We start from the raw sequence: 144,179 nt of genomic DNA on the forward strand, positions 1-144,179 counted from the left end.
CACTTGCAGCATGCCCCTGCTAGCTGAACAACGCGGAACTAGGAAACAATAAGTCAAGAGAAACAAAAGATTTAAATGATTTACATTAATATTTCTCCTTTTTTTTTTTCCAATAATGACAAATTATTTTTTCTTGGAGGCATTGGGTAGCATGTATCCCAGTGCTAAAAATAAATAAATAAAGAAAAATGCACATTGAACACCAATCACACCAGCTAATCTCCTTAAACATTTATTTTTATCATATTTTGTTTTTGATTAGCAACTGTTTAAGCTATAGGCACTCATGAAGCATACAATTCCATTGGGCTGATCTCTCTTCTGCCAACAGGAACCTTGAGCAGTAGAATAATTGCAGCGTTCATGCATGTCTTTGAAGGCTGTATTGCTTTCCATAAGAAACACCTGTCAAAAGAAAGATTAGAGAATTCACATAGAGAGTAGCTATCATGTCAATCAGATAGTTTGCCTTATTTTAAATAGTGAATGTCACAGCTTACTGGGAACATGATTTCAGTGTCTCTCTAATATGGTTCTAATGTAGGCTGAACAAGTCAAAGAAGGCCTGATTTTTCAGAAGTGCTTAGCACCTATAACTCTGATTGACGTCAGCTGGAGTTATGGGCGCTTAGCACTTCTGAAAGCCAGGGCTTCAATGTATTTTAATTTGGTAAGGTGATTTGATTGTGCAATACAGTAGGAAACATATTTAGATATGTAGGCTCAGTGTACATTATTATGACATTTACCTCCCGGACTGTGTTATAAACAGGGCCGGTTGTGAATTGCAGGAGTAAAATAAAGCAGTTCCTGTGATTTTAAGGACTTCACAGTTAGCTGGAATGGAGAGGAGGGGCTAGAGGTGTGGCTCCCTTGTTGAGGGATGCGTGGCCCCCACTCAAGCTCTAACTTAAACCACAGGCATGAATGCCCTACGGGCGTTACACTTTTAGAAGACAGCATGGCTGAGCTGCATTCCAGCGTGCCGGTTCTGCTCCCCGTCTTGCCTGCGCCCTGAAAGCAACGTGTCCCTCCTTCCCCTGACACTGTGAGTGAGCGCGCGAGCTGGCACAGGGAGCAGTGCAGCTGCCTCTACCAACAGAGAGTTCCCCATGTGCTGGGGGACTTCTCCAATGGCTGGGCCCTATTGGCTTAAAGCCACTTTGCACCGGAAAAACCTTACAGGCCTTTCCTACGTATTTGCTGTTTTTTGCAGGGTTTTTCTCCCAAAATTAAATAAAAAAACAGTTTTCATCATTTCAAGGTGAAAGACTCAAAGCTGCTGTTAAAATAATACTAGGAAGTCTTACTAAACTCACCAAATAATAGAATTCAGGGTTAAGAACTTTCAACTCCATTGTTTACATCTCATAGAGAGAGAGACAGACAGACAGAAACTGGGAGGCTCAGTCTGACTGGAATTTCAGGGCTCAATTTTCAGCCTGGACTTAGCCAAGATCCCCATTCTTGTACCTGCAATGTTGTGAGCACAACATGGGTCATCGAGATGCCCAGCTACCCAATTTGCAGGTGCACCATAACGGAGCACACAATTATTTGCATCCAAAAATTTCAGACACAAGATGGAAAGTCAGTTTTTAAACACAGTCTCAGAACATGGATCTAAATCAGATATTTAACAGGGTTTATTAATTTCATATGGATGATGCACTATATGGATTTAGATCCACTATTAATTTCATATGGATGATTAATTTCATATGATGATGATGGATTTATGCAGTAATAGCTGGAAACAATAGAAATTCAATACCCAAGTCAGTGGTCCACATGGCAAGGCCGACCAGAGGTTAAACTGTGTGGGTTGAGAGATTTCCCTGGGACTGATTGCAAACACAGCAGCTAATGGCTGGCTTAGCAAGCCATTTGTGTGAGAGAGGCAGAAAGCAGAGAAAGCCAGCTGAAAGGGAGAAAGCAGATGTAAACAAACAGGATTGCACCAAAGAATACCTGACACAGTTCATCAATTTCTCCTTCTACTGGAAGCAAACCTGTAAGGCACCAAATACTGTTTGGGCCAAAGGGCAACAATACATTACCATCACAGTGAGGTGCTACTCACCTTTTTTAGACTTGCACAATTATTTTGCCTGAGAACAGTGGCTTTTTTCGATGCTGTCACCTTGGCATGGCCTGCCCCCTGGTCCTGGAGCAGGATTATTACACTGACGAGTTCGAGCGCGTTCTCCTTGCACGCAGTGGGACCAAGCAGTCCAGCAGCTCCAGCCCCCATCGGTGACCTTTTTATCTGTATTGGGCCAAACCAGCATTAGTCCAGCAACCTGCTGCCTTGGGTGTAGTGGCACTGGTGCAACTGTTCAGGAAGTAACTATTTTGAAGGAGCACAAGATGGAACAGAATTCAGCCCAGACTCTCAACTATGGTGGCTCTAGAAACCCAAAGCAGTAAAACTAATTTTCATCACAAAGAACCAACAGATTGGATGCTGAAAACACATAGGGCCAATGGCACTACTGGGTGCTCAGCAGTTTTGAAAATCCAGCCATATATGTAAGTGTCTAAAAATCAAATGCAGAGCCTCACTTTGGACACCCATTTTGACACAAGGAATAAATCTATTGCATAAGAAGGGGCCATTTCTACAGAGTCGCTTTTCATGGCAGAACTGCATTAAAAATAGCCATTTTTCTTCAGGCCTTGTCTACGCTGGGAACTGGGATTATTTATTCTGCAGAAGAGAAGAATGAAGGGGGGATTTGATAGCTGCTTTCAACTACCTGAAGGGGGGTTCCAAAGAGGATGGATCTAGACTGTTCTCAGTGGTACCAGATGACAGAACAAGGAGTAATGGTCTCAAGTTGCAGTGGGGGAGGTTCAGGTTGGATATTAGGAAAAACATTTTCACTCGGAGTGTCATAAATATAAAGGGAAGGGTAAACCCCTTTGAAATCCCTCCTGGCCAGGGGAAAGCTCCTCTCACCTGTAAAGGGTTAAGAAGCTAAAGATAACCTTGCTGGCACCTGACCAAAATGACCAATGAGGAGACAAGATACTTTCAAAAGCTGGGACGAGGGAGAGGAACAAAGGGTCTGTGTCGGTCTGTGTGCTGCTCTTTGCCAGAGACAGAACAGGAATGGAGTCTTAGAACTTTTAGTAAGTAATCTAGCTAGGTATGTGTTAGATTATGATTTCTTTAAATGGCTGAGAAAAGAATTGTGCTGAATAGAATAACTATTTCTGTCTGTGTATCTTTTTTGTAACTTAAGGTTTTGCCTAGAGGGGTTCTCTATGTTTTTGAATCTAATTACCCTGTAAGATATCTACCATCCTGATTTTACAGGGGGGATTTCTTTATTTCTATTTACTGCTATTTTTATTAAAAGTCTTCTTGTAAAACACTGAATGCTTTTTCATTGTTCTCAGATCCAAGGGTTTGGGTCTGTGGTCACCTATGCAAATTGGTGAGGCTTTTTATCCAACATTTCCCAGGAAAGGGGGGGTGCAAGTGTTGGGAGGATTGTTCATTGTTCTTCAGATCCAAGGGTCTGGGTCTGTAGTCACCTAGGCAAATTGGTGAGGCTTTTTACCAAACCTTGTCCAGGAAGTGGGGTGCAAGGTTTTGGGGAAGTATTTTGGGGGGAAAGACGCGTCCAAACAGCTCTTCCCCAGTAACCAGTATTAGTTTGGTGGTGGTAGCGGCCATTCCAAGGATAACGGGTGTAATATTTTGTACCTTGGGGAAGTTTTGACCTAAGCTGGTAAAGATAAGCTTAGGGGGTTTTTTCATGCAGGTCCCCACATCTGCACCCTAGAGTTCAGAGTGGGGGAGGAACCTTGACATGGTGGCACAGTGGTGGGATTAACCTGAAATCATTTGAGATCCAGTTGAGATTTTTTGAACTAGAAATACAGATTTTAAAAAGGAAATTTTTTTTTCTTTGGAAAGAAAGTCCAGAAAGCAGCTTTGAAACTGAAAGCAGCTTGGTTTCTCTCTGCTTTGTGGCCAAGCAGAGACAAAAGGGGATTATCTTGTGAATTGCAGGTTTTCTTTGCCTGGAGGCAGGGTACTTAACTCCTGCAGGGAAATTCACAGTCTTCCAATCCAGGGTTTTTTTTTTTTCTTTTCTTCCTAAAAGTAAATAGGGTGTGTGTGTTCTACCCATTTGCTTTTTCTTTGGGCTGGGTAAGCAGGTTTCCAAGCAGTTGGAGGTTTTTTGCTTTAATTTGGGCCCAGAGCAGAGACAAGGGAATTGTCTTTTTCTGTAGGCTGACAATCACTATCAGAGAATAGGTATTCTATTCCAGCACAGCAAAATTTTACAGCCAAGTTTTGTTTGTTTATTTCTAAACCTCGGGTGTAAAGTTAGTAAAAACAGAGAGGTTAGAATGGCAAAATCCGCGGCTTGACTACAGCTCGAATTAGCCAAATTTCAGGCTGAGGAAAGACAAAGGGAACATGAAAGACAGATAGAACTCATGCAGCTGAAGAAGGAACAAGAAAAGGAGGCAAGGAAGCATGTGGAGGAGGAGAGGGAAAAAGAGAGGAAGCATGTGGAGGAGATGGAGAGGATAAAGGCCCAGCAGAATATACCAACAAACCCTAGCAATCCTTCTCCAGGTACCACTTCCCATCCCAGAAAGTTCCCCACCTACAAGGCAGGTGATGATACTGAGGCCTTCTTAGAAAACTTCGAAAGGGCCTGCCTTGGGTACAACATCTCTGCTGACCAATACATGGTAGAGCTGAGGCCGCAGCTCAGTGGACCCTTAGCTGAGGTGGCAGCTGAAATGCCTAAAGAACACATGAACAAGTATGAACTGTTTAAATCCAAGGCGAGAGTCAGAATGGGGATAACACCCGAGCAGTCTCGTCGGAGGTTCAGAGCCCTAAGGTGGAAACCAGACATGTCATTTACCCGACATGCCTACCACATTGTGAAACATTGGGATGCCTGGATATCAGGAGCAAGTGTTGAATCTCCAGTAAATTTGCCCTTCCTAATGCAAATGGAACAATTCTTAGAGGGTGTTCCTGAGGAAATAGAAAGATACATCCTAGATGGGAAACCCAAAACTGTAATTGAGGCAGGAGAGATTGGAGCCAGATGGGTGGAGGTGGCAGAGAAGAAGAAAACTGGTTGCAGTTGGAGCGGAGACCAGAAGGGACCACCCCAGACCACACCCTATTACCGGGGGCCGCCCAAAGCCCCACCTACCTCCCAAAGAGCCCTCCAGACCCCTTATCGTCCCACCACCCCGTTCTCCAGCAGCCCTCCTCGCCCCAGTGACCCGTCAGCTGGACGATGTTTTAAATGTAACGAGCTGGGGCATGTAAAGGCCAACTGCCCCAAGAACCCCAACAGATTACAGTTCATTGCACCGGAATCACACCAGAGGTCCACAGGCCCAGATACCTCCCAGATACCCTTGGAGCGGAGGGAAACTGTGAGTGTGGGCGGGAAGAAGGTCACCGCGTGGAGGGACACCGGAGCACAAGTGTCAGCTATCCATGCTTCCTTAGTGGACCCCAATTTAATCAACCCAGAGATCCAAGTGACGATTCAACCCTTCAAGTCCAACTCTTTCAATTTGCCTACAGCCAAGTTGCCTGTCCAGTACAAGAGCTGGTCAGGAATGTGGACTTTTGCAGTCTATGATGATTATCCCATCCCCATGCTGTTGGGGGAAGACTTGGCCAATCATGTGAAGCAGGCCAAGAGGGTGGGAATGGTCACCCGCAGCCAGGCTAAACAAGCCGTGAGGCCTAGCTCTGTTCCGGAAACTTCTATCAGGACCCAGTCAGAGTTGATGGACCTGGACCCCAGGCCAATGTCTGCAACAGCAGTAGTGGATCCAGTCCCAGAGACCCAGACGGAACCAGTCCCAGAACCGGAACCAGCCGAACAACCAACACCAGACCCCGTGTCAGCACTGAATCCAGTACTTGCAACCTCAACAACAGAGGGCCCCACCGAACCTGAACTGGCAGCAGCCGATAACCCGACCCAAGAGGCTCAGCTGGAGCCTGAATCCCAACATAGTGCACCAGCGGAGAGCGGTTCACAGTCAACAGAAACAGCTCCATCCCCTATATCGCTTCCAGAGGGACCAAGCCTAGGTCCACAATCCCATGAGGAACTGATGTCTCCAGCATCAAGGGAACAGTTCCAGACCGAACAGGAAGCAGATGAAAGCCTCCAGAGAGCTTGGACGGCGGCACGGAGCAACCCACCGCCTCTCAGCTCTTCTAATCGATCCAGGTTTGTTATAGAAAGAGGACTTTTATACAAGGAAACTCTTTCTGGTGGACACCAGGAAGACTGGCCTCCTCAGAACCAGTTGGTAGTTCCAACTAAATACCGGGCCAAGCTCTTGAGCTTAGCCCACGATCACCCTAGTGGCCATGCTGGGGTGAACAGGACCAAAGACCGTTTGGGGGGATCATCCCACTGGGAGGGAATGGGCAAGGATGTTTCTACCTATGTCCAGTCTTGTGAGGTGTGCCAAAGAGTGGGAAAACCCCAAGACCAGGTCAAAGCCCCTCTCCAGCCACTCCCCATCATTGAAGTTCCATTTCAGCGAGTAGCTGTGGATATTCTGGGTCCTTTTCCGAAAAAGACACCCAGAGGAAAGCAGTACATACTGACTTTCATGGATTTTGCCACCCGATGGCCGGAAGCAGTAGCTCTAAGCAACACCAGGGCTAAAAGGGTGTGTCAGGCACTAGCAGACATTTTTGCCAGGGTAGGTTGGCCCTCCGACATCCTCACAGATGCAGGGGCTAATTTCCTGGCAGGAACTATGAAAAACCTTTGGGAAGCTCATGGGGTAAATCACTTGGTTGCCACTCCTTACCACCATCAAACAAATGGCATGGTGGAGAAGTTTAATGGAACTTTGGGGGCCATGATACGTAAATTTGTAAATGAGCACTCCAATGATTGGGACCTAGTGTTGCAGCAGTTGCTCTTTGCCTACAGAGCTGTACCACATCCCAGTTTAGGGTTTTCCCCATTTGAACTTGTATATGGCCGTGAGGTTAAGGGGCCATTGCAGTTGGTGAAGCAGCAATGGGAGGGATTTACACCTTCTCCAGGAACTAACATTCTGGACTTTGTAACCAACCTACAAAACACCCTCCGAACCTCTTTAGCCCTTGCTAGAGAAAACTTACAGGATGCTCAAAAAGAGAAAAAAGCCTGGTATGATAAACATGCCAGAGAGCGTTCCTTCAAAGTAGGAGACCAGGTCATGGTCTTAAAGGCGCTCCAGGCCCATAAAATGGAAGCATCGTGGGAAGGGCCATTCACGGTCCAGGAGCGCCTGGGAGCTGTTAATTATCTCATAGCATTCCCCACCTCCAACCGAAAGCCTAAGGTGTACCATATTAATTCTCTAAAGCCCTTTTATTCCAGAGAATTAAAGGTTTGTCAGTTTACAGCCCAGGGAGGAGACGACGCTGAGTGGCCTGAAGGTGTTTACTACGAAGGGAAATGTGCTGGTGGTGTGGAAGAGGTGAACCTCTCCATGACCCTTGGGCGTATGCAGCGACAGCAGATCCAGGAGCTGTGCACTAGCTACGCGCCAACGTTCTCAGCCACCCCAGGACTGACTGAACGGGCATACCACTCCATTGACACAGGTAATGCTCACCCAATTAGGGTCCAACCTTACCGGGTGTCTCCTCAAGCTAAAACTGCTATAGAACGGGAGATCCAGGATATGTTACAGATGGGGGTAATCCGCCCCTCTGAAAGTGCATGGGCATCTCCAGTGGTTCTAGTTCCCAAACCAGATGGGGAAATACGTTTTTGCGTGGACTACCGTAAGCTAAATGCTGTAACTCGCCCAGACAACTATCCCATGCCACGCACAGATGAACTATTAGAGAAACTGGGACGGGCCCAGTTCATCTCTACCTTGGACTTAACCAAGGGGTACTGGCAGATACCGCTAGACGAATCTGCCAAGGAAAGGTCAGCCTTCATCACACATCTCGGGCTGTATGAATTTAATGTACTCCCTTTCGGGCTGCGAAATACACCCGCCACTTTCCAAAGACTTGTAGATGGTCTCCTAGCGGGATTAGGAGAATATGCAGTCGCCTACCTTGACGATGTGGCCATATTTTCGGATTCCTGGGCAGACCACCTGGAACATCTACAAAAAGTCCTTGAGCGCATAAGGGAGGCAGGACTAACTGTTAAGGCTAAGAAGTGTCAAATAGGCCTAAACAGAGTGACTTACCTTGGACACCAGGTGGGTCAAGGAACTATCAGCCCCCTACAGGCCAAAGTGGATGCTATCCAAAAGTGGCCTGTCCCAAAGTCAAAGAAACAGGTTCAATCCTTCTTAGGCTTGGCCGGTTATTACAGACGATTTGTACCGCACTACAGCCAAATCGCTGCCCCACTGACAGACCTAACCAAAAAGAAACAGCCAAATGCTGTTCAGTGGACCGGAAAGTGTCAGAAGGCCTTTAACAAGCTTAAAGCGACACTCATGTCTGACCCTGTACTAAGGGCCCCAGACTTTGACAAACCGTTCCTAGTAACCACAGATGCGTCCGAGCGTGGTGTGGGAGCAGTTTTAATGCAGAAAGGACCTGATCAAGAATTCCACCCTGTAGTGTTTCTCAGCAAAAAACTGTCTGAGAGGGAAAGCAACTGGTCAGTCACTGAAAAAGAATGTTACGCCATTGTCTACGCTCTGGAAAAGCTACGCCCATATGTTTGGGGACGGCGTTTCCACCTGCAAACCGACCATGTTGCACTGAAGTGGCTTCACACCATCAAGGAAACTAACAAAAAACTTCTTCGGTGGAGTTTAGCTCTCCAAGATTTTGATTTCGACGTCCAACACATCTCAGGAGCTTCTAACAAAGTGGCTGATGCACTCTCCCGTGAAAGTTTCCCAGAATCAACTGGTTAAAATCGTCCTTGAGATGTGGAAAATATTGTTAGTCTTTATGTACTTGGTAGTATATTTAGAGATGCATGTGTCTTATTAACTCTGTTTTTCCTAGAGCTCCAGGAAGAAATCCCAGCCAGTGTTTCACCCTAGCTGAGATTTGGGGGGCGTGTCATAAATATAAAGGGAAGGGTAAACCCCTTTGAAATCCCTCCTGGCCAGGGGAAAGCTCCTCTCACCTGTAAAGGGTTAAGAAGCTAAAGATAACCTCGCTGGCACCTGACCAAAATGACCAATGAGGAGACAAGATACTTTCAAAAGCTGGGACGAGGGAGAGGAACAAAGGGTCTGTGTCGGTCTGTGTGCTGCTCTTTGCCAGAGACAGAACAGGAATGGAGTCTTAGAACTTTTAGTAAGTAATCTAGCTAGGTATGTGTTAGATTATGATTTCTTTAAATGGCTGAGAAAAGAATTGTGCTGAATAGAATAACTATTTCTGTCTGTGTATCTTTTTTGTAACTTAAGGTTTTGCCTAGAGGGGTTCTCTATGTTTTTGAATCTAATTACCCTGTAAGATATCTACCATCCTGATTTTACAGGGGGGATTTCTTTATTTCTATTTACTGCTATTTTTATTAAAAGTCTTCTTGTAAAACACTGAATGCTTTTTCATTGTTCTCAGATCCAAGGGTTTGGGTCTGTGGTCACCTATGCAAATTGGTGAGGCTTTTTATCCAACATTTCCCAGGAAAGGGGGGGTGCAAGTGTTGGGAGGATTGTTCATTGTTCTTCAGATCCAAGGGTCTGGGTCTGTAGTCACCTAGGCAAATTGGTGAGGCTTTTTACCAAACCTTGTCCAGGAAGTGGGGTGCAAGGTTTTGGGGAAGTATTTTGGGGGGAAAGACGCGTCCAAACAGCTCTTCCCCAGTAACCAGTATTAGTTTGGTGGTGGTAGCGGCCATTCCAAGGATAACGGGTGTAATATTTTGTACCTTGGGGAAGTTTTGACCTAAGCTGGTAAAGATAAGCTTAGGGGGTTTTTTCATGCAGGTCCCCACATCTGCACCCTAGAGTTCAGAGTGGGGGAGGAACCTTGACACGGAGGGTGGTGAAGCACTAGAATGGGTTACCTAGGCAGGTGGTAGAATCTCCTTCCCTAGAGGTTTTTAAGGTCAGGCTTGACAAAGCCCTGGCTAGGATGATTTAGTTGGGGATTGGCCCTGCTTTGAGCAGGGGGTTGGACTAGATGACCCCTGAAGTCCCTTCAACCCTGATATTCTATTCTATACGATACGCTGGGGGCCAGATCTTCAGCTGGTGTAAACTGGTGCAGCGCCATTGAAGTCATGGAGTTATGAGGATTTACACCAGCTGATAATGTCTAATTCACTATTGTAGACACAATTTACACTGGTGTAGCTAACCATCCATGACATATAACTGGATAAAATGCCCTGGTGCAAATTGTACCACATCAGTGCAAATTGTGTCTACACTAGGGGGTTGCACTGGTTCAGCTCCACCAGTGGCTAAAAACCCAGTGTAGATGATGTAGACTATGCTTTATATAAATAGCTACGATTACCTTAGTGTTTGTATTGTTCCTTACACTTACTACATTATAGCAAATACTGAGTAATGTTTTTTAGTTATCGAAGGCTTTGGGCAAATTGTGAAGGATGAGCGCTACAGGGCAGAGAGTGTTACAGGCCAGGTAGAATGTCAAAAGAAGATTGCTTTCCCTGCCATTGTCCTGTGTGTTAATAGGTAGCAGGGAACAGTTGGTAGCAGGGCTGGAGCACAAGAGAGACTTTGTGACGTAGAGATGGGACTTGAAATGTTAGGCTGCCTACTTATTGGCACCTACAATATACTGGACCAATGTAGCTGTAAGCCTGCATTATGTGATCATGCAACATGAGGCATACATTTGTAAGCACTGGGCTTTTGCAGAAAACCTGAAGAAACCCAGCTAGGAAAATGGAAATGGCTCTCTTGCCTGAATCTGATTCTCTGCTTTGGTTCCATGCCATTGCCAGTCGACATTCTTGCTCAGTTAATTTTCTTGTTTGAGAGAGTTTTTGGATATCTTTACAAGGCACAGTAATGGACAGGGGATAGAGAGATGAATCTCTTCTCCACTTAACAGAAATACTTTACAGGCTAAAAACTAACTTCCATCCCTCATGCCCAGCTGAATAGGTCAGCAGAGTGTGTAAATCTGTTCTTAGATATAAGAACTTACAGATCGTGTTTAATTCTGTCTGGATAAAGACCATATTTTCAAAGTATGCTCCAACATACATGCTGACAACATCTTAATTTATGTCTGCTTAGAACATTGACAGTGCATGAATATCTACTAACCTTCATCTACTCTTGATTTGGGGATTTGGCAGGCATCTCCCTTAAAATAGCTGGAGCATAGACATATGCACTCTCCATCCACCAGCAACAAGGTACCACCATTTTTGCAGGGTTTGCATTTGCACACACTGTACTCTGTAATGTATTCCTCAATGGCTCTTTCCAGATTCTGTTTCTTTATATGTGCATCTTTCATGTTTACTGGAACAAGAGTATATATTGGAGATGGCTGTAAAGGAAAAAAACCCATACATTATAGACATTATTTCCCCTATAATCATGTCTAAATCCTTTCCTTATACAAATCTTTAGAAAAAGTTATTTTAAACAAATCCTTTCTTCTGATAACATGAAGTCTCCTTACTTATAGTTTGCACCATGTATCTGGTATAACGATTGGATGTGGGTTATTTTAATCCTGCAGCAATGGCATGCAGACCAGATAGCTCAAGATTCAGATCCCCATAGTTGCACCCAAAATACATTACAGAGCCCACTGACATAGTCTTCATCCAAAGAATGGGTTGGAAAATGATATTGACTATAACATTCTTATATAAATAAATCAACAGTGCACCCATCGCCTGGAATGCTCTGTTCATTTCTGGTCACCTTATCTCAAACATGTTTATCTAAAAGATACATTCTAGTTCAAACAAGAATTATTTCAGGGCAGTTCTATGGCCTGTTATACAGGAAATCTGACTAGATGAACACAGTGGTCCCTTCTGGCCTTAGAATCTATTAATCCATTAAGAAAGACCAAAGCTACTAAGATGAAGAAACTAACTAACAGTTAATGATAAGCAAAGTAATTCTTGATATTTTCCTCACCATAGGAAAGGGAACTTTCACAGGTAATTATGATATATGAATTTGTAACATGGCCTAGAAGAAACTCTCCTTACCTTCTGCTGGATCACCACTGGAGCATCAATCAGTGAGTTAGCCCACTGTATATAATCCTCTACATCAACCACTTTGGCATTCCTCAGTAGCATTTCTTTTATTTTCACAGAAAAATCAATCTTCCCTCCCTCAACCAAAGAAATGATGTCATCAATAACTTCATCATCATCATGAGTGTCTACAGAGAGAGAGCGCAAGCGAGAGAGAGAGAGAGAGAGAATGACTGGAAGTTTAATGGCCACAGATTCTAGCACAAATCAGCTCACGTCTCCCCAAAGTGACTAGAAGGAAGATTCCATCCTATAAGACTGTGGTGAAATCTCATTTAACTTTGCTAATTCTCCATCATTTGTGAGAAATCTCATTTTATGAATTTTGCAATCACACCAAAATGCCAAAAAGGTAAGAAAAGAAAAAGGGCTTCTAAGGGGTTAGCATGGCACGGATGGACAGGTGGGTAAACCAGATGTCACAGAAATGGATGTAGTACACATTGTTTAATGAGTGGCATAGTATCACCTGAGCTGCACTAGGAAAGGATAAAGGTTAGACTGGCCTGGGTAGCACAGCTAAAAGTTGAGTTGCATGAACAGAGCAGTGCAGGGAAGCCTGCAACACCTGCCTGTCCTGTGCTTGGTATTAAATCCTTCTCCCTCAGCCTTTTATGAACACTGTATTAGCTTAGACATTTAACTGGTTTTAAAAGAAGGGGAAGAAATCAACATCCTCTCTCTTTAAGCAAAAGAGTTTGCAGTTTTGATCACACAAACTAAAGATACACTTACAATTAGATTTCCTGTTGATGCTTTTGCATTTACCACCTTTTACACCACCTTGGAAAGCCAACTCTTTATTTACTAGACTGACATCTAAATGATAACCGAGACATTTCTTTACATCATCTTCCGTGACTTCTGCAAATGCAATTAATTTGGAGATCATTAGGGGAAAATGCATATTTGGTTTTAAAAACAAGAAAATAAGAAAAAATGAATATGATTTTATACTTCTTGGGAGCCAAGTTTCAGGACTGCTGAAAAAACGTGTTGCCTTCATTCTTCCACTGTCTTTCACCCCCTCTCCCTCTCCCAGGTTATGAATTCAATGCAGTTTGCCTCTGGAGTTTCGACCTATTGGTGGGCTGCCCAGTGATTAGGAAAACTCTAGGAACACTCCCTCTACTCGCAACTCCTTAAAAAGTAACATTCTCCTGTTCTCCAGGGCTGCCCTTCCTTGAGGGATAATTCTTCCCCTCTTTCCTCTGGGGATTGTGTCTTTCTCTGTTGCTTCTCATTTCTTTTTTTATGTCTGTTGTATCACTGAATCCTCTCAATCTTTTCCTTCCCCATCACCCGGTCTTACCCAAACTGTTTCCTGGATATTCCCCTCTTTCTACCATAAAGTTAATGTAACTTTATTAATCTGTTCCATGCCCGCCCTCCCACCCCATCACGACCACTCTTATTCTACCCTTTCTCTCCTACAGCTACTCTTTTCTATCTATTGATCGTAAATAATTGAAGTCTAATCTTGTTCTACCACTGCAGTCAATGGGAGTTTTCCCTCAAGATCAGTGCCTCAGAGAGCACCTATCACCATAGTATCTAGCTGGTGAACATAAGAATATAAGTATGTATAAAGGACTTCTCTGTCCCAACTCCTTGCTTATTGCCTGGGCTGACAGGGAATTTTAATGCCATAAGGGGCATGTATTTATTTGTTTGGCTTCAGAATTCGCATGAGAATTATTTTTTTGTTTATTTTAGAATGATCACTTCAATCTACCACAAAAGCCATACCTCCCAACACTGTATGTGAAGAAGGATTAAGTTACTGTTTTCCTATCTCAACCAGAGAAAAATTCCAATATTAACATTAAAGGCTGTAAAAAAGTTCCAACACAGCCAAATACAGCATCTGCATTCAGTGAGGTTCTCGATTTTACTACCAATTTAGATGTACAAAGAGATCAAATGACAAGTTACCTATGATCACAAATTGAATTTTGTAGTTCAGCTAGCATTAGGATTTGGGATCCTCTATGAACCAGACCACATGGTCACCAATCACTAGTAATATTTGAATACTGTAGTTTTTAAATAAAAGGTTTTCACGGATGACAGACTTCCATTAAGATTGTTATAAAAAGATGGCCTTAAAGTGAATGAGCCAGATTCTGATCTTATTTACACTGGTAGAATTCCCGAGTGACTCCACTGATTCCAATAAAGTGACTTTGGTGTAACTGAGATTAATGTTTGGCTCAGGATTTTAATTCTGAAAACGAATGACCAAGGCTCCTATCCTACAATGAGGTACACAACATGGTCATTCCCTTGCACCTGCATGGAGTCTCACTGACTTCAATCAGGCTCTGCACAAGGTTCTGTCTCCACATCTCATATTGCAGGATTGGGGCCTATTTGTTGATCTATTGGCTATAGGCAGAGCAATAAAATGCATACCTTTTAACTTCATGGCATAATTATCCAACACATACAGAAGTTCGTATTTTCCTCCCACAGTCCCAGAGACAGCATAATGTGTTCCATACATTTCTAGAAATCTAAAGTATTCCCCCTTGTCATATTCAGTGGGCAGATACTTCACATCTTCAAGGAAAGCATCTGTTAGCTGTACACGCTGACTTCGCATTTGGAATCTTCCCAGTTGTATTTTTCCTTTGACATACAGAAAGGTTTGTTTCTGTACAAAAGGCACAATCAGACATGTTTTACTCAAAAGACAATGCAGAACTTTCAAATATTGTATGGGATACTCTAGCATTTTGGGACCAGGACAAACTTGTTTAGACAGAATAAGAAGTTCCCTAAAACTTCACCTAAAACTTAATCTGAAGAAGTAGCAAGAAGTTTGGATAATTTTAGGGTTTTTTTCCGTTTTTGCACAACTCTCCACTTCCCAATTTCAATAAATCAGACTCGTTGTGTTCTACTGTTTTCAGATATCACGTGTGTAGGTTTGTTTTTTTTTTAAACCAGATTCTCTATAAAATACTTCCCAGACTTAATTTTGTGACATACAAAAATAATTCAAGCCAGTTTGCCAGATAATGGGCCCTGTTCCTCCACCCTCAGAAGTCAATGGGAGATATGCCATTGCCTACAATGGGAAAAGGATTAGGATCTTCCTTTTTTGGAAGTGCCCTGCTACTCTTAAACTGTCAGAATGAAGGGTGTAGCTCCATTTTCAAAAACACACATAATGAAATCAAATCCAGCAGATTTCCTACTATGCAAAACAGTAAGTCATATGAGTGCCACACTCTACTCTAACTAGATGTAATACTACATACAAATCATCATTATGACTCATACATGGCTGATGTTGATGCAAACAGAAAAGCTCATATCGCAGCCCAGATTAAGGTTGGGGTATTGAATATTTCATATGCCTAAAGATAGGAGCATAAAACATGAAACAGTCTCACTTAATGGTGCAAGCAAATGCATAAATCCAAAGCCTCAAGTCAACATTAAGTGAAACAAATCCACACAAAAGGACAAGACTTTCTAAAATAGGAGCCTAAAGTTAGGCTTCCCACTTATGGGGAATGTTTTCAAATGTAGGCATAGGCTCCCAAGACCTATTCCTATCTAACTATGGTACTTATATTGTCCTCATTAAAGTAGAGCCTAAATATCTCAGAATCTTCAATGTTTTTGAAGCCAATACCATTACCCTCATTTTACAGGTTTCAGAGTAGCAGCCGTGTTAGTCTATATCTGCAAAAAGAACAGGAGTACTTGTGCCACCTTAGAGACGAACAAATTTATTTGAGCATAAGCTTTCATGAGCTACAGCTCACTTCATCGGGTGCATGCAGTAGAAAATACAGTGGGGAGATTTTATATACACAGAGAACATGAAACAATGGGTGTTACCATACACACTGTAATGCGAGTGATCAGGTAAGGTGAGCTATTACCAGCAGGAGAGGAAAAAAAACCTTTTGTAGTGATAATCAAGGTGGCCCATTGCCAACAGTTGACAAGAATATGTTAGGAACAGTGTGTGTGTGTGTGTGGGGGGGGCAAATAAACATGGGGAAATAGTTTTACTTTGTGTAATGACACATCCACTCCCAGTCTTTACTCAAGCCTAAGTTAATTGTGTCCAGTTTGCAAATTAATTCCAATTCAGCAATCTCTCGTTGGAGTCTGTTTTGGAAGTTTTTTTGTTGAAGAATTGCCACTTCTCGGTCTGTAATCAAGTGACCAGAGAGATTGAAGTGTTCTCCGACTTTTACAGAGGACAACAAGAAACAGAGAGGCTAAATGATGCAGGAAGTCTGTAGCAGAGAAGGGAATTGAACCCAGGTCTCTGGCTAGTGCCCTATCTACTAGATAATCTATTCTCATATATAAACTAACCACTATGCCACTAAATAATAGGCTTCATTTTCAAACATTTAGCTGCCAGGAAGTTGTCAATGGGAATTTGCTGGTTGCTTAGCACTTTTGAAAAGCTGGCTACTTATTTATGAATCCAAATATGAAGTTGGGTGCTGAATTTTAGGCTCCAATTTTTGGAAATCTTGGCCAAGCTCCACTTTACCAAATTGTATGACTGACTATGGTGCTACTTCCACTGTTGCTCTAGAATGTAGATCTGACTGCCAACATGTGATATTGGGAGTAGAACTTCCACTGCTCATGAAGCACTTGGAATAAAAAGATTCTTGTCATTAGCATTCAGTAGTGTTAAGGCTTAAATATACTCCATGAGACAACCATTAGTGACAAATGTAAGTCCTGAGACATTTGCAGACCTCATCCAAGGGAGGGCAGTGGTACACAAACACATCAACTAATAGATTACAGTGAAATACTAAGAAATGTAGCCCACTAACAGCTGAACTTACTGTCAAAAACAATGCTTAAATAGCCAAATACCTTACAGCTTTAGAGATCCTTAACCAGCTGTTCCTTTTCCAGTCACCACCCAGCTTTCCAGTCTGTATCCCATTGCCAACCCCTTTTAAAAAGTCAGGGTCTTTTTCCCCATTGACCTATTACTGCTTTTTCTCAGTGGTGTATCATTATTTTACATTATTCACTTATTCCTGGGTAAGATGAAGAAAGCAAATAAAGGTTAATTTATAAAAGGAATTTACACCTAAGTGACAGGACAGTCTCATCCACTTGTCCCCCATCATAACACAGGGAGGCTTGTTGTCCCCTGTCTCCTTCCTCGACCACCTAAAGAGGTTTATGAGTCCTGTCTGTCAGTTAGGGGCGTTGTTCATGCTTTTAGATCTTGAGCTCCTGGGTTCAATCCCTACAGACAACCTGACTGAGGTACACCTTGCCTTTTAGTATTATTTTCATAGTGGGTCTAATCTTTTGCAAAATGTGTACTAGCCCTGCGTTTTCTATTACCTTCTTGTAACTTACTGGTTAGAAAGGGTATTTTAGGCTGAAACTTGATCCAGATTAAAATGGGTCTCACATTTATTTCTTGATATGAAATTCAAGCAGAAACAAACCCTCATCTTGTGATCAAACAAACCCAAATCTTGTGATCAAAGATCCTCAGCCCCATTAACTCCACTTTGTAGCACTTTGGCAGTGCAAAGCAGACTTAAAGCAAGCGTAAGAGGCCATGTGCTATAGACAGAGCAATAAAATGCATAAAGGCAATCAAGCCTTTGGTGGCTTGCGTAATGCTCTGGTGGCATAAAGCTGATGTACCTGCCACCCATCCCCACCACAGGCCTTGGCATAGTGTGTGGCCAAGGAAAGGGAGGCTTGCTGGATTGCTCTTGGACTCTGGTGATCCTCAACTGCTGGAATGGACTTTGGAGGGGGAGGGATAGCTCAGTGGTTTGAACATTGGCCTGCTAAACCCAGGGTTGTGAGTTCAATCCTTGAGGGGGCCATTTAGGGATCTGGGGCAAACACTGGGGACTGGTCCCGCTTTGAGCAGGGGGTTGGACTAGATGACCTCCTGAGTTCCCTTCCAACTATGATATTCTATGATTCTATGACTCTTAGGAGCCGTGGCAACTGGTGCAACTTAGAATAGTCCTTTGTGACCTGTTTCCCTCTGAGATGTGCTGTGCAACAAATGGCTGGTCCTGAAGATCTGACCTTTGGGTTATTAACCTACATGCTCCATCAAGAGCACCCAAGCTTTGCCTGCCTGGGTCTTCATTGCAATTTGTTACTTAAAGGCTGTGTCTAATTTGCACACAGTGGAATAGATCACAACTGTTCACTGATAAAAATGGATCATTGCATGCTGATATCTTTGGTTTCTGGCAACATCAATCCATATTGAAGGCCAAGGTGGTGAAATAGGCTGCATTTGACCCACATTTTGGCTACTCCTGAAGTAAACTTTAATCTTTACATTGCCAACATTTTGCCAGTCCCCCCTATATCGTGTGAGGAGGGCAACAGACATCCTGAACAGTTCGGAAGATTAATACCTGTATAGCCCAACAGTATGCGAATTTCAGATCCTATGAAATTACTACATACAATGTTTTATGCCATTGAGCTTACCCTTTCTTTGGAGTACTGGAAGATATAATTTAGACTTTCATTCCTTGAAAACTGGTAGCCAAGGGAGCTGTTTATAGATGTGGCCTGATTGTTTTCAGTAGGTGTGTATTTTACTGACATGGAAACCGAAAAATATTCTTGTTTTTCATGGTAAATCTCTTTTATCATGGTCACACGATCATAGTAGAACTCAGTTGTGAATCTTTTCTCAGCTTTTGTCTTAGGAAAAAAGAGAATAACAGATAAAAAACCATGTATAATCTATTTAACAAAACCACAATAGCTTGAAACTTATGTAATGAACAGATACTAAAACTGCATGTTTTATTCTCATGTCATCACAAATCGTATGATAAAACAAACAAACAATCTATATAAAACAGGTGCTGAGGAGCATATAGTAGATGAGGGTCTAGGGACTGATAGGTATAATACTAAGTCAGTTTGTATAGGATTTGGACCCAAACTTCAAGAAATAGAACAACATTAAGTCCATGGAAAACAGAAAAGTTTGTTTACATGGTTGCATTGTCATTTCAAACAAGTAAAATATTAATGAGGGCTGGTCAAAAAAGATATCCATTGAAACTGTTTTGAGATGGAAAATTGGGTTTTTGACAAAATGAAGTTTGGTTGGCTTGTTTGTTTTGCAAAAAGTCTCTTTTCCATGGAAACTTTACATTTTTTTGTTGAAAAAATAAATGTCTGAAATCAAAAATATTTGGATTTGGTTGTTGTGCTATGGTGCCTCATGGAAGCTGTAGTTTGGTTTTCCTCTATGGGCTATGCTCCCTACCCTGGCCACATCTCCTATGATTAGGGTTGGTAGAATTTGATTTTTTTTAAAATAATTTTGATGGATAATATCAATGTTTATTTTAACCATTTTTGTTATTTTTATCCACTTAAATTTCACAGTTACAGAAAATTATGGGTTTTCATCAATTTTTATCCATTTAAATTTTCAGATTTGTGGGAAATTACTGTGGGGGTCCATATCATTATTTAATAACAGACATGGATTTCAAAAAGCTAATGCTTTATAACTCTTAAATCACAAATAGTCAACATCACATGTCAAAATACACAAAGTAAATAGCTTTAAATCAAACTAAGATTTCAAGCAGCATTTTTCTTATGTTGCCTATTGGTAAGTTTGGATGATCATAGATGGAAATACTTTTTAGTTGGTTTGTGTACGTATGGTGAAATGGACATTTACCAACTTTTATTGATAAAAAAAAATCAAACCCTTCCAAGTCTACCTATGATGCACCATGGCCAGAGACGCCCATAATGGAACAGTCTCTTCTCATCCTGAGGGGAGACTGTGGTGCATCATGGGAGTTGTAGTTTAATCAGGTAGTCTGGCCTATATAGGAAAATGGGAGCATGAGGCATGTGAACCACAACTCACATGGGCACTCTGCCAGCATTTCCAAATGGAAAGAATTTGGTTTTCAGCTGAAAAATATGTCAAAATGTTCTGTGGAAAATTTTGATGAAAACAAAATTTTCTGTCTAATGAAAGCCCATTTTCTGACCAGCTTTAACTAGTATGTGAAACAACTATTGCTGCACTTTGGTCTTGATTTCTCTATAGAACAAGAAGAAAACTGGAGATTAGATACTTTCAGAATGTAAAGGTGAATATTTTCAAAAGTGACTAGTGATTTTGGGTGTCAATATAAGGTGCTCACTGCAGTCTGAAACACTTTAAAGCAGCCTGTCTTTTAGAAAATGCTATATAGCTCATCTATGAAAATCAGACTCCTTTAAGAGCTGTCAAGTTGGCAACCAAATCAGTAATCACTTGAAAAACTTGGCCAAAGACTGCTGTATGGAGGGTATAATTTGGATTTTACTTTGACAACACAAGAATCTCACAGAGCTTTCATGGAGAAACCAAAATCATTTGCAGAAATGTCATGACAAGTTTCATACTGTTGCTTCAGAATTTACCATTGTGTTACATGGTTGGCATGATTTTTTTTTAATCTTTGCTCGCAGTCACTGAAAATGCCTTTTATATGTGACAAATGCTTGTCAAACTGTGACCATTTTGTAGATTCAACTATGACATGCATAATTTAATTTCATTTGGCAATTTTAATTATTTTTGCCTTTGCAGGGTATGTGTAAAAGGCAAAATTATCCAGTTTCACACGTGGCACGAATGTATCATAAAACTCTAAAAAATCAAAACAAATGGAACTCCTTCTCCCCCTCCCACCCCCAACATCTGGATCAGCTCAGCTGTTCATAAGTAAGCTAAGTTGCAGTGACTTTTCCCCCCTTTTTTCTTTTTGCTTCAGTTGGTGTAAAGTCTTCGCTATGTAAAACTGGGAAAGTGCCATTACATTTAAGGGATTATAATCTTCCATTTCCTATTAGGATGTAGATAGGAATCTTTATGGAGTCTCAACCTCAGAAATGAAGCAGAATTGCCATTTTACCTTCTTTTATCTTCGGTACCTGTCTATGGCTAATTCTGAATACCTGCTTTTAATGTTAAATAAAAATACTAATAGTATCATATTTTTTGTATTAGCAGAATATACAGGTTTGGTAACAAAGAAGTGCTACCACCATCAAAAATAAATACACATGCTGCATGGCAAGGCTTTATGGGTCAGATTTAGCTACCTTTACTTGTATTGGCACAGAGCCTTAGCTGCTGTGAAGTCAATTGGATACATAAGTTATAACTGCTCAGGTACAGAAGTATTTCTCCAGGAAAAAAGTTTAACTAAAAAGTAGCTTTTAATATTTTTCAGGAATTTCTTCTTGAAGCACCCTTAGATTGCCACCAAGTGACTTCTTGCTTATGTAGACGCAGAAAACTAGGTAGCGATAGAATAGTAGTTATTTTTAGCTATAAACTGAATTGAGGCTGAGCCACCAAAGGGATTAGCATCCAAATCTCCTAGAAGGCTTTGAAAAATCTTCATCTGAATCTGCAAAGGAAAGGTGATCTAGTGGTTATGGGACTCAACCGGGGCTCAGGAGAGCTAGACTCTCTGGGAAAGTTACTTAATTTCTGTGTGCCTCAACTCCCCATCTGTAAAATGGAGATAATAGTGCTCCCTTCTTCCCACCTGTTCTCTCTGTCTTGACTATTTAGAGTTTAAACTCGTTGGGGAAAGGACTGTCTTTTACTATGGACTGAGTGAGCACACTAAACTTAATGGGTAAATGGGCTACTTCTACACTTGGAGCTGGAGGTGTGATTCCCAGCTCACATACACACACTCGCTCTAGCTCTCATTGAGGCAGTGTACTAAAATAGTAGCGTAACTGTGGTAGCCTGGGTAGCGGTGAGTAGCAGCACGGGGTAGCCGCCCCCCACACAAACCCACCAGGCCCTGTGGTACGTAGTCAGGAAGGCTAGCCCATTCTGCTGCTCCAGTTACACTACTGTTTTAGTGCATGACCTCAATGAGAGCTAGAGCGAATGTGTGTGCAGGAGCTGGGAATCACACCTCCAGCTCCAAGTGTAGAAGCCACCTTAGTTGAGACCCCTAGGAACTACCATTAATACAAATAATAAATTCTGTTCTCTTCTGAATTCTGCCAAAATCTTACTACAGAAGATTTTTTAATGCCTGATTTAAGAGAGAGTTTTGACATCCTGTTGGAAAACTTAATCTCAGTCAACCTTCTCCTAATTTTTACACAGAGACATACATCGTAGTTGAGAAAAGCAACGTTCCATGGCTTGCGGTAATAGGTCCTGGTATTCCCATCACGCACTCGGTCACAAACACCATTAAAATACTCATTTTCAAATGGGCTTGCCATTGGCTGCATCCCTAGAATGTTGATTCTAGAAGGAAAATAAAGTAACGTGTTAAACTTCAAAAAGATGGTGTTAGCACCGTTAGCCTGTAGACAGTGGTATTATGACCTAGAAAAGCCAAACATGAAAATTACATGTGACAACCGACAAAAAACTGAATCCTGCTGGAATTTAAAAGCTGGAGTTCCTGTTGGTTCAGCAATGATATTAAAGATCCCATGAGACTTTTCACAAGAGTGAGGGTTTGCCATATTATTTTGCCCTGAGCCAATGTATTGCCATAGTTCATCTCAAAAGTTACTGGATTCAATGGTGCTACAAGTGTACCATGCGTTTTGCAGGTTACATTTGTTTATAAAGATTGTTAAGGGTGCCTGCCAGGAGCTTGGGATAGAAACTCCAATAGTATAAATCAAAGGACTAAGTAGGAAGCAGTATGTCCTAATGGATAGGGCACTGCATTAGGACTCAGGAGAGCAGCTGGGATGCTCAGTGACACTAGGCAAGTCACCTCTTGGGGCCTTAGTTTTCCCATCTGTAAAATGGGGATAATGATATGTCCTTTGTAAAGCACTTTGAGGTCTGTGGATGAAAAGTGGAGGAGTGAAAAAGTGATTGGTATTATTAATAAAAATGAAACACAATGGGATCCTTTGAATGAAAGGAACCCTATAATAAAGACCTATTTCTTCTCCAATAACTATTCATAGCTAGCAATCTTTATGGGATCAAAATAAAGATATATTTTTCCCAATACACTTTTATCAGATTGTTTCTAAATACTCAATATTATATTGTATATTACTATATTTTGCAATATCAAATGTGTACAGAAGCCACCCAGCCTTCAGAAAGAATACACACCTAATTTTATCCTAGACTCTGCTCAGGAAGAACAACGAGGAGTCCTTGTGGCACCTTTAGAGACTAATGAATTTATTTGGGCATAAGCTTTCGTGGGCTAGGAGCGATGAAGTGGGTTCTAGCCCATGAAAGCTTATGCCCAAATAAATTCGTTAGTCTCTAAGGTGCCACAAGGACTCCTCGCTGTTTTTGCTGATACAGACTAACACGGCTACCACGCTGAAACCTACTCAGGAAGAATTAGAGCTTGGGCACTACAATGGCCTGGATCGGAGAAAAGGCAATTAAAATAATAGCAAACACAGGAAAGTTAACAGATTCATCTTCCAGTTTCATAGATCTGGTGATGATGTGAGATACAACAAGTGTACAAAGAAGATACACCTAAAGTCACTCCTTCCTGTGCGTTCTCACACTGGGATTTGCCTTTCCTTGTCTGTCTTCTAGATTGGAAGCTCTGGAGCAGAGGCTGTCACAATATTTGTGTCCTGTACAGCACCATGCACACTGTTGACCTTAGCAAATAGCTATCATTCAACAGAACAATGAACATCGCTATTATACATCTGAACAATATTTTCCTTGTAGTAAAGCTAGCTAATTGTAACAACACTAAAAGACTTTAAAGTGCCTAGCACATTTATAACGTTTGCTTATTTTTCTGTTATAAAGGTCTTCATTTATCCATTTTAGATGGTCTTAGATAGAGATGATGTGGAAAGGCTGTAATTTTCAGTTGAACACTAGGTGGAGCTGCAACATGCTGATATTTTTGTGTGTTCCAGTTTATGCTGCTGATTTCCAGTTTGAGTTGTAGATAAATTACAGGCCCTTCCCCACCTGTCCATGAAACCCCAAAACAAAAGAGAACAACTCCCCAAAGCAATAACCAAAATCTAATAAGCCAACAAACCTCCAACTACCTGGAGGATGGGAAAGGAAAGGTAAATATATGCAAAGAAAAGAAGATGAAAAAGGCTGCTGTAACCAATGGAGCTCTGGGGATTCTGTGGTTCATAGGATGTTAACAAACAAACAAAAACTATAAACATGTTCCTTATATCCCCTGTCTGTGAGGTAGTAACAATAGTGATGGAGGGTATGATTGCTATAGATGCAGACTTTTGATGAAAAAATATCTGGATATATTTTCTCATTTTTCAGATATTTCTTTAGTATGATGATGATGGGGAAAGATTGTTTGAGAAGCTGCTCTAAGTACAATAGTGAACTAAACCTCCTCCCCCCATCCCATCACCAATGCAGTTACCTAATATATAAAGGTTTGAGAAATGTAATTATGGATGCCTTGCTAAACCCCAGCCATTTCTAGATTGGGCAGGTGGGGAGGGCTGGAGAGGCGGAGTCTCAACATGGTATCCATCCACCTTAGGCAACCTCCTGGGCACTACTCCTACAGATCTGGTTACAGAACCCAGCACCAGCGGCATGGCCATTTTGTAAGGCCCATAACGACCAAACCTTACATGCTTTGGAAAACACTGCACAATATAGAGCAGGGGTAGTCAATTATTTTTTTGTCAAGGTCCAAATTTCTTGGTCAAGGTATAGTTAAGGCTCAGACTCCAAAGAAAACAATAATAATAAAAAAAGATAAGTACATGGGCGGTGTGGGCATCCCCTGCATGGTGAAGCTAGCCCCCTGCCCTGCCTCTTCCACCCAAGGCCCCGCCCCACCCCTTCCAGTCCTCCTGCTCTTGCTGTCTTGCCCACAAACGCAGCCCTGAACCCTGACCTGCCAGCATCTGGAGGAGCCCTGGCCGGCCCACTTGTGCCTGGAGGAGCCCGGAGGAGCCCTGGCCAGCCCTCTGGGGCCGAGCTGTGAGCCTGGGCCACCCAGAGGTGCTCTGAACCCTGCCCAGAGGCTGCTGCGGGAATCATTAGCAGAGGTTTGGGGAGCTCAGCCTCCATTACTCACCGCCCACGAATATATAAATAAAAAGATTTTGGGGTCTGATGGTCCAGATATGGCCCACGGTCTGCCTATCAACTACCCCGGTATAGAGCTTGTGCTTGGAGGAATATGAATATAGCCACAGTAGTGGGGCTTAGTCAAGAGGTTGCTGGAAGGTGGTGGCCACCTGCTGGAGTGGGGATGGGAAAGAGGAGATTCTCTGGTCATTCTCCAGGAAGAGCTGCCCAAATCTGATGATGTTGGTGCCTCCTTTTGTAAGACATTTAAAATATCTTCAGCTGCCTTCCCTGAAACAAAGGCGGGTTAATATAACAGCAGCAACACATGGCACTTACAGTGCTTTTTGCCTGATCTCAGGGTGATATTAAGCATTATTAACCCCAGATGAGTAAAAGGAAACAGAGGTTAAGCATTTTGCCCAAGGTCACAGAACAGTCTAGTAGATCGTGAATAGAATCTTGGGGCTTCATCATCTGGCCCATGTCTCCTAACTTTGTCTAGTGCCATATATATACTGAACCAGGGTGTCTCCCTTTAATTATGACTTTTCATTGAATACCCTTGTCCAGCAGTCCTTCCAATCTCTGACACTTCAATGTCCGGGTTACGACATGGTGATTTTGGATCTCTCTCACAGTCACTTTCATCAGAAGAGTCTCCACAGTCATTGTCCACATTACATACAAGCATCCTCTTTATACAACGACCTAAGCAAAGAATGAAGAATTGAATATTTCTAATCCTTTTTTAACATTGGGCTTACATCAGAAAAACAAATATTCCTTACTGGAATCTTCCTCTTAGAAGGTGTATTTTCATTTCAGCCAGAGAGAGGTAAAAACCTAATCCCTTGCTCCTCTAAGTGAGAAAAAAAAAACCCTTTAAATTTTCCAATTATTTTTAATGGAATGGCACAGAAAATTAAATGGCAGAAGAATTTCTGACATTCATAGAGAATTATCGTGGTTTGATATACTTTTAGATTATTCTTTAATGTCTAGATATGGGGTATTTTTCTGTGAAGTATAAGAATGTGGGAAAACATTAGTTCTTATAGGCTAGTGTCAGCAAAATCATATTTTTGAGTTGCTTTAATGGTCAGTGTATCATAGAATCATTGAATATCAGGGTTGGAAGGGACCTCAGGAGATCATCTAGTCCAACCCCCTGCTCAAAGCAGAGCCAATCCCCAACTAAATCATCCCAGCGAGGGCTTTGTCAAGCCTGACCTTGAAAACCTCTAAGGAAGGAGATTCCACCACCTCCCTAGGTAACCCATTCCAGTGCTTCACCACCCTCCTAGTGAAAAAGTTTTTCCTAACATGCAACCTAAACCTCCCCCGCTGCACCTTGAGACCATTACTCCTTGTTCTGTCATCTGGTACCACTGAGAACAGTCTAGAACCATCCTCTTTGAAACCCCCTTTCAGGTAGTTGAAAGCAGCTATCAAATCCCCCCTTCATTCTTCTCTTCTGCAGACTAAACAATCCCAGTTCCCTCAGCCTCTCCTCATAAGTCATGTGTTCCAATCCCCTAATCATTTTTGTTGCCCTCCGCTGGATGTTTTCCAATTTTTCCACATCCTTCCTGTAGTGTGGGGCCCAAAACTGGACACAGTACTCCAGATGAGGCCTCACCAATGTCGAATACAGGGGAACGATCACATCCCTTGATCTGCTGGCAATTCTCCTACTTATAGAGCCCAAAATGCCGTTAGCCTTCTTGGCAACAAGGGCACACTGTTGACTCATATCCAGCTTCTCATCCACTGTAATCCCCAGGTCCTTTTCTGCAGAACTGCGGCTTAGCCAGTAGGTCCCCAGCCTGTAGCAATGCCTGGGATTCTTCCATCCTAAGTGGAGGATGGAAGAATTGTTCTTGTTGAACCTCATCAAATTTCTTTTGGCCCAATCCTCTAATTTGTCTAGGTCCCTCTGTATCCTATCCCTACCCTCCAGCGTATCTACCTCTCCTCCCAGTTTAGTGTCATCTACAAACTTGCTGAGGGTGCAATCCACACCATCCTCCAGATCATTAATGAAGATATTGAACAAAACCGGCCCCAGGACCGACCCTTGGGGCACTCCACTTGATACCAGCTGCCAACTAGACATGGAGCCATTGATCACTACCCGTTGAGCTTGACAATCTAGCCAGCTTTCTATCCACCTTATAGTCCACTTTATACTCCTTATGTCTGGGAGGATGTAGCATATACTTGAAATAATCTGTGTTTTTATTGTGACATAAACAAGGGGAGAAATCCTGACCCACATTAAAGTCATTGGGAGTTTTGCCATTAACGTCAATGAAGTGAAGATTTCACCTCAGTGTTTTTGTGAAGATTAATTGTTTCTACATGATATTAAATTCAGCCCTGACATAAGAAGATGCAGTCTATTGATGTCAATTAGCTAGCCTGTAAAGTGCTAGCTAAGGTCTATATAGTATTACTAAAATATGCCTTGGGAGGATTGATGTGTCAAATCCCCTATGCAAAATAAAGTCATAGAGTTTTGTAATTTTACCTGTATTCTAAGAGGGTTTGAACCTAGATCTCCAGAGATAGCCGGAACTGCTGAAGTCACCTGGACTTCCCCACTTAAATGTCTCGTTTCTCACCGATTTTTCATAAAGCATAAACAAAAGAGATTCAGATTGTGAAAGCAACACCTACCTGAGTCACATCTAAAGTCAGCTCCACAATCGATTTCTTGCTCTTCTGGACAAGCTGTGCTGGTTTTACAGCTTTGTGTGTCTCCCAATGGTTCCAGGCACCGTTTCCCACGAAACTGTCCAAATTGCTGAACACTTCTAGAGCGAAACTACAAAGATATATAATAATAATTAGATTTTCTCAAAGAAAAGCAAGACAAAAATCACAATATAATTGGAAATTTCCCCCTCAAAATTTCATCCAAGTTAGAAATTTTTTCACAAGCTGATTGGTTGAAAACCAGGAAAAATATTTGGTGGAAATTTTGTCAATATGTTTCCCTTTTTGTCCCTTAATCTCGAAGTTGGAAATTTTGTCAACATTTAGAAATTGAAAACATTTTGATTAGCCCTAATAATAATAAAATAAACAATAATAATATTTTGCACGTGTGCAGCATTTTTGCAGCATCTCAAAACAGCATACACATCACATCTTAGCAGTGTCTCCCCCTCTTTTTTTTCTTAAAGCACAGAAATGGACATTGAGGAACAGATAGGAATGACTTTCCTAATGTCACACAGCAACTTGTTCAGAGAGACAGAACAGAACTCAGGTCTCCTTGTTAGAGATGGATGAAATTTTTCAGACTAAACTTTTTTTTGACAAAAAAATGCAGATTTGGGTTGACTGAAACATTTTGCTAATTTGTGTTAATTTTAAAAAACAAACATGGAATTTTTTTTTGACAAACCAAACTAGTTTGTCAAAAAACTCAAAAAAAACCCTCAAAAAAAAAAAAAAAAAAAAGAAGATTTTGGGTCGACCCCAACCACAATTTTTGGTTTTAGCCAGAAAATGGAAAAATATATTATTCACATAGTTCTACTCTTGATTCTCATTCTTCTGTTTCTCCACTAAATAATGCTTTCTCTCATTTATATTCGTAGGTTACACTGAGAACAGTCTAAGTAGTATATTTTATTAAAAATAATATTTCAAATTATGGCCAGATTCTCAGCTAATGCCAATCAGCATAACTTCATGAACTTCAGTGAAGCTATGGTGATTTACATTACTGAGGATTGGGAAGACTTCAGATACTTTTGTGGGAATCTTTCATGAATACCAAATTCTGAGGAACAGCTTGGTGTAGCTCAAAATCTTGTAGCTTCCACCAACAGAAATTCATCCAATAAAAGATATTACCTCCCCTATTTTGTCTCTCTCAAATTCTTATGGAGCAAGTAAAAATTTCATATTTTATTTGCATTTTAGTCTTCATACTAAACTGGCCTCATAGTTAGTATTTTATTTACTTGGAACCCAGGTTTTTTCGACAAAGGAAGTCCCCAAATTATACACAAACACAAGACGAGGTTTAGGAGAACTTACCTTTTGTTTATTAATTCCAGACCTACGTCCCTCACATATTGTGACTGCAAATAAATTAGCAAAGATTCTATGTCTGAAGGGCTTTGTTAAGAGCTGGATGCAGCATACGAAAAATACCTTTATGGAACCTACTGCTTATGTACAATATCACACATTCCTGTGTGCCAGTAGGTGGCACTCATTGTAACTAATTCTTCGCATGCATATATAAACAGATCTATAGCTGTGGCACTAGTCACAAAAGGCTTATGTGGTGTTTTTTGTTACCATGAAAAATGACAAAAACTAAAAAGTTTTCATAAAAAAAATCATTTTTTAAAAACTTTCTTCAAAAAATGAAAACGGAAAAGCCTGGCTATCAGTAAATTTTTGGTTTGTTGTTGTTGTTGTTGAGTTTTTGACGAAAACCTAAAAAAAAAAAAAATCAAACTTTGATGTTTCCTGAAAAAATTTCTGTTTTGCCAACAAATCCCTTTTAGAGAGCAGTCTGCTCTTGGGTATAAAACAGTTGAGGATACCCGTGAATCATAACATCAGAATATTGAGGAGGAGTTTAGCACTCTTCACTATAATGGAGGACTTCTAAGGGTAAATGTCAGTAATTACCTGTGTCATTTTAAAATAAAAACACTACACCTAGAGCTTACCCTTTGATTTGAGCAAGGGTCACATGGTCCCCATTCACTCCAGTGGGTCAGTTTACAGTCTATTGGAGACTGACCATTAGGTTCTCTTGTCCTCCTATGCAAAACTTTCTTTGAAGAGCTATCAAACAAAACATTTCAAAAACAGTATCAGTTGGCTAAAATCAAGTACAGGTTTTAAAACATTGGTTAATGGTTTAAAAACAAAATGTCCTTCAGCTACGTCCTGGTTCACTTGCACAGCAGTCGTTGGCATTTGGCTATAGAAACAGCCTCATTCTCAAACACTTCACCAGGTTAAAAGGGGAAACTAGAGGACATTTTACTTTTTACAAATATTTAAAGTCAAAGAACAGTTAATGAACCAACAATTCTTTTTCTTTCCTGTATGCACCAAGATTTAGTCTTTGTGTAGGTCACGTTAAGCTGCAAGTCAGCTAAGGTAGTGAAATAACGGCTCACAACCAGCCCAAGGATTGCTTATAAACTCCAAGATTTGGTAAAATCAGAATTAAAGACCAACGTGTTCAAATGTGACTGATGATTTTGGTACCCAGCTTGAAATACCATAAAAGGACCGAGTGTTCAGGGCGTGGGTGCTCAACAATTTCTGAAAAATCCGGCTCCTTCAAGGGGTCTCAAGTTTGACACCAAAAATGGATGCGCCCAGAATCACTGGTCACTTTCCAAAATTTGGACCAATATTTTTAAGATTACCTTACCTGACTTACTATCAACTCTTAGTTCATCTTTCTAGTTCTCATCCATTATAGCAGCGTTTCCCAAACTTGGGACGCCACTTGTTCAGGGAAAGCCCCTGGCGGGTCGGTCCGGTTTGTTTACCTGCCGCGTCTGCAGGTTCAGCCGATTGCGGCTCCCACTGGCCACGGTTCGCTGTGCCCAGCCAATAGGGGCTGACGAAACCAGTGGCCAGTACGTCCCTCGGCCTGCGTTCCTTCCCGCAGCCCCCATTGGCTGGGCTCAGCGAACCGCGGCTAGTGGGAGCTGCGATCGGCTGAACCGGCGCATGCGGCAGGTAAACAAACAGGCCCGGCCCACCAGAGGCTTTCCCTGAACAAGCAGGGTCCCAAGTTTGGGAAACACTGCTTTATATGATCCGTCTACAGACACAGAAAGTGAACATTATCTTACAAATATTTGGGGCTTAAATTGACCTGACAGTAACTCTTCAACCTTTAATCCTAAACAGCTCTGGGATGCAGTGTAACCCTTTGGAGGGCCAACTCACCTTGGCTGGCTCTAGAGATGCTTCCAGTTCCCTGTCAAACCAGTGTACAGCTCTTCTCCTGGGTGTGAGACCCCACAGGTCTAGAACCCAGGCCTACAGAGCTACCAAGCAGCTGGCATCTCCAGGCTACCACCCAGTGGCAGCTGTAACCATCTTGTGTGCCACTTACTGTGACCTGCTGTGGACAGAGACTATGGGAAGTTCCATCTCAAGGGTTTGACAGGCAGCGGCCTCAAGGCTCCTGATTGGCTCCCTGCCCTGTATAAACTCACAGGGAATTCCAGGAAGCATCCAGGCAACAGTATGGATCTTCTGTAGCTGCCACAACCATTCCTGCTTTCTTGTTTCTGACTTTGACCTCAGCTTGATTTGGACTTTGCCTCTTGACCCTTGGTATTGACCCTTGCCTGGAACTTGACTACGAGTTCTTCTGCTACTCCTAACCTCAGGTTTGCCCCAGGTCTGACCTTTGGCCCTGACTGCCCTTGTTGGGATCCTGACACTGGGTCAGCCATGATCAAAACGTATGCCAGCCAGCCAGCTGCTCCCCTGCCTCCCTCTTCAAAATGATTCTCACCCCAAAACCTCTGGGCCCCAAACTTGGGTCTACTGGTAAATAGGTCTTTGGCTGAGGCGGAGAATGATTTAAATAGGCGGGACTCAAGAATAATTTGAAAGCTGAAAGCAGCTATGTGCACACAGATGTAGTACACTGAAGTTTTCTCTATGTCAAGCTCTGCTTGGGGCCGTGGAGTTGGTGACAGGGAGACAGTTACATCATCCTGGTTCTGCACCCCAGTTCCAGCATGCACTATCATGTGCTGCAGCCATACAGTCCTTAAAGGGGCACATATCTGTGTAGTATTGGTGTAGAGACAGAGCTCCACCACGCCCTCTGTGCTGGGTGTTGGGGACAGAAAACAGCAGATGGCTTTGAGGAGTTCACCTCTTCCGGGAAAGTTTTCTACTGGTGAGTTACAGCCAGAATCTGTCCCTGTTGCTATTTGTATTTCTACAGTGTTTTTCATCCCAAAGCACTCTACAAACTGATATGCAAAGTATGTGTATATCTCTCAGTGATGGATGGGACTGGGCAGTGGATATGACTTCAGGCTAAGGATATGATATTTATTTTTAAAGTTACTGAGCAATCTCAAGAGGTGATCCTGTCATGCATACCTTGTGCTACAGCTACCATCCTTCCCAATGTTCCTGATGCCTAGTTACCTTTAGTTATCTCCTATTGTAAACATTATAGGAAAGCCCAATCCACTAGAGCATTGTAATAAGCAATAAACAGAATAAGCAATGGATTTTTTTCTCTTCCCTCACATTCATCATTTTTGCAGGTGGCTGGTTGGCCTGCTTACTCCTTCCTGGACCTCCAGAGATAACTGCTTGGCCTGCTCCTCCTGCCTGACACACTTATGGAGATCTCCATTTCCTAGAGCGTAAGGATCATTGTACTTATTTGGCACTGGGCATGATTTGGGAAAGGAGAGTCCCTTAAGAGGGGAGTGGGCCAGCTATCAGGGCACTAGGTACTAGTATCAGGGCACTAGGGGCCAGATTTCCAAAAGCGGTTTAGGCACCTACAGATGCAGATAGAAGCCTAATAAGATTTTTCAAAAGCATCTAGATGCCTAACTCCTATTGGATTTCAAATTCTACTAAGTGACTGGCTGCTTCTTTAGTCATATAAATACCTTTGGGAATCTGCCCCCAGAGATACTGAAAAGGGTATCCACTGCTACAATGATCAACACCCCTCCTCCACAACACCTTTCAAGATCCGTGGCTCTACACATGCCTAGCACAACATGTGGTGTACCTCATCCAGTGCATCAAATGCCCCAACAGCAACAACATGGGTAAAACTAGACCATCACCAGGCTCTTGAATGAACTCACACAGAAAAATGATAAGACAAAGACACTCTATTACTCGTGAACAAACTTTTTTCACAAAGCAATCACTCCATAGCTGACCTCTTAGTCCTCATACTCAAAGGAAATCTGCAAAACACTTCAAAAGACAAGGCTGGGAGCTTAAATTCATAACCCTGCTAGACATGAAAAATCCTGGACTCAATAGACTAGAGACACTGGTTTTACGTCTCAATCTGTAACCCAAATCTACTTTGTCCTAAGAGTGCAGAGGTGTTAATTACCCACTTCATTTTGAACAGTTTCTTGAAACTCTTTGTGCTATAACAGTCTATTCCACCTTGTATTTAGCTGGTACTTACCTTTTCCAGACCCGAAGAAGAGCTCCGAATCTTACCTCATTCACCAACAGAAGTTGGCCCAATAAAGTATATTACTTCACCCGCCTGGTCTCTCTTTTATTGTCTGTCCGCGTTAGGTACTCTATCCCTTCATCATGTAGCATAGAGTTCCCATGGTTTGCTAGAAACTTGTTCTGACAAATGTAGGAATTTTGGCAATAATTTTATAATTCATGTGCATACGTCAGTTTTCCTCTGTACTTTGCATTCCTACATACTGAGAATGTACAGACAGTAGGGATGAGGTATTTGATTCATATAACAGCCTGGTTAGAAACCAGAGTCATTAACAAACTGACTAGAGTCTATACATGTGAGTGGAAGATCCAGATTAGAGACAATGGAAACCCCAATGGCCAGGACATTCACACCTAGCAACTAACAGCCCAGAGATTCCCCTACCTGTCTGCAGGGAAACAGAGCAAAGGCCCCAGACTGGAGAACAAAGGGAAAAGGCGTCAGGTGGCTGTGTTAAGAACTGAGCTCATAAAGACACAGGGCTGTCACTGAGAGACAAAAGGGACAGAGGCAGAGAAAGGAAGCAAAGAGATTCTGTAGCAGTTGTGACTTTATGCCAACCTAAGGACTTCTAGATGCTGCATGCCAGGTGACTAGTAAATCGCTGCCTTGTTTTGAAAAGGCTGCCTGGTGTCACTGCAAATACTTACAGAGAGTATTGTATGCTGAAGAGATATCATAAAGTCTCTCACAGGAGTCTGGTTTAGCTGGATTAAGTGCAGGGAGTCACAGAGAGCGACAGGGATTGTTGGTGCCCAAAGGCCCCGTTTCACATCCTTGCCGCTGAGGAATTGTGTGGTTCCTCAGGATCCAGTACACTAAAGGAGTCACTCTAAAGGGACTAGTTACAGGCTGGGGCATAGATCAGACACAGATGCCTTGAGTTTTCAGGGGTGTGTGTGAGTGTGTGTGTGTGTGTGTGTACTTAAATATAAAGAATTTGTTGCAAATGATCTCATGATCTCTAAAGCACCAGTGCTTGGTTTGCAGCCGTTGTCTCTATACGCAGGAGAGTTATTAGCTTGTTCTTTGCTACATCCTAAAGAATGATGGCTTCAAAAGAAGACTGACCCTCTGATAGGCCTGAGTGACAGCTGTGTGAAAAGTGTTTTAAATTAAGTCATTTAAAATGGAGGAGATTAGGAAAAATGACATGCTTGTCATCTATTAAACTCAGGGAAATAGTTCTACTTACTAACACAAACAGAGCTGAGTCAGGAGATTTAATGCACCTAGTTTGAACAGGAAGGAGTTGAAAGCAGCTCAGCCATCAAGAATGCTGCTGAGTATGACAGCAGGGAGCAAGGACTTCAAAGACAAATGCTGAATTCAGTATGCCCTATAATTTCTGCTCAGAAGGGAGCACCCAGCTGGCTGCTTCATTCTCCAAAGTGAGTTTTGTACTTTGAAAAAGTGGCTCACATGAATGTGCCCAAACCCCTGAAACTCGGAACATCCCTGAACCCTGGAGGAGTTGGGCTCCACATCAAAGCTTTGCCTCTGAGGCCCATGAATGGATATACTCAAGATCAGTGTATCTGTTAATCAAGGATCTTGCATATTGAGCTGTCCCTGAATGAAGAAATAGAAAAACAGAGAGCCTTGGCTAGCTGACAGTAAACTATTGACATTTCAGCAGTCTGGGGGGAGAGGAGAGTGCTCTTGGGAGGGCTGGGAGAATTTCCCAATCTACATAGAAACTGGATTGCACTTTTCCTGTGGTCTTGTTGCATAACACTGGCCGAACTCACATTGATGTGCGAGAAATACACCTGGTTTATTGGCCAACACTGTAATTTGTTAAATCATAAGATGGGGCCATCTTAATAAATAGTTATCAAATTGATGAATTCAAGCAAGGGAGTTGGCTTGATGGTTGAGTTAGAGCAAGCTGTAGGCATCAAGAGGATCGGAGTTTGAGACCCAAGAAGGCTTCTCATCTGTGTACAGTACTGGTAATCTCACCTCTCAATAGATAATGTCAGCATTTCCAGAGAAGAGCAACAAAAATGATGAAGGGCGTCAAAAATTTATAGGGAAAGAGAGAAGATTCGGATTGTTCACGATAGGAAGGAGACAAATTAGAGGGACATGATAGAAGTTTAAACAAGGTAGATAAGAAGGGGACTGGAATTGAAAAGGTGGGAAATTCAAAGCCAAGAGGACATTCTTTTCATACAAACACATAACTAAATCATAGAACTCATGAGGCCAACCCCTCTCCCACTTTACCTGTGTCTTCCATCCCTTTGAAACTTAAGACTATCCAGAGTTATTGTTCATAAACTTTTTAGAAGGGATGTTAAACCTCATACTTCAGGATTTAAGCCTCTTTTAGGAAGTCAGCATGAAAGCTACTATGGGAACAAATTATCCCTAGAGCTGAGAAAATGACAACTTCTTCACTTTGAGGCCAAAACAAAAAACAAACAAAAAATCCAGTTAGATTTGAACCAAGACAATTTTCAAAATTTTTTCTGATGACTAACCCCCCCCCCCACCAAAACCCTAAAAATAGTTTGCTTCAAGTTGACCAAAATGTTTGTCTACTCTAAATTAGACTTTTTCCATTTCAGTTCAGTCATTTCAGGAGTTACACCCTGGGTGTGTGCGCTTTATTTTTTAATTGGCCAAATTTGAAATCAAAACATTGACTCAATGTTTTGTTTAGACTTTTCAGGTCAAAACAATTTTTTTCTCTGTCAACTGAAACTATTCAGGTCAAGTTCACCTCAGTTTCTGACTGCCTCCCCCCACCTCCCCAAAAAAGCCTTTTTTTGGGGGGGGGGGGGGGGGGATGGGGACGACAAAAACACTTCATTAAAAAAAAGAGTTTCCTCAGCTTTAGTTATCCCATTTCTGACAACCTCAGGGGTCTTATACTTTCCTCCAAAGCATCTGGTATTCACCACTGTCAAAGACAAGGTACTGGACTAGATGGCTCTTGGATCTGATCCAGTTTGGTAATTCCGACAATCTCACTTTAGGAGCACTGAGCTGGCAGGACTCTGCTGCTGGAGTTGAAATGTGCCTTTTTGCATATCTTTATGGAAACACTATATAACTAGCACCACTCTTAAGAGAGTTGGTCACTATTACATGGTACTGATGCACTATTAATAAGGTCTGGCTTGAGAGAATGGAGTATAGACTAGGAGCTTTGAAATATCAGTAATCTGTATTGCCATCACTAGAAAAGTGAAAATCTCTCAGGGAGAAATAAGAAAAGGAGTACTTGTGGCACCTTAGAGACTAACAAATTTATTTGAGCAGAAGCTTTCATGAGCTACAGCTCACTGCATCCGATGAAGTGAACTGTAGCTCACGAAAGCTTCTGCTCAAATAAATTTGTTAGTCTCTAAGGTGCCACAAGTACTCCTTTTCTTTTTGCAAATACAGACTAACACAGCTGCTACTCTGAAACCTGTCAGGGAGAAATGTGTCAGGCAAAACAAGCAACAGTCCAGATTATACTTTAGTACTGTATTTATCATAAACAGCTAAAATAATGGTCTCCATACAGTATATAATCATTGCTGTCTTTAGCCATATATGCTTGATCATGCCCTACAGATGCAATATAAAATCCAAGGAATCTGAAACCGATACTGCCAGGTGGCATTTAAAAAAAGGGTTACAAGAATAAGGCAGCCCTGTAGATGAATGCACACATTTTACTGTCTGTTCTGGGAAAAACAAAATCTAGTACAAAGCTGCTGATACAAATTAAAAAATGAAAGGAATTACCTTATCTCTCCTGAAACCAAGGTGGTTGCTTCTAAAATACATAGCGCACATGTAAGTTGCAGGATAGCATGCATGCTTCTAGCTTTTTTAGCTGGATGGAAGAAACTGCTGGGACTGAATTTGGAGTCTTTATTTGTTCCGTGTCATTTCTTACTAGAGGCACAAAGGCAACGCCCACAGACATGCCAGTGATAGGCCATAGCTAATGTTGACTTATGGTACATGCTCTAGAGTTCACTGAAAGCATGGTGGGAAAGTAAGTCTGTATGAATATTCAAGTTGTCTTTTGTTGCAGTATTTCCCCAGCAGAGATTGAGATTCTTCCCCTTTTGACCAACCAGGTAGGGAATAGAGCCCTTCTATTGAACTAGAAGACACTTAAATGCATATAACTCTCCATTGGAGAATACTGCAAAAGGAATACCAACAATTCAGAAATTGTCTATGTTTAGGGAATCATTATGTGGAGGCTTGGAGGTGTGGGATGGGAGAGATTTTTTTGCAAGCCCAAAGGATTTATACCTACTCAGACTTTAAGGGAAGCAGGGACCATTGTGATCATCCAGCCTGAACTCCCACACATTGCAGGGCAGAGTACCTTACTCACCCACTCCTTTAACAGAGCTCTAACCTCTGGCTGGGTTACTGAAGTCTTCAAATCATGATTTAAAGACTTCATCATTTACACTAGTTTAGTAATTCAGTAGCACAATAAGGTTGAGTCAGCTGTTCTGGCCTTCAGTCCTCCTGTCATGAAGGACCTGTTTATCTAAAAGGATAGGGACTCAAATCAGATGAGTCCCTAGGACCCTGTACCATCAGACCTCACAATTACATAGAATCATAGAATACCACGGTTCAAAGGGACCTCAGGTCATCTAGTCCAAGCCCCTGCTCAAAGCAGGACGAATCCCCAATTTTTGCCCCAGATCCCAAATGGCCCCCTCAAGGATTGAACTCACAACCCTGGGTTTAGCAGGCCAAAGCTCAAACCACTGAGCTATCCCTCCCCCCAAAGGGGCTATTAATCTCATAGAATATCAGGAGGTCATCTAGTCCAACTCCCTGCTCAAAGCAGGACCAATCCCCAATTTTTGCCCCAGATCCCTAAATGGCCCCTTCAAGGATTGAACTCACAACTCTGGGTTTTGAGTCTGGGTTTTGCAGGCCAATGCTCAAACCACTGAGCTATCACTCCCCCTGTGATGGCACCAGGTTCTGGATTCTGCAAGAATCATGTTACTCTATGCTACTTGTGGTGCATCAGTGGCTATTTCCAAGATCACTACCTTTGCCAAAGTTTCATTGTCAAAACTCATTGTGGAGAAGCTGCCTACCCATAGTATTGTAGGTATCATGGGCCATTATATAGGCTGAGGGCTTTGAGCCCAGGAACAATATATTACATTGAATGCACTGCCCTATTTTCCAGGGATGACTAGAGCATGTAACCTTTTGGCTGTTTCCTTTATGGATTTCCCTGTAGTTAGGAATCTCTCTTAATTTTGGATTGGCCCACTAGCTCATTTAAGTGCCCAAAAATCAGGGTTTTCTCTGGTAGGAACGATTTCAGGCTATGGACATTTTGTACTAGGAACATTTTAGTGTCAAGTAGTTGAGACATGTACTGCTACGTGGGCTGTGTCCATTTGCTCACCCAGATCAGTCACCCCTGCTACTATAACCGTGTTTACCATTTCAGAAGTGTGAAGCAATAACTACATATCAGGAAGATAAAACCTTGTACAGCAGAGCAGCTATAAGTTTGCACTGGATGTAGCAAACTCACAATTGTCTAATGTTAGTTTGCTCCATTGAACATGCAGTGCGTAGGGTTATTTTGTTTATAGGCTAAAGGCTTTTTCCTCTGCCTTTACAATTCTACCAGAGACTTTGTCATCTTTGACTTTCAAAGCCAACTCAATCTTAGAAAAGTGGAATTAGGTTAAGTAGTTTAGATAGGTTTCCACTGTTAATGGCATTGGAGACTAGCAGATGGGTTAAATCTGGACTCTGAGTTTTTCCTCTTTCAAACTGTCTCACTGTAGTCTTGGCAAAGTCTCTACAAAAAAAAAAAAAAAAAAAAAAAAAAGAGAAGGCAGGTCTACACACGTAATGCTACATTGCCCAGACACCCCCCCCCACAGCACCAAAAGCTGTGTGGAGCTGCTTGCGCACCTCCATCTAGGAGCCAGATCTGCTACTGGCTGGTTCTGGGGTACAGTGCAGTCTGTGGTGGTGGGACAGGCAGGAAGCCTGCCTTTGCACCCCTGTTGTGCTGCTGATCAGGAGCTGCCCAAGGTAAGCCTGTGCCCCAATCTCCTGAGCCCCCCATACCCAGAGCCCTTTCCTGTACCCTAAACCCCTCATCCTGGCCCTACCCCAGAGCCTTCACCCAAAGCCCTTCCTGCACCTCAAGCCCCTGGCCAGAGCCCCCTCCCACACTGTGGATCACTCATTCCCAGGCCCACCCCACAGCCCTCACTCCTGCACCCTGACTTGCCTCCCACACCCCAAACCCCTGCTAGGTCATGAGCATTAACAATTTTCTTCAGCTGGGTCACTAGAAAAAAAGTTTTAAAACTACTGCTCTGCCTGAGGTGTTAGGCTGGTATAATTATGTTCCTCAGGTGTGGATTTTTCATGCCCCCGAGTGGTGTTACACTACTACAGGTTTGTAATGTAGACCTGGCCTGAGACCATTCCTTAGGCTAGAGTTGCCTAGTAACCTTTAATGCTGTGCAGTAATGGGTGGAGGGCTATGTGTTACTGCAGAACATGTAAAAAGGAGTTGCCAGATTTTTTTGAAACACTACTCTAAGCACTGACTGTTCCTCAACTCACAAGCCATTAACTACTGAACAAGAATTGTGCTAGGTATGGGGGACTCATGGGAAAGGCTTGAGTCACAACTGTTCCTGGTACACTGTTTAAACAAAACTAGAAGTGTTTAAGGAACAAAGATGAAATCGACTTAATCAGTATACTGTAGTGCAGGATTTACCATTTCAGGAGGCAAGTCATTCCCAGCAGACAGACATTTGACTCTTTAGCAATCCAAGTCCAATAGTCAGGTTTAAATAAATATTTAAACATTTTTACTTTTAGCATTTGTCTAACAGAACTTTGACTGTTGACCAGCTGTGTATTTGTTACTTTAACAGGAAAAAGTCCCATTTATGGGAATAGCCTGAATGTAAGCCATTGGACTGCTAGTATTAGACACAGGAGCGGAATGTGTTCACTATTTAGAGTGGTTTCACATCCAAGTATTTTATGTACTTGGACACCTGACAAAAACAAGGTAGAGTTTAGCCCAAGGCTAGGAGCAGATAAAAAGAGACACAGAAAAGACAAATAACCAATTACTTACCCTCCATCAGCTCCTTCTACCATGAATGAAAATAAAAAGGTTCCTTGCAAAACCCTTCCATCTTCTATGTAGTTGAATCATCCTGTTAGGAAGGCTATCCTAACTTTTCCTACAAGGACTGAAGTGCCCTTGCTATGCCTGAAGCATCTTTAGGTTAAGGTAGTGAGGGATCATTCTAAAAGTCGAGCAGTTGCTGTGGTACAGGGCTGAGGAGTCAGTGCTCACTCTCCAATACCATTTGGATCTCTTACTGAAGTTCTACAGCTATGGAGGAAAAACTGGTCCAGAATTTCAAGTATATAAAAAAAAGAAAACTGCTCTCAAATTAAACTCCCCTGAAAAGCCACTAAACAGAAAGTATTCTAACTGGAAAGCATAGAAAATGCTATGATTCCTTTGATGAAGTCTATCAGTTTGGCTAGAAACAGCCATAAAATTGGAAGTTCTAAATAGTGATAAACTCCTAGGATGTTCAGTTCTTGCTCCAGAACAAACAAATATGCTGCATGGCATGTTAGTATGCCTTGATGTACTGCTCCTTCAGGAAACTGGCAACCCGCACTCATTTGATATAAAGAGCAGCATCTTTTTAATGTCATTAGAAAACTTTACTAGTTGTGAGACTACAGTTTATATAATAGTAACATCCATAAGTTTCTACATTTCCAGTTTGAGACAAGTACTTATAAATTCATAACTTTTAATTGCATTGTAGGAAAGTGCACAAGAGAAAGGTTATATACAGAACAAGTTGCATGACTGGCTGAATGTGTCACTAAAGTTGCCTTCAAATTGATTTTCCAGAAGTAATTCTCTGTTTAGCATTTGTTTAGGTATCCAATTCAACATTAAAGACAAGATAGTATTTCAAGTTTACACTTATAAATGGTCGAGTAAGAAACTAACCACCAACAGAATGGCAAGAGCTGATTTAGGCCTGTGTCCAAAAAGCAAAGTAACCTTAACAGTTTAGTTTATAAGAGACTGATTTAGATACAAGTCAGTTAGTACAGAGGTTCACAAAGGAAGGCACAACCTCCTTTGAGAGGTGGATAGCTACCTCAAATTGTATGAGGTGCATCAAAACTCACAAAATACTAAGGCATCAGGTGAAATCAAGATCAATACAAGAGATTGCCATTTGCCCTTCCAATACATACTGGAACTGGCTTACACCATGTCTGTGACAAAACAAGTGATTTGAGTTCAGATCATTATGGACATTCACTGAAGTTTAGCAAGTGATTCAACAAGAAAGCTTGGCAGATGGGTTTCTTGCTTGAAGCAAGAAAAATCCAGCACTCTATTTGATTTCCCCCCACCCCGACCCACAACCCTTAGCAGATTTAAAAACACAGGGCATTAGACACAAGTTGAAGTTTGGCTGAGGTGTTTCAGCTTTAGGTCCAAGGTCAGATTCCAGAACACTAGCTTAGACAATTTGTCAGTTAGAAACAGTGTTGGAGTTTGTTCTCTATAGCCACTGCTTTTCCAGATTCTGCAATTATGTTGTAGTTAAGGGACTAATTACAATCAGATGGAGGGCATTTTGCCATTTTCAATATGAGTTAGCAAGCACTGGATTCTTGTCTACTTTGGTTTTTGTTTTCCCACTACTTAGAAATCAGAAGGAAAGCCATAAGTTATCACCAGTTGCACAATCATAAATACAAGACAAACTATTGTACATTGAAAAGTGGAGGTTTAAGAAAAGCTTTAAATGGCTGCCATTTTGGAGTGAGACAGCCATCAGTGGAATCCAGATGTGTGAAAAAAAGAAGCTTGTCACGTCACAGTGTTGCAGAATTTGCAAGATTCTAAATCCACAAGTCCCTTTCCCTATGTGGGGGAGAATGCATAGTTTCTTCCTCAAAATGGGTGCTCAACTCCTTATTACAACCATTACAGTAAGTGCTGCAAGAATTAAGTGTAGGGGACCATGTTTAAAAACACCACAGTAAGACTGGGAAGTCAGTGTTTCCACAAGACTTATATATGCAGTTCTTAAATCAGAAGAAACTGAAGAGGTTACAGAAAAAAATTCACATCCACCAACTTGAACCTGGGCCTCCAGCATGAAAGTCTGGATATTTTTCTTGGCTTCATCTTGAATTATGTTAACAGCAGGTTCTCTTTGAGGGCTCATGTTTCAGTCCACACAGACAGTTTTTAGATCACAGCAGACATTAACAATCAGAATAGGCATCAAGGATGAAGGCAGACAATGAAAAATAAGACTAGTAGAAAATGGTGACAAGGAGGGGTTGTCTTGTTATTCCATTTGTCCTTTGCTGGTTACAACTGGTTTCTGGCAAAGAGAGAAAGTGGTTAGGAATTGTGATAAAAACACTTCACCCACTCACCGCATAAAACTGCTAGTAGAGATGTTGCCAAAAAAAGCCAACCCCCCCCCCCCAAAAAACCACAAAGCAAGAAGGGGTGTGTGTGTGTCAATTCTCAACACCCTAATATTCTAAAGGCTTACCAGATTACAATATTGTATAGAGATTCTAGTCTAAACTTAAATCTTCAGCAAGAAGCTGGTAACCTTAACTACTAGGACCTCCAGTAAAATGTGGAAATATTAGTTATGGTAATACTGTCTGCTCATTGTAAGGTTGAGACAATTGAGCAAGGGGAAGATTTGTTTAACTTGTAGGATCTAAGTGTAGCCTTTTATGCAGAGTTCTGCTGAGTGCATTTGTTGCATTAGAAATGGTTATCCACCCAAAGTCTGGAAGAGCTGGCTAATTTTTAAGTAATCCTGCCTATTGTAGTTTAAGTGCAGAGTTTTTCCTAAAGTGGAGTCCATTTTCAATTTTGTGCACCTTGCAGAAGGGACTAAGTCAACTTTCTGCTGGTCAAATCTTATTGGCTGTAATGAAAACATTCCTTTTCCAATGCATGAAGTTGTATTTTAACCTTTACTACAGGAAACTGAAATCAAATAAGTTAGAGAACAAAAACAGTTTTAGTTACTTCAACAGCATTTATACTGTGCTATTAGGATTTCTCAGTCTGCTGAGACACCTAGAGAATCAATATATTTCATGATGAGTCAGTTACATTTCACTGGGGTTCAGGCTTCCCTTATCTGCATTAAATCCTGCTTCCATATTTGACCCAGATGTATGCATGCCAACTACCATTCTGCTACAAAGAAAAAAGCTGGAAACAACGGGAATATACTAGAGAGCATAGCTAAACTGATCTCAGGAGAGGGGTATTCTCATAAAACCAGCTACTACTTTTTAAGATGTCACCTGACATCTGATCCTGGAAACAAAGTTAAAGGCAGACCACATGTAGTGAATCCCTGTTCTATAATTTGGTACTGAAAGCTACCCTGCAGCAATTATGGGCATGGACATTAACCAATGTGGGTGGATAATCTTGGACTCAGATTCTATAAGCTTGTAGGAGAAGAGTTAGCTCTTCCACTGCATGCAGTTAGTGAATTCAGACTGAGGCCACCTATTTCTTCCAGTTTAGAAATTAGGGTCAGTGATTTGCATTGCTCCAAGTTTAAACATACTTGCTTTTAAAGAGATGTTAAGTGTCTTGGTCTCCTCCCTTCCCCAGCCACTGGGCAAGCTAATAGTTTTGCTAGTCAATTGTATTGGCCACAATGCCAGACTCCAGCACAGACCACCTTCCCATGCCAGTCACATGGGGAAAGTGGTCAGTAGACTAGCTTTCCAATTCTTCGGTGGTTTCTCCATAAAGACATACTGAGAAACATGTCAATTACACAGAGCCACTTACCAAAGTTATGCAAATGGATTTCCAAAAGGATCATCAAATAGATCAGAAGATGGTGATGGCTGAGATGCAGTCTAAAATAGAAGATTGTTTATAAACAATGGGCTACTAAACTGGTGAACTCTGAACACTATGAAAGGTAGAGGGAGGGAGGGAGAGATGTTGGGCAAGTGGTTTTAAACAACCCACATTTCAGGCATTCTGGAAAGATTTACAGTAGAAGTATAGTTAGCTAACTGTTTAAATGAACAATAACTGTATATTTTTAGGGCTGGGTTAGAATTAAAGTCTATTTAACTCGACTCATACTTATCTATACAAAGATCATGTGTATTTAAATATTCATATGGGATTCAGCCAATAAATTTAGTTTTTAGAGTAAAATGAAAAAAAAATGAGCATTTTGGAGAAGTTCCAGAGTTTCCATAAAGGGCTTCAAGTCTCATGTTCCAGATGCAGAATGTGGTTAGGCTACTTCCTTCCCTGTAGGATACCCAGGATGGAGGCCTCCATTCTTTGGCCAAAACAGAGAAACTACACATTTCATGCTCCTTACCCCCTACCCTGCAAAGAGGGGAAGGCCTAAACTAGTTGGAAAGAATTGTGGCTGTGTCAATATGGCTGACAAAGCACAACTGCCTCATACCACAAAACTAAAAAGGCACCTTCACCCTGGGAGTTAGTAACGCTATCCAGAATTTGGCTTAGGTTCACAAGTAGTATTTTCTCCCTTCCCCCTGAAGGCAAATTTGAAGTCAAACATGGGAATACATGGAATTTGCTGACCCTGCTAGGGAATTGTTTTGTCACCAAATGGGAAGTGCCCCACCAGTGGACAAACCCGCACAGGTTTGTGTGGTGTTGACAGGAGACTTCAGAGAACTACTGGGTAGGTAAACAGTGCTTAGTACTTACAGAGGGTTGTGAGGAAGTGCTGAAAGGATCTGTTTGAAAGGGGTTTTCAAACAGGGCATCAGGCTTGGAAGCTGGCAGAGTGCTTTGTCTGGGAGCAGGCTTTGGTGGTTCTGTGTGAAAGAGTTTAAACAAGTTACTTTCCTTGTGGAAAGAGCTCAGATCTAGGCAGGCCTTGATTTCTGAATGAATATACAGTAGGATTTCCTCCGGAACCTGAAGGATTAGTTGAGTAATTTTCTAGAAGATAGATTTCAAGCTAGAATCAAACTTTGTGCAGAGCTTCTACTTATGAGGAGTCACCTTAGTTATTTCTAAAAAAAGATGCCAATTAGCTTAAATAATTCAAACTGGAAAGTTTCCAGGTTTGAAAGTGAGTGGTTTAGAGAACATATGAATGCTAGAGAGCAGTACTGAGCAGCAATAAATTAAGGATGACCCTCAGACTGTACTTTAATAGACTAGCAACAGAAAGTATCTTGACAAGAGAAGATGCTAGCCTAGCCATCTAAAGGCACTTAATGTCTAAAATTAGCTTCCTTGCAAGGGAAGGTCTTGGTTTATTCTTCCCCCTATAGCTTGATGAAGCATTAAGAAAAGGGAATTTACCACCGATTTTAGTAGACAATAGATTAGCTGCCAAGTCATTGTGATCAGTGTGGTCTTGAAGAATGCCCACTTTGCTATTAAAGTAACTAGTGAAAGCTCCAGAAGCACCAAGACGACTTTGCTGCTGTTCTCCCCTCCTTGCTGGTACTGCAGGTGGCTTTGTCAGCTGGAAGTCTTTAAACATTTCTTTTACATCCTTTTTCTCTTTATCCCCAAGTGGGTCTAATGCAGTGAAGGCATCACTTTCCTTCTTAGATGGCTCCTTCGGAGGTGCAGTTCTGGGTGGTGGCTGAGGAGGGCTAGTTGCTGAGACAGAAGACAACATAGCAGGGGGCTGTGTAGTAGATGGAAACATGCTGGTCTGGAAAGGATTTCCAATGGCAGCTGGTTGTGCCCAAGGAGTAGGAGAAACATGTGCTGGCTGACCCCAGAGACCAGGAGATTGAGATGGTGATGGGGCTCCAAAGGACGCAGGCTGACCCCATCCTGAGACTGCTGGAGGGGCACCGAAGGCAAGTGGTTGAGGAAAGCCTGTAGGTTGAGCACCCATAATGGATCCAGGAAATACTGATGTGGTAGGATTGAAAACTGAGGACTGTTGACTCCATGGTGTTGGAGATGTTCCTGGCAAGCCACCTAAGAAAGATTATATGCAAGACTTGTAAATAGGGTATAGTGAGGCATCTCTGTAAGTGTACTGTATGAATACTTGTGCTCCTTACTTGAGTTTTTCACAGTACAAATCTAACGTCTTGCTGATGCATAGACTTCAATGCCTGTGAAGCTTCCTTCACAAGAGCTCTGTAGCACAAAGGCTTGTCTTTCACCACTGAAGCTGGTCCAATAAAAGCTATTACGTCACCCTATGAAGTGGATAAAGTACTTAGACAAGCCATTTTAATTTGGGGGCTCTAAAAACCTTGTTCTTAGATAATCTGATTTTATTCTGTCAGAAAGTGTTGAGGGTCTGCTCCAGACACCACTGATATACTGCATGTTAAACCAAGAAATACAAAATGCCCTTTGATGTCACAGTTAACCCTGACTAGCTCCTTGTCAAGAATAAGTCTTGCTAGCAAGTAGGAATCTGTATCATACAGATGTATTCAGTGTAATATGCCTATACAGCACGTCACCAGGAGAGTTTCAAACAAAGACAAAAACTAAACAAGTTTCCTTCATTGGGTCATGCTGACCTGAACCTGGTTGAGTGCAGAAGGTTTGTATAGGCTACAGCGTGATTGGATCTGATGCCTCCCTGGAGGTAGGCAAGCTCTTCCTAAGGTGACTAGTGTGCTGCTAGTCCCATTTTCAAAAAAAAAAAAAAAGTTATTCTAAACTCAGTTTTAATGATAGCTTAAGGAGACAGGTTTGTTAGTGACTCAAGGTCTTACTCTAGCTTTTAAAGCACATTGTTAGAAGGCAGATTTCAGTGCAAGATTGAGGCCATTGCTTCTTGCAGGGAAAGAGCCTAGAACTCTATATTCTCAGCAGAGAGAGAGCGCGCGAGTTACCTATGCATTCCATTACTACTCACTCTGAAAATGAAGGTTTATTAATGCTGAATGTAAATATCTTCAGCCATTTCAGTCCTTCCTCTGCATCCTATTACGTACAGGAGCAGCTTGCCTCACCACCACCACATTTAACTCCCCTAGCTCCCTCTGCCCCAAGTCACATAGTTTAAGCCTCATTGGTTAGTAAGCCGAATGGATCTCTTCCAGAGATCCAAGGCCGTACGCATCAGAATCTTCTGCTCCTGCTCTTACCTTAAGTGGCATGTTTCCCTATAGTTGCCTGACCCCAACCCAGTCTGAATTTTATTGCCTTCCTCCCTTAAGTCATTTGGAGAGCAGCCCTCAAAGTTGAGGACATTGATCTGCTGACTAAGATGCAACTAGGTTACATGTTGCTTTTGTATGCAATACTTTAAGATACTGCATGTGAGAGAGTTAGTGGCACTGCATGGACTGTTCAGCTAGCTACATACATTCATATATAGACCCAGGGCTGTCTCTGTGATACGGTTGCCTAGCTAATATTTTCAAGCAAAATTTGGCATGAGAAATTCTCCAGATTTTTAAAACTGGGTTCCCTCTCAGCCCAAGCCTTACATCCCTGTGACTTGTGATCCATTTGAGCTGGTCCGTGATTATTATATGAATATTCCACTTAATCTTTGAAATAATAATATTAGTAGCAATGGATTCTAAGGTGCCAGAGTGACAGTAATTGAATTTAGCTAGTTGCGTATTAGCCTTGTGAGTGAAAAGAAACTAACATTTCTGTTCAACTCTACCTTGTATGGACATGGGGGAGCCACACACGTTTACTGCTTATTTTCTCAGATTTTAGAGAGGTTAGATTTGCTTCTCCAATGCAAGTAGGATTGCAAGGATCATTAAAATTTTGCTCTCCTGAATCTGGTTTAGAGTCCAGTGTTCAGAATCAAAGAACTCTGCTTTCCACTCCTACACACTCTGCAGGAGACAATAACTTGGTTGGGTGCCTAACTCAGATCCATAGCCTTAGTTTGGTTGTGCATCATTTGTCATGGACAGAAGCCAAAACTGTAAAGTTCAGTTCATATCCACACCCCTCCCCCCCTGTGAAGATTCTGTATTCAATTGTTCACATAAAGGCCTTCACAGGGCCTTGAGCCAAGATATTGGACAACAGTGAATTTGAGGGTCCAACTGTATTCAGTCTACTTAAATATGGACGTAATATATTTAAGGTATGGAGTTATAGCTGTCCCAATTATCTATACAGCAAGGACAACTAGGAAAGTTTGGGCTAGTTCTCAGCACTGCTGGATTTTGGTAGAGTTATTAAACTTATAGTGCTGAAAGCACAACTGAGTGTATTAGAAACCTAAAGAAACATGTAACAGTAATGGAATAAAGATGTCGTCAGCTGTGGACAAAGTCTGCCAGCAGTTGCTCTGGCTGTCAGATAAGTATGGACTTACAGAGCTCCACAATCCAATACATGTACAGTTTAACACAAGAAACACTCCATGTTTTAGAAGTGGTAGTCAACTGGGTAGGGCACCAGACTGGGCAGGAGACCTGGGTCTATCCTTGATTTGACAATGACCTGTTGTGACCTTGGGCAAGGTCACTTCAGCTCTGCAGGCATTTAACTTTGAATACCTTGCACAAAGTCCCCCAGTCTGCTAGTCATTACAATTTGTATTGCAGTAGCATGTTGTTTCTTAGGGTATGTCCACACTGCAGGTGGGACCATGCTTCCCAGTGAAGGTAGACAGACACATGCTTGAGCTAATGTGCTAAAAATATTGTATCCATGGAGGCATGCTCCCAGCTGCTGTGTAGACTTGTCAGTGGTAATTTTTCTAGCTGTGATTAGAAAAGCAACTTTTGCCAATCACTGGACTGGAGATTCAATATGTCAATCTCTAGACTGCTCTCTTCCTGTACTATTTTAACATTTGGTACCATGTTTACATTTACTGGTATCTTGTGGTGTACGTGAAGAGTCTCTTTAGTAGGCCACCAGATTCTGTTTTTATCATGCAACATAGTCTGTTCACACCACAAGCTAAAAGAGCAAGCACTCAGTTAAGTACACAGAGGATGGAGTATATAAGTGTCAATGAAATATGTTCTAATGAGATGCCGTCAGGCTGAGGAAGAAAGTAGGGAAAAATGCAACATGAGAGGCCAGAAGGGAAAAGGGAACTCCAGCACACTCTTGTCAAGAGAAGATTTAAATTTAAGTCTGACTTAAAGTAAGAGAGACCATAAGTTGAAGTGGCCGATAAGGTTGATTTGTCACCTTAAAGTAATGAACTAACCTAGCCCAGCCAGAGGTCCTATGGTAGGACTGGTTTGGAAGAGGTCCAGCGGGCTGGTTTGCACCAGTGCAGGTTGTGCTGCAGGAGAAGTCAGGCCTGGGGCCTCTGGAGCAGTAGATGCAAAGAGGTCCGAGCCAAACAAATCATTTGCTGCAGTCTGGAAACAATGTAGGGAGGGGAGAAGAGAAAAGACAGTTTTACTGGGATACACAGTTACCAAAAGGATACCAATTCCAGTTTCTGGGTCTTGTTTTCAGGAAAGTTCTGATACTGCCAAGACAGGCAAAGTCCTGTATCTGCTACTAAGCAAGCTAGAGCACTCAGATAAACACTATTTTGGTTCTGGAACCAGGAGACATGGGATCCAGGTTTTACACTAAAGGACTGGTAGGCTGCAGAGTTTGAGTTTTAATCTTAGACTAGACTAGACACCTCCACAGCTGACTTTAGACAGAGGAAGCATTTAAATGGGTGTTTTAGAATACCATGCATATAATGAAGTCATTTACTTATGCTAAGAATAGAAGACTATCCTGGCTTGAACACTAAATATTGTCCATTGGTTGTGTGCTTCAGGTATATTGTTCTTGGAGGTAAGCACTGGCAAGATAAATTAAGTCATACTGAACTTACTGCAGTATGTGAACAGTGAGTTAAATTGTAGCTTAGATACAACACACCCCCTTAATTCTGTTGCAGCATATTTGATAGATGGAGTTGCACTATTTGAGATTTCAGGGTTCTAAAGGTTCTCACATCATATAGCCAAAAAGTTATGTGAAATAACCTCACATTAGAAGTACCCTTATGGCAGTTTTAGTCATCTACAAATAGGTAGAATAAGAACTTCTTATATAGACCAATCAGAAGGCACTATGAAAGATTGCCTTGAGCTTGCTGCAGAGTGCAGTGTTCTCTAAAGTCTTCTAGAATAAATATGTACTGTATGGACTTAAGAAAACTTAAAGGTATTCTTTTGACTATTGTCTGCTGGAGGGTGAATGAATTTACTGCTGAGTTTCAGAATTGTACATTGTTCTGACAGGCACCTTTTTGACAGTTGCTTTATTTAAATACTAAATACATTTACAAGTACTACATACATTTCAGATCAAAATACTTACCAGAGTTAGTGAAGTATGGCAGCATTGAAAAGAAAAAAGTGCATATTTAGTGATAACCATTATGAATGTACACATGAAATCAGAAAACATGGATTGCAGAGGGAACATGGTGGGTGGAATAGAATTGAAGAAAAAAAGTTGTGTTGTAGAGTAGCAGGAATAGTTTAGCAGGTATCACCATATTTTGGTAAGAAAAAGGAAAGCTTCCTTCACCCAGCCCATCTAACAGCATGCATGTCACCATTAAATATTTGAAGATGTTCACCTGAACAGTCCTCCTTCCTCTTCCTGGCTTGGTACTTTGTGGAGGTGGGCTAATTGTTATGGAGTCATGTGACATGAGCTGGACATTGCTGTCAGAGTCCAGCTTTACTCCATTTTGCAGAGATAATCCTTTGGAAGGGCTTTCCGCAAATAGATTTGATGAGGATTTGGTCAGAAAACCATTCTGTTCTCTTTCTGGTACCCCATTTTGGGTCCTTGCTGCTAGCTGCTTTGGCTTACTCTCAAGAAGCCACTGGCTTGTCTGTATTTCCTGTTTGCCAGTTCTATTAGAAATCTGATCAAACTCTTTACCAAAGTAGTCAATATCACCATTTACTGCACCGTTACCCAAGAAGCTCAGACTTTCCTTCTTCTGAAGTGAAGATTTTAAAGAATCAAATGAAGGTTGTGCAGATTGGTCTGGTTGTGCGAAAGGATCATCACTGAAAGGATCTGGATTGGGAATGGGAAAGAAGCTGAGACTGGTAGTGAGAGAACTTTCAGGCAAGAAAGGGGTCTGTGACTTTGGTCGTGGAAGAGAGGAAGTGATGCCATTCAAGAAGGGACTCTCTTTTACACAAGTCTGATTGTTCTCGATTTCAGAGTTTAGATCCACTAACAGGATATCTTTACTCTCCTATTAGTTTGGAAAGAAAAAAAGTAAAGTTAGTTGAAGACTGAAAAAGATGCAAGCCATGTAATGTGTTCAATCTTTACCGTGCAGAAAATAAAACCCAAACAACTGGTATCTAACACTTCATGTTCATTACCAGGAAGTCTGGTGATCTCAACTTTGTTTTACAGTTAGAAAAAAGCTCGACAGGCTTAGGAGCCAGGTATGTATATTTGTGTATAATATATACACACACACCTCTAACTTTGCCCTTGTGATTTTACACTTTCACTACAACAGCCCTCTGATGCTATTGGAATAAGAGGGCTCCCATCTGGATAGCTGGTTTCATAGCACTTACAGGGCAGTGCTTAGTCTGTCCTGAAGACAGAAGTGTTTGAGCCATGCATAGCTTAAGTTCAAATCCTGCAGATCTCCTCTCCACAAGTCAGTAAGTTATAGCCATTTACAGTTTGCTTTATAGGGACTCTCATAACAAACTTAAAATATGAAGGCACTGCTAAGGCAGCGTATTGACTCCAGAAGATATGAAACTCAAGTGTAGTATTTATGCAGATCAGTAGCAGTCTGCCTAGACAGTGCCATTTTTCTGTTAGACTATGCTTGCATGAGTGATTAGGATGGCACCTTAAGGGAGACACCAGCCACTCTCTGAATCAATAGGGTATTTGCAATGTAACTTACATCGCAGTATGCCATTAACACTGTAGGTTGTGCTTGAGTAAGCTTAGCAGAGTTTATTTTGGCAGTGTTCTTTAATTTCACAAGTCAGTAATAAGTGAGGCCTGTGGATTATGAAGTCATTGTGGGTGAGGGGGCAGTACAGCAAGTTTGAAGAGCCCCACCTCTCCTGTAGAGGAGCAGCATCGGACAGATTCGAGAGGCCATAGAGCCTATTCTGGGCAAGGGACCTGAGATTTGTTCAATTCTTTTGCCAGCATCTTACGTGTAGCACTTGAAAGTCATTGCATAGATAAAAAGTTATAAAATGCCAAGTTTCGTATGAATACCATAAAAAAGGTGTTGAAAATTGTGTGTGGTACTGCAAGTCTGCCTGCCATTTATAGCTACGGAACTTCAGTAGCTGATATCACTAAAGGCAAACAGACATGGATGAAGATGGTTATGCAATGATAGAGGGAACAAACTACTGCCACAATGGAGATTTTATAATAGGAACAGGCTTCCTATGAGATCTAACGTAAGAGGATGAAATTTGAATTTTTACTCCTTCCAGTTAGTGGCAAAGCTACTTTTGCAGCAGTTGTCTTTATTTCTAGTTGTGAGGTTAACTGCAACATCAGGTCAATCTGAAGTCTCACCTTGAGTAATGTGTGTCACAAAATAGACTAGCAAGCAACTATTGTACTGCAAGAAAGGTCTTTACTTACTGTAGGACTGTTCAGGTCAGGAGGAGTGGACATATCGCCAAACAAATCCATCTGGTCAACACCCTTAAAAAAAAAAGTTAATTTGGAAGAGGTTCATATTCTGTGTAAGGCAATGATTTCACCACACTGATGTAAGCTTTTAAGACCAGCAGAGTACAAACATATTAAGTCAAAGTCTAAGATATTCCACTTTTAACCCAAGGAGGTAGTTTACTCTAGTGAGACAAATTGTTTCATACATGTGCACCCTTAGAAACTGCTAAGATCTGCTATGTAGTTTAAGGAAGCTCAAGTACGCATACTCAAGTGAGCATTGTGTCAACATACCAGTTTTAGTTTGTCAACTTGATCAGTCAATGCATCACTACCATTCTGGAAGTGAAAAATAAAGACCATGTTAGTGCTAAGACAAGTTTGAAATAAGCATCTTATTCTAGTGATTATTCAGGTTGACTGATTTATGAATTGCCATAGAGGGAGAGGATGGACTAGGTCTAGGCTGTTAGTGCTGTGAAGAGGTAAGACCCTTTGTATTGCTCTATAGTACTAGTTGCACGTTCTGAGTTGTTGCTTCCAACTGTACTTGCTAGGTAGACAGTATATGAAGGAGAAGGCAACAGAGTTAGAATCTCACTTGTTTAGAGTGCATGTATTACTCAGATTGAAAGAGTAAAGTTTTACCTCAACTGTCTTATTGGCTTCTTCATTCTAAGATTGAAAAAAAAATATATAGTATACATTAGCATCTGGCCATTACTTGATTGGCAGAAGGTCAGATTCCTTTCTGTAAAGAACTCTGCAGCTTTTGAAACTATTAGAGGAGGACTTTGAACATGCTCAGCTAGACTGCTCTGGTAGTAAAGCAAATGCTGCCAAAAGCTAAGGACAAATTATAAATGTTGACATGAAACATCTAACATAAAACTAACACTGAAGTGCTAGCCTCTCCAATCTAGTTTGCACATTTACTGATCTAGTCAAATAGAAGAGTTTTATTTATAACCTGAGAATCTTGGATCACTATGCATCTTAACTACTTGTATGTGTATTTAAATTTAATCTTTTGACATGTATGCAATAGTCCTATGCACAAAGCTAGTAGTGCTCCAGTGCTACTACAAGTTACATAGCAGTCAGTTTAGCTACTGGGCAATACGGAGTTGAAATATGGTAATGCCGAACACAAAGGTAGTTATTTTGATAAGCAACTATTTGCCAACAGAGTCTGCCTACCTAAAGGATCTCTGACTAACACAGAAGTTACTTGCCTTTTTCTTATCCTCTTCTTCCTTTTTCTTGATGTTATAAATTACTTGGAAGAGGTCCTTAAGATCAACTACTAGAGGTTCAGCCTGAAAGGGAAAGTTTTATACTTTAGGTTTCTGCAGAGAAGGTTTTCCAGTTGGTGGCTTGCCCTTATTTATGAACTGTATTAGCTGAGTTAGTAGTTGCCTATAGGAATGGTATCAATTTCCAGGCCAACTGCTTTATCATGAAGCTTACTGAAAGGTGTTTGAATACACTGAAACCAAGTCTCACTTGCCATTACCTCCCCTTTGGTCCCCTTTTATTAAAATGCAATAGTAAGCAAAAAGAAAAAGGAGGACTTGTGGCACCTTAGAGACAAACAAATTTGAGCATAAGCTTCCGTGCTCATGAAAGCTTATGCTAAAATAAATTTGTTGGTCTCTAAGGTGCCACAAGTCCTCCTTTTTCTTTTTGCTTACACAGACTAACACGGCTGCTCCTCTGAAACCTGCAATAGTAAGGGAAGCCAAGAGAGTGAGAACAGTAAGACATGTAATGAAGAGAACTTCACCTTTAGTGTATAAACAGGAAGCAGCACTTCTGTGCTTAGTCCAAGGGCAATGGTGCCTGACCTGTATCTCTTGCAAACTGTCCAGGGTAAGAACTGTGCCTTCCTTGGTACATTGCTAGGAATGTTCTGGGAATATGTACACCTTGTTTTCAGCAAAAGGACGATGTGCTAATGCAGGCTTTTTATTAAGAGAGGCTGATAATCATGGGTGAAGCCTGCAGGTGGGAAAAGGTACCCCTTTCTCAGGCACTTATTGCTGCACCCAGCTGATCCATGTTTGCTGTCCTCCCTGTTTTCTACCAGAGGCTAGAGTAGAACTGGCTGGTCCATGCTCAGTTTTAGGATTTGAGCTGTTTTCCCTTCTACATGCTCCTCCCTTCTTGAGGGCTTTCCAATTTTATTCATTTAGAATTTGCTGGCTGCATAAGTCTACCTGGAACAGATGATGCCCATTTGCCCTCACTTCATGGGTAAGAGACTAAAGGAGCAGGCTTGCTAGGTTTTGCTTTGTTCATTTTAGCTAGAAAATCTCCTCAAAGGGGTTGCAGGAAAGGCGATTCTAAAGCCATTTGTTCCTCCAAGCCCCCCCCCCCCCCCCATTGCTCTCCACATCAAGACTTCAGACGGTGTTCAGGAGATAAAGTGTTGCATTTAAAGCTAAACTATATTGTTCAGAGAATCACAAAATCCCTGTAGAAAGAACATTAAGGCCTGATCTTCACCTATCTCAGGGTCATGAAAAATTTGTGCTATAAAACACCATGTAGTTTGGTCAGCCTAACCCCTGTGGCAGGTGCAGCTAGATGGAAGCAAGTTTGTCAGCCAATGAATTGCCTCCCATGTAGATAATCTACCTCTGTGAAAGGTTTTTCCCACTGGTTTAGGACAGGTCTATACTACAGCAGCAGAGCCACAGTTGTGCCACAGCTTCACATGCCAAGTCAACCTCTCAAAGGGAAGAAATGCCAGAATTAGGGTTGCCTCTGAAAACTTAAGGTATATGCAGAAGGGTGCTAAGTGAGAGAGAGAGTCTTGATTATATTGTATGGTATCTGTGCTGCTGCCACACATGACCCTGGGAAGGTCTGACTCTTGTTCCTTCTACACGTAGGTTAGGAAGCTTCCTGCACACTGCCTGGGGCATAAGGGTGGGTAGGGGATGAAGCGCAGAGATACTACCTGAACGGAGAGCCTGGACTCAGCCTATAATAGCTCAGAACTACAGTTGCAGAAAAGTCTGAGAATGGCTAGTATGCACAGAATCTTTGGGGAGTACTTGCACGAGCTCAGATAAGCTCTTAAAAAAAACCACCCTGTTAAATGTGGCCAATTTTGTTCAGATTTTCAGAGACGGCAAAAAGGCTACTCCCTGCCAAATTTTGAGTCCTTGCTCCAAAGGTCACCAGAATTTAAGGACAGAATAGATTTCTTCCCATCCATTCCTCTCCTCCCCTGCCTTGTTCTTGGCAACTGAGGAACAGCATGGGCTGAAGTTTTCCCAAAACTCAGCCTTAGACACCCTGGATGTACAGTTTCAAGTTATAAGGAACTGAAAATGGCCTTATAATGGGTAGTGCTGGGAAACTTTAGCCAGTGTTACCAGCTGCACCTATAAAAACAAGAGTCAGTGATTAAGCCAGCATTTAAGCAGGCATTAGCAAATGAGCTTGCCCCAAGGATCCTGAGACAGTAGGTGGAGAGCCCAGACAAGCCATCACTCTTGACAATTGCATAAGCCTTCCAAAAGGATACTCTGTTTCTGGGAAAGTTCACACCAGGTCCTATCACCTGTTTGTTCCAGCTTTCTCTCTTTATGGGGGGTGGGGAAGAGGAAGAGAGGAGAAAAAGCAGTGCCCCATGAGCCAGACATGAAACTTTGAGAAGCTGGAGATATGGCTTGTCATTAGTAGAAGTTGTGTTAGACAGGAACAGCAAAGTCGGAACTAGTCAAACTTGCAGGATTAACACATCCACAAGTCTGCACTTGAGCTCAGACACTGCCATTTGTGCTGGCCTTTTAACAATTCTTTATTCCCACTTTTAAGAGTGCAGACCAGAGCTCCTGGCCATGAATACAAAATTTATTGGTGTGCACATGTTTAAGTTGCTCTCCATTGAGAGGAGAGGGGCTCCTTTGGCCAGCCGCAGAACTTTGCATGCTAAAATGCAAGAAATAACCCAGTGTTCCCAGTGCCTAAAGCAAGCTCCAGCCACTTCAGTAACTTACATCTCTGTGGTGGGTTAAACACCATGTCATGCTGCAGTGAGAAATTCTTAAATCAGCAAGACATGGAATGTTATTCCTCAACTGATACTCTCCATTGTAAGGAGTTACTCCATTTCTATTTTGAGAGACAGCCTGTTGAATAGGCTTCTTGTTTCTTCAAACTGGTCTTTAAAAGCTGAGTCAGCTCTGTTTGGAGTGGTCTATGGGCTTCATAAAACAGTTTGGGATAGGATTGATTTATTGAGATGTAGAAAAGCATAAGTAATATGCCCAAAAGTTGGCCTGCAGGTCACACAGGAGGACCTTAATGCCCAACAGATCCCTTAATTCATACCTGTTGTGCTGTTTTTATGGCAAAAAACTGATGCTGTCCTTCTCCTCCGCAAACATATCCAAATGCACGGTTGTCAGTGACATCCCGAGCAATAAAGGAGATTTTGTTCACTGGATGCTCATGTTCTATGACCTAGAATTGAAAGCAATTAGTTCCAGTCTTTTGAAAGAGTGACAAAACCATGGTTTGGTGCAGAACAGAACTAGAGTACACAGAGAAAACTATGGGATGGCAGTGACTTTCCTCAAGTGCTTATGTACAATAAAGACCTAAGTGAGCTCAGATTATCAAATCTGTAAAAAGTGGACAGGGCAATATCCAAGGGGTTTGCAAGCATTAAGGTTTGGCATGCTCTGTATCCCTAGAAACATGACAGAATGGTGCCAGGCTATTAGTGCCTAAAGAGGTCAGACAGGATCCAACTCCCTCCCTCTCCCTCCAAAGGAGGGGGAAAAAAAAAATCAAGTAGATACAGATTAGCTCCTACTTTCCCCATAGAAGAGAGTCCTCACAGAGGTGTTCCACATGGTAGAAAAAACTTTCCTGGTCTTTAAATTTTAGGTGAAGCAGTTGCTAAGTTAGTTTCTTCTCTTCTCCAGTAAGAACAGCTGCAGTCTTAATGGTCATGCACATAGCCAGTTTTGAATTCTTACCCCAGTTTTCTCATCAATTATCTTGATACCAGAAAGGGAGATGTTCACCCAGATCTTCTGTTTGTGCTGTCCCTGGGAGCGGGCAGCTACTGCCATTCCCTAAATGAACAGGAGTGTTATTAGTATGAGATTTATGCAATTTAAACTTGCTGAGTACCAATGTTGTCAGCTTGAGCCAAATTTGTTCCCAGATATTCAAAGCATAAAAGTTGTGTTTCAGTTTAGATTTGTGTAACCTATAGACCTCAGTGAGGCTGCAAATCAGCTGAATTTGGCCACTTGTCTACACCAGAGATTAAGTTTTATTATGCACCCCTGTTAGTAGACAAAATACTGGAGTTTTAGGTTCTCAAGATTGTTCCCCCACCTGCACTAGGGTAAGCTTGGAAGAGGTTTAAAGCAGACTTAATTTATGTAGCTCCTTTTGACAGAGGTGCTATCGGGGCAATATCTTTACTAGGCCAAGTCCCTTCCTGGTTTAAAGGAAACAGGTGACTGAGATCAGTTGCCTATCCATACTGCCCAACAAGAGAGACCACGTTATTAGTACTGAAGAGGCTGATATGAGCCCAGAGGCATGTAAATCTGAACATGCTTAATGTTGCTGACTTGTAGCTTTGTAGTTCACTCTGCTTTGCCTGCATTATTCTCCAGACTTTGTTGCTAAAGGTCATAAGACTAAGGTTTTATTGAGCATTTTTGAATTGCTAGAAGAACATGCATCCACTACTACCGTAACTAAAATAAATACATGTTTTTACTAATCCAATTTGGAGTTTTTACAACTGCTATGAAAATTCTCCCTGCCACCTTCACTCCCTTCCAGGGAGTTTAAATTCTCCAAGTTTGGGATTTGATTTTGGCTCACCAACCTGCATCTGAACTGGAAGATGCTAAGAGCTATATGGATTACAAAATATTTGCAGAGCAATTTTCAGATTAAACAGTTGCTCATTGTAGTTTTGGGCTGCTTCCTTCCCTTCATTAGCTCTGCTAATCTTTTGATTGGAGTGGCATCTTTCCTCCAGTTAGGATTTGTGCACCTGTATCACACTGAAGTGTGGTCATTGCTTGATGTTACTTTTGATATGCAGTGGGAGTTGTGGCATGGTGTGCCTTTGACCACTATATCCTGCCTACTGAATAGCATGCATGTCTGCTTAAAAAGGTCAAGTTCAGGCCTTTACCTTCAGCTTCATCATTGAATCCTGGCTCATTTTGTCTCCTCTTGCTTCTGGAACATCATCAATGCCAATCAGCTTGGCTTTGTATCTTACACCATCCCCTTTGAATCTGGCCAAAAGAAATTCATCTGTTTTCTCTGATCCTGAAAGATAGATAAGAAGCTTTTAAATGATGGTGTTCAGAGCTTAAGTGTCTAGTCTGAGGAGAGTGCTTTGTCATTCATTTTCTAATCCATTCTAGTCTGCTGCTAACATACATTTACATGAGCTATATGTTTTAATATTGCTTTTGAGATATTGGGTAACTGGGAGTGTCCAATACTCTTGTACTGTTGGGTCCCATTGTTTATTAGATGGCGATTTAGAATTGTGGGGAAGCAATAGGAGACCTCAGTTTAAGGCTAGTTATATTGATTCTCTAACCTAAGTTGCTTCTGCCCATCAAGTGCAATTTTAAGCTTCTGAAGGTAAACAAGGTTATACTACAGACTTTCTAAATCAGGGTCGACAACCTTTCAGAAGTGGTATGCAGAGTCTTAGTTTATTCACTCGAATTTAAGGTTTCGTGTGCCAGTAATAAGAATCCATATGATCCATGCTGAGCTGCGCCCCCTCTTGGCCCTGTCTGCAACCCTCACTGCCCAGGCCACAGTAGAGGCCCCCAGACTGGTGGCCAGGACCTGGGCCTGGCAGCAGGTACCCCAGGCCAGCAGTGGAGCCGGCAGACAGAACCCTGGCTGGCAGAGGGCTGGTGGATGGAATCCCAGGCCAGAAGCAGAGCCCCTGGGACTGGTGGCCAGGACCCAGGCAGTGAGTGCCACTGGAAGAGCTTGTGTGCTGCCTTTTGCATGCATGCCATAGGTTGCCTACCCCTGTTCTAGATCTTGAAATGGACATATTACCTTAGGTCAGGGGTGAAAGTGACCTGGTACAGGTGGGTATGGGCCTGTATGCAGCCCATGCTTTAACATCCCTGCCCCTTTTGCCTCCCTTGGTGACAGCCCTGCTGGTAGGGTCTGTACTGGCAGGGCTGCTGATGGGGAGGTGTGGGGCAGGCAAAGTTAAAGTGCTGCTGTGGCAAACGACCCTCTGTAAGTGCTGCTGTGGCAGCACTTCCATGCCTTGGTGGCCCTGCTGGAATGGCTCCTACTGGCGGGGCTGCCCATGGGGGAGGCAAAAGGGGCCCTGAGGCAGCACATTAATGTTATTGCCTCCCCAGGCTGCCAATGAGAGGGGCCAAAGGGCAGCTGCCCTGGGGCTGGCAATTTAAGAGGGCCTGGGGCTCCTGCTGCTGCTACTGCAGCAGTGGCTGGAGCCCCAGGCCCTTTTAAACTGCTGCTGGAGCCCTGGATGGTGGGGGCCAGGCAGTGCAGATGGGCTGGCTGGGGGAGGCTGACTTCCAGCCCTGCCCCTTCTGCAGGAGGCCCTGCCCCTTCCAGAGCTGGCCCCTGTACTGGTAAGAATTTCTTATTACTTTCACCCCTGCCTTAGGTCTTGGCATCTATTAAGTCACAAAGTGACAAGGCAAGAGTTCCCCCCCTCCCTCTACTAAACAGGTAGAGTATCCCTGGTTCTGGAGCAGAAATCCTGTTTGATACCAAGCACTGACGCTGCAGAAAAATCTCTTGGTCTATAATCAATTAGATTACTCTTCCATTCTACAGTGAGAATGTTCATACGTTAACTTTTAGTGACCAGAAGTGTTGTGTACAAGATTGATGGATCATATTTCAAGTGATTAATAAAGGTAGACAGAAACAGACTTCAGTCCTGCTAGAGTTCATAGACAGCACAACTTTGTTGTGCTTCAGACTATGAAAATCAAGTATTTGGACACTACTATAAACCAAGGCTAATGTTTGATTCTGGCTGCTTAAAGGTAATCTACCAGCAGGTATTAACACCTCTGAATTTCAGGAGGTAAGTGTTAGGCACCAAGAAAAACCAAAATGCAAACACCACACCAAAACAGAGTGGCCAAACCTGTATGTGGAATGGTGTGTGTAGAATGATGTGCAGACATGAAATTGACTCCACCATCCAGATTACCAGAATCTGAACTGGAGAAGGTTTCTAGTTCTAAATTAAGAGTTTGATTTTTAAGCACTGTTCTGGAACAGTGAGCTATTCCTTTGAAGACAGCTGCAGGTTTAGGAATAACCTATATTCATTTAAGATCTTGCAGTTACTCAAGTTGCTTCCTCTCTGCCACCTTAGAATTATTTTAGGTTTTATGGACTCTAAAAAGTTAGGGGAGAGTATCACTGCAGTATTTAAGGTTTGCTAGAATCTCTTGCACTGCCATGAAAGTTGAGTAGAGTGTGAACAAGTTCAACTCTGACAGGTCCTTTTATAGGATCCAGTAGTAATCATTTGGTCAAGCTATTGCATGTATATAACCCAATCTCCTAGTCTACCCTACCCATGCATGCTGGAATATAGATTGGGCATTTGTCAAGCATAATGAAACTATACTGCTCCATCAGCAGCATTTGATGTTCGAGTCATATCTTCAGCTATGTTCTGGACTTGTTATTTCTGCAAGTCAGCCATCTCCAGGAATGCAGTTTTATTCTATTGTACTACTTTGTGTTGGCTCCTTCACCTAGGGGAAGGTCACATGACTCATCCTCTAACCAACTCTTTGCATAAGGGACAAGATCAAACAGCTTTTCCAGTTTTCTAACTTTCATACTTACCTGATTAAGATAGTTATCCATGAGAAAGTGGAAGCTGTTTAAACCAATATTTTGGAGGAACATTAAAAGGGTGTAATTAAAAGTGGTACAAGCAGTCAAGGGGTTCACTGGCACCTGGATGACACAGAATAGTGAAGGAGGACCTTAGATCTATGCTAGGCTGATGTAAGGGAGTGGTAATAAGCCAAAACTCTAACCATGTTATAATCTGAGGAAGTGTAAACTTGCATCTATAGGGTGCCAGACCATGGACTGTTGTAGCAGGTTGAGTCAGTCAGTGCTGTAGACCAAATTACTCACAGACCTCTAAAGGAACTGCCAGTGGAGTTAAGTAAGGCAAAATTGGTGCCGTGGCTTGGGTGTATGCTTGCTTAATGCAAGACCTTTCCTTGCCCCCATAACACAGATGCTCTCTACTGTTACCCAGAGGCGGTGGTGCATGTGAACAGAGATTCTATTCCGAACTAGCAAGAGTTAGCAATAAACTTCTGAGCCAGTCAATTCTAGGGATCAGTTTTCAATATATGTTGGTCTCAACTCCTATAAAAAAAACCCCTACACACCACTTTGGCCATTCAGAGTGTTCTGTAGTTGGGAGCACACTATTTAAAAACCCTTACAGGTGAAAGTGCAGAGGATTTAAATCTGTTGCTGAGTCAGCTTCCTAGAACTGAGGCTATCTAGCTGATCATGACTTAAGCTTTTGGGATTTGGCAGAAGTTTTGTAGGCAATGGGGTTTAAGTCTGGTATTAAATGCAGCAGCCTTTTCAGAAGGAAAGGGTTATGGGCAAGTGCCAATAGCTTCTGGGAGATTAAGCCATCAGTGGCAATGGTTAGATGCTCAGCACTATGGAAGTGAACCACTTAGCAGCATTAAGGATTCAGACATCTTTTCTGAACATCTTGGCTAGTATTTATTACCTACTCCTCCCCCCAAGAAAAAAAACACACACAAAAACAGACCAGCCAGTCCCTTGAGGGGTTATGCTAAAGTTCTGGACATGCATTCAGAGCAGTTGCTATTTGAAAGCGTTCCCTCAAGTGATATTTTGAAGAGCTATTAAAGGAACAATAAGAAAGTCACAGGCGGCATATGAGGTAACTTAGTGTTGGAGAGATGAATTGCTTACCCTTCTTTTTCTCCTTCTTTGACGCAGGAGCTTTTGGTGCTGCCTGCTGCTCAGGCTGGTTGTTGATATTAGTGGTTTCTACTTCGTTAGACATTGTGAGATGGAGGCCAGCCTCAACTCCAGAAGGGGATACTTGCTGTGTTGCTGGATGTCCAAACAGTGATCAACAGGTCGGCATAATACTTCGCCTTGAGGAAGGAAATGAACTACTTTAGTTAAACTGCCAATATTCCATTCAGTTATTTAAAATGTCACCAGATTAAGACTATTAAAAGTGTACATGCCATAGCCCCACTATATAGAAGCCAGTAAAGAAGTCAGATTTCACATGAGGAGTTCTAGCTGCAGACCTTCCAGGAAAGGCATTTTAATGTATCCCATTAAGGGTCACAGATATTCACATTATATGTTAGTAGCCTAAGTGCTTAGTTACAGGACATGGATCAAGATCTAGCCACTATTTGCTTGGTGTGCCAAGGAGGTCAAGATGTCAATTTCATACAATTGCCTTCCTGAGCTGTTTTTGCTTTATCTGATATACAGATGTTGGTTTCTAGTCTGGCTAGACTGCCATTTTGATTAATTTCACTTGGACTTAACTATTGCTAAATAAGTGAGCATTTTGCAATTGCACAATAGTGAGGGGAAGAGGAAAGCTACTGGTAAGTGCTTCAGATTCCACACAGGTGAAAAGTGCAGCACTTGCAGTTTTGGGAACAAGTTATTTGTGGCCTGAAGTTGATGGTATTCTCTCCTTGCTGAGATTTAAGCTTACCCACTTTCTCTCCTCCTCCTTAAGATTAATGCTCTAAATACCTGTTTTTCTGCATGGATGTGTCCTTCTGGAGGATTTGAACTCTTATCTGGACAACCAATAATGCAATAGACTAGCTAGAGATCTGTCAAGACTTTAGGTATGACATGTAGGGACTGATATTCAGTGCAGAAATGCTCCAGATTCTCTCCATTTCAGAGCCTCTCATGCCATCTGATGCCTGTTCACTAATGCAGAAATGCCAGATAAGTATTGTTTTCTCAAGGGGATTATACAAGCAGGCCCATAATTTGTGGTCCTGTGCCAGTTGGGCCAACAAGAATGTGATGTAGTGGGCAGAGGCATCATTTGGCCAGAGTGTAAAGGGTATGTGCCCTTCCTGTAGATCACCTCAGAGTATTCCTGGTCCTGGAATGGCTTTTTGCTTGCCCACCCACCTACCCAGCAAAAGTTCAGTAGGGGAGTCCTGTGCAGCAGGCAATTCTACAAGTTTCATTTTGCTTAGTTTAATTATTCTCAAGGGTAGTTCTGCTTCACAGATATGAGCAAGCTGAAAGACTATTGTAGTGTTTCCTACTAAACCCCATGTGTTTACAAAGTAATCAAAGTTACCTAGGCAATCATTTGTGCACCATTAGAAGGTGATGATTATTCAGAAATTATTATGTTCCCTACATCTAGTTGTTTTACAGCCTAAAGATCCCTGGTTCTCAAAACTCAATCCAGGTAAAGCCAGGATGTTTTACAGTAGCATCCCTGTCAGACAGACAGTCTCCAAGGGTGTTGGAACAATTTGAATAGTGGGGGTGCTGAGAGAGAGTCATTGAACCAAACTGTAAACCCTGTATATGATGGAAGCCACTTCAAGCCAGGGGATGAGGCAGCACCCCCAGTTCTACCTGTCTCATTTGATTAAGAAGTAATTACAGAGGATCTTCAAACTCTGCAGTCCTGATCAGGCTCTAAATGTTTTCCTAATTTAGTTTGAAAGACATAGAAAGTAACTGTTTAGTAACTATGTATTTTAGCATCTAAGTTCAGGGGTAGTCAACAGGTGTCCTGCAGGCCAAATCTGGACCACCAGAGGCTTTTGAACAGACCCCCCAAAAATAATCTTAAGTTTCCTCTGGAGTCTGGACCTTGACTATACCTTGCCCAGGAAATTTGGACCTTAACAAAAAAATTTGACTGCCTGTGCTAGATCTGGAAATACTAGATCAGGGTAAAGCATCAGATAAACGCAACTAGTACTTTAACTGGCAAAACTGGATTTCAAAATATGCAAGACATCCACAATGAGACAGTATTTAAAGAATTTATTAAAGAAAAAGAAGTCAGCCATCTGAAGGAAGCTGAAGCAGTCAGGAAATAGAAATCGGCTTCCAGGGGAAAAATAAAGCAGAGACTTAAAAGTAAGTGTCTAGAGCCAATCTAGACAGCTACATTGTCACACTGATTACATTAGACGACAAATGTTACAATTACAAGCCAATATGCCTTAGCATCCTTATGAAAAGTTTAAGAGGTTCTGTGTGAGTCATTAAGTTTTAGTTTGGTTTTCCCTATAGCACTGAAGAGGAGCTACACCAACACCAATGCCTTCTATCACAGAAGGCAAATCAAGACTAGCTTAGTAAAAACTAAAGTCCTATGAGTAATCTGATAGCTGTTGACATTGGACTTTCAGTGCAGATGGGGTGGGATGAATATGTAGCTCTTTGGTTTCTATTTCTTGAATGTCAAACGGCAGAAAATTCAGTCTTAATTGTGAAATTCCTAAAGGGAAGTCATTCAAGTGGCTCTTTGGTGTAGGTTGCCTGTAGCCAATAAGGGTCTCTCCTCTACATACTGGCAGTCTTGGGAAATATACGTGTTCAGGATTTCCTATTACTGCCCTCAGATACAGCTGTTCTGCTGGGTAATATTGCAACATCTTCTAGGAAAGTATTTTCTCCTCTAGAGAAGTGGAAGCTGCAGTGTTGGTCGTAGTATTGCACTCAAACCAAGGCTATTGAAAGCCTGGAGCAAGATTATCAATAGACCAGATTGGAAGAGAATTTCCATGAAAAGCGGCTGTTGCCTTCCTTGCTCTAGTCAAAAGGCTAGTCGGTGTTTGGGCCATCCTCCTCCACCTGATTAGTCAGTCCCTGACAGGGGCAGCCAATAAAGCATCTCTTGCATAGGAGCACTCAAACCAGTTACTGGAGACCAGGAAGGGAGGCTGAAAACTAAAAATCTCATCTGCCTTCACTGAAGAGAGGCAGAGTCAGTGATAGCTGCTAATGGTGTCTGACTCTGCACTCTCAGAAAGCTGCCCAAGGCAGAAGTCTTATGTAGTCTGCTCCCCCTGCTTCTGAGATGACTTCTTGTGGGAAAATGGCAGCTGTCGGCAAAAAATTCCAGAAGTATCCAGTTTTGAGTCTAGAAAAATTTAGTTTGTTACAGTACAAAAAGAAATACTGGTTCAGAGCTTTGACACCCCCAAAAGCAACATGAAGTTCTGCTGCTTATTAGTCTTGCACTAGAGTCATCAGCTGTTGAAGTTTCTACACAAATTTATGTAGAAAAGTTCAACTGCAATTAAGGGAGGACCCAGAATGTTGTTCCAGGCTGCTTATTGGAAGCCAAGTGAACATGTTCCAAAGTGATCAAGCCATAGAAAAGACCAGGAGTCCTAAATCTAGTATTAATACCCATGTGTTTAGTCATGATTTTGGACTGCTCAGGAGTTTTGAACATTTATGCTGGATGTTACCCCGGAGGGGCGGGGGGGGACCACGGGCGGGGGAGAGAGGAGAGAATATCTTGGAACCAACACTGCTGGTTTGCAAGAGAGTTTCCTTAGCTAGAATATTAATTGGATGGTCCTGTTGCCTTTTCAGTTTAGTTTCCCACCACTATATAAAAACTTGATACTTGTGGCCATATAAATGAGATCATTGCAACAGAGACTATGACTAAGGCCAAAAGGGACCCATCATGATCATCTAGCCTGATCTCCTCCACATCACAGGCCACAGAACCTCACCCACCCACTCCTATAATAGACCACCTCTAGTTGTGTTACTGAAGTCCTCAAATCAGGATTTAAAGATTTCAAGTTATAGAAAAAAATCATTCACTAGTTTAAACCCACAAGTCAACTGTGCCCCATGCTGCAGAGGAAAGTGAAAAACTGAAGGTCTTTGCCAATCTGATCCAGGGGGAACCCCAAGTAGAGTCTATACCAAAAAGTTGACTGAAGATGAAGTCTAGGGTCAATTACAACACTTAAATCTTGGTGACCAATATGTATTAATCTCATTCCACTTAGAGATTTACACTAGAGGCATCTGCTTTAAATCAAAAGCAAGAGTAATTTTGTATGCATATGTAATAAGCATATTATGCTTGGAGAAACCTATGCATAAGTATTCTAGTTTTAGCTACACAATCTCTTCCATCACTAATTTTGACTAACCCAGATTCACCAGTTGCATCAAATTGATCCTACAGTTTACAGACTAGACCAAAAAGCTGGATTATAACCTCCCTAACTTTGAGCACTAGTAGCTGTATCTTAGTCCTAGTTAGTAGATCAACTAGGCTGATGATAAAGTATTTGTCCATCAGAAAGATTTCTGGAAGTCTTGATTCAGATGTACAGGTATGTGAAACTTCAAGTTTAATTTCTTTTTTAATGAAAAAGGTTTCAGCTCTTTGTAGATTCCTTAAAGTGAATTCTTTAGGACTACTGGTGTCACCATTACAAGCAGTGGAGTTTAAATGGTCTTTCAGCTCAGAGCAGCTTTGCAGGCCCAGGGAGAAGTACAATATCACCATTCCTCCATTAGCACAGCATGATAATTTTCTAGTCTATGGTGTCCCACCATTTAGTCACAGGTCTGCCTCTAGGTCAACCTGACATTGGTTGTGCTTGCATTATTTTCTTTGCCATCTTATCCATTTGTCTTCTATGAAGTCCCACCATTGGCTACAACTGGAAAAAATACAATCCTATACCCTGATTTCACTCCTTACTCTAAATTCATTGGTCTTTAATTCTATTTTATACCTGCCATCTTTCAAAGAACTCCACTTTATTTCATTCAGCCTTCTAATGTTTCTCATTTACTGTAACTACTTCCAGACCTCTGTATAATACTGTTGGTATATTGGGTTGATAAGTTTTGTAAACATCTTTATCAGTCCATTATTTTGTCAAATGGATATCTCCCTTTAACCTCATTCTTGGAGCCATCAGCACAGATGAAGCTGTCTAGAAACAAAATTCTACTTGTTCTAGTACTTCACTGCTGCATTTGAACACTGTTGTCCCTTTCCCCAAGATAAATGCCAAGATGACAAAGTGGTTACAAGTTCCAGTTTGACTGCACTGATTTTTCCTAAACTAGCAAGGAGTATCATTAATTCAAGTGTGCATGCCCATTGTACTAGGTCATCTGCATAAGCCCCTTATCTTAACTCTACAGTTGATGTCAGACTCTCCAACAAGGGCTCAGTCATTTGGAACTCTTTTATACCTTTTTTCTAGTCCTTAGGAAAAACAAAAATAAGGTATTGCAGTACTGAATCACCTCCCTAGTCCTAGTTAAGGCTCACCTGTTCATACATTCAAGGTCCTGGTACCTTCCCCTCAACATGAGCTCCCAGTGTAGCAATGAGTTACCAATCCTTTATTACTCTCTTCCCCATTCTTATCATGAAAGTCCCTGTCCAGTAGGTATGGGGACCATTCCTTGATGTAGGACTTTGCATTTTAATACAACTAAATGCATTGCTTGCATGGTAAAGCCATGTACCCATCTAGATCACCTGGTAACAGAATGTCAGGGCATTGTGACCACCTTTGTTTTCTCCAACTTTTATATTTACTGCTAGATCTAAAGATTGATCATTAAGCCCAGTAGTGATCCCTGTGGATGCCCACTAGATCCACACCCATCTGATTATTAGGATTCCCTACTGACAATGGCTTCAAGAGGTCAGTTAACCAGTTAATTTAAATTGGGCTTATATCAACTGTTCTCAAATAATTAGGTTGGAGTCAGGGAGGCAGCAACCAAAGGGGATGAAGTACTGTTTTGATGAGCACAGACAACTGCACTCCTTGGGAAGCCAAGATATGCCAGAGTGGTCCACTAAAGGCAAGGGATTACTTTCTGGAGCTCTGTTTCTACCCAAGGATTGAAGCTGCCTTCTCACTCAGAGCTTTTCTTGTCCTTGCAGGTATGTGCTCCCTAGTGATAGAAGTGTGCATTTCCCCATCCCTTTTGGAAGCTTATGCACCAGTTTAGGTTCCAAGGAGTTTCTTTAAAGTATTCCTAAAGGTTTAGATGGAAAAGATTGGACCCATTTTCACTGTGGAAGTCTGAGGTGTTCTCTCCTGCAGAGGGATTGTCCAGTTTCTAACCAGACTGTTTGTCCACAGCCAATAGGAAATGTGTACTGTACAAAGATTCCTCTGAAGGACTATATTATGACTCTGGGAATGAGCCAGGTTTGCAGGTTGCACTTTGAGCCAGGTTTGAAATAGCCCTCCATGTGTTTAAGTCTGTTGGCTTGTTTTATCCCAGTCCTGGAACAGATGTTTGAAAACTATGGTGTGCCAGCATTTTACTCCAGAATGTGGTCCTTCATTTGTGTGTGTGTGTGTGTGTGTGTGTGTGTGTGTGTGCAAGCAATAAAAGCAATACATTTGATGCACAGTTTGGAAGTCATTTACCATGCCATGGGAAGCGCTCTCACTCAGCTAGCTGGGAGACTCAGTCATTTTTCCTGCTGAGCCAGATGTTCAGGAATGTGTGAAGGTTATGCTATTGTAAAGTTAATGTTTCAGTGAGTTGGGCTTCTTTACTCTTTAGATAAGCCTCAGGACTAGCTCAAAAGAGCACCATATTTAGTTTAAAGAATTTCACTAAACAATTCTAGTTAATGGTCTGAGAAGAACTTGTGCTGAATGAGTACTCCCAGATTACTTCACCTAACCACTTTAGAGATAATGCAATGGACAAGTGGATGCTTCCAGCAGTAAGGGGTATTTTAAGTAGAGTGACAACCTTTTCAGAAGTGGGGTACATGCTGGATTCCCTTCCTCCAAGGCTCTGCCCAGGCCAGAGCTGCTCAGGGAGCCCAGGCTGCTGTGGGGAGCCCTGGACCCTCCACCTGCCCAGGGCAGGGTGCCAGAGAGCAGCCCCACCATGTATTACCCCCTCCCTCAAGGCATACCACCCAGGGCAGGTGGAGGGTCTGGGGCTCCCTGAGCAGCAATTACCATGGCCCACCTCTGGCTTCTGGCCTGGCCAGGTGGGTGGAGGTAGCTAAGGCTGACCTCAGTCCTTCCTTCCCCCAGAAGAGGCTGGCCCCACCTGAGCCTCAGACAGGTGCAAAGCAGAGCTGTAGAGAATCCAGGACAAATGCTGCCCTGAGTTATTCAGCCCAGAACTCTAACTCCGCATTTTGGGACTCTCCTGCACAATTTGGGACAGGTGGTCACCTTAATTTTAATGGCAAGGGTGCTTGCCCTTTTCAGAAGCAGCTAGCTCAGAAGCTATACATGCTTAGCCAGAAATAGGAAGGAGTTCCTCTATCTGCAGGTTTATGCCCTTCATACTCCTCTTGGGGGGGTGGGGGGAGAAGAAGAGGAGGGTGGCAGTGTCTGCTGTTCAAGTCCCTGCACTCTTAACAGCAGCTGAGGTCTTATTGGGTAATCCAGTCAGGTGTGATCAGTTGGGCCAGTGAGTGCTTCTAGTGTTCCCAGGGTATTCTCTAGCCCAGGGAGAACAAAGTTGTTCATTAAGATCAGCAGGTGAGCTGCACTGTTTTACTACAGTTGTGCAGGACACTAGTTCTCTCAACCTAGTTCTCTCTTGAAAGTCCTACTCCAGTTTGAAGCCAGGTCAGACCAGTGAGAACCTAGACAGGCCAAGTCAACATATTGCCAAGTTAGAAAAATCAAATAGCAACAGCTATTTTAGTTTATGTTGGCAACCAGTTTATATGTAACTGAGTAAGTCTTTGGTTGCTGCACTGTTACACTGCATCAGAAGCAGTACCACAAAAGCAGTATTCACAGGTGAGTACTATCCAAAACCTCTTTGCAGTGGGATGGATGAGATGCCATTAGTTCAATGATGAAGTAAAGGCATCCACTAGTGATGGGTCTGGATCAGTCAGCAGCTAGGGCACTGCAAGCCATTCAAGCCAAGAAGGAGAAAGTATTCCCATGAGAGCTGTAACCAATTGGCAGTTCAGTTATAGGAGGGGCAAATAGCTTTTCAGATGGGTCTGAAGCTTTCAGATAAAGATAACCAGGCTTTGGAAGAAGCAAGTGCTTAAGACTCAGGGGATGAAGTGATGCACAATTAATCCCATTTAATTGGCTGTTGATCACCTGTCTGTCATGATCACCTTGTGGCCATTCTGGGCCTATTGCTTATAAAGCCACCTGATTTTTGTGCAGCTTTCAGTGTTAGGTGCATTCTACTGTTGATGCTAGAGTCTTCCACAATGCAAGTGGAACACCTGCAAACAGTTTTTACTGATAGTGGTGGAAACAAGGCCACACTCTGTATTTTGGCCTTAGACCACACAGCAGCTAACACTTTGAAAGCCAAGATCAGATCACCACTCAAATGAAACAGGGCAGGCACACACAGACATGGCAACTTCACATACTGTATTGTGTATGCCATCTAATCCAGGAGTATGATTGGATCTGGGAAGAAACTCAAAATTTGCACATTCAGCATATGTATACAGAACACATTGCACTGACTGTATATTCATTGCCAGCACTTTATGAAGCTGGTCAACAGTAGCACTGGAAAGAGGGACAAATTTATATATACACACACACATTTCCTCTTCTGCCCCCATTCCTTTAGCTATTGGAATCTGAAGCCCTTAAAATGGAACTTCTAGTCCTTTAATTTTACTCTTTTTGAATTTAAGGAAGGATTATTTGTATTAGTCATTGTGCCAGTTTGTCATGCTTTTCAATTGAAAGAGGAAGCAAGTAATTCAGCTGAGTTATTGGAGATTTAGGAAAAAGTTCAAATACACTAGCCCTCAGACACTTGAAAAATTTGGCCTTCACACTCCTGAGTTATAGTGTAAGTGAGGGTAGAGTTTGGCCCTCAGCAGCTATGGTCAGAAGTTGTTCCACTAAGTGGAACATCCAGACTCATAAGGTATGCTTGACAGAAGACAGACTATTGTGTTAAAAACCAAACCACCCACTATTAGTCAGTTTAGGATTCTCTAGAAAGCTTAAAGTGTATACTTTGCGGTTATTATCTTGATGCCTCTACTTCTGGTAGAATATTGAGATCAGTCTCAGTTAATACCACTACTGATTCTATTTCAGAACTTGCCTAGCACTCTGTCAGGATCCAGTGGGGTGAAATGTATTTAGTGCTTGACCATGCATAAAGAGTGAGAGCATTCAGCATGCACATTTAGCACTGGTGGAGGGGGCATGCAGCACAGCACCTCACATAGCAGGCATGTTTGTTGATAAGAAACCTCATAGTAAGATGTGTCCCATGCAGCCATCTACCTCAAGGCAGGAAATCCTGCTGAGATTTCAGAGTGGTTCCAGGAAGTCTAGGTATTTCAGACTTAAATACAACCCTGCCCCCAAACTAGTATGTGTCTTATATGCCTATGGGAGGCTGTCTTAACTCAAGACTTTTAGTGCAGCTCATCCACCTGATAGTTACGATTAGTTTTACCATGCACTTCATAGAAGTCAGACCTGTAGCAAGGCAGGCTGACTTCTCAAAAGGCTAAGATATTCCAAGAATAATTGATTAATACACAGATGGTTAAGAACCATTTAAAAGGGTTTCCTCATAAGTTTCTAGGCTCTTTGGACAGCAGCTTTAACAGTTTATTTTAGGATTGTTGCCAATAAGCTACAGTACTGCTATTACTCTAGGATGGCTTCCCCCCGCTCCCCCAAATAGTTGGCAGTTAGAGAGATTTTGAAAACCTCAATTATGGTCATAACAGCATCCCTCTTGATAGCTTGTGCTGCTATTTGGAAACTGCGGTAATAAGACCACCATGTTAAGCAGAGAACTCACCTGCCATTTATAGAAACTGAAATAATTGTATTTCTGGCCCTGCAGCAAGGATCACGTGAGTTAAATTGTGTGGAGAAAGGAAAAAAATGGGGGGGGAGGAGGGAATATGGAGAGGCCAGAGGGAAAAAACTGACAGTAAAGTAAAAATCTCTACTAGACTGCCTAGTACTTTGTCCTCCTCACAGCATGTGCTTCTTCATTGTCCCTTGGTACTGCAAGGGCTTGATATAGACAAAAGTTATTGCATGTAAATATTAACCTTGAATTAGAACCCAGGAGGCCAAGAGAGGACAGGAAAGCAAGGCTTTATTGCCGACTCCAACATATCCTGTTGGGAATAAGGGAAGTTGCCAGAACTGCTGCAATAATTTAAGTACTACGAACATAGTTTTGTAAGGCAATGTTTTCTCCTAACTAGTCAGTCATTTGAATTCCTAATAGTTTAGAAAGCTTGTATTTTGTACTTCTGCTTCAGCTCTTACTAAATTAGTCTGGAGAAGACAGGCACGACAACCCAATAGTCAGGAACTATTAACAGCAGCTGCATAAAGATACCATTAAATCCATTTGCCAAAAGGACATCTTTAGTCTATTACACAGCTGTTGGAGGATATTGTCAGTTTCCAGTGGCACAGGTGATGCCATCTATTTTTAAGAGAAGCCTGGCAGCTCTTCTTTTTAAGAAAAAAAGGAAGACAAACCACCCCTGAGCATTCTACCAACAAGTGGGTTAATTTACTAAAAAAAGTTAGTGGAATAAGCTGAAACAGGGTAGAGAGAAACATGCTGCTCTCATGAGAGAGTCTGAAATAATCTAGGATACTAACAACACATTAATACTTGGGGCAGCTTCTGCTATACAATAGCACATTCATGTATGTCCCTGTGTGGCTTGACTGACAATGACAATTATGAACATAAATCTCTGGACTGGATGCTAATGTTGCACATTTTACTGTTTAAACACTGTTGCATTGGCAATGAACTGAGTAACCTTGAAAGGCATTGTGCAAGCATTAGTGAATTAGAAAAATGAATGCACTATTTCAGACATCTGCCTTTTGATCAGGGTCTTTTGGGCACATCTGGAAAGTTGAAGTGCTAGACTGGAAATGTTTTGCCTCATTATTAAAGCACCCAAAATGCTAGAGCACTGTGTGCTTTGAGTGGTCAAGGGCATGAGTTTACACTTAAATTGAATGAACCTACTGTAGTGCAACAGCTTAGATTGGACCATGACCTGCTGAATAAGAACTGAATTTACCACTTACGATTGGAAAGTGGTACCATAGTCAGCCAGCAAGCAGTCCAACAGACATGGGCGTAGAGCCTAATCAGAGACCCTAGTGGGGTTAGCCTCCTCATGGGCCTCACTACAGATCATAGTTCTAATTTCCCTGAAGTGAGGTTTGGGGGAGGAGGGAGAATTACCAATTTACCTTTTGGCTCACATTTCTGAATTTAGTGTCCCAATGACATCATGGGGGTATCAGAGTGCAAATACCGCAGGCTTCAGAAGAAGCCTGCTTATGCAGGCATTTCCCTTTTGTTAAGGGGAATACTTTACACCACACTGCATTTATAGCAATATCCTTGTCTCTTGCTGCCTACATCTAGGCATGAAGAGGCAGTTTGCATGAGACTGACCCAGAGTTTTAAGAGCAGGAGTAATTTGGTTAACTGTTTTTCACATCCAATTCTAGTGGGATATATATAAAGACTCAAGCAACCAAAATCCAGATGCAAATGGAGTCTGGATGGCTGCCAGTGGGCACCTTGCCTTTTAAAGCAAATTAAATTTTTTTTTATTAAAGCTAATGTTTAAGTTAAATACACAGGTTGAGAAAAATGTCTTTCCATCTGGGTATAATGTTTAGATCATCCACAAATACAAAGTCTGTTTAAAACTCATAAGATACATACTACAGTTTATTCAGTTCACTGGAGTTATCAAACTGTCAAATCACTTACTAGAATAATTTTTGGTATGCAATTTATTACCAGTCATTCTTTCCATACCAGGTATAAATGCTTGGCTTCCCTCCCCACCAGCCACTAAGAGTCCTTCCTCTTTCCAAGAGACTGGAAGTTTTTTTTTTTTAAAAAGGAGCCATACTCCAAGTTAATGTTGATGGCAAGCTCATCCCAGCATTGCTATGATCAGTTTTAGTCTAGCTACCGTCAGACATTTGGTGACCTTTCACTAATATCAGCTTTTGCCTTGAGGTCTAAGCAGCAATCACAACACAGCTGGTCAAAGCTATTGCTTAGCTAGTTTACAAGAGTCAAGTTCACAACACTAAAGATAAGTACTATTGGCTCAAATGACTTTCTAGAAACAGTTTTGTCTCAGTCATTTAAATGAGCTACTTTAGTCAGCTGGGGTCAGGGTTTATGCCTTTCACCAAGGTGTATCCTTATGACAAGGGTCACAGGCCTGCTTCTGTAGACTATTCTCTTTGTCAACAGCGATAGTTCCCATGGTTTATTTATGAGGTAATGTGTTTCAGAAGGTACTGGGTAGTCCCCTCCCCTGCCACTGCACTGGACTCCAGTACTGCCAACCGCTGAAGCAATGTTTAATTGCTATGAAAGGTAGTGATGGGGAGCCTGTTCCTTGGCTACTGCCTTTAAGTCTTATATTACTGAAGTTTTTGGCTGCTAAACTTCAAAAAAGGATTGTGAAGCCAGTGACTAAATCATGGTGGCCACAGGGATTGCTTTGTGACAGCTCCATGTACTCCAAGGTCTTAGTACAGGCAACAAGGAGTCATTCCAGTTATCCACCATCCAAATGCCTTTCCCATATCAGCTTAGTTTACTAGCTGTTGCTCCATCAACTGATCAGGACAGTCTGTTCTCATGATATCATCCCACCAGTTTTTGGTCTTTACTTAGCATTTGATTTTTTTAAGACTCCAGGAAGTACAAGAACATGGCTTAGTCAGCATTTACATAATTTTTCAGGTTGTTTTTAACTAAAGCCAGGCATCTGTTGCCTACTCATCTAACAGTTCTCAAAATGAACTGGCTATTCATCAGTTTAAAGGATTTTAACATATTACAAATCTGTTCTCAAACCTGTGACATTCTAAGGAATTTGTACATTTTTAGGAGAGCTGGTTGGAAGAGATTCAATAGCCAGCTTTCTGTGGGAACGGTTTTGGCCAGATTCCAATATTGGTTTATAACTCCATGAATATAAGTACACCCAAATCTTTGGGCTAGTTCCCAACAGAGCTGGTCACCAAGCTCTAGGAAATACAGCATCTATAAATTGGAACATCATTCTGCTTATCGGCAGTTTACTTAGTTCTTAGCAGCACCCAGGATTTTACTGTAAGAGTCTATACCAATGCATTATTCATATTTGAATTGGTTGCAATCTGCACAACCCCTTATCCCATCTGAAGCTAGTTGGGTAAAGGGCAAAATGGCCTTGTGGCTATTGCAGTTCTGGGTCATTTAAATATAGGTGACAAAAGTAGATATTTTCAGTTTGTACTAAGAAGCTTTAGACAAGTTTGTTGATCACTGCAAGGCAAGAGTTTGTCAAGATCCAGAAGTTGGAAGCTAGAGTTTCTCCTCAGTATGGATCTCTTCTGTCCTATAAGGAACTTTTAAGATGTAGCTTCAATGGTCCTAAAAAGGTCTCATAAGACTATAGTTTCTGAAGTGTAGAGATACATTTGTTGCTTTAAGCCTTGACTTTCAGTTCTTCCAGTTCTATTTCACCATTTGTTGTGGATCCTCACTACTTTAGTGTTGCTTAATTAAGTCGATTTGACTCAGACTAAGTGCATTATAACTCATGTAAACAAAGAATTTTAGCAAGGGAATAGCTCAGTGCCATTTAATCTCCACCTGGAATTGTAGCTCAAGAGGCATACTCTATAGTGAAAACATCTTCTCACCACTCGGAGTAAATTCTCTTTAAGAACTCTGCCATCTCCCACTTACCCAGTAAAGTTGGGACTTTTCCCCCTACATTGAAGCAGTTAGCGTTATTTCAGTTGCATGTTGTAAGATCTGCCACTATTGGGACATCCCTCTTTGCAGTTTGAACATGTGACTATTTCATTAGACCAGAGGTAGGACTATTGCCTATCTTCTGCACAGCCTGCCATGGTATACAATGCGGATGATCCAACTATCTACCACAAAGTTGGAAGAAAATAGGATTTACTCCATCACCCTTGTGGTGTTTAAGAGTAGTGTGATCTAAGTTAATAGTTAAGATCTATTGGGCTAGGATTTGATTGAGAATTTGCATTATGCTCAGGATCTGAGCATGGAATGGATGATTCAGCAAGTGCTTAGAATTATCCTACAGAAGTGTTTCTATAGAGATGGAAAAAAGTACTTCATGAAAGCTAAGAACGGTCAATCTGGAAAAGCAAATTTAAAATCTAATCTACTTCAATACAGATATGTTAACTATCCACTATGGGTATGTCTACACAGGAATAAAATACCCTCAGCTGGCCCAGGTCAACTGACTCAGGCTTCAACTCTGGGATGGGGGCGAGGAGGGAAGGGGAGAAGCCATGTACATTCAGGCTCAGGCTGCAGCCCAAGCTCTGGAACCCTCCACACTTTCAGGGTCCCAGAGCTTGGGCTGCAGCCCAAGTGTCTACATAGCAATTTCCCCGCCCCTGCTTCCAGCTCCAGAGTCCAAGTCAGCTGACCTAGGCCAGCCACAACCATGCCACATACCCTTGGCCAGTACAGACAAGAGTGAAGCAAACATCTCACTGCTTCATGTGTCTCACATGCTTGTTAATCCACTGGAAGATGCTCAGATATTAGCAGTGAGCACAGTAGGAGAGTCTAGTCTCTCTAGACTAGTGTCCGAGGGAGATTTGGTAACTGCCAGTTTGAAAATATGAAATGCTCTGTCAGATACAAGGATGAGTCTCTAGGGGCCTGGGGAGTTGCATAGCACGGATAGTCTGAGTGGGAATTTGTGCTGCCGCTGCTGCCATTGCCAAAGCTGAGTAACTGGAACCATTTGCTTATACCTCCCTCTGTAACTAGAGTTAAGACTAGTGTCTTATTTCTGCCTAAAAGATCTATAGGGGAGGTTCTCATCTGAACTATTCTCTGCCTCAGCATTTTTAGGTCTCTTTCAGTGGGCTTCCCTAGGTGGTCATTCAACATTTTACAACTGCATATGGATTCTCCCATTAGACATTACTGGCAGACTGCAATATCTTCCTGGATGCAAGATAGAGGGAATTCATGTTCTAGAAAATTACGATAAGGAAGACTTACAGTATGACAAAGCCTGGGTGTAGCAGTCAAGAACTCCAAGTTCTAATCCTGACTGACATAGGCTTCCTTTGTACCTTTTTGCAAGTCAGTCATCTCTAGGACCATCTTGTCCCACATCACCCTTTGAAAAAAAAGAATTTTAGCTACCTCACAAGCAATGTTCCCTCTAATTTTTGACAGGCCCATGTGTGCAAAAGATTTCTTCTGTGCAAATTGTTGTGCGTGCAGTGTTTCACCATGTGCACAGGGTTTAGGATCTGTGTGCGCATGCACAGCTTAGAGGGAACAATGCTCAGAAGTGCCTGGAGATGGGGCTCACCTTCTACCTGGGAGGAAGAGATTAGGCACCAACTTTGAACCCTGCTCTGAAGCTCCATCTTGCAAGTCAACCTCCGTCTAACAAGTGTTTGCAGTTTGATGCCCTTATCTTCTGATGCTGAAAACAAAGACTGCCTCCTCCAGTTTTTGCCTTTCAAGATAGGAATAGTACAAAAGGCCAAAGAACCTCCTTTCTCTATTGGAGTTGTCAGGGTTGATCACAAGGAATGATTACAGCACTATCAGATCTGATATTCATAGTGAATTACTTGTCTCATATTGTAATCCCTTCAGTGCTCTTATTTATCTTGTCCTATATAGGTAGACAAGTCTTATTCTTGATATCATGTGACAAAATTCCACAGTAATTTCAGATGTTAGGATTCTATGAAGCAGAATGTTTGCAGTTACATGGCACTTTAGTCCTCATGTATCAAGGTAAAAATTGCCAGCTAGTATCTTGTACAGGTCTCTTGCAGGACAGGGAACAAGTGTCCAGTCAGTGTCTTTTTAAAGCCTCCTGAATTGTGTACAGTCACTGAACCTTGTTATTTTAATAAGAGAATCCCCATCCTATGAATCACTGGATGATCCTATAAGGATCTAATAGGAACTAGTAGAGAGGGAGGAAATTCAGTCAAGGCTAATGTGCTGTCCTTAACTGGTCCCGTTGAACTGAAAGTGTTATGATTAAGAGGATGTGTATTATCAGTGTTTGTTACTTTGGAGACAGTTAGAGGGAGTGAAGGCCTGTTGTCGGGAGTTTTATCAAGTCTTTAACCCAAGAGCATTTTGCAGAGTTCAGGGACGCTGGTGGTTCTTCACTTATATTGGGTCACACACATCGTGTCAGCAATGTGTCATTCTGAGGGGTTCTCTACACCCAGGGGCAAACCTGGGTCAGTGGGATTAGTGTGTAGAAAGTTAAGTATTGGAAGGAAGAGGCTAAGTTAAGTGTTGAACAAAGCTAAGGACTTGCCTACACAAGAAAGTAGAGCCAGTTTAGTTACACCAATGCAATATAATAGACCTTGCCTATACACAAGCAGTATTAGCAATAGTAGACATCTACATTTCAAGATGTCTGCATTCAGTTTGTTTTGAGTCCCAAGACCATGATGTTCTGGCAGTCAACTCATTTATTACCAGGCATTCCCTAGCCACCACCCTCCCACTTCACCTCCAGCTAGCGTTCCCTCTTCTCTGTAGAGGCACCTTCCTCCCCCTAAGTCCGCTAAGGGCATTTTAGTGGTTTACATCAGCATTTGTACTCAAAAAGCAGAGGTGTGACAAGATGGCTTCTGCAGTAACCTGGCTAGCCTCAGCATTCACTCCTGCAAGAGACTTTAGTTCAAGGATGTCAAGTTGATTGGTATGTCAGTTAGCCATGATTCCTTTCTATTACACCTGTTCCAAAAAGAGTCTAGGATTGCTAGCTCTGTTCATGTGTTATTCCCAGTGGGAGTAAGCTAAACAATGTCCAACCTCTGATCTTAAAATTCTTCTTACTAGAAAGCCACAGTTTCTTCCATTGAAGTTTTCAGGATCCCTTATCTGAAGGATACTTAGGACATTAATCTAACTATGCACTGAAGGCTGTGGTTAATTAAATTGGGCAGAAGATCTGAATCTTACTGATAGGCACTAGTAAGGACAAAATATTGCCCTTATCCCTCCCCTAGCCTGAGGGAGCTTACTTCCACTGACTGAGAACAGATCCCTAAAGTATTCTGGTGGCCAATAAGTGAGTCTGTTGCTTTGAGTGCTCTCAAAGGACAGTAATGTCATCCAAACTGCTGGCCCTGCTGAATGCAGTCCACATGCATCCCAGAGTGCTGGGTCAGCGCAAAAGACCACCCAAGTGTCATAGAAGCACGTAGCTCATCAAAAAAGGATAGGAAGCCTGTGGGCCTGGCAACAGTACTTGAAGATTACAGCATGGTTTCAGGCTACCCCATTTCATCTCTGGACATCCACATCTTCTCATTCCATCTCTCAGCAGCCTGCCCAGCTGGGAGACCACAATCCCCCTCCTTGAAACCAAGTATTATTGACTTAGGTTCCCACAGAGCCCAGGGACAGATGTCTTTTCTGCCTGCTTCATTTAATGTGTCCCACATCCAGTTGTCTTATTCCTGTATTCAGAATATTTCCATCTGTAAAATGGATTAGTACTCTTCCTTCACAGAGGTAAGCATTCATAAGACGGTGCTCAGCAACCATCAACTACAGGCATATGGACAGCTCTCTCCTCGAAGCAGATCTTGACTGACAAAGCTCTGGCTCCTCCCTCCCCCCACCTTAGAGTTCTAAACACTGAAGACAGCTGCAAGGACATAGATAAGAAATACTTGCCATGTTCCTGCTGCGTCTCCAGGCCATCCAATGGATATTGGACCTGCCTTCCCCCCCCTCAAGGAAACTTCCTATGAAGCATTAGGGAGACATTACCACTGTAAAAGTGAGGATTTTATAGCAGTCACAACTGATTAAGTTCTCTGGGGTTAGGACCACATCTTCCGGTTCATAGCATGCCAAACAGACAACTGGTGCTTAGTTTGTTTCAATTGACATTGGGAAAAAAAACAAAACACAATGAAGAGATTGATAGTAAGTCATGCTGTAGCAAAGTCTAATACCAGTTACCAGAAAGGATGAGTGAAGATGGTAAAAGGTATTAAGAGTCACCTGAAATGTTGGAGTTGAGTGGATCTAAATGCCAAGAAGTCTTAAGTTTGGTCTATTCTTCAGGAGTAAGGGTCAAGGAGTAAATGGGGCCTAGAGTAAAGGTCCTAGTGACTTGGGAATGCTCTCCTATTTACACCAATCTTTTCCTCAGTCTTACTCATCTTTTGCCAATTAATGCTTTATTCCTGTGGCTCACCTATCTTAATTTGCATCTTTTATACCTTTTGGGGGTTCTCTGTTCACGGCAAAGGTTGGTTCCATTTCAAAGTTAGGAATGGAATTCATGCTTTAAACCCAAACCCAAGACATTTGGCAATTTCAGAAGTTTTCCCAAAGGACAAGATCCATTTTGGTTTGGTAGAGCAGGAAGGGCCTATATACACCATGATTCCCAAGATAGAGTACTCTTGGAACGGATTTTGCACATGGGAAGGATAGGGAAGAATGATCTTCTATTGCCCTAGGGACCCTATTTTGAAGCCCATTTTTGAGGCATCTTCTAGTATATTCCTTTTCCAGATGGTTATGGATTTGCACCAGAACTGAGTCTGGAATCAAATCTTTAGCTTCTGTGAATGAATTAACCATTTTCCCCATCCCAATTTCTATTACTAATTCTTACATTTGAGTTAGGTATTGAAGGGGGGTGAACGTCTCAGAACATGCATTTGTTAGTGGTAGTAAAAGCACAAGTGCCACTTGCCATCAGAAGGATAATTTAAAGGCACCAGTGCCTAATCTAAGAGTTTTCATAACCAATGAAGGGACATGTTCCCTTCTACAGTGTCCCTGCCCATCCCCCGAAGGGGGATTTCAGCCACGTGCATATCTCTGCTGACGAGATGAAGATACCTTGCTAGATTTAGCTTAGACTTTTGGTATTTGTACCATTTTCTTGGTCTAGTTACTCAGGCTTCTACAGTGTCCCAATTTCAGGTATTTTATCCTGTATTAAAACCACTTTTCCTTACCTAGTTAACTGTGGAAGCCACAGCAACACTGAAGGGGAAATATTTGTGGCTTTTTAAAGAGGATGAGGCCAGTCTCTGCAAGGGACATGCTGCTGTTAGATGAGGATTTGCTCTTGCTAGGCCACCCAGGTATACAGTCATCCTGTCTCATTGGAGGAGACTTTATCATCATTTCCTAGCTTGTTTAGCTAATTAAATGTGCTGCTCTTTGTTTTTAAAGCAGTGGAGAGAATGGTTACACCAAGCTGCTAAATAAATTCTACTGTAGGCAAACAATAGATTTAGGACACCAACCAACTACTGCTCAGAACAAGGACATTGCCTTGAACAGTCTGATAGGTCCCCCAATGAGTGTCATCATGATATTCTGAGCAGTGAGGGCATACATTTGTCCTGTAACCCATTTCTGTTTTTTTCCATCCTTAAGAGGAGCTCCCTTTCACTAGGCAGGGGCTTTTTTTTTGGCTACAAGATTTGTCACATTCGCCTGTAAGAGTTCACCCATCACTACTGAGATGTCACCTACTTGCCCCAAGTGCAGACATTAGAAAGCCAAACAAACAAGATGCTCAGGCCAAAATGCTTAGTTATGTTCTCACCCTTTTCTCTCCCCCACCCCCATTGGCAGTGAGTGACTGGATTCTTTCATCCACACTATTTCTAGAACAGCAGGTTTTTACTAGCTATATTACTACATATATAAAAATAAAGCTTGTCTTAATCCCCTCCTAGCTGCAGAAAGTGCTTGTTTATTTTGCTTGGTGTTCTTGGGCTTCTTTAGGAGATGGGCCCTTTTAGACTCCTGAAAGCAGGATGCAGACATTTCCACCCAATTTTAGCTGGAGCCTTATTTTGGGAGTAAGGCCATGCTACTGCCTAGCATTAATATCCCCCCATATCGATTTAAAAACCGTACTAGTCCTAGGCTATGAAAGCCATCACAGTCACAGCTGGCTCCAGAGATTTAACCCAGTCTCTCGCGTCCCCTCCCCCAGCACGGTTACTATTGTACGTTTCAGCGCTTTAAAGGCGTTAGGTAGCCCCAGTGGGGTCTCGGTCTTTGGCAGAGCCTTTACTTAAGGGCGTTGCCACAATAAAGCCCAAGTTCGCGATCAGTCAGCCCCCCAGGAAGAGTTTTTCCTAGTGATAGAAATCAGAGACTTCGTGAGGGAGAAGCCAAGACCAGCTGGTAGGCGATTAGTCGGCTCCCGTTCCGAGGGGTCGCCTTCTCTTGGCTGCCTGGAGCCCGTTTTACAGGCTCGCCCCAGGGACGCTGCGGGTTGGGCTCGGAGTCCCCCGGCAGGCAGGCAGAGCCCAGCAGGGGGAGGCTCAGACCCCGGGCAGCAGGCGCCCCGGGCACGCCGAGGGCGGTTCGCTCTAGCCAAGCCTGCGGCGTCCGGCTCAGAAGCAGGGGGCAGCAACCCCAGCGAGCGAGTCAATGTCACACTCGGGAACAGGGTGGGGGCTGCTGCCTTAAGACCGGATTCTTAGCGCCCCCTCCACCCCTGTACTAGGGGCAGTCTGGCCTGGAGCCCCTAGGAACCTTTACAAGGAGCCCCCGATCGATCCCCCCCCCCCAAAAAAAAAGGTAGGAGGAGGAGGAACCACCCTCCTGAAGAGCTACTTACAGCCTAGCTCCGTGCTATTCGGTGCATACTCCTCGGGCTACAGCCGGTAGAGTAGCTGACACCGTGGGCCCGGTTAAATATTCAGTTGTATTCCAGCCTTTAGTGTAGTTAGCCACTCACAGCCAGAGATATGGTTTTAATCAGATGCTGGCAGCTGAGGACTACCCAGGAATGTGCTGTGATGATTTTGCTGCTTGGGCTTGGCTACTCCCCCTCAACGTGTCGGTGCTTCCAAACTTAACCCTTTGCAAACCAGGACTGAAGGGAACCAGGGCTGTTAGGCTGTTATGCAATAATGAGTGCTACAGCAGAGAGGAGAAAATGACATTAAAGGGGTTGATTTAAACCCACAGCAGGAAATTCGGAGGTTTTTAAATTAGTTGTGTGCGTTTTTAAGGCTCAGAGGGAATTCACAAGTAAGGGGTGGAAGGTCTGTAGCTCACAAATTCTGCAGGTATTATCATTCATAAAGAGAAACCCGAAATGCATTTTTAGAAAGCACCTCCAAACTCCCTCTGTGTAGAGGGGATCCAAAGCCTGGTCTCAATGTGTATATGTTTATATTTATTTGTGGAGATGGTGTTTAAAAATCCATACCCAGATGCAGATATGAATTTGAGTACTTTATAACTGGCTGAACCAAAATCCTGGATCAAGGCATCTTCAAACTTTGGGTCGTAGGCAGGTTGTATCCAGATCTGACTTTGGCAGCTTACACCAATCTTTACTCAAAGCACTTATATTGTTTTTGTTCCCCAGTATTGGATCCTGTCATCTCTCCCTTCCCCCCACCCAGTTACAATATATATTAGGAAATGTGGAGTGGGGAAAGGTGTGTTTTATGCGAAAGTCATGCAATGCCCTTTATTTCATCACTGGACACTTGGGGAGGGAGGTGGTTAAATATATCATGTGCTGTATATTTTATGGTCTCCATCTAACCCTGCATACAAAACCACCAGACTGCTGAGAAGAGGCCCAAGCCTGGAATAACAAGGGTGCTGGATATCTGGTGATGACACAGGTGCATTAACACAGCTGTGCCTGGACTATGCTTGATTCTCAGTGGTGCGCTCAGTCCCTCACTTCAGAAGCTGAAAATTCTCTCATAAGGGAGAAAAAAACATTTTATACCCCAGCCTTGCAGACACTTAAGGAAGTGCATGCTACTTATGTGTGTAAAGTTACTTGCTACAAATAACAATATTCTTGTTACACATGTCTGTATAAATGTTTGCAGGATTGGGACCTCGGTTATGTTTTACACTGTTACATCTGAGATTAATAATATTTTATTTGTTCAGCACCTGCCACTAAGGGGCTCTAATCATAATCAGGATCAGGGTTTCTGGGTGCTACTGCAATATGTATTTTAAATAATAACTGTCTCAAAGTACTCTAGAAGACTTAGGTAACTGGTCCTCTTAATATAGGCACTTGTGAGGTAGGTTTTGTCCCTAGTAAATAGGGAGATGCTAAGAAGTGACTTGCATAAAATAACCCACCACACACAGGATTAGAACTCTTAGAATCATAGAATATCAGGGTTGAAAGAGACCTCAGGAGGTCATCTAGTCCAACCCCCTGCTCAAAGCAGGACCAGTCCCCAACTAAATCATCCCAGCCAGGACTTTGTCAAGCCAGGACTTAAAAACCTCTAAGGATGGAGATTCCGCCACCTTCCTAGGTAACCCATTCCAGTGCTTCACCATCCTCCTAGTGAAATAGTTTTTCCTAATAGCCAACCTAGACCTCCCCCACTGCAACTTGAGACCATTACTCCTTGTTCTGTTATCTGCTACCACTGAGAACATCCTCTTTGGAACCCCCCTTCAGGTAATTGAAGTCTGCTATCAAATCCCCCCTCGCTCTTCTTTTCTGCAGACTAAATAACCCCAGTTCCCTCAGCCTCTCCTCATAAGTCATGTGCCCCAGCCTCCAGCAACTCATGCCCTTGCCCACCCACAACACAGTCCTCTCTCCAACACAGTTTATTTGTAAATTTCATATGCACTATTTATTGTAGTACTGAAAGAGACCCCAGTACATATATGATGTTTTACCAAAGGCACTGCACACTAGGGTTTAGTGTAGAAATGCCACAAGGCATTTAGTTTTACACCAGCACTCAAAGTGTCACTAATAATCTAATGGTAAAACTGCTCTGCAGCTAAATGTTTTATGGCTAACTGGAAAAAACTGCAGCTGACTTCAGAGAATAAAATGTCTTTAAAAGTCTTAACCTAGTGTACTATCATTTTTTTTCATTCAGCTCAAAATCAAAGCCTTAATGTTTCATACTTTTGAGTTAAAAGCTAAAATTCACAAATGGTACATTAAACATACCTAATGGGATTGTTTTTAAGTATAGGAGGACTCGGGCAGCAACCCCAACTGGAATACAGTTATTTTATCTGTATGCAATCTAGGATTTTGATAGCAGGCTTCATATTTTATAAAAAGAAGAAACAGTCTTATTTCAAGGTGGATTTGTACAAACATATGAATCAGACAAAGCCCGTTGCAGCTTTAAACCTGCCTATTAAAGTGTTCACAGGTGAGCGAGTGCTGGGTTTTGCAGGATGGTGATTTTTAAAATATTTGTTGTGTCTGATATTACCACTGTTGGCATAGGTTCAGTGCCCTACCCAAGATGCTGGGTTTTTAAGTTAACCCTTTGTTGTGCAGAACAACATCAGTCTAGGTGCCTCACAGATGCAAGTCATTTTTCAGCAGGTCTAAAATTATCTTGCAGTTACAGCTGGAAAGCCTCACCACTGCTAGTTTTTCCATTGCTTTTCTGGATGTTAACTCTGTCTAAGCCACCGCCTGCTCTTCTTGTTGGGATTTCAATTTAGATGGGAGAGAGGGAAACAAGATTAAATAAAAACATTGAAAAGTAGATTCCTTTGCAAGACACCAATGTTAGCTTTGGACACATGAATGCCTTGAACATAGTGTCAGTAACAGTTTGCAAAAAATCTGCTTGCAGCGAGGCAAAGTGGTAGCTAATCCCGCAATGGCTTGCTCAAGAATGCATAGTTTATTATAAAAGTAATCTTTTAAGATTTTATTGGAATGTGCTTCCACAGCGGTGTTGCTGCCTTTGTGGGCTTTACTATGTGTGTCATCTCATCCATAATTAAACTTTTCACTCACAGATCTGGGACTTTTTTTTTGGAAAACCTCCCACTTTGAGTGCTGGAATTTCATTTGAACTTTAAATAGTGCCTTGGAATTTGCCATAAGGTAAACTGTCTGCTCCTGGATTCCTCGCTTCTCCACTACAGATGTTATGGCCATGTAGTAAAAGGCTGAGCTCTACAGAATCAGCAAATTCCTTATATCTCCCCTAATGTCATGACCATTGAAGGGAATTAAATTATTAATCAGATGGTGTGGTTATCACCATAGAATTTTCACTTTGGTGAACAATGGAATAGGAATCAGCAGATATCTGGCTTAAGAGATGCCTTTCAGTGGAAACTTCACCAATGCGAACTGAGAGAAGGCAGAGTATGTCAAAGGAAATAGAAAGGAAGAATTTGTACTTCAACCTTTGGACTGCTCGGTGTTGTTCCTCATGTGGCTTCGGCCTACTATTTTAAAAAAAAAATTATACATTCAGTTAGTTAAAGATAAAATATCAATCCGTTTTCTGAAACAATCAGCATCCTTCTTAAATTAAAATCACTTTGTATTTCTCTCAGGCCAGTTCAGTGCTGGTGGAAAGTTCTGTCTAGAAACCCCGGGGGAATGAAGTCTTCTGTCTTCAGAACAGATAGAGAAGCATCTTAACTTATACCAACACTAGCCCATCAGTGAATCTCACACTGGACCTGAAAATATTACATCTAGAACCATTCAATTCTGGGCCTGTTAGCCACTTAATGATAAAGGTGGTGGTAGTTATGCCAGTTCATTTAAAACTGGACTGGACCCACTTCCACCTTAAACCACCCACTAGTGGCCTGGGCTGGATTTGTGGTTCCCAAATTCAGGGCAAATTCTGCTCTCACTAACATGGATGGGTTTAAACCCAATTGATGCAAATTGGAGTGCGCTCACATGAGTGAGAGTAGAATTTGGCTCTCAGAGATGAAAGGCTTGTGGTGAAACCCAGTATCTGAGCCTTCCCTTGCCACCTGCAGTTTGTCCCAAATTTTAATGTGCTTGTTTTATATATAATTTGCTTCCAGAACTCTCATCATAAAGGTGTAACTAGCTTTTAGGGTATGTCTACACTATGAAATTAGGTCGAATTTATAGAAGTTGATTTTTTAGAAATCGTTTTTATATAGTCGATTGTGTGTGTCCCCCCACACAAAATGCTCCAAGTGCACTAAGTGCATTAACTCGGCGGAGCGCTTCCACAGTACCGAGGCAAGCGTCGACTTCCAGAGCGTTGGACTGTGGGTAGCTATCCCACAGTTCCCGCAGTCTCCGCTGCCCATTGGAATTCTGGGTTGAGATCCCAATGCCTAATGGGGCAAAACCACTGTCACTGGTGGTTCTGGGTACATGTCGTCAGGCACTCCCTCCCTCCATGAAAGCAATGGCAGACAATCGTTTTGTGCCTTTTTTCCTGGGTTACCTGTGCAACGCCATACCACGGCAAGCATGGAGCCCGCTCAGCTCACTGTCACCGTACGTCTCCTGGGTGCTGGCAGATGGGATACTGCATTGCTACACAGCAGCAGCTCATTGCCTTGTGCAGCAGACGGTGCAATAGGCCTGATAACCATTGTCATCATGTCCTAGGTGCTCTTGGGTGCGTTGGTGAGGTCGGTCAGGAGCGCCTGGGCAGACATGGGCGCAGGGACATAAGTAGGAGTGACTCAACCAGGTCATTCTCTTTAGTCCTGCCGGCAGTTGTATTGCACCGTTTTCTGGTGAGCAGCCAGGAGATGAGGATGGCTAGCAGTCCTACTGCACCGTCTGCTGCCAGCCTAAGCTGTAAAAGACAGATGGAGTGGATCAAAACAAGAAATAGACCAGGTTTGTTTGTATTCATTTGCTCCCCACTCCCTCCCTCCTTTCCTCCCTCTGTGAAATCAACGACCGACAATCGTTTCAGTGAGGTCTGTCAGGGGCACCTTGAAAAGTTTAATGGAGATTCAGTCCTGCCTGGAATACCAGGAGGAGGGATAGCTCAGTGGGTTGAACATTGGCCTGGTAAACCCAGGGTTTTGAGTTCAATCGTTGAGGGGGCCATTCTGTACAACAGTTGTTTTTGGTTCTCCTTGATGTAAAGCCACCCCCTTTGTTGATTTTAATTCCCTGTAAGCCAACCCTGTAAGCCATGTCCCTCTGTCAGAGCAATGGCAGACAATCGTTCCGCGCCTTTTTTCTGTGCAGATGCCACACCGTGGCAAGCATGGAGCCCACTCAGATCACTTTGGCAATTAGGAGCACATTAAACCCCACACACATTATCCAGCAGTACATGCAGCACCAGAACCTGGCAAAGCAAAACCGGGCGAGTAGGCAACGTCAGCGTGGTGACGAGAGTGATGAGGACATGGACACAGACTTCTCTCAAAGCATGGGCCCTGGCAATGCAGGCATCATGGTGCTAATGGGGCAGGTTCATGCCATGGAACGCCGATTCTGGGCCCGGGAAACAAGCACAGACTGGTGGGACCACATAGTGTTGCGGGTCTGGGACGATTCCCAGTGGCTGCAAAACTTTTGCATGCGTAAGGGCACTTTCATGGACTTGCTTTCCCCTGCCCTGAAGCTCCAGAATACCAAGATGAGAGCATCCCTCACAGTTCACAAGGGAGTGGCAATAGCCCTTTGGAAGCTTGCAATGCCAGACAGCTACCAGTCAGTTGGGAATCAATTTGGAGTGGGCAAATCTACTGTGAGGGCTGCTGTGATGCAAGTAGCCACAGCAATCAAAGATCTGCTGATATCAAGGGTAGTGACTCTGGGAAATGTGCAGGTCATAGTGGATGACTTTGCTGCAATGGGATTCCCTAACTGTGGTGGGGCGATAGATGGAACCCATATAGCTAGCTTGGCACCAGAGCACCAAGCCAGCGAGTACATAAACCGCAAGGGGTACTTTTCAATGGAGCTGCAAGCACTGGTGGATCACAAGGGACGTTTCACCAACATCAACATGGGATGGCCGGAAAAGGTACATGATGCTCGCATCTTCAGGAACTCTGGTCTGTTTCAAAAGCTGCAGGAAGGGACTTTCTTCCCATACCAGAAAATAACCGTTGGGGCTGTTGAAATGCCTATACTTGGGGACCCAGCCTACCCCTTAATGCCATGGCTCATGAAGCTGTATACAGGCAGCCTGGACAGTAGTCTGGAGCTGTTCAACTACAGGTTGAGCAAGTGCAGAATGGTGGTAGAGTGTGCATTTGGATGTTTAAAAGTGCACTGGCGCAGTTTAATGACTCACGTAGACCTCAGCAAAACCAATATTCTCATTGTTATTACTGCTTGCTGTGCGCGCCACAATATCTGTGAGAGTAAGGGGGAGACATTTATGGTGGGATGGGAGGTTGAGGCAAATTGTCTGGCCGCTGGTTACGCGCAGCCAGACACCAGGGTGGTTAGAAGAGCACAGGAGGGCGCGCTGCGCATCAGAGAAGCTTTGAAAACCAGTTTCATGACTGGCCAGGCTACGGTGTGAAAGTTCTGTTTGTTTCTCCTTGATGAAACACCCCAACCCTTGGTTCACTCTACTTCCCTGTAAGCTAACCACCCTCCCCTCCCCACTTCAATCACCACTTGCAGAGGCAATAAAGTCATTGTTGTTTCACATTCATGCATTCTTTATTAATTCATCACACAAGTAGGGGAATAACTGCCAAGGTAGCCCAGGAGGGGTGGGAGAGGAGGGAAGGACAAGGCCACACTGCACTTTAAAACTTAAAAACTTAAAAAATTTAAAACTTATTGAATGCCAGCCTTCTGTTGCTTGGGCAATCCTCTGGCGTGGAGTGGCTGGGTGGCCAGAGGCCCCCTCCCCACGTTCTTGGGTGTCTGGGTGAGGAGGCTATGGATCTTGGGGAGAAGGGCGGTTGGTTACACAGGGGCTGTAGCGGCAGTCTGTGCTCCAGCTGACTTTCCTGCAGCTCAACCATATGCTGGAGCATATTAGTTTGATCTTCCAGCAGCCTCAGCATTGAATCCTGCCCCCTGTCATCATGCTGCCACCACCTATCATCTTTAGTCCTCTCTTCAGCCCACCACTTACTCTCTTCAGCCTGCCACCTCTCCTTGTGTTCGTGTTGTGCTTTCCTGCACTCTGACATTGTCTGCCTCCATGCATTCGTCTGTGCTCTGTCAGTGTGGGAGGACAGCATGAGATCAGAGAACATTTCATCGCGACTGCATTTTTTTTTGCATTCTAATCTTCGCTAGCCTCTGGGAAGGAGAAGATGCTGTGATCCTTGAAACACATGCAGCTGGTGGAGAAAATAAAAGGGACAGTGGTATTTAAAAAGACACGTTTTATAGAACAATGGGTACACTCTTTCACGGCAAACTTTGCTGTTAACTTTACATACATAGCACATGTGCTTTCATTACAAGGTCACATTTTGCCTTCCCCTCACCATGTGGCTAACCCCTCCCCCCACCGCATGGCTCACAGCGGGGAACATTTCCGTTCAGCCACAGGAAAACAGCCCAGCAGGAATGGGCACCTCTGAATGTCCCCTTAAGAAAAGCACCCTATTTCAACCAGGTGACCATGAATGATATCACTCTCCTGAGGATAACACAGAGAGATAAAGAATGGATGTTGTTTGAATGCCAGCAAACATACATTGCAATGCTTTGTTCTGCAGCGATTCCCGATTATGTGCTACTGGTCTGGCGTGGTAAAGTGTCCTACCATGGAGGACAGAATAAGGCTGCCCTCCCCAGAAACCTTTTGCAAAGGCTTTGGGAGTACATCCAGGAGAGCTTTATGGAGATGTCCCTGTAGGATTTCCGTTCCATCCCCAGACACATTAATAGACTTTTCCAGTAGCTGTACTGGCCGTGAATGTCAGGGCAAATTAATCATTAAACACACTTGCTTTTAAACCATGTATATTATTTAAAAAGGTACACTCACCAGAGGTCCCTTCTCTGCCTGGCAGGTCCGGGAGCCTTGGGTGGGTTCGGGAGGTACTGGCTCCAGGTCCAGGGTGAGAAACAGTCCTGGCTGTCGGGAAAACCAGTTTCTCCGCTTGCTTGCTGTGAGCTATTTTCAACCTCCTCTTCATCATCTTCCTCGTCCCCAAAACCTGCTTCCATATTGCCTCCCACTCCATTGATGGAGTCAAAGCACAGGGGTGGGGTAGTGGTGGCTGAACCCCCTAAAATGGCATGCAGCTCATCATAGAAGTGGCATGTTTGGGGCTCTGACCCAGAGCGGCCATTCGCCTCTCTGGTTTTCTGGTAGGCTTGCCTCAGTTCCTTAAGTTTCATGTGGCACTGCTTCGAGTCCCTGTTATGGCCTCTGTCCTTCATGTCCTGGGAGATTTTGACAAATGTTTTGGCATTTCAAAAACTGGAACGGAGTTTTGATAACACGGATTCCTCTCCCCATACAGTGATCAGATCCCATACCTCCCGTTCAGTCCATGCTGGAGCTCTTCTGTGATTCTGAGGTACCTTCATGGTCACCTCTGTAGATGAGCTCTGCATGGTCACCTCTGCTGTTGAGCTCTGCACTCACCTGCAGCTTGCCACGCTGGCCAAACAGGAAATGAGATTCAAAAGTTCGCGGGTCTTTTCCTCTCTACCTGGCCAGTGCATCTGAGTTGAGAGTGCTGTCCAGAGCGGTCACAATGGAGCACTCTGGGATAGCTCCCGGAGGCCAATACTGTCGAATTGCGTCCATACTACTCCCAAATTTGACCCAGCAAGGCCGATTTCAGCGCTAATCCCTTTGTCGGTGGTGGAGTAAAGAAATCGATTTTAAGATCCCTTTAAATTGAAAAAAAGGGCTTGGTTGTGTGGACGGGTGCAGGGTTAAATCAATTTAATGCTGCTAAATTCGACCTCAACTCCTAGTGTAGACCAGGCCATTGACTCCATTAGAGTCCCTTAGACCTACTTTACTACTGCTGAAATCAAAGCAAATATAAGGCATGGTAGCATATGTTGCTCTAACTTACACACTGATGAGCTGGAAGGAGTGTAAATTCTAGGAAGGGTGACTATTTTAACTAATACTTTCTTACATCCTTTTGTAGTTGCTTTGCTTACCATGGACCAGATTTGCAAAGATATTAAGGTGCCTAAATATGAAGATAAGCATTTCTGTAAATCCCATTAGATGTCTAAGTGAGTTAGGAACCTAAGTCCCATTGTTTTTCAACAAAGGGGAGTATGCATAAACTGGTAGAGAGGACTTGATTCTAAGCAATTCTAGAGGGACTCAAGAATCTAGAGGGAATCTAATGTGGTGTGATATGCTCAGAATCACACACAGCTTGACTCAGTGGGACAAATTCAGAGGCTTTGTTTAAGATGGTGTAAGTTGGGCATCCTTACACTAAATTGGACTCTATTACACATTGAAAGAGTGTTCTAAGGTATTTCACATAGCTAGTTCTGAGGGATTCTAACTGAATGTTTCCCATGTTGCCTCTCATGCCTAGGTGGCACTTCCCAGAAGCATCCACAAAGGTACCTCATTTTCCACCTTCATATTCCTCATTAAAACTCTCCTTTGCTGTGATGCCAACACAGAACTTGACAACAGTTAGGTTGCTGGTGTGCTGAGACCACTGCCTATTACAATATCTCCTTGTACTCCCCGGTAGGTAGGGACCGTCTTTTTGTTCCTTGTTTGCACAGCACTTAGGAAAATGGAGTCCTGGTTCATAATTAGGACTCCTAGGTGCTAGGGTCTTCTTCTGGCATAAGGCTTCTGATGGCACAAACAATGAATTAGATGTTGGGTAAGTGAAGTAGCCACTGTATCATGGCAACATCATCTGGAGACATGAAGCACCTCCATCTACCATCAGAATGATCAAGAGGGCAATCCATAACCCGAGGGCATGCTGTTTCGTCTTAAGCTCCACAGGGTCAGGATGGGGATCTCAAGAAGCCCCAATGGTAAATATGTGAATTAAAGCGCCCGTGACCACAATATATCCTGTTGTAATGAAGAAGGATCTTTCATTTGTGTCGTTGTTCTGAGGGGCATGTATGAGCTGATCTGGAGACAATAGGGAGTGCAGATCTGAGTTGTCTATTTGCTAAGAAATGAGTCATTGATCCAAAATATAGTCCCGCACTACCTGTTGCTGCTGTTCCTTAGAAAGGTCATGTCTGATGTACAGTTTGAGACCCTTTCAGACAGGGGGTAGGGAAAGAAAAAATAATAAATAGTAATGAATGACAGTACATTAAAAATCCCCTCTGAATTTGTCCTGGTAAAGGGAATCGAAATGAGTCTAAATTAGTGTGTAGCCCAGAAGAAGGTGTAAATTACACCTGGTTGGAATTCTTACATCAGCTCTGTAATTAGCTCAAAGTCTTCAAAGGCAGAAAACAATACCCTTGCGGTCAATCATCCTGAAGAAGAAATATGCATGGGTCTGTGCAACACCTTCCTATATTCTATAAACAAGCATGCTTTGGTTACATCCATTCTGTATGCATGCACTTTGACGCATGTGTACAGACACTTCCTGAGATGGCAGCTTGTGTGCGGCATGCAACTTACGTAAACTCATCCTTACCTAGCAAGGATTCACCCATCCTGTTAAGGGGCAATCCCAAAATTTCAGGTGTGTGAAAATTGTTCAGAGTGAAGCATGCATAAAGCCCCAAAAGCCATTTTGGTTTGAAAACTTGCACTTTTTACTTTCATGGGAATTTTGATTAAACTGTTGGAGGTCTTGTTCCTTCACTTCTAACCAAGCCCAAAGCATTATGGTTTAGTGCAACACACACATGGCTGATCTCTTTGTGGGTCTAGTACCCTTCTGTCTTAATAGTACTTTACACAGCACTTCGACCGTATGTGGAGTTGTCCCACAAAACCTCTCAGAGGTATGTGGCTTTTATTGCTGTTTTAGAGAAGGAGAAACTAAGGTTCAGAGATGTGCTCGCTGTCATAGAGCAAATCCACACAAGATCTAGCGCTCTTGACTACAAATCCTATGCCCAATCCACCAGACCAGGGGCTTTCATGCTTTTGTTTCATATGGACTATATACTACTAGAGAGATCAACTTGTGAGCAACCTTCCTACCCACGCAAAATCCCATTAATACCCCGGTGGTAGCTAAGGCAATGGCTTACATGGAAAATTAATATTAGGAAATATTCAATGTATTGTAACTGTCTCTTGTTGCTCTTTATTTAATCTCTCCCTACCACCTGTGCTTATCTCTGCTGCTCCCCGGAACACGTTTCCCTGCTTCTTACCCTCTTTTCCCTTAAACCGACACATGCTGCCCACTTGCCTGAGTCTTTTCCACCCTACTTCTCCTCAATTTCCTGTTCTGCTAAAGGCTCTTCATCGAGCTGGCAGCAATAACCCCGCTGGTAGATTTGACCCCTGAGGGCAGTTCCTGTTTCTACCCTTCTTGTATAAGTAGGGGCATAGCTGTATAAGTAGGGGCATAGCGAGCAGATCGAGGGACGGGATCGTTCCCCTCTATTCGACATTGGTGAGGCCTCATCTGGAGTACTGTGTCCAGTTTTGGGCCCCACACTTCAAGAAGGATGTGGATAAATTGGAGAGAGTCCAGCGAAGGGCAACAAAAATGATTAGGGGTCTGGAACACATGAGTTATGAGGAGAGGCTGAGGGAGCTGGGATTGTTTAGCCTGCAGAAGAGAAGAATGAGGGGGGATTTGATAGCTGCTTTCAACTACCTGAAAGGGGGTTCCAAAGAGGATGGCTCTAGACTGTTCTCAATGGTATCAGATGACAGAACGAGGAGTAATGGTCTCAAGCTGCAGTGGGGGAGGTTTAGATTGGATATTAGGAAAAACTTTTTCACTAAGAGGGTGGTGAAACACTGGAATGCGTTACCTAGGGAGGTGGTAGAATCTCCTTCCTTAGAGGTTTTTAAGGTCAGGCTTGACAAAGCCCTGGCTGGGATGATTTAACTGGGAATTGGTCCTGCTTCGAGCAGGGGGTTGGACTAGATGATCTTCTGGGGTCCCTTCCAACCCTTATATTCTATGATTCTATGATTCTTCCTTCTCTTTAGCAGCAGACCCTGCTGGAGGCAGCTAAATTGGCTCCTTCTTTTGGCTTCTACAGTCTCTGGCCTATCCTGGCCAGCTGTACAGGCTGCTGAGAACAAGTGGAAGAAGAACCAGCTCCCTGTGTCCTGACAGCTCCCAACAGGCCAGCAATGGTGAGCATACAGTTGGAGAACTGCTGCAGTGGACCACTATATCCCCCTAGATGTGTGATTTCACTTTCCTTACTGTAAATTCTGAAATTTGTAACATCAGGTTGATAATATGGCATTTACCAAATTACCTGTCTTTACTGACAACTTGTATATTTTCATATTTCATCCATAGCAAATGTCTTTGCCCCCATTTTATAGAAGAGGATACCAATAGGCATCATTAGAACCATGACTATAGAACCTTTACTTCCTGAACTATCTCCACAACCCCCCTGGGCCCTCAAGCAAGACACTGGACCTCTTCATGTTTAAATTTCCTCACCTGTAAAGTGTAGGGTAATGAGGAGGATGATTATTCTTATGTTAATTTAACATTTATATTACAGTAGCACCCAGAGGCCCCAGTCAAGATCGAGATCCTATTGTGCTGAGCATCATACATTATATAGTGAGAGACAGTCCCAGTTTATGCTGTATGGATGAGATCCACAGAATATGCAGGAATAAAATCTCCACAGCCGCATGTTAGTATATCACATAATTTAATCTCATTTTATAGTTGACTAACCTGAGACATAGAGATGGTGATTTCATGGGGGCATTGTGCTTTAGTGGAATAGACACGAACCTCAGATTTAATTTAGGAGCTCTGTGTTCTTATTAGGTTCTGACACTGACTTGCTCTGTGGCTTTGGACATGTCATTTAACTTTCACCAGCAGGAAAAATGGAACAGAGGCACATGGTGAGATATAACTAAATAAAGTTTGTAAAGTGTTATTAAGACCAGTCAGTGGCAGGATGTGATTCCTGCTTCTCAGTCTGTGCTTATTCCTCTAGGATTACCATTTTTCCCCTTTAAAAATCTTCCTCCTTTAGCTTTTCGTTTTTTTAAAGCAGAAGTGGTTTTTATACTTTTTTCAAACCTCTAGACACTGAAAAACATTTAATATAAAAAATTATCCCAAAAAATTGCAGCATCATAAAATGACTACAATTTCACAAATCTGAGAATAGGCAGATTTTTGTCAATTCTCTCCAGATAGCAGTCTGAAAGATAAGACGGCATTGTATAAGAAAGAATACATTGATGTTGCTTTTACAGGCGGGACTGTTTATGAAATGAGAGCTTGGTTTTCCTAGTAAACTAAAGTTACAAGTTTTTCCCTTTGTAAAATATATCCTGATCTTACAATGGAAGCTGAAAGCATTAGGCAAACATGGATCAAATTCAGTTTTACACATCTGAATATAAAAGTTGTATTAGGCTTACCTGACTGTTTATGCATGGGGCAAAGGGAATGCCTTATACACCTTACCACATATCTGGGATTCCTAGCCTGTAGAATTTTCCAGCAATTAACACACTTTACAGTGTACTCCAGTAAATAATCTAAGGATAGTTTTCTTTTTGTTAACTTGACTTAAAGGTAAATACAAAGTTTTGGGTAGACTTATTTATGGTGTTAATAGCCAGTGAATTCCTCACAAAATGCTGGCAAGAAACCTCCCTTTCTCCCCTTTCCCATATTCTCAATCTGAGTTGACAGAGTTTATATTTCTAAAAAGTTTGCTTCTTTCTGAGTTCCGTTACCTTCCATAATCCAACACTATATAAAACTGATTTGCTAGAATTGGAGATCATTTTTTCCTTTAGGGCACCTTTTTTAAAAAAAAGAAAAAAAAATGGTAACCAAGGGATAATCACCATGTGAAGATTTTTCTGCAAAAATACCACTATTTGTTTTCCTTACAATCTGGTTTGTGAAAGAATGTTCCTTTAAGAGTTACTATAGCAATGCAAGCTGCTATTGAGACTGTAAACATTAATGATGTCTAAGAAGCTGACACCCTGCAAAAACATTTCAGTCATTCTGCATACGGCTTCCAACAACACTGCTATAATATGCAACTCATACTGAGAACAGCAGGATTCAGAGGGTTTTTTTAGAAAATAGCATAGTACATAGCAAAACTAAAGTGGAAGGAAAATCATATAGTCTAATTTTGCAACAAACCAAAGTTCCTATTTCAGCATATTCTGCTGCCACTTTCTTATATTTTGCAAGGTCTGTCAGGGCACTTTTAAAGGAGTATGTGCCTGCCAAGTCCAAAATAACTCTACATCTCCCTGGAACCAAACTTTCTTTTTCCTTTTTCCTTTTTTTTCGCTTTTCTTTTGCAAATGCAATAACAATACACTCTAGGTTGTGTCTGACCATGGTGTAGGAAGCACACAAACAAACCAACTGCCAACCCAACCACCTGTTCACATGATACTTTGGAAGGGCAAAACCATCTTCCTTCCAAACCTGTGAGTTTTAAAATAGAAAAGGAAAATCACAGGCTACTGTCTCAGCCAGACATTTTTTTTTTATCATTTATTTCTACAAATAAAGCATGCAGCATTCATTTCAGTGCTCTGCCTTCAGTGGCAATTTATGAGGAAGGCTTTGTAAATGTGACGGATGATTTAATGGGTTAACTCTTTTGCAATAACATTGATCGCCTTCATCAGTCACAAAATATGCAACTCTAACTGAGAGCAGCAGGCGTCAGAGGTTGTATTTTTTTTTAAATAGTCTATATACTAGATAGCAAAACTGAAGTGAAAGGAAAATAGTCCCAGAGCCATAGGACTATTTAATTTTTCTTCTTTCTGATGGTATGTAAGAGGGGGGAATAATTTTTGCACTTGAAGTTTATCGATTGCAAGCCAAGGTGGATTTAAAAGGCAATGTAATCCAGTGGGTAGGGCAGCCCAGCCCAGAGCACCCTCCTGGACCCCAAACCCTTCATCCCCAGCCCCACCCCAGAGCCTGCATCCCCAGCTGGACCCTGCACCCCTTCCCTCACCTCAACCCCCTGCCCCACCTCTGATCCCCCTCCCGCCCTCCGAACCCCTTGATCCCTGGAGCACCCTCCTGCACCCCAAACCCCTCATCCCCAGCCTCACCCCAGAGCCTGCACCCCCAGCTGGAGCCCTCACCCACCGCGCCCTGCCCCCCCGCACTCCACTCCCCTGCCTGAGCACGGAGCCTCCTTCCGCACCCTGAGTGCCACATTTCTGGCCCTACCTCAGAGCCCACATGCTCAACCAGAGCCCTCCCCACTCCTGCATCCCACCCCCAATTTTGTGAGCATTTATGGACCAACAACAATTTCTATTCCCAGATGTGGCGCTTGGGCCAAAAATTTTGCCCACCCCTGGACTAGATGTATAAACATGAGTATGGATGGAACGCTATCTCTCTGTCTATCTCTTTTTTGTATTTTGTATTTTCTAAACAAGATCAGGGCGCCATTGTGCTAGGTGCTGTACAAACACTTATAGAGTCATAGAGTCAATAGAATTTAAGGTCAGAAGGGACCACGACATTATCTAATTTGACCTCCTGAATCTGACCTTCTAATTAGACTTGGCACAGTCCCTGCCCCAACAAATTTTGCCGTCTATTTTAGGGTTTTCATCATTCATCAACATATTACATCAATAACACAATATAACAGAATGCAACTTATTTTGCATAGTAGCCCCCAGATATCTCAAAACACAGAACTAAATAATACCAGACCGTGGAGAGTATGTGGTATAAATTATGGAAAGCAATGGGGTACAAATATTGTATAGGAACAAAAGAAAACATCCAGTCATCATAAGGGCAATAGCAGGGGGAGAGAGAAATTAAGAGGCCCAGGCAAGAGCGAAAAGCTAAATGTTAAGGTGAGATTTGAAAAGAGGTGGAAAGTTGATGAGATAGAGTGATACAGGAAGTCCATTGTAGGAACTGTAGTGAAGAAGTTTCTCATTCTGCCAGTGCAAAAGTATATAGGAACAGGCTGAGTTCATATTATTGGATGGGAGAATGATCTTAACACTGTCTTAACACAGGCTGTACGGTTTGATGTATCTGATAATTCCTAAGCATGAAGAGCTAGTGCCTTCACCTCCTCAGTCTGCTGAGAATGCTACTGCCAATGTACTCTGGAGTAAGCAGCACACTGGATCTTCAGAAGTCACTCTGAGACAAATCAATCTTAAAAGCTGTAATTACTGATGCCTGTTAGGAGTTCACAAAACATTCTGGCCAGTAATTTCAAACATGATTTTGGGTACTCAACTAGAGACATCTTAAAGGGGAATGCTTTTCAGAGAGTGCTAAATCCCCCCGTAAGTAGCTGGTGCTCTGAAAGGGTCAGGGCTCCACAAGGGGGAATGATGCTGCTCAGATTCACCTGGGAGTAGTTAACTCACTGAGTAACTGGGAAACAGTTAATTAGACAGGAAAGCAGCTGGGTATGATGAAAGGTTAAGGACCTCAATTATAAAGAGAAACTCCTGAGGAGAAAGATAGTGCACTAGGCAAGGACAAAATAAACTTTGAAATGCATGAACAGCTAAGTGAGGGAAGTTTGAAGGTGATACTAAAATTATATAATAGCATATAGAGAAAAGGTAAAATACTTAAGGACTGGAAACATGCAATTATTGTCCCAGTGAGGAAAGCAGGTAAATTGTGCTCAAGACCTGAAGCATACTGATCCATTGGCTTCACAGCTTGTTTAAGTAAAGTCCTGGAAAGAATAGCAGTGGAGAGACTAGTAGCACACCTAGAAAGAAATAGGTTCATAGATGGAACAGAGAGTGGGTTCAGAAGAGGGAGGAGTGTCATTGACCACTTTGTGAAGATAGAAACAGAAGCACAAAAAAGCATGAGAACCGAAGAATTCATGGTAGTAACCTTCTTGGATATAGACAAAGGCTATGATGTGTTATGGAGAGAGGGACTACTTCATAAAGGGGCCTTCATGGGTATTATAGGAAGATGTACAGATGGACAAGGGACTTCTTAAGCAAAGAACTATATAAATCTGAATAGGGAAAGCTCTTTCCAATGTATATTCAATTGCAAATGGAACTCTGCAGGGGTGTGTAATTAGCCAAACTCTCCTTAACATCATGATAAATGACCTCTGTGAGGAGATGAGTACGGGAATAGGGATCATATTATTTGCTGACGACTGTGCCATATCAACCAAAAGCAGAAACCTTAGAGCTCCTGTTAGGGTTTCCTTCCCACTCTGAACTCTAGGGTACAGACGTGGGGACCCTTATGAAAGACCCCTAAGCTTATTTTTACCAGTTTACGTTAAAAACTCCCCAGGCACAAATTCTCCTTTGTACCTTGGGTTTAAGTAATGCTGCCACCACCAAGTGATTTAACAAAGAACCAGGGAAAAGGACCACTTGGAGTTTCTCTTCACCCAGCAATCCCCCCCAAGTCCTTACATCCCCTTTCCTGGGGAGGCTTGAGAATAATATTCTAACCAATTAGTTACAAAATGATCAAAGACCCAAACCCCTGGGTCTTGGAAGAATGGAAAAATCAGTCAGGTTCTTAAAAGAAGGATTTTATTTAAAAAAAAAAAAGAAAAAGAAAGGTAAAAATCATCTCTTTAAAATCAGGATGGAAAATACTTTACAGGGTATTCAGATTCAAAACACAGAGGATTTCCCTCTGGGCAAAACCTTAAAGTTACAGAAAACAGGAATAAACCTCCCTCTTAACACAGGGAAAATTCACAAGAAAACAAAAGATAAACTAATCCGCCTTGCCTGGTTTACCTATACTGGTTGCAATATTGGAGATTTGGATTGGGATGGGTTGGAAAAGATGGATTTCTGTCTGGCCCCTCTCAGTCCCAAGAGAATACCCCCCACACAGAACAAAGAGCACAAACAAAACCTTCCCCCTCCCAAGATTTGAAAGTATTTTCTTTTCCCATTGTTCCTGTTGGTCAGATGCCAATCAGGCTATTTGAGCTTCTTAACCCCTTACAGGTAAGGAGGAATTTTAGCTACCCTTAGCTGTATCAGAGTAGCAGCCGTGTTAGTCTGTATTCGCAAAAAGAAAAGGAGTACTTGTGGCACCTTAGAGACTAACAAATTTATTTGAGCTTTCGTGAGTTACAGCTCACTTCATCGGATGCATTCAGTGGAAAATACAGTGGGGAGATTTATATACAAAGAGAACATGAAACAATGGGTGTTACCATACACACTGTAAGGAGAGTGATCACTTAAGATGAGCTAATACCAGAAGGAGAGCCAAGTGGCAGACCGGGGTTGCAAGCGCTGGACTCAGTGATGGCAATGGTTCTGGTGCTGGTTGCTTCGCCAGTTCTGGTTCTGGGACTGGCTTTGGTTGGGTTTCTGCGACTGGATGCACTACGGCTGTTTCAGTCGTTGGCAGGGAATCCAGTTTCACCACCTCCATCTGAGTCTTTGGTGACACAGACGGGGCCCTGGTGGAAGGCTCAGGAACAGGGATAGGTGTGAGAGGTTGCTTAATCTGGCTGCGGGTGACCATTTCCACCCTCTTGGCCGGCTTTACATGGTTGGCCAAGTCTTCCCCCAGCAGCATGGGAATGGGATAATCATCATAGACTGCAAAAGTCCACATTCCTGACCAGTCCTTGTACTGGACAGGCAACTCGGCTGTAGGCAAATCAAAAGAGTTGGACTTGAAGGGTTGAATTGTCACTTGGGCCTCTGGGTTGATTAAGTTGGGGTCCACTCAGGATTGGTGGATAGCTGGCACCTGCACTCCAGTGTCTCTCCATGCTGTAACCTTCTTCTCGCCCACACTTACAGTTTCCCTTCACTTTGAGGGTATCTGGGAGGCATCTGGGCTGGAGGACTTTTGATGTGACCCCGGTGCAATGAACTGTAATTTGTTGGGGTTCTTGGGGCAGTTGGCCTTTACATGCCCCAGCTCATTACATTTAAAACATCGCCCAGCTGACTGGTCACTGGGGCAAGGTGGGTTGCTGGAGAATGGGGTGGTGGGACGATAAGGGTTCTGGGGTTTTCCTTGGAGTGTAGTTGGGGCCTTGGGCTGCCCCCAGTGGTAGGTTGTGGTCTATCGAACAGATCCTTCATCTGGTTTACATAAGCCACATTACTTAGTCCAGCCCCTCTCTTAAGGGCTTTACATTTTACTCTGTAGGTTTCATGTGTAACCTGAAACTGTTTCAAAACCAAGTCCTTAAATTTATCATAGTTTGAAGCGTCATCAGTGGGCATCTTATTGAATACGTCCAGAGCTCTGCCAGTCAATTTTGCTACCAATGTGGTCATCTTGTGATCATCAGGAATTGCATGGAGTGTGCACAGTCTCTCAAAGGTGAGGCAATATCCAGCAATATCACTGGATTCATCATACTGTGGACATAGTCACTCCCATTTGTGGATTTTTGGGGAAGTGGAGCCAGCAGCTGAAGGATTTTGTCTTTTCAACTCCATAACAGCCAGTTTATGCTTCTGGTCCTCTGTAGCTCTCTTGAGGGCAGCCTCTTCTCTGGCTCTTTCTGCTTTCATAGCTCTCTTGTGGGCAGCCTCCTGTGCCTTTATTTCTAATTGTTTTAATTCCATTAGTCTCTTATGTTCATTTTCTTTCTCTTGGGCTTCCAGTCTAGCCAGCTCTAGTTTATTAGCTTCTTTACTGTTAGTCATTTTTCTGCTTTCTTGTGCTTAACTCTAGCTATACCTGAGAGTTAGGAAAAAAAAAAAAAACTTGTGAATTTCCCTGCAGGAAGTTAGGCAGAGAAGAACTGCAGCTGCTCTCAGCTCAAAACCTTTCCCTGCTTCCAAGCAGCCAAAAGGAGAGAGAGAGAGAGAAAAAAAGTTTTGTTTAAAACCTCTGTGCTTCTGGTTCAAAATTATCCCACCACTCTGCCACCATGTCAAGGTTCCCTCCCCATTCTGAACTCTAGGGCAGTGGTTCTCAAAGCTGGTCTGCCGCTTGTTCAGGGAAAGCCCCTGGCAGGCCGGACCAGTTTGTTTACCTGCTGCGTCTGCACGTTCGGCCGGTTGCGGCTCCCACTGGCTGCGGTTCGCCGCTCCAGGCCAATGGGGGCTGCAGGAAGTGGGGCCAGCATGTCTCTTGGCCCGCACTGCTTTCCGTATTGGCGTGGAGTAGCGAACCGCGGCCAGTGGGAGCCGCGATCGACCAAACCTGCGGATGTGGCAGCTAAACAAACCGGTCCGGCCCGCCAAGGGCTTTCCCTGAACAAGCGGCGGACCAGCTTTGAGAACCAGTACTCTAGGGTGCAGATGTGGGGACCCGCATGAAAGACCCCCTAAGCTTATTTCTACCAGCTTAGGTTAAAAACTCCCCAGGCACAAATTCTCCCTTGTACGTTGGGTTTAAGTAATGCTGCCACCACCAAGTGATTTAACAAAGAACCAGGGGAAAGGACCACTTGGAGTTTCTCTTCCCCCAGCAATCCCCCCAAGCCCTTACACCCCCTTTCTTGGGAAGCCTTGAGAATAATATCCTAACCAGTTGGTTACAAAATGATCAAAGACCCAAACCCCTGGGTCTTGGAAGAATGGAAAAATCAGTCAGGTTCTTAAAAGAAGGATTTTATTAAAAAAAAAAAAGGTAAAAATCATCTCTGTAAAATCAGGATGGAAAAATACTTTACAGGGTATTCAGATTCAAAACACAGAGGATTTCCCTCTGGGCAAAACCTTAAAGTTACAGAAAACATGACTAAACCTCCCTCTTAAAACAGGGAAACTAATGCACCTTGCCTGGCTTACCTATACTGGTTGCAATATTGGAGATTTGGATTGGAGAAGATGGACTTCTGTCTGGCCCCAAGAGAGAACCCCCACACAAAACAAAGAGCACAAATAAAACCTTCCCCCTTCCCAAGATTTGAAAGTATCTTCTTTCCCCATTGTTCCTGTTGGTCAGGTGCCAATCAGGCTATTTGAGCTTCTTAACCCCTTACAGGTAAGGAGGAATTCTAGGCTACCCTTAGCTGTATGTTTATGATAGCTTCATGAAAAGAATCAAAGATGCACTTAAATGATGTGCAGAATGGGGAAACAGCTGGGGTTTCAAATTCTTCATCGACAAAACTAAGTGAATGGTTTGCAAAACAAGGACAATTTAAAAAGATGTAAACTTCTATCTGTAAACCCAACAGATAAGTATAGTGAAAAATGTGGTGTGACGTGATAACAAGCTCACTTGGAGGGACTATATGGAAGATATTAAAGATAGATGCAAAGGTAGAATTAACTTACTTAAAAGTATCTCTGGAGCATGCTGGGGAGTGGATAAGAAAATGGTGGTAATGCTATACAGAGTGCTAATTAGACCAATTACTGAATAGGGATGCCAGGCTTTTGGTCAGCAGCGAACACAAATCTGATAAAACTAGACTATATCTGAGCACAAGTACTGCATATCATACGTGATGCCTTCATTACTACTCCTCTGTGTGACTGCATATAGCAGCTGGTGAAATGCCTACCACTTAGAATGAAGCTCCTAGATGTAACCATTTGGGGCAAATAACTAGGTAATAGCGAAGGTGGATAAAGTATCTTAATGAAAAGAAAGGATTAGATGAGACCCAAATCTATAGCTATCAGAAGATACTCTGTCACTGGAAAACCATTCGTCCCAGGATAGACATGGAATTAAATAATGAAATAAATAAAAGGAGAAGAATGCTAAATATACAAGATATAACAAATCAGTAAATTGGTGATAAGTGGGGACACGATTGCCAAATCTATATAAATGGCTCTAAAGAGGAAGGAATAAGAAGAGTGTCAACAGTTTTCTGCATGCCCTCACTCAGACTCAAGAAAGCCATAAGCTCAACTAACTTTATATCCGTCTTTACAGCTGAGCTAACAGGGATTATGCTAGCACTAAACTGGGCTTTGTATGTGCGGCCAGCTGCCGTGGCCATCCTGTTTAATTCTTTATCAGGGCTGCAGGAAATTTTCAATGGTAAGTCTGACAACAGAAATGATATTCTTAATGAAATATCACTGCTAACAACCAAAGTGGCGCAATTGGATATAACAATAGTAATGGCATGGGTCCCAGCACATGTAGGGATAGCAGCCAATGAACTGGCAGACAAACGGGGGGAAAGTGCTATTAATCATGAACAAGTTGACCCAGGGAACCCCTTAAGCAAACTTTGGAATTTAAACACCTAATCAAAAATGAGCTAAGGAAAGAATGGCAAGAACTGTGGCAAATGAAATGAAGGGGAAAAAAATCCTAGAAGTATGCCCAACATCTGAAAATGCTGATATAATCCAAGGCCCTGAGAGAGAGAGCGAAGTGGCTCTATTTAAAATTCTAACAGCATTGTGGATTAAATAGTAATTTGTATCTAATTAGCAAGCATAAAGATGGACTATGCATGGCCTGTAAGGAAATGACAGATAATATCCTTTAGGATTGTAAAAGCTGTACCTGTGAAAGAAGGTGTTTATATAGAAAACTCAGAAGCCTTAAAGTAACAACATTTTCCTTGCAACACCTATCAAGAATACGAGGAACATGGGGCCCAATAAAAAAAACCCTTCTGGAATTCTTTAAGAATACTGGGAAAGGTGCAAGATTTTACATCATGAAGAAGATATGAAGTACAGTGCATGGCAAGCATAGATTGCTATGGCACAATCCCAAGAAGAAGAAGAAAGGAAGCTGCCAGAGAGACAGCACATTTGCAGGAAGAGGGTCCCTCTAGCAGGCTGATGCGAAGGTGCCAGACACAACCAACACTTCAAAAAGGGAGAAACAGGGCCTGAGGCTGGGGAAGGCTACGGGAAGGTAGGAAATGGCCCAGAGAACAGCAAGGGACTGGTTCTGGCTGTCCCAAACAAGGGCCCTGAGCTGGAAACCAGTGGAGTTGGTGGGCCTGGGTCCCCCTACCTAACCAGCCACAGACTTTTAGAAAAGAAGCTCCTAAACCCAGGAGACCTAGGTCTGAGTAGGCCCTACTAAAGGCACACCCAGCTGCTAGGGAGTGCTCAGGAACGATGGTGCCCCATCTACATCCACCCTCTGAGAAATAAATTATTTTCAAGTGTTTCAAGTTGGGCATCCAAAAATAAAAACACAACAAATCTGTTTTTCCTCTTGAAAATCTTGACCTTTCTGTTGTTGTTGGACATTACTCCAGGACTCTGGGGAACTACTAGAAAGGACCTAAGGCAATTTAAGCACATACCTGATTTTAAGATGTAAGTTCCATTTTAAGTCCCATTGATTTCAGTGGAGCTACTCATGTGCTTGAATTTTGGTGCACACAGTAGTACCTTGCTGAATCAGGGCCTACTTGTGGAACATGAACTTGTATCCCTAATGCGTTGGATAGAAACAGATGATCCACAGCAGGAAGCACTTAGTGCAGCCTGTTCAATTCTGTGCTTGGCATACTGGTGGCTCAGAAGTGAGTTACGTTCCATTAAAAATAAATGGATTACAATCGGTACCATCTTTTATTAACAAGGTTCTAATTGTATCCCTGGAGTTTTATGAGATAGAGCTTGCAACTATTGTTTTCACTTTAAGTAGCCTGTCTTGTAAAATAAGAATGGGAATTTTCTTGCACTGGCCAGAATATGTTTATTTTTAAAATATATTAATATATATAAAATAATATATGTATTTCTCTTTAATTTTTCCTGAAGTGATTTAGTTACATATGGGGGGAAATTAATTAACAAATTATCTGAAAAACAAATTTTGCGAACTAAGCTAAGATACTTGATGGTATACTTGATAGAAGAGTCTTATTCTGACACTTTTAACATCTAATTTAAACAATAGGCAATCTGGGATAATAATGTTGCACCTGATTGCACCGTTGCACAAAAGTAGCCACAGAAGGGGTTAAAGGGAGAGCAATCTCTATTTCTCCACTGGTCTCCTTGTAGAGTTTTGTTCCTTATTTTTCCATTTGTCTTCTTTCCCATGGATCCTCTGGACTCTTCATGGCTGTTGGGGATCAGTGGGAGGCCAGATATATCTGCCAGGAGGCTCTGGAGCTATCCACTACCTGCAGCAGTAACACATGGGGCGCAGGGCATGAAGGGCCAAGTCCCCCCCCAGATTTTTTGGTTGCACCCCCGCAACCCAGAGAGGATAGGTGGCTTGCTGAGGTGAATCAGAGGGTGGAAGTGACACTCTGTCCCCAAGCCCGTCGCGTGGGGCTGGCCTGACTGAGCCTTGTGACGCAGGGCTGGCCCGAGCTGCCTGGCGTCACTGCTCGCCCCTCCGAATGTTCCTCTGTGCCCCAATAGATGGACATGCCCCACAGTTTGAAAACCTCTGTACCTACCTTGAACTTTTAAATTGTGCCCCCCCATCAACAATTATATGTCACCTCAAACTACCTGGCAGTGCGGCTTCAATCAGGGTTGCCAACCCTCCAGGATTGTCCTGGAGTCTCCAGAGATTAAAGATTAATCTTTAATTAAGGATTATGCCATGTGATGAAACCTCCATGAATATGTCCAACCAAAATTGGCAACCCTAGCTTCAATGGAGATTAGAGGGTGAACAATGTGTGTGTCCCTTTGGACCCACCTTGCAGCCTGCCCATTCCTCATATAGTAGCAGCACTGAAGAGGGATTGCAGAGGGCAAAGGAAGCTTTCTGCTCTCTCTGTCCCTCCCTAATTTTTGCTTCTCCAGGAGCTGGTGGTGCCCCAAGCATAAGTTAGAACAGTCTCAGGGATGCTCTAACTTCCAGCTGTCTATGTACCACAGTCTGAGGAGCTGCCCTGTAGTCCAGAATTTCTAGAGTGTAGAAAGCTCTCCCATGGAGTCTCTCATATCTGGCTCCAGTCCCAACACATCCCTCTGCTGGAGGCTACACAGGGAGGTTGCGAAAGGCTGCATATGCCTCTGAGTCACCATGTGGTCCCTGATCTGCTCCTGGGACAATGCAGCTTTACCCTAAAGCATGTCAACAGTGTTCAGGGATTTCACACAATGAAACACTTGGGGTTGAAATACTGGCCCTACTGAAATTAATGGGAATTTTGACTTTGATGGGGCCAGGACTTCAACCTTGTGTTCTTTGTGAAAAACTTGTTTCTGTTCCAGATTTACACTCTTCCTGATAGCCTGGCCTAGAAGAACTAGTAGAGCCAGTCACTGCTGGGTTCTAATAGTGGTTCCCTCTTTGGGCTTAAACAAGTTGCATTATTTGTTTGCCCCTGTGTAAAATGGGGATAATAATACTCATAGGGATGGTGTGATGATTAATTGGTTGATCTGAAATGTATTATTTTTATTCATGGAATAAACAAAACAGTAGCAAAAACCAACCAACCAAAACCTCTTTGACTCATGTGTATTGTCATTGTGGTGGGTACAGGTCTCTGTACTTTCCTTTTTGGGTGGACCTCAAAGGAGGACCCCGAAGTGGCTCTCAAAGGGATAATGCAGAGGAGATGCACTGGAAGGTTAATTATATGCAAAGCTAATGCCCAGCACAAATGCCAGTGCATAGCAAAGGCTGCAGGCAGAATACTCAGAAAAAGGACCAGCTCCTGCTTCCATTGGAGACAGTGGAAGATTTTGTCAGCTGAGCAACGATTGGGCCCCAAATCTTGACTCCTTTTATATACTGTACTTGAGAGTGACATTTCTGCCATTCATTGAGTTCTAGTAGTGACTAAAAGTCATTCATATCTGATAGCTGATCAGTCTCATGTGAAATAAGATGGGTGGATTAGTCAAGTTCCTAGGATCCACACCACAAAAATCACCATGCCAATTAGCAATAACAGGGTCGTCTAACTGTTCATCTCAGAAGAGACCCCGCGGGTTGAATGGCCACACAGACAGAACTCTTCTGTACAGGCAGTCCCTCCAGCCTGGGGTGAAGCCCGTTAGCAGAGTGTGGTGAGGAAACATGAAACATCTGCTCTAAGGATAAAGAAAACTTGGTCTGCTGCTATCAATTTGGCACCTCCTGGCAGCACTAAATCCAAACTTTAAAGAAAAGTTTCTTAAAACATGTTGGAAAACTCCAGTTTTATTTGTTGCCTTCTCACATAACTCAGGGAACTGCACCAATTCCATTCAAACTTTCTGAAAGAAATGTCCAAGTTCAGCGCAGTAAATTTCTTGGAGTCAAGTCACCAGCCTCTGAAAACAGGAGATTTTAACTGAAATGGCAACAGAAATTGAAAGTAACTATAACAATGGGTCCTGCATGTCTATATTGTATTCTTGATAAGTGTTGCAAGGAAAAATTTGTTACTTTAAGGCTTCTGAGTTTTCTATATAAAAAAACCATATATATTTATACACCACAACCCCTAGACATACACATATACAGTGAGAGTGTGTTAGTTACTGAGGGATAGTTTCAAGGGCTAAAGTTACAATCTGCCTTGAACGAGGGGTGGTGCATAGCTGCACCGCCCCAGGGACAGGCCAAAGAATGAATTGTGACTCCCAGCTTCCCTTTTGCCTCAGTGACAGGGTGGGAGTAGCAAATTACTTCACCTCATGAAGCAGCTTATGCTCTCCAGCTACTCTAGCCAATGCGAGATAGGGAAAGAGTAGGAACAGAGTCAGGGATCCTCCCATTTCCCACTCTCTTCCTGTCTACTTGCTTGTAGGAGGAGCCTGAGGGAAGCAGCCTGGCTCTTTCTCCATGGTTGCAGTCGTCATAGGTACTCCACCTCTCTGAGAGGCAGTAGAAGCCCTCCTAATTGACATAGTGCTTTCTAAACCAGGGATTAGGTTGGCATAACTATGTCGCTCAGGGGTGTGGATTTTCCAGCTCCCTGGGCGACGTCGTTATACTGACAGAAGTCTGTAGTTTAGACCAAGCTTTAGAGTCAGAATTTCATACTTTTACTCATATTGAGTAGCACTTTACTCCGCCAGTTGATGTCAAAATTACCACTCGTGCAATAAACTTCTACTCAAAGTACATGCGTGACTATGCATAGTTTCTCTGTATTGCACATGATGGATTGCTAGCAGGATGAAGGGCCAAGCGGATACAATTTATGATGGGATTTATGATAGTGGAGCTTAATGTATATAGTTCAGAGTGAGGTGATAAGAGTGTGCATGCAGGGGGGGATAATACAAATAATCAAGAAGAATTAATACAGGAATAGAGAGATTCCCACCCTGCCCCCAAATAACTAAGGGCATTAACATGAAGAATAATAATTTAAAAATGGAAAACATAATAGGAAAACAATTATTTGTAAGTGGAATTATTGATTGAAACAAAATGCCTAGTGAAATGAAGTAGATGAATCACTTTCATGGGAAACTAAGACCTGTTTTAATTAGTCCGTCTCATTTTAAACTCATTGGTAGTTGTACTTATGATTTTGAATTTGGTATTTTATACTAATCTGTAAACTAAGAACTGCATTGTTTATCCCACATAAGGCCTTCTAGAGTGACCTTTTAATGTGTATGGCAGTAAAGATGTAATCTGAATTTATTTAGCTATGCTGAAGAAGAAATAATTGAAAATTCTGCAAGGGGATCCTGTTTAAATCTGACATGGGTTAATAAACAATAGTTGTATAAATTAAATGATGGTGATCAATTGTTCTCCATGCCCACTGAAGGTAGGGCAAGAAATAATCAACTTAATCTTTAGCAAGAGGGATTTAGGTTAAACATTAGGAAAAACATTCTTACTGTAAGAGTTGTTAAGCTCTGGAATAGGCTTCCAAGGGAGCTGTGAAATCTCCATTGTTGGAAGTTTTTAAGAACAGGTTAGACACATGCCTGTCAGGGATGGTCTAGGTTTACTTGTTCCTGCCTGAGCACAGGGGGCTGGACTAGATGACTTCTTAAGGTCCCTGCCAGCCCCACATCTCTATCATTTTGTAAAGAGGCTGCATGTGGATATGAATCAAGCACTTCAAGAAAAAGTAAACGATGGACCAATTAAAAATGAACGGGGTTATCAAAGGGAGGAGAATTTGGCCCTATCAAGGAGGATTGGCCTACACTTGGGGGAGAATTTGAACTAACCAACAGGATAAGCCTGACTTATCCAGTGCTTGCCTACACTAGCTCTGTCCCCCGCAGTAAGGGCTATCCCATTAAGGGCTTTCAATACCATCAGCACCAATTTAAAGTTAATCCATCCTTTGATAGTAATCAGCCAATGTAAAGAACCCAGGGTGGTCAGAATGAGACCACAGCGGCTCAAACAGGCTGCTGCCTGCTGAACAAACTGCTCCTGATGGAAAAGCCCTGCTAGGAGGGAAATACAAAAATCAACCCTTGGGGTCACAAGGGCATGCTTGGCTGTTGTGATGTCGTCACAAGTAACATAAGGGTACAGCCTTGACAAATTGCACGAATGGAAAAGACACTTTCACTCCATGAACATCTCATGGGCAGATAACACACCAAACAGCAAAGAGATTGACTCCAGGAGAACTGTTTACCTTTCATGTTAAGGAGCAGGGAAATTGCCAACAGAAGGCTTAGAGAATACAATGGAGAAGAAAAGGGAGAGGCACATACATTCCATAAAGTAGAGAGACTTTAGAAAGCATTTTAAGCATTTTTAAATGCCTTTTCCATTACTGGGAAAAACTCTGGGTCTACAGAGTACAGAACAGATAAATATGGACTTGTCTTTTCATTTTATTTTTCTCCGTTTGTCACCATTTTCCATCAGTCTTCTCTCAATTTTCCACCCTGTTATTTTTAACAGTAGTATTTCAATGACAAGCACAAAGCTGCACAGCAGAAGCAGAGACCACTGCTCTGTCACTTTGCTTTGTCTAGACAGCAGTGTGGAGGGACATTTAATCATGTATGCACTGTAGGAAGCCAGTGATATGTTTTCATCTTAATTTAAAACGAGGAGAAAATTACAGCTTTGCAAAATATTTGTAAGACATGTAAAACAACTTGAAATTGAAGGTCTTTTTATCAGTTCAGATATGGAATCATTTTGACAAACCATTCTGCTTGCATGGAACAGATTTTGCTTTCCAGTAAAATGAGCCTATTTTATAGCTAAGACCTGCAAAAATGTATGGTTTCCATGGTTTTTATGTGAAACATCCTTTTTGTGATAATTCTACAAAACAGGTGAAATATGGGGTTGTATAAAATTGGACAAATAGAAACAGAAATATTTTCCATGTCAGGTTTTGCGAAACATACACTGAATTTCGCACAGCTCTACATCAAATCCATCAGTCTCACTACTGGGAAAAATTGGGCCAAAATTGTTTTTCGAGTGTGTAAATCTAGTGTAACGCTGAATGCCCCAAACCCGCAAACACTCCCTCCTGATTTCAGTGGGACTAGTCACAGGAACAAAGTACAGGAACTGGGAGGGACAGGGGCCTCTGATTAAAATGGTATTACTATACTCCAGATTCACAACTGTAACACTGTGCTGTAACCACAGCTTATCATGCTGACCACCAGTGGTGCTGGAACAATTTTTATAGTGGGGGTGCTGAAGGCAGAACCATGGTTTGGGGTTATTACTACTACTTCAAGCCAGGAAGTGCAGCAGTACTCCCAGACCCCGGGTTCCATGGTGACCAGTATCCTCACGCTGTCTGCTTTTGCTTCCCCTGTCTGTCGCTGTGATTGTCTCTGATGCAGTCAGAGGTGTGACAGCAGCACATGTAGGAATACCTGAGTTAGCTTGTGAACCCAGGGCAGCACACGTAGCCGCTCAGGCTAGCTGCTTGAGAACAAACCCAGGCTCCTGGGTGGAGTTGTAAAGCCTGTGCTACCCCAGCTTCGCTGTTGTTATTACTTGAGCGAGCTGGATTAAAGCTAGTTTGGGTATGTCTACCTGTACTGTTGCCACACCTCTGCCTGCACTGGAGACACACCTTGTGTTATATCCACCTGTCTCCAAGTGGGGGGTCAGGGTGAGGCAACTTCCATCTTTTCATGTACTGTGTATATATACCTGCCTACTGTTTTCTTCCACTCCACGGATCTGATGAAGTGGGTTTTAACCCACAAAAGCTTATGCCCAAATAAATTTGTTAGTCTCTAAGGTGCCACAAGGCCTCCTCGTTGTTTTTGCTGGTACAGACTAACACGGCTGCCATGCTGAAACTTAGATTGTAGACACTTCATGGCAGGGATTGGCTCTTTGTTAAATGTTTCTTCAAGTACCAAGCACAACGAGTGTAAATAGCAAGTGTAAGCGAGAACAGGCTCTGGCCTGCAATTGCTCAGCATTTAAATATTTTGAGAAAATACATTTTGCTTAAAATAAAGAGGATTATCATAGGCTCGGATTCTGCAAATATCTAAGCACATGCGTAACTTTATACGCATGATTAAGCCCACTGACTTCAATTAAGCATGTGTGCCAGGGTTTGTGGGTTTGGACCATCATTCAGAGCTTGGGGTACAGCTTTTTGAGGCTTTTTAAAAAACCCATGGCCCCCACAAATGGACCATTTCCATTTGAAGAGAAAGGGCTTTTTTTTTTGCTAGCAAAACGTACTGTACAAATATTCTGGGTTCCATTGTTGGAAGATTCTCGTAAAGATTGTAAACTCTTTAGAGCAGATAATGCATGTCAGCTAATCTCTCTTTCTCTCTTAGGTTTTGTGTAGTACCCATCACTGTAGTATCACAGCACATCCCAAGCATATCAGATCTGCATAGCAAAGTGGGCTTCAGATGGCTTTTGCTCTTTCCCTTCCCCTGATAGAGGATGCTCTGCTTGAGAAACACATGTTTGTTTGTTTTCTTTCCTTCTCCACTTTATATAATCTGGCTATGATGGGGAAGCTTAGTCATAGACAAGGGTTTTGCAAGATGCACTGAAGTTAGCTAGACTATGAGTTTGTCTGACTTCTAGAAGATCATTCCACCAATGATTCTCTTAGACTGAAAATGGTTTGTCTCACATTCTCATCCATCTGTGATGTTATAGCTCTCCAAACAGGGCTGGCCTTAACGGTGGGCGACCCTGGCAACTGCCCAGGATGCAATAGTTGTGTGTGGTGACGACGAGGCAAGGGGCTCGGCTTCCCCTCACTGCCTGTGAGATGCAGCCCAGTATGGCAGGAATGCCCGTCTCCCTGCTCCTGAGCAGAAGCCCCCTGTTCTCTGCTCTACTTGGTTTCCCAGCCCAGTTCCTAATCCCACCTCTGCAGTCTGTGAGCCAGTGGGCTCTTCTCCCCAACCCCTGGGATTGTCCCAGCTCAAACCATTCCTCCTTTCATGGGCGGCCTGAATGAAAGCAGTGCCACCCAATGGAAGGTGAGCGTGGCATCTCGGCTGGCCAATGGAAGTTGCCAGACTCCAGGGGTGGCTCTAGCAATTTTGCCGCCCCAAGCAATCGCCGCCGAATTGCCGCCGTGCCCGGAAGAGCAGCAGAGCTGCCACCCAAAAGCCACCATGGCGGAAAGAGTGGTGGAGCTGCCATCGAATTGCCGCCATGGGACACAGACTGCCGCACCATTCCGAATGCCGCCCCAGGTACCTGCTTGGAAAGCTGGTGCCTGGAGCCGGCCCTGCCAGCCTCTTCTGGGTTTGGAGGGGAAGGGAGCTGAAACTGCAGAGAAAGAGATGAGTAAGTCTGGGGGAGTGTTGACCCCACATGCCAGCTCCCAGGAGTCCCTCCATGGACCACCAAGTCCCAGTCCCCCCTCCATGCCCACCCAGCTCCCAGGAAACCCCTTCCCCTTGCCCCCCGGTCCTCGCCTCCCAGTTTTCAGGGCTCTTTCCCATTCTCCCCAATTCTCAGGGAGTCCCCCAGGTCTTTGAGGTCCCCGTCACGCATGCCACACTCTGACCCACTAGTTCCCCATACGCCCCAGCTCTCAGCATCTCCCCCTTTTTCTTTTTCATCCCAAAGGGAGGTGTCAGTGCAGGGGGCTGGGGATATTTTGGTAGTGAAACTTCCACCATCAGCACCTACCCTAGCTACCTCCAGTGTGCTGGAGCATTTGCATTTTAATCTCCCCCAGTAACCCACTTTCCCTGGGATTGGGGAGGAGCACTTGAATATTGGGGATGCTCCGTACTGGGGTATGGGGAGAGGTCTGTCCTTCTGGAGTACCCACGTCTCTGCACTCCTCCCCTGCATCCCCACTCCAGTGAGACTCGATCTATACTCCTCTAGTTCCCTTCCCCCTCTCTGGGGCTCTCAGGTCACCATGCCGCTTTGCCACCACAGCCCTCTGGTGCCCTCCTATAGCTGCACAACTCCTTGGGCTGCTGACCCTTCGTGAGGAGTCCAGAGAGGCAGTGGGGGCCGGGGCGATGAGGGGGTGGTTGAGGATCTCAGGGAGACAGCAAGTGCCAGGGGCATCAAAATACAAGTTCACCCAGGGTACTATTTTTTGAGCCCTGCAAATACGCGGATAGCCACAGAACATGTTTGCAGATCATATGCGGACACAAATTTTGTATCCGCGCAGGGCTCTAGCTATTTTGCCTAGGGCAAGCCCTACCTCCAATCATACATTTATTTTATATAATAAATAAAAATCAATACTCGCATTCTGCCACTTGTTGCCTCCTCTTTAAAACAGCATTCCCCAAATAGGAAATGGATACAAAGTGCCAAGTCATTATCTTAACACACATTTATTGCACACATGCAGAGATGGAAAGGGAAGAATACATTGAAGTCATCCAAGAATAGCTTGCCCAATATCAGAGGAAGATGATAACGTAAGACAGATTTCTCACATTTCCTTATTTACCATTGTGCAAAAATAACCAAGTGTGATAGCCCATTTTGTACTGACCCCAAACGAAAACCCTTTAAAAAAAAAAAAAAAAAAGAGACTTCCATTCACTCTTTGTTCCACGTAGTGTGTGGATGGCAGACAGATTTGTTTGGAGCAGACATCTTTGTGTTGCGTTCAAGTAGCCATAGCCTGTTATTTAATAAAATGTTATTTTCTGAGACAGTATGCCATGTGGGCAATTATAGCATGAAGTAATTATGTGAATATAGAAGCATTCTATTGAAAGTCAAGTTTAGCTTCATGAGGTAAACATTAAAAAGCAAATGAGTCTTAATTCAGGGTCACATTAGGCAAATATACCCAATGGGCAAAGTTCTCTGCTGAATTACATACTCCATGCCACAGTTAAACCATTTATACAAGCTAGGATAAAAACTACAGTGGATACCAATCCTCAGGCAGAGATTTGACTCATTATAGAGTCTTGCATGATAAGGAGTTTTATGGGGGCTTGTTCTTTCCTATGAAGAAGTAGCCATAGCCAGACAGAAGGTACTAGACTTAATGGACCATTGGTTTGTTCCAGAATGTTAGTCCTTATGTTCCCCTTTTGCAACTATTTCACTAAATTCTTATGCTTTTTTATAATTTAGTTTTGTTTTTAAACATAAAACAACTTTATACATTTTTTTGTATTTGGAATAAAACAAATAAAACAAAATATTGGTTTGGAGACCACAGAAGAGAGGTTTACAGCCAACACTATGATCCATAAAAATTGGCCTAAAGACTCTTTCTTTCTGCCTTCTATTCCATGGAATTGAAAGGAAATAGTTTAATAGCAGCTGCAAACAATTACCATATATTTTAATGGAACTCTGAAATGTTATGAATTCGATCCGTTGCTTCGAAAGAGCAGATTTTTATTCGTTGTTAAACGGTCCCTTGACTCTTCTTATATGTAAATCCTGTGTCCTTGGCAAAGCTCAAGGGCCAGACTCACGCTGAAGGCAATAACTGTCTTGTTCATGTAATGCTGCAAAGTTTTCAGAATCCAATTTTGCATTTAGATTTTTGTCTTAGAAGCAAGAAAATGATCTTCTCATATGTTTTAGCTTCTACTCTCCAGAACGCATTTCCTAATTTGTCTTTCTGCTTCAGTGTTCATCATTTCATAGCAGTGGAAACTGGCTGCTAAAGAGAGGCACAGTTTAGTTGTGTATTTTCACTAGGAAAAATTCTTTTTTGACCCAGCAACGTGGTCCCTTCCAAATGATTGGGAAACACTGTCTCTATGGGCTGTCCTTATTACTGACCTGGGGAATCCATGATTGGGACTTAGTTAGCTGAAACCACTTAACTCCTTACAACAAGATGTGAATCCTAAAGTTTGGGAAACAGACCAGGTGACAACAAACCAAAATAAAATAGGAGTCAGCATACACTAGCTGCAAAGGAGATAAAACTGCTGATGGATGAGCCGGAGCAGTTGCAGTCTGACTCCTAACGGGGCCATTAATGACTTTGAGCAAGAGAGGACAGTAACTCACTGCATTCCAGACGTGTCTGTAAATATTACACCAGTCTATTTATTACTCAGTGGCCTAAAGTCACATTATATAGACTATTGAAGGTCAGCAATTAGAGAGACTCCTAGGCACTTGTTAACCATTTGCTTTCATGGCTAGGGTGAAAGAGTAACTTAAGACTATTGATTAAACACACTATTACAAGGGTCAGATAGACCAGAAATGAGAACATCAACAGGGATAGTGGATTGCAAAATGCAGGAGGGTTAAAGAGTGGGGGAAGGGAGAATATGGAAGTAGTTTAACAACTGCTTTCTCTTCCCCTCCTCCCAAGCTCAAACAGTCAAACTGAAAATATACCCATCTTCAGGAATACTAAAAAATCCTATTTATCAGAAGGAAGGCAGGGTGCAAACCTGGTGACTGGCATGCAAAAAGGATAATAGAATGAAGCTGAAGTTATGAAATTTTGTCTGACTGGCAATATCAATAGGATTTTTTCCCCCGCATAGGTCATAAACAACATGAGGTGGGACAGAAACCAAGAATCTGGTCATTTGGCAGACTTCACCCTATGCTATGTCTTGTTGAAGCTGATCTCACTTGCACACTGCTCCTAACTGAGAAACCAAGATGATAAATTAGGGGTAAATGAAAACATAAATTTCAGGACTTTTCAAACATTTATGTTGATGCAGTGGTTGTGTAAAGAGCCCCCTTGACAGCCTTGGAGACTGGCGTCTTCTTGATCAGGTAAGGATTGTAGCAGCTCAAGCTTTCCCCACTGTATATCTCAACAGTGAACAGAAGAGAGGATAGATCATGAGGTTTCTGTCCTTTGTCTCTCTGTTGAGACGGTCAAGAAAGGCTCCAATTAGTTTTAATTGTGCTGCTAGCTTTTAGTAAAGTTGAGAGCAGTAATACATATACTTGGTGCTTTCATTGGGCCAATTTCACAAAGTTGAAAACTATTATGACCCAAATTTGCTGGGAGGAAGAATTTAATCAGAAAAATTTGAATGATAATTAGTAGTCATTTGAGAACACCTTACTAGATGCTCTAAAAGCCACAGTTAAGGAAGAAGGCTGTGCTGGTTAAAAAAATCAGACTTGTTTTGAGGGGACGTGAAGGCAGCTGTAAAAAATAAAAAATAATATATAACAATTGGAAGAAAGAAGAAGTTGATAGTAATGAGTATAAATCAGAATTTAGGAATTGTGGAACACTGAAAAGGAAAGCTAAAGGACACAATGAGAACTCTATGACCAGCAAAGTGAAGGACAATACAAAGGATTTTTTCATAGAATCATAGAACAGTTGGGTTAAAAGGGACTGCAAGGGTCATCTAGTCTAATCACCTGCCAAGATGCAGGATTTGTTCTGTCTAATCCAGGCAAGACAGATGGCTACCCAGCCTCATTTTGAAAACCTCCAATGAAGGAGCTTCCACAACCTGCCTAGGCAGTCTGTTCCATTGTTCTTCTGTTTTTACAGTTAGGAATTTTTTCTTTAGATTTAATCTAAATCTGTTATGCTGTAGTTTGAACCCATTGCCTCTTGTCCTGCCCTCTGTGTCAAGAGAGAACAACTTTTCTCCATCTTTTTCATGGCAGCCTTTCAAATGTTTGAAGACCACTATCATATCTCCCCCTTAATCTTCTACCTTCCAGACTAAACATACTCAGTTCCTTCAGCCTTTGCTCATATGGATTGCATTCCCTCCCTTTGATCATCTTTGTCACTCACCTCTGGATCCCATCTATACATTGGTAACCAAAATTTGACACAGTATTCTAGCAGAGGCCAAAACAGTGCTGAGTAGAGTGGTACTATCACTTCCCATGATTTGCATGCTTGGCTTCTGTTAATGCAACCTAAAATTGCATTTGCTTTTTTTTTGCAACAGCATTGCATTGTTGAGGTTGTGATCCACCACAACTCCCAGATCCTTCTCAACTGTGCTGCCGCCAAGCCAGTTCTTCCACATTCTGTATTTGTTCATTTGGTTTTTCTTCCCTAAGTGTAGCACCTTACGTTTGTCTTTGTTGAGTTTCAATTTGTTCTTTATCAGGAAGGTTTCTCAGGTTCTGGGTTGAATTTCTGATCAAAATGGGAAAATGAGCTCTCACCCCCGAATGGCCTGGTGGTGAGGGTACTTGTGGGATGTAGAAGACCAATGTTCAAGTCCCTGCAGTGCCTGATTCCCACATCCCAAATGAGTACTCTACGTCCTGGGCTATAGTGAGTCAGTCTTTTGGTCACAGCATATTTAATCATTTATCAAAGTGGAACAGCTCCAACAGAAGAGATTGAGACTAGCTGTATAGCCCAGTAGTTAGGGCACTTGCACAGGATGTGAGAAACTAAGGTTCAAGCTCTTACTCTGAATCAAACAGTAGAGGCTTAATCTTGGATTTCCAACATTCCACATGGGTGCCCCAACCACTGGGCAATTAACTATTCTGCAGTCTCTCACACTGGGTTTTCCATGAAAAAGTTCAAATGCTCTAGTTTTCAATCCAATGCAAAACAAAAAGAAATGATGAAACCTCAAATAGTCTTATGAAATGGAAGTCTTGGTTTCCAGCCAGCCCTGCAGCACAAACCATTAATAGCCAGCATGTTGCCTGAACACCTAGGAAAGAGAATGAGACCACCAAACTCATTATCACATAGGCCACAAAGCAGTCATCAGATGGTAATAATTTTCAGTCACTACTGATTCGGGCTAGATATTAAACAGGAACCTACAAGTGAAAGACTCTGTAACCCCTTAGCAATCACCTACACCTAATTAAGTTTCCTCAATGTATCAAGGGTCTGAAAAAAGAGGAGTGCTGGTAAGAAACTGAAACTTTGATCTGTGCAGATTACATTTTGAAAGCTCAACTAGAAACAGAGTTGACTGGGATTTGGGAAGAAGTAACCTACACCATAATTTTTGGTGTGATAAATTCTATGTTGAAGAAAACACTTGTACAGGTCATTGCCTTTTCTTTGCTAACAGGAATTCAGATACACTCTTTCTAAAAGCATCCCTTTATTAAGGAAAAATAAAAGGGGCCCTCCCAATCACATAGTAAGCTTTAGAGAACCGTGGTCAGTTCTTGAACTACAAAATGCAAACCCCAAAACTGATTAGAAGTATTTAATAAGATACTGCATAACTTTTAAATTTATTTAGAAATGTTCCTTCACTTAGTAATTCCCATAGTTTTGGAACAAATTCTTAGAAACAAAAGCATTTTTAATTTTGCACATCAGACTCAACCTTTACACTTGCCCTTTTACTTTCTTCAGGTGTTTTGTCCAATATGCTCTGTTGTATTACATCGCCAATCTCAGGCCCAGTGCTCTTTGTTCCAGCACCCAGTCAGAATGCAAGAAGCTGCTCACAGCAGAAAAAACTACTTAACTGTAAACATAAAAAACACATTTAGGAAAATTGTTCTTTTATGGAGATCATCATCTGTGATTAGTTGAAACATGTTAAGTCAGAATATACTGCATATGATCTATCTTTCTGGATACATATGTGGCCTCTTGGTTCACAATTCCTTCCAGAACTCTTCAAGGCACAACCTGCCCCTAGAGCCTGATCTGTTAAACCCTTATTCCTGTGAGTAAACCTGACTCACAACCTATTGCTGTTAATTGGACTATTGACATGAACCAACTGGCTCAAAGTACTTGCACAATGTGGCCAATAGTAAGTAGTTCTCATTCTGTAGTGGCAACATTCCATATGATCAAATATTTAAAATCAGCATCCCTTGTAGTATAACAGAAACAAGGTGCCTATAGCAGAATGTTGTTGCGGGAACACTGTCTCCTGCTTTAAAAATAAACTTGTCATCTTTGCTTCAACATATATTTTCCATAAACATCTCAGCTTTGCCTGATCAGCAACAGTATAGCAACAGCAGTCTATTATCCTGTAATAAATAATATTATATCCCATGGGTATTCTCTTAATTTTACTTTACAATATTCACAGAATGTGTGTTATTTGTAACTATTTATGTGACAAAAACTTAAAAGCAAAGAAGAAAAGAAATCCAAAAGCGCTTTTTATTTCCTCCAGTATAAGAACTAGTTTGCATTATGAACACTTTTCACTTTTGTATTCACTTTTCTTGAATATACAGCAAGAAAAAACAGATTTTTGGCTCTGAGTCTCATTTACACCAGGACCCCCTTATGCTACTCTGATTACATTTACACTCACTAGCACAGCCATAGCGATGTACAGAGGTCTTGCCCCCAGTCTACACATAGAAATCCCCCATGTATGAATGCTTAAAAAGGTTTCAGACTCACTAAGGTAAACTGATATTAGCCACTCTAAAAGCAATTTATCCATATGGGTCCATTTAAGGAGATGGCATCAACTTAACAAAAGTTGATTTAGATACGGATCTAGTTCAATAGGTGCAATTTCTGTGTATACACAAAGACTCACTGTAGTTGAGAATTAGGCCCCGAGAGTACAAAAACAAACTAAATGGATGTAATATTTAGTGGGGTGGTCCAGTGGCTAAAGTACGAAACTGGGAATTAGGACCTCTGGGTTGTAGTGACCTACAGTATGTCTACCTTGCAGCTAGGAGTGGGCCTCCCAGTCCAGGTAGACAGACTCATGCCAGTGGGGCTCAAGCTAGTGTGCTAAAACTAGCAGTGTGGACACTGTGGCTTGGGCTGGACATGGGGTCTCAAACTGAGAGCCCAGGCTCCAGCCTGAGCTGCAATGTTCACAATGTTATTTTTAACATGCTAGCTTGAGCCCTGCTAGTGTGAATCTGTCTATCCAGGCTTGGAGGCTTGCTCTCAGCTGCAGTGTAGACATACCCTTAGGGCATGACTTTCAGAGGGGGTGGTGCCTTCAGCTGTCTTTGATTTTTTAGTGCTCAGCACCGCTGAATAATCAGGCCCATGAGCTCTTTGCACTGCAGTTTACCAGTCTGCAAAAGGACTATTTTATTAGTGACTTCACAGCTTGCAAGGGTTAATTTAGGTAAAGCTCATTATGGATGAAAAGTGGTCTATCGGTACAAATGTTTCTATTTGTATTTTGAGGATTGTTTAAGGGGATGCCAGCTATCTTTCTCTTCGGGTAATAAAAAAAAAAACTCTGTTCAACTGGTATGGGAATTGTACTACTTCATGAACTGACAATTTTTCATTGGTAAAACAGTTGTGAGTTCAGTGCTAAATTCCATGCCATTTCCCCTTCTAATTATTCCATAGACAGACCTACTACAGAGATATTAGGGATTGGTTACTAGATTTCTTATACTACTCGAAGGGCCAGAGTTAGAATGTGCTGTGATGTAGTTCATTCTTTTTAGGTAGGATTGTCTTTACTAGAACACGGTTCATTTACTTTGGGACAAATTCTGTGGTCCTTCATGGAGGCAAATTCCCACTGAAAATAAAAAGGCAGCTTGGAATATTTCAGTTCCATTGTTCTCTTAGGAAGACTAAGTATTAATTTAAGGTTACATGAAGGGACATGCCAAACTGCATGACCCTTTTTTAGTAATACAAGCTGTTCCAACTTTCAAGATTTAAAACCACTTTATTGCAGTATCACTGTTCTCAATGTGTGCTTGTCTGAAGCAATTGCTCCTGATTCAGCAAAAAGAAATGCTGTCAAATGGTCAGATCAGTAAACAACTCACTTACATTGGACAGCTTATATTTGCAGAAAATGCCTAATGAGAACTGTTCCAAGAGGCCTAGAAAATGTATTTGGCAAAAAGGAAACAGCAGAAGCATCCTGTATTTCTCTGCAATTCAGCAGTACTCATGGCCAACACTAACATCATATACTTGCTTATTTTTACACTGTGGATTTCAAGGTTACATCAGGCAAGGCAGTTTCGTATCAAAGTCCTATATACACGTTGATGTTGTGAATTTGGACAGTTGTTCTTCCTCATTAGTGCTTGGAAAAGCAATTGCAAAATCTTTATCTATCTAGCTATCTGCCTCACATATAAGGAAGGGGACATGATAACCTCTCCCCCTCCTTTTTTTGTCTTTTCAGTAGTTAGGGATAACCCCATGACACTCCAAGTGGTGGTGTGATCAGAGTTAGAAATAATTTAGACATGGTGTTCACTGATATCTGACAATAAATTGCTTCTTCCAGATGTTTGCTGTTTGCTGTGTTTAGAACATATTTTGAAATACTCTTAAAAAAGCCAAGGATGTATTTTTTTTCCATGTTGAAATAATCCACAGTGGCTGCCCTTTGCACTTAATCCTGATGTATTATTGATTACTAGAAAGCCTTAATTCTGAGAAAGTCTCATGGGGACATCCAATGCTTTTGGTTTGTCAAATACAATAGTTTATTATTAGGCTGCGGAAACAAAGGCATTGGGCATAAAAGTGAGATTCATAGAAATGGAGGGCCTTATTGACCACGGTGTTACTTCAGGTTTATGCTAGTGTCACCACTGAAGTCACCAGTGTAAAATTAGAATAATGCAGTAAGGAATCAGACCAGCCATTCATAAAAAAATCAGAGTTTTCCTGTATTATTTGCAAGAAAAAACATCTGTCCATTGATTGATGAGATAGTAAAGGACAGATTGTGAACTCCTTATTCCCATTTGGTGAGCAGTTATTTTCACAAGTATTCTTATTGACTTCAGTGGGACTGCCCAGGGAGGAACTGCTCACCAATGACAGTAAGGGTTTCAAATTTGGCCCAGAGTTTCTACTCTATATCTCCATAGAGGCCGTTGATTTTGAATGTGTGGAAGTACTGTTATGTTGATCGTTCCAATAATATATGAACTTGTGAGATGACAGGAAGGGTGCAACAAATCAACAATAATTTCCCAAGAATTAATTCTTCAGGGCAGTCACAACACATACTCATAGCTCTGCTTCTTTATTAGTGCTCACCAGTAGCGCTAAGGACTTCTAAATTTTACATTTTTTTTAAAGCTACCCTTAAGTTCATGGTCATAATAGAGAGATTTCAATATATTTCTTCTGAGGACAAAGACAAAATATGCAAAATTACATAGATTGTGCCTAATTCCACTCTCACATGTACCTGTTTAAAACTTAGGTAGCTCTACTGATTTCAATGGAGTTAAAATTTACACCAATGTAAGTGAAATGATAATCAGGGTCCCCTGATTGACTTCAGGTTTTGTTGACCATCAAAATTCATTGTCCCTTGAGGAAAATATTGACCTTGGCTTCACTGTCTGTCAATATTTACCTCTCAAGTCAATACACTTTGCTGTTTAATCACCTCAGTTGAAGACAATGTCTGTGTAATATATCATATATGTCGTTATTGATAAGAGGAAATTTTATATCTCCTCTTTATTGTAACACTGTGGTCTGAGAGCTTTCAATGATGTTAAATATTTGAAGAGCTTATTCACTGTTGCAGTCCAAATACACACGCCAATGTCACTGTTGCTTTAGAGTTAGGCTTTGTGTGTATGTGTGTGGTTTCTCTTTTACGGGAGTTGGTGGAAAATGATGTACTGATAGACACTATAGGATTTTTTGTTTTGGTTGGAGGTTGGTATATTTAGTAATTGTAGCTGATGCCAGAATGCTACAGTGTATTGTATTCTTAATTTCTGGCAAAACCCACACACAATGTGCTAGGCACCGTACAGTGGTACAGTTCATGTATCCAATTACTTAGCATGTAAGACACCAGGCCTGAAAGCACTTACACACATGGGGAGGAGGTGAGGAGGCCTCTGTGGAGAAAGAAGTGGTTCGGGACTATTTAGAAAAGTTGGACGAGCACCAGTCCATGGAGCCTGATGCGTGCATCCGAGAGTGCTAAAGGAGTTGGCTGATGTGATTGCAGAGCCATTGGCCATTATCTTTGAAAACTCATGGCAATGGGGGGGAAGTCCCGGACGACTGGAAAAAGGCTAATGTAGTGCCCATCTTTAAAAAAGGGAATCCTGGGAACCACAAGCCAGTCAGCCTCACCTCAGTCCCTGGAAAAATCATGGAGCAGGTCCTGAAGGAATCAATTCTGAAGCACTTAGAGGAGAGGAAAGTGATCAGGAACAGTCAGCATGGATTCACCAAGGGCAAGTCATGCCTGACTAATCTAAATTGCCTTCTATGACGAGATAACTGGCTCTGTGGATCAGGGGAAAGCAGTGGACGTGTTGTTTCTTGATTTTAGCAAAGCTTTTGACATGGTCTCCCACAGTATTCTTGCCAGCAAGTTAAAGAAGTATGGGCTGGATAAATGGACTATAAAGTGGATAGAAAGTTGGCTAGATTGTCGGGCTCAATGGGTAGTGATCAATGGCTCCATGTCTAGTTGGCAGCTGGTATCAAGTGGAGTGCCCCAAGGATCGGTCCTGGGGCCGGTTTTGTTCAATATCTTCATTAATGATCTGGAGGATGGTGTGGATTGCACCCTCAGCAAGTTTGCAGATGACACTAAACTGGGAGGAGAGGTAGATATGCTGGAGGGTAGGGATAGGATACAGAGGGACCTAGACAAATTAGAGAATTGGGCCAAAAGAAATCTGATGAGGTTCAACAAGGACAAGTGCAGAGTCCTGCACTTAGGACGGAAGAATCCCATGCATCACTACAGACTAGGGACCAAATGGCTAGGCAGCAGTTCTGCAGAAAAGGACCTAGGGGTTACAGTGGATGAGAAGCTGGATATGAGTCAACAGTGTGCCGTTGTTGCCAAGAAGGCCAATGGCATTTTGGGATGTATAAGTAGGGGCATTGCCAACAGATAGAGGGACGTAATCGTTCCCCTCTATTCGACATTGGTGAGGCCTCATCTGGAGTACTGTGTCCAGTTTTGGGCCCCACACTGCAAGAAGGATGTGGAAAAATTGGAAAGAGTCCAGCAGAGGGCAACAAAAATGATTAGGAGATTGGAACACATGACTTATGAGGAGAGGCTGAGGGAACTGGGATTGTTTAGTCTGCGGAAGAGAATAATGAGGGGGGATTTGATAGCTGCTTTCAACTACCTGAAAGGGGGTTCCAAAGAGGATGGCTCTAGACTGTTCTCAATGGTAGCAGATGACAGAACAAGGAGTAATGGTCTCAAGTTGCAGTGGGGGAGGTTTATGTTGGATATTAGGAAAAACTTTTTTTCACTAGGAGGGTGGTGAAACACTGGAATGGGTTACCTAGGGAGGTGGTGGAATCTCCTTCCTTAGAAGTTTTTAAGGTCAGGCTTGACAAAGCTCTGGCTGGGATGATTTAGTTGGTGTTGGTCCTGCTTTGAGCAGGGGCTTGGACTAGATGATCTCCTTAGGTCCCTTCCAACCCTGATATTCTATGATTCTATAACTGCACGTATGCGATCAGTCCCATTCAACCATGTTTCAAGGCCCCCTGCTATATGCAGTACAAACAGGTAATAAGAAGAAAGTGCTCTGGGACAGGGACTCACAGTCTAGGTTTATGATAAGATACAATAAGTGGATGAAACAGACAAATTGGGGATGTGGATATAATGTAAATGTAACAGAAAATTGGGCTTGGAGTTGCATGGAAATATAAATATAAACTAACCCTTAAAGTTCATTCTACTTTAACTTATTCACTCCTTTGGGACACATTTACCATTATATAAATGATGGGGAAAAGAAAACAGCTAGATTCCATCAATTTTGCATTTTATAAAAAAGGGCTTCTGATCAGTGTTGCACAGAAAAAGCAGTCCATTTATTTTAACACTTTCAGTAGGACAACACACCGTATACCCAATGACTATTTGTTTAAGCACTTCCAGGACTGGAATTGGATTTGCTTTATTTTTGACAGTACGAAGGAAAATTCATGGGGCCAAATCAGCTTAGCTCCATTTATCAGTTTAGAATCTGGCCCACTGATTTTAATCAGGTTGCTCGGTGGGCAGCACTTTTGAAAATCAGGCACCTTATTTAGACAGGAGGGGTGAAATCCCATCCCCATTGAAGGGGCAAAACTCTCATTAACTTCAGTGGGGCCAGATTTTACCAAAGGAATCTAACTGCACCTAGTATTTAAAATCTTGACATCAAATACTAAATACCAGTAGAGTAAGTGTCATAAACTGACAGAGTAAGGACTATGTAAACAAAGGGGGAAATGGGTTTCTTAATATTGACAAAGAGATCTAATATATATGATGGGAAGATTTGGAAAGCTACTTTGAAAGTATCTATTATGTACATACATACATACCTTTACCCAGACCTGAAGAAGTTCTGTATCTTCACCAACACAAGTTAGTCCAATAAAAGATATGACCTTAAGTACCTTGTCTCTCTATTATATACAAATCATTTGAACGTTCAACACCACATATGCAATATGTTTTACAAAGCTATGCCAAAGTTGTTGAACTGGAAACAAATTCGCAAAAACAAAAGGCGTACTTGTGGCACCTTAGAGGTTAACAAATTTATTTGAGCATAGGCACCTGATGAAGTGAGCTGTAGCTCACCAAAGCTTATGCTCAAATAAATTTGTTAGTCTCCAAGGTGCCACAAGTACTCCTTTTCTTTTTGCGAATACAGACTAACACGGCTGCTACTCTGAAGCCTGGAAACAAATTGTTACTGGTTCGTATTACATCCCCCAGATCATAGGTTTGGCAATGCACCCCCAACAAATGCAGAAAATATTGGACTTTACACCCAACGTCGAAGGGCTAGATTCATTCCTGGAGTTATACCAGAGATGAATTTGGCCCACTCTGTCAGTTGTAAATAATCTTCTGAAGTAAAAGCAGACTATTTTCTGAGATTTCTTTTGAGCACAACCCATGTATCCATTGCTGGTGCCTGGCACAATCTATATGTTCCTAACATGGATGGAGGGTCTAATAAAATCTGGGATGACCTAGTGAGGGAAAAATGTAGACATCTGAAAATAAATGCATTACAATAAAACATGAGCTATTTTTAACAATTATGCAGAATCCAGTGAAAGTGCAAATAAGCTAACAACTTCCGGGCTGGTTTTTTTTAAACCTTCTAATAATTGTTTTAATTGGGGAATTGGTAATTTGTTTATTATAATTATTTGCTCTGGGTTACTGGGATGAGCAATCTGAGGATTAGATTATCACCTCTGTAATTTTATAAATATACCCTTGTATGAGTCATAGGTTTGCCAATTACAAGGCCTATCATCACCAGGTCTCCTGCCCCCCGCCGCCCCCAGCACCCCTTTTTAATGTTTGTATAAAGACTATAAAGAACAGTTGAAAGCAAAATGACCAAATATATGAAAATAGGAAAGGATCTCTTAATCTCTGGTCTTCCCAGTGTTGCATTGCAGAGGCACTATTTGAGTCAGGATCCCCAGAGCTATTTTAGCGTTGTCACCACTGAGCACCAGTGTTACCCTGAATTGTCACTCATACTTGCACCTGACAGTTCACCATCTGATGTGGAGAATCACTATGGTAAAAAGCATGAGAATATTCAACTGTAATGTTACAGAACACTACAGACTACAGCAGGGATTCTGATGTGGTTTGGGCTACTGAATTTTAAAGAGAATGTAGAAATGTGGGCTGTAGATACCATTGTATGTTTTTTATATATAGTGGTGGAAAGACAGGGTACATTCTTGATTTCAAGTACTAGGGAAACCGACAGTGTGGTGCTAAGATTGAGAAAACATGGAAGAACAAGTCCCAGTTGAGGGGGTTGTTGGTTTCTGTTGGAAGAATTCACATAAAACTCCCCAAGCTAAACCTCCAGGAGCTTCCATACCCATATATGGGTTTTTTCTATATAGGAGAGAATGAGGCCCTCCTACCACTTCCAATTATTATTCCTTTATCTTGAAACGCAAAGATTTCTACTGAAAATGGCCTTTTATTTATTTAAATAACAAACTTTTGAGCAATGGAGCTAAAAGAATTATTAGATGTTTATGAAGCACCACTTTCTTTTCATGGCCAAATTCTGTTTTCCCTCCTCACATGAGGAGCTGTATTGGTCTCAGTGGGACTATCTGAGTAAGTGAAGAAAACAGGGTTTAATTCTAATAGGGTAATTCAGTAATTGTCACTGGAACTATGTGACTGCTTCCAAGTTCAATGACCCCAGCAGCTTCCCAGCAACACACCAGCCACACTGGCTTCCAGCAGCTTTGGTTACTACTTGCAGGGTGACCCCAACACACTCCCACTTCTGAATTTTCCTCTAAAACATGTGTTCTGCACTGTCCAGCCCTCTCTTGGACAGTCCATATATAATAGGACCATTGCCCCTGTAAAGGGTTAATATCCAACAGTTTGCTACTTTAATTGGAGTTACCCAAACAGTTCCGTTGAACCACAACACTGGGGTACTTTAGATTTATAAAATAAGTTTATTTAACTACAAAGAGAGAGATTTTAAGTGAATACAAGTATAAGGTATTAAAAGTCAGAAATGGTTATGAGAGAAATGAAGATAAAACACTTTCTAGTAGCTAAAACGTAACAAACTAGACTTGGTTCAATGTAAATCCTTACTACATGCTCCCAGCAACATTACTGACCACATTCTCAAGTCAGGATGCACCCCAAAAGTCAAAGGGCTGGCTCCTTTGTCTTTTTATGTGAAAGAGAGGGAGACAGACCCAGGGGTGTTTTTGCCCCTCACTTTTATAGTCCAGGCACCCTTTGAAATGCATCTTCCTGAGGGTTCCCCCTAGATAAAGTTCCTTCCTGCTGTGAGGATGGAGACATGGAGCCTCATGGTGAAAGAGGTTCCAGGTTGTTTGCTAAAATGCACATCAATCTATTCCTGCCCCTTCATTGCCAAAGAATTGCCATTTGACAGGAGATTGCCAATTAACTTTGATGACACTTGGCTAGAGGCATCAGCTTGTCCTTGAGAAACTGGTTCCCTCCCTTTCCTCCCCCCAATTTGTCTGGTAAAAATATTTCAGTTATATTTTCAGCTTATGGTCATAATGTTACATATAATGTTGCTATGCACATTTCACCATGGTATTATTGATCAGTGACTAATTTTCAAATGATACCTCACGAGGCATATTTTGTATAAAGACTATTACAATAGTGTGTAGGGTGTGAATACAGAGGTGCATTTGGTCACAATAGTACTTTTCATCTATAGACCCCCAATATGCTTTATAAAAGTGGGTGAACCTTATAATCCTCATTTTACAGATGGGGAAACTGAAGTGCAGGGCAGTGAAGTGGCTTGCTCAAAGTTTCACAGCAAGTTGATGGCAGAGTCTTTCAACTACTAGGAACAGACTCCCCAGGCTACCAGTACCTGTTCACGCCTCCTCACTGTAGTTCTCGTTAATTGAGGGTTCAGACTCATTTCTAAGCTCTTTGAGTAGCTTCTCTAATAATTTATAATTGTTAATATCCAGATTGGGCGGGCGGTGGAGGAGGGAAGGAGGGGGATTTGTGTCACAATGGCTCCCAGACTGTCTATTTTACCATCAAGTTGGTGAAAAATATTTTAAAATGAAAAGCAGACTTTCTGCCTTTGAAGAATCTGAGAAGCAGCCAGGATTTTCTTGCAGCAGGCCAGTATAGGTGCAGCTGTTAAAAATAATACAAGATTTGTTTTTCTAAGTATTCAGAGAGGGATTTGTTCCAGTAGACAGGAGTGCCCATCCTGCCAGGACATTTCTTATGATTTTCAGCAGCCTGCATGATAATGTGCTTGAATAATATTAAGTGAAATTAGATAAATATTGCAAACCTGGAGGGCTGTTGGCTGAGTCAGAGAATTCTTCCTAAGACCTGAAAAGCACTTTAAAATTGTTTTTAGTATTTCAAAACAATCTGGGAAGCAGGTGATTATTACTATTAATTGACTCTAATTGTGCCATCTTATCATTCTTTAAGTGCTCAATTTGAGAAGCTGGAAAGAGAGCTAATTTCTGGTATCAAGTTGAAAAAAATGTTATGAAAACGACAATGCCTAAACTCCCATTTTCAAGGAATGACTAAAGAAGTGTGCATGTAAAGGCATTTTAATTTTAGATGCTATGATAGCTTTCTTTCTTTGAAAAATCCATGGACCCGATTTTGATCTTGCACTGGTTTTATTCCAGTGTGACTCCACTAATTTCAGTGGATTACTCCAGTGTATGTGAGCAAAATCAAAACCTGTGATTTTTTTTTTTTTTTTTAAACACTTGAGTCCAGATTCCCTTTTCACCAACACATCAGTTTTATGCAGACCATACCTCCATTGATTTATATGCAGTTAATCCTAATTTAAGCACTGATTGAGCAAGTATCAGTGGTTTGAGCATCGGCCTGCTAAACCCAGGGTTGTGAGTTCAATCCTTGAGCGGGGCCATTTAAGGATCTGGGGCAAAAATTGTGGGATTGGTCCTGCTTTTATAATGAACAGTGCTGAAAAATGAGGGAGCACATGGGAGAAGGGTCAACAAGACTATATAAAACAAAATACCCTCTGTGAATTAAATCATTTGGGATTTTTCTCCTGAATCTCAGTAGTATGCAAGATGCAGAGTCCCTGAGCTCACTGATTGCAATGACAGCAATAGTTCCTGGTTCTTGGGTAGAAGACTCATGTGCCCTCCTAACAAGGGCTATGGAAAACCTGATCCTCAATCTATTTTCTGTCCTCAAAAAGGTTGTCATTTCAAATATCATGTTCTATGTCCAGTCCTGCACCTTGCCAACATGCTTCCACAAGCTAATAGTGTATAATGACCCTCACCCTCTGAAATTTCAGACCTATAGTAATGAAAAGAGGAAAGCTGACCACAGACCTTTATAAGGATCCTACTCTTATGGGGCCTGACTGCAGCCAATGGAAGAATTCCCACTGATTGTAGAGGCAGGAGATTTGGGCCTATAGTTTCTTGTTCTTCTGGTTCATTACCTGAACCTGTGTTCAGACAAGCACGCTTCCACTACTTGCACTGCTGATGATTCATATCCAATGCCACTAGAGTATCATCATTAGAAACCCTCCTCTACATGGGATAGAGTCAGTACCTGCTGCCATCTTAAGGACCCAGTCATACCATTGACTAGCACCAATGCTGGAACTTGGAAGCCTGTTACTTTCTCTTCGTTCTCAACTTAGTGAATTGATACAGTCCCAAGATCCTGGGCTGCTGTATTGGCAGCAGAACTCAGGACCTTGCATCTGGGTTACTGCCTTGCTGATGGTTGAATTCATAGCATTGTAGGACTGGAAGGCACCTCAAGAGGTCATCTAGTCCAGTCCCCTGCACTCCTGGCAGGACTGAGTATTATCTAGACCATCCCTGACAGGTGTTCATCCAACTTGCTCTTAAAAGTCTCCAATAATGGAGATTCCACAACCGCCCTAGGCAATTTATTCCAGTGCTTAACCACACTGACAGTTAGGAAGTTTTTTCTAATGTCCAGACTAAACCACCTTTGCTGCAGTTTAAGCCCATTGTTTCTTGTCCTACCCTCAACAGTTAAGGAGACCAATTTTTCTCCCTCCTTGTAATGGGGCAACGACTCACCCAGCAGCACCTCCTGCTGGCTATCTGGGAATTAGCTCTTTTTACCAACTCCAGAGCACCCTCTGCTGGTGTCTCACCATCACTGGCCCCCCCATGTCCCTCGTGGACCCCAGTGCCCTTTTTCCTGGGGTGCTGCCCTTCCATGCAATACCCCACAGATCTGGGTCTCCCCTCCCCAGGAACCCCCCACCCTCTATCCCCACCTTGCCTCAGCCTATGGGCTACTGCCAGTCACCATCTAGCCCCCTTTCACTGGGGCTGACTGCCATCTGTATAAGCCAGTCATCATAGGCAAGGATTACTTCTTATGTCTTGTTTACAACACCCTTGCTAATACATCCCAGAATGGGGTTGTTTTTTTGCAACAGTGTTACACTGTTCACTCATATTTAGCTTGTGATCCACTATGATCCCCAGATCCCTTTCTACAGCACTCCTTCCCGGGCAGTCATTTCCCATTTTGTAGGTGTGCAACTGATTTTCCCTTCCTAAGTGTAGTATTTTGCATTTGTCCTTATTGAATTTCATCCTATTTACTTCAGACCATTTCTCCAGTATGTCCAGGTCATTTTGAATTTTAATCCTATCCTCCAAAGCACTTGCAACCCCCTCCCACCTTGGTATCATCCTCAAACTTTATAAGTGTATTCTCTATGCCATTATCTAAATCATTGATGAAGATACTGAACAGAATTGGACCCAGAACTGACCCCTGGACCTCACTCAATGTGGCCTCCTGCTTGAGTGTGAACCACTGATAATTACTCTCTCTTTCTCCTACTCTATACTATTTGTCAGCTATTAGTGGAGAAGGCTGAAGGATATTAGAGATTCAGAATCAGGGGATGAGATGAATGGTGGTAATGGTAGAGAATGAGTGTAATGACTTTGGCTCAAGCACCAGGTCTATTATGGAGATGAATTTTATTGTGTTGTAATTGGTGCCAGTGGGTTGGAACTGGACAGCATTCCCCTCCTTTGCAATATTTATGAGTTATTTCCAGGGCTCTTAGAATCCTGCAGCATGTCACTACCAATTTCTGTGGTATGTTAGCACATGTTAATGAGTGTCTCCAAAACAAACAAAGGAAGAGTCAAGGCAGGAAGGAGTGGGAGAGTGAGTAGGAAGGAGAGGGGAGGAAAGGACAGGCAGGAGAATCAGCTGAGTATTGCTGCCATTTAATAATAAAGTTCTGTGGCTTTTGCTGAGGGACAGTAGTAAACTAGGGGGCTTAGCTATTATCACCCAAGAAATATGACTCCTGGATTGCTGTAGGGCAAATAGAAGCTCTGACACCTGTAAGATATACCAACAACTATATTTTTGTCACTGATGGATCATCTGTCAAAACATATTACATGTTAGTTGCTGGAATTAGAATAGGTTGAGAGGCATTAATTAATTAATTAATTAGAGAGAGACAGAGAGAGAAAAGCACCAACAAAGGGAGGAGCACACCCTACAAAGTTTCGGTCCATATTTGAGTTGAGGTTAAATGGAACCCCAACTGCATGACAACACTGTACTGCAATCGTGTCATAATGCTATCCCAGTGGGTCCCATGCACAGGCAAACAGCAGCCTGCCCCTTCTTCCTGTACTCTGGAATTCTGTGCACACAGCTTTTCTTGGCTGGATACATCTTTATGAAGTTAGACCTCTTTCAGGCCACTCCTGCTCTGGGAATGCTTTCCTGGTGGCTGGGCTTTTCTTGGCTTGTGTCACAACATGGTTATATCTTGATGTTGGTGTCTTGACGCACTTCTTGCAATGTGAGTTTATGTCTTGATAGATATGTATTTTTCAACCCAAACCTGATACATTCAGATTAAGTTGGGTGGATATGAGCAGAGCTGTTCGGGATAGGCTCAGAACTTTTCCCATGCCATCACCCAGCTCTATTTTACTGCTAGGAAACCATTTTTCTCTTCTTGATTCTCTAATTTTATTACCCTAGCATACTGTTTCATTTCAAAAGACTTTACAGTATGCAGACAGCAGTGATGCTGAATGGTTACTTTGTGGTACGTAGCTACATCCCTGAGTACGGGAGGTATGGACTTATATTTCACTGGAGAGCTCCAGGAAGGCCTGGCCTATTCCCTGCAGCATGACTCGCTATCTCTGTCAAACATCAGAGGAAAGCAACCCCTGTGCCTGCCGGAATCTGTTACTGACTGTCCCTTGTACAGTGTGAGGCGGTAAGGTCCTTGCACCCAGCCCTCCCTGCACACCCATGCTAAGGCTAGGGATAACAGAGTTGAATCCCACAAGCAAATTGAAAGATCATGTCACAGAGCATGTAGGCAATCAGGGTGAAGTTAGACCAGTCCTCACTTACAGACAGCCCCCCAACCTGAAGCAAATAATTGCCAGCAACCACACATCAAAAACCACTAACCCAGGAACCTATCCTTGCAACGAAGCCCAATGCCAACTCTGTCCACAAATTTATTCAAGTGACACCATCATAGGACCTAATCACATTAGCCACACCATCAGGGGCTCATTCACCTGCACATCTACCAATGTGATATATGCCATCATGCGCCAGCAATGCCCCTCCGCCATGTACATTGGCCAAACTGGACAGGCTCTACGCAAAAGAATAAATGGACACAAATCTGACATCAGGAATCATAATATTCAAAAACCGGTAGGAGAACACTTCTACCTCTCTGGCCACTCAGTAAAAGATTTAAGGATGGCAATTTTGCAACAGAAAAGCTTCAAAAACAGACTCCAAGGAGAAACTGCTGAGCTTGAATTAATATGCAAACTAGATACCATTAACTTGGGTTTGAATAGAGACTGGGAGTGGCTGGGTCATTACACCTATTGAATCTATTTCCCTATGTTAAGTATCCTCACACCTTGTTGTTAACTGTCTAAATGGGCCATCTTGATTATCACTACAAAAGGTTTTCTCCTGCTGATAATAGCTCATCATAATTAGCCTCTTACAGTTTGTATGGCAACTTTCACCTTCTCTGTGTATATACATATATTTCTATTCTATGCATCTAATGAAGTGGGCTGTAGCCCACGAAAGCTTATGCTCTAATAAATGTTTGTCTCTAAGGTGCCACAAGTACTCTTGGGTTTTTTTGCGGATACGGACTAACACAGCTGCTACTCTAAACCTGTGTTTGTGTGGGAATCTTAGCAGGGGCGTAGTCACTCTTCTAATCAATGCTCTGACAGGGCCCCTCCACAGCTGCAATTCCAGCCAAAGTGCTGCAAGAACTGCCACTAATTTTGCGTGCTGTACATATAAAGGTCTTGGACCGCTGGATCAGCATAGTTACTTCCATCCTGCCACCAAAATCCTCTTCTGGACCAGCCTATTTCTATTCCCTGCATGACTGCTCCAGTCATGGCTCCCCCTGCTGAGCCCAATTTGTAAGGCTTAAGAGGTGCCATGTGCCTTGTACTGGCCTTCCACACCGCGGAAAATGGAGTCCTGCTTCTAACATCCACACACTGCAAATCAATATACTCATGGGTGCTGTAGGTAACTGCCTGTGCATCTTCTATTGCCGAGATAATCTCTAGGCCCAAAATGCTGAAGAAACAATCAGTTCTATTATCTGCTTTGATGGACCGATGCTCCTGGGCGGTAACGTATGTATAATTTCTCTCAGTGACCTGATCACTTGGTCTCTCTTTCCCCTATTACTGCTGATTAAGCAGAAACACACTCAGAGCTGCCAGCAAGAGGAAGTGACCATTATTTACATTAAATTTTGACAAAGTGAACGCCCTGATAAAATAGGCCATGGAGGACACAGATCCTGTTTGGTTTCTCTTACATGCTCCATGCATTGTTGTAAAGGACATTGACAAATGTATTATTAAAGCTGCTCTTTCTGCAGAAAAGCCGACTGTACAAACCAAACAAGTACAAATAACATTTTTGTAATGAAAGGCCTTATTCTGCAAGGTGATGTTTGTCTGTTAGTACCGGGAGATGAGGGTGTTTATCTCCGCCCAGAACTAGGTGCTTTTATGAATGACTCATACACTTGCTACCAGTGATAACAAACTACTAGTTTCAGAGGAACAGCCGTGTTAGTCTGTATTCGCAAAAGGAAAGGAGGACTTGTGGCACCTTAGAGACTAACCAATTTATTTGAGCATGAGCTTTCGTGAGCTACAGCTCACTTCATCAGAAGTGAGCTGTAGCTCACGAAAGCTCATGCTCAAATAAATTGGTTAGTCTCTAAGGTGTAACAAACTACTAGCAAAGCATCTGGTAAAACTTAATTCCCAGAATGGCAAAGGCATTTGGTCGAGGAATAGCAGACAATATAGTGACAGAATTGCATCTTGCTGTACATTTTGCTACTGTAGTAAAGCAAACACTTTCCACATCTCTTCCCCATCATTGGTCCATAAATATCCTGTGCTAACCTTAAAATGTTTCCTTCATTATATATTTTTTTCCAATCTTGTATGTACTCAGTTAAAAAATAAAATCAAACCAATTTTCCTTTCCTCCTCTTCAAGCATTCCAAGAAAGGCCCAGGTTCTCAGCTTCTGCTGGGTATAACTCCATGGAGGACACTGAAGAGGCCCACTTGCAGCTTTGTGATTCTGGAGCTGTTTCAAATCCAGAGTCATCTTAGATCAGAACAGCCTGGGAAGCTGCTCTAATCTCCGCTGACTGGGCTGATTATGGACCTGGAGAGGCCATCCACCAGCCAGGAATTACAGAAACAGGGTGAGTTTTAGCCATGGTGTTGTCTAGCCCCATAGATGGGGATTGAATGGGGTAGCGTAGAAGATGGCTATGCCCATTCTCTGCTTCTTAGGAACATTCCCCTGATGAGGGAATTTCCAGCTAGCGAGATCTGCTCCTTTCTGGCTCTTTTGCACTGGCCAGATCACAGTAAAACATCCCGCCTATCATTTTTGAAAAGTGGTGTACGGGGTTTTAACCACTCACCCAGCTTTAAATGAAAGCTCAGCTAAAACCGTGGGTTGTGGGTTGAAAAGCGAGGATTGTGTGTGTCCTGCCTGTGTTCATAAACTCAGGGAAAGGAAAGTTCCCCGAGTCTTCTCCGTACTTTAGATGCGTGTTACATTAGTTTGGTGTTCTGCCCAAAGCAGTTGTCTGTATGTCAAAGGACGTTCTGAAAGGCTCTTATTGTTGCACATGTCTGAATACAAAGTGGGGCTAAAAGAATAGCTGGGTAAGGAGGTTACTTTTGTCTTTCAGTTACTGTAGCAGTAAAATTAATAGTGCCATTGTATTAGAATAACTGCATGGGTGAAAACCATACATTTACTTTACCTGCCACTCTTAGTGTGAATGTACTTCCCTTTGTTTTGAAAAACAATTTCTTACTGTGGTCCATGTGTACCTGGGATGCATTTTTAAGTAGCATATGGTATGAATAGGTTAGCGCAAGATGGTTCCCATTGCTAATAAACCAGTACAGTAGAATACTCTTTTTTCTTTTCCTAGTTAAAAAATGCTGTGGGCACCATTTGACTTAAATAGAGATGAACAGTATAAGGGCAGCATTTACCTCCACATTGTTTCACTGATCACACCTTTCTCAGTTCATTCAAGTCTCTTGGCTGGTTCAATCTCTGCTTGTCTTTGACTTGCAAAGGAAATAGAATTATACCTGCTCTCCAGAATACCTGACCTGGGACTACAGCATGCATGTAACTGAACAAATCCATACAAAAGAAATTGGATGGAAAAGCAAGGCAGGTGATGATATCTTTAAAAAAATATCTGACAACTTTTTTTAACCAAAAATACATGGGGCATTTTCTTTTCAATCTCTGATGCACAGAACGTATATAGCGACATTACAGGCACATTGTTTTTATTGCATACCTCTTAAATATTGCATTGTGCTCAGAATTAACTGCCTAATTCCACAAGTTGCTGGTTGCCTCCTTGGTTAGTGCTGGGCACACTTAATGCCTTTTGAACTCAATTGGGTAAGGGGCTTAATTCTCAGGTGGTATTTAGCATCCTGTCACACGGGGGCCTAAATTAAAGCTGTAGATGAAGTGTTTGAGCTGCTTTAAAAAGATGTTTCTGGTTTTTACACAAAGCTTTCTTTCCTTCAGTCCAGTTAGGTGCCAGTCCAATTCCCACAGACTTCAGACACCAATGTTCAAATTCCAAATATGCTTTAGTGCAGCACAATGGTTAAGAATTCTCTGTCTTTTTTTTTTTTTTGTTAAAGCTAGTTAGTGCAGTATTAGGTAGGTCAGTCTGGCCACATTCCCAGAATTTAACAGTGGGGGCCTTGTGAAATGCTAAATGATGTGTATAACAGTATTCAGGCTCTCTCTGAGCCAATCCGTCAAAACATTTGCTGCTTTGAAAATGTGTTCTTTAAAAATATGGGCATATGGAACTTATTAGTCTATTTGGTGGAGTTCAGGCAGCAGAGCCCAAAATAAGCATAAAAACATTCAAGGACACAATCCTACCTTAAGGTAACAGAATCTCTAAAACGGTTCTTTTGCAATCAAACACATACAAAATACTTGCGAGAAACATCGCATGAGTGGATGCTTGTCTTTCAAAACACAGTCAGAAAAACTGACATATGGAACACACAGTAGGATTAAAAAAGGAGCATTTCAACCCTAAAAATGGCTGGAACATTTGGCCCTTCGCTGCAGCATTCCCCTGGTTAAGTACATTGATCCTGCACTTTAGTGGCATACGTTCAAGTTGTATCTAGGAGCCACAACTCAGGTTCAGTGCAGTGTGTTTCTGCATCTCTGGTGCATTGACAGTGAGGATCAATTAGTCTCCTTGGAGATGAAAGAGACAGTGCAACAGAAGAGAGAGACACAACTGAGCTGCAGTTATCCAGCACCTGCCTGTACCTTCTTCCAACTGAGTCCTACTTCATATAGCACTGAGGACACAGAACTATGGCACACCAAATGTATCCTCCTTTTGCACACTTAAACAAGGAAGGTGTGAAATTTGAATGGGAAACTTCAAAAATTACTTGGTTTTGGCTAAATTGTGGCTTTGTCAGAAGTCCTGAGGAAGGGACCGCAGAGTTATGTTGCCCCTGAAGAAGACAAGGCGCCACAATGTGACTTTGAGGTAAGGGTTGCAGGGAAGTAACCTGTGCCAACCCTGTACCTGGCTCTACCTACCCTCAACCCCTGCCTTCCCACTGACCACACAGCAGTGAGCCCGTGGAGACTGTCCTCCATTTCATGCTTCTACCTGCGACATGGACAGCCAGCAATAGGGGATAAAATGGCTGCTTTTTGCCCCTTGTTTGGGCACATTCACCAGATAATAAAAGGGGTGCAGATAATGTTAATAACTACATCAGCAAGACAGAAGACTACAGTTGATACTCTTTCCAGAAATAATGGTGTTTTAAAAAAAAAATTTACAGATATTTGACCAATTTTATCAGTTACTTAAAAATATCTACAACTAAGATTACAGGTTTTATTCTGTTCTCATGTCCACAGGTATAAGTCAGGAGGAACTCCATTGCAGTGTGATTGCAGAATATGTGGGACAGTAATTGGGCTTGAAGTCCTGAGGATGAAAAGGCTTAAAATTTTACTGTTAACTTTTTATGCATAAATAATGTACTCCATGAACTCACTGAAATAATTAGCAATGTAAGGTGGTACTATTACCTGTAATCTTACAACTTCTTTTTGCTAACATGTGAGCAAGTTTTTAGTCTGAAGAAATGCTGTATTGTTGTTAGTTTTGTTAGGTGGTAGTCCTTTGACAGAAGCTGTAACAGATTGCAGAAAGTTTGTGGCCTATTCTTTGTATTTGGAGGCCATTCTCAGGACAGAATAACTTCCTGGGAACTGGGCATTGTGTGTGCTGGGGTTTCTGGAAGAGGAAATTCCTATGTTGTTTGTGACTGCCTCAGTTCCAGGATTAATATAGATGTGTAAATAAAGTAATACTTAGGTATACCCAGACTCCATATCATTGAGTCTGGTGTTCAACAAGGGCCACTAGTATTTACCTATAACTCAATCAACTGAAAAAATAGTCACAAAATTCTGAAGGCGGGACTTTCAAAAGGGTTCAATTGGCCTAACTCTGTTATTGAAGTCAATGATAAAAGCCTCATTGACTTCAAAGGGAACAGTAATAGGCCAAAGCTGAGTACTTTTGTAAGTCCCCCATGCAGTTTAATCCCATATTTGTGTTTATTAAGATGGAGGGCTTTGGCACTGCTAAGTGGTGTCATCCATGAACTCTAGGTCTGACCCCATTGATTCTGCAAGTTGGACGTTTCTCTTCATGCTTCTCCTTGTGCCCCATTTCTCTTCGAGGGTTCCCTGGTAGCACAACACAGTAAAGGGTTGTGATGCCATTGGCTCCCTACATGTGCCTGCTTCTTCTACTTTGAGAGTATGTGGGGTAACGTGGAAGATAAGCAGCATTAAGACCCAACAGCTTTGCCAGCTGTATTTTCACTGGGTTTGGAGGGCAGCATGTCATATAAGAACATAAGAGTGGCCATACTCACTCAGACCAGAGGTCCATATAGCCCAGTATCCTGTCTTCCAAAAGTGGCCAATGCCAGATGCCCCAGAGGGAATGAACAGAACAGATAATGAAGTGATCAATCTTCTTTTGTCCATTCCCAGCTTCTGGCAAGGGACAACATCCCTCTGTGTTCTACCATGCACCTCCAAACCTATATAGCCCCAGGCTCTGCAGTGGTGACATGAATGAGCCCATGGAAGGGTGAATCATGCACTATTGTCTCTGCTCCCACTTTCTGTGGCTAAAGGGCCAAGCTCCTCCTTGTGCTTATCTTTTACTCCTCCTCTCCATGCAAAGTGGACCATCAAGCTCAAGGTGACTGCCCTGTGAAATTTTATTTGCGGCACTAAATATAGGTTTTTAGGTGGGTGTGCCTCTCCCTCAGTATCATCTCTTAGGGAGGCCACACCCCTTTGCTATACACACTCCTGAAAAGGTAGGCTAAGTAAGTGAGGGAAATTAGCAGTCTCCAGCCCCAACCCATAGGCAGGGTAGGGCTGCCAATAGTTCAGGGGCCCCAGTCCTCAGCCAGGACAAGTGCCTCATCAAACAAAGGGCACCAGCAGGGGGTTGAGCACCCAGCAAGCAGTGTAGGGAGGGTGCCGGCAGGGGGTGTCCAAGGAGAAAAGGCCTCCTGGCTTAAGGAGGGAGAGTACTGCCACCCCAGAGGTGGAGTGGCAGGGGGGACGGACACAGGGCCACGCAACTGTACCACATCCTAGCCCAGGGCCCTAACAGCAGCAGAGTGGTCTGTCACTGGGAAATTCACCCAGAACACACTGACCATTTCTCTGGCAGCACCACAGCCAGACAGTGCTCTGGCTCCCCTGGGTTGCTTCCTCTCCTCCCTCCCCTCAGGTGTACCTGCATCCAAGGGTCATCCTCCATCTCCCTGGGGTACACTGCAAGCAGCATTCCCAGCAACTCCTCAGTGTCTGGCATGTCAGGCAGTCCTGGTACCTGAGCAGTTGCCTCAGGACAGCCAAAGTCTTCTACAGGTTCCAGCTCCAGCAGTGGGTTGGAAGCATCTACCTTCCTCAGCAGCTGCTCCTCAACTGAGTTGCAGGGCCCACCTCTTATACTTCCTGTTTCTGTCCTGCCCTTCCATTTCTGGGGTGGCGGCCTAGACCTTCCAGGTTTTGCCCACCAGGGGGCGTCTGGCTCTCCCTCGCTGTCAGTCTCTGAGGGAGGCCATGCCCCTTTGCTACAAGGTTTGTGTTTGAGGGATTCAGCTAACACACCGCTATTTAAAGTCTCACTAAAGTTCCTTTTTTAGTTTCATGAAGCAATTTGAATCAGCTCTTCTTAAGCCTCACTGGTTCGGTATTTAAAATTCAGTCCTGGAGTAACAAAACAAATGAAACACTTGATACTGAAATCTTCCTGTTCAATTCTCTGTTGTGATTAATAGCCATTGAGTCACTAAGCTTTGTTATGCTCAAGTTCTCTTATTTACATAATTGTAATTGTTGTATTTTGGTATTCTAAAGGGATTCGTGCCTGGAAAAATTAGAAGAATGAGCCACGTAAGTCCATGAGAGATGTTATAAAATAAACCCTGTACCATGTGTGGAGTAACATTTTTTACTGCAAGTGGCTGCTCTCACTTTCTGGCATTTACACACATGGCCATCTGTTTGAAGGCTGTTTGAAATGGCTGTTTTCCAGCATTTATGTAACGGGGCCGTTGAAAGGAAATGACATCACTGAGTTTCCTGAAGAATATGAGCAATGCCAAACCTAAAGAAATAAAATGGACAATAAATAGAAACTTTATTTTTAAATG

The 144,179-nt window shown here is 42.4% G+C and overlaps 2 protein-coding genes across 4 annotated transcripts; both read right to left on the reverse strand.

Moving 5' to 3' along the window:
- Window positions 1-216: 216 nt before the first annotated feature.
- C9 (complement C9) lies at window positions 217-37,615 on the reverse strand. Its single transcript, XM_048849876.2, has 12 exons — window positions 37,295-37,615; window positions 29,997-30,114; window positions 27,976-28,123; window positions 25,857-26,004; window positions 22,386-22,524; window positions 18,699-18,917; window positions 14,634-14,874; window positions 12,954-13,082; window positions 12,168-12,346; window positions 11,260-11,488; window positions 2,084-2,269; window positions 217-405 (listed from the first exon to the last, which is right to left on the reverse strand). Exons 1-11 carry the CDS (start codon window positions 37,366-37,368, stop codon window positions 2,103-2,105), a joined length of 1,791 nt encoding a protein of 596 aa, XP_048705833.1. The 5' UTR covers window positions 37,369-37,615; the 3' UTR covers window positions 217-405; window positions 2,084-2,102.
- A 3,735-nt stretch (window positions 37,616-41,350) lies between these two features.
- On the reverse strand, window positions 41,351-84,159 carry DAB2 (DAB adaptor protein 2). Of its 3 annotated transcripts, XM_048849877.2 has the most exons (15): window positions 83,974-84,159; window positions 63,231-63,418; window positions 59,404-59,543; window positions 58,217-58,315; window positions 57,564-57,695; window positions 54,452-54,535; window positions 53,865-53,891; window positions 53,511-53,555; window positions 53,184-53,246; window positions 51,160-51,795; window positions 49,771-49,927; window positions 45,951-46,586; window positions 45,345-45,454; window positions 44,433-44,503; window positions 41,351-42,975 (listed from the first exon to the last, which is right to left on the reverse strand). In XM_048849877.2, exons 2-14 carry the CDS (start codon window positions 63,322-63,324, stop codon window positions 44,438-44,440), a joined length of 2,289 nt encoding a protein of 762 aa, XP_048705834.2. In that variant the 5' UTR covers window positions 63,325-63,418; window positions 83,974-84,159; the 3' UTR covers window positions 41,351-42,975; window positions 44,433-44,437. The 3 variants fall into 3 exon arrangements, with proteins under 3 accessions (XP_048705834.2, XP_048705835.2, XP_048705838.2); XM_048849878.2 differs by lacking the exon at window positions 53,865-53,891; XM_048849881.2 differs by lacking the exon at window positions 51,160-51,795 and having other exon boundaries at window positions 83,974-84,157.
- Between the last annotated feature and the right edge of the window lie 60,020 nt (window positions 84,160-144,179).

The sequence above is a fragment of the Caretta caretta genome, chromosome 5 (genome assembly GCF_965140235.1).
Source record: "Caretta caretta isolate rCarCar2 chromosome 5, rCarCar1.hap1, whole genome shotgun sequence".
NCBI lineage: Eukaryota > Metazoa > Chordata > Testudines > Cheloniidae > Caretta > Caretta caretta.

Excerpts from the sequence above, each read along its gene's own strand:
- C9 (XM_048849876.2), bottom strand. The coding sequence starts at position 37,368 with ATGCATGCTATCCTGCAACTTACATGTGCGCTATGTATTTTAGAAGCA. Across the intron at positions 14,875-18,698 it reads TCCAGTACTCCAAAGAAAGG|AAACAAACCTTTCTGTATGT; the intron begins GTAAGCTCAATG and ends CCTTTTGTACAG. Across the intron at positions 13,083-14,633 it reads TTATGCCATGAAGTTAAAAG|AAGTCACGGAAGATGATGTA; the intron begins GTATGCATTTTA and ends TTGCATTTGCAG.
- DAB2 (XM_048849877.2), bottom strand. The coding sequence starts at position 63,324 with ATGTCTAACGAAGTAGAAACCACTAATATCAACAACCAGCCTGAGCAG. Across the intron at positions 54,536-57,563 it reads CCATAAAAACAGCACAACAG|GCTGAACCTCTAGTAGTTGA; the intron begins GTATGAATTAAG and ends TTTCCCTTTCAG. Across the intron at positions 44,504-45,344 it reads GCACTTCCTCACAACCCTCT|ACTGCATCTCAGCCATCACC; the intron begins GTAAGTACTAAG and ends CTTCTATTTTAG.